The following is a 144179-nucleotide window of genomic DNA, read 5'->3' as shown; positions in this document are numbered from 1 at the left end:
AGAGAGATAGAGGAGGGAGGGAGGGCAGGAGAGGAGGAGGAGAGTATGAGGAGGGAAGGAGGAGGGAGAGAGGAGGGGAGAGGAGGGGGAGGAGAGAGAGGAGGGAGGGAGGGGAGGAGAGGAGGAGAGTATGAGGAGGGAGGGAGGCAGGAGAGGAGGGGGGGAGAGAGAGAGAAGGAGAGGAGAGGAGTAGAGGAGGGGAGGAGAGTATATGAGGAGGGAGGGAGGAGGGGAGGAGGGGAGAGAGAAGGAGGAGGGGAGGAGAGAGGGGAGAGAGAGGAGAGGAGGGAGAGAGGAGAGTATATGAGGGGAGGAGGGGAGGAGAGAAGTATGCGGAGAGGAGGAAGGGGAGAGAGGAGAGGAGGAGGGAGGAGGAGAGTATGAGGAGGAGGGGAGAGAGGAGGAGAAGGAGAGTAATGAGGAGGGAGGGAGGAGGTATGAGGAGAGGAGAGGATAAGAGGAGAGAGAGAGTATGAGGGAGGAGAGGAGGAGAGTAGAGGAGGATAGTATATGCGGAGGAGGAGTGGAGGAAGAAGAGGAGAGGAGGAGGAGAGAAAAGGAGAGGAAGGAGGAGGGGGAGGAGAGTATATGAGGAGGGAAGGAGGAGGGGAGGAGAGTGTATGAGGAGGGAAGGAGGAGGGAAGGAGAGGAGAGGAGAGGAGGGGAGGAGAGTAAATGAGGAGGAGGAGAGGAGAGGAGAGGAGAGGAGAGGAGAGGAGAGGAGAGGAGAGAGAGAGAGGAGGGAGGAGGAGAAGGGAGGAGAGGAGAGAGGAGGGGAGGAGAGTATATGAGGAGGAGAGGAGGGAGGAGGGGAGGAGAATATGAGGAGGAGGAGAGAGGAGAGGTGAGAGGAGGGAGGAGAGTAGTGGAGGAGAGGAGAGTATGAGGAGGGAGGAGGAGAGGAGGGGAGGGGGAGGAGAGGAGGAGGAGAGGAGAGGAGGAGAGGGAGGAGAGTGAGAGGAGGGAGGGAGGGAGGAGGGGAGGAGGGGAGGAGAGTATATGAGGAGGGGAGGAGAGGAGGAGGCGAGGAGAGGAGAGGAGGAGAGTATATGAGGAGGGAGGGAGGAGAGGAGAGGAGAGGAGAGGAGAGGAGAGGAGAGTATATGAGGAGGGAGGAAGGGGAGGAGAGGAGAGGAGGAGGGGGGGAGGAGGGGAGAGAGGAGAGGAGAGGAGGGGAGGAGGAGAGTATATTAGGAGGAGGAGAGTATATGCGGAGGGAGGAAGGGGAGGAGAGGAGGGAGGAGAGGAGAGAGAGGAGGAGGAGGAGAGGAGAGAGGAGAGGAGGAGGAGGAGAGTAGGGAGGAGGAGAGGGAGGAGAGGAGGAGGAGGGAGGAGGAGGAGGGGAGGAGAGGAGGGAGAGAGGAGGGTAGTATGAGGAGGGAGGAGGGAGGAGGAGAGGGAGGAGAGGAGAGTATAGGAGGAGGGAGGGAGGGGGAGAGAGAGGAGGGGAGAGAGTATGAGGAGGAGAGGAGGAGAGGAGAGAGGAGGAGGGAGGAGAAAGAGGAGAGGAGGGGAGGAGAGGGAGGAGAGAGGAGGGAGGAGAGAGAGAGGAGGAGGGGAGGAGGAGAGGAGAGGAGGGAGGAGAGAGGAGAGGGAGGGAAGGGGAGGGAGGAGAGGAGGAGGAGAGAGAGGGGAGGAGGAGGAGGAGGAGGAGAGGAGGAGAGGAGGGGAGGAGGAGAGTATGAGGAGGGGGGAGGGGAGGAGAGGAGGGGAGGAGAGTATATGAGGAGGGAGGGAGGGCAGGAGAGGAGGGGGGGAGGAGAGTGAGGAGGGAAGGAGGAGGGGAAGAGAGGAGGGGAGGAGAGGAGGGGAGGAGAGATGAGGAGGAGGGGAGGGAGGAGAAGAGGGGAGGAGAGTATATGAGGAGGGAGGGCAGGAGAGGAGGGGAGGGGAGGAGAGTATATGAGAAGGAGAGGAGAGGAGGAGAGAGGAGGAGATATGGGGAGGGAGGAGGGGGGGAGAGGAGGAGGGGAGGAGAGGAGGAGAGGAGGAGAGGAGAGTATATGAGGGGAGGAGGGGAGGAGAGTATATGCGGAGGGAGGAAGGGGAGGAGAGGAGAGGAGGAGGGGAGGAGGAGAGTATTTGAGGAGGAGGGGAGGAGAGGAGGGGAGAAGGAGAGTACATGAGGAGGGAGGGAGGAGAGTATATGAGGAGGAGGAGAGGATAAGAGGAGGAGAGGAGAGTATATGAGGAGGAGAGGAGGAGAGTATATGAGGGGAGGAGAGTATATGCGGAGGGAGGAAGGGGAGGAGAGTATGAGGAGGGAGGGAGGGAGGAGAGTATATGAGGAGGGAAGGAGGAGGGGAGGAGAGTATGAGGAGGGAAGGAGGAGGGAGGAGAGGAGTAGGTGAGGAGGGAAGGAGGAGGGGAGGAGAGGAGGGGAGGAGAGAGAGGAGGGAGGGGAGGAGAGGAGAGGAGAGGGAGGAGGGAAGGAGGAGGAAGGAGAGAGAGGAGAGGAGGGGAGGGGAGGAGAGTAAATGAGGAGGAGGAGAGGAGAGGAGAGGAGAGGAGAGGAGAGGAGGAGAGTATTTGAGGAGGGAGGGAGGGGAGGAGAGGAGGGGAGGAGAGTATATGAGGAGGAGAGGAGGGGAGGAGGGGAGGAGAATATATGAGGAGGAGGAGAGGAGGAGAGGCGGTGAGAGGAGGGGAGGAGAGTAGTGGAGGAGAGTATATGAGGAGGGGAAGAGGAGGAGAGTATATGCAGTAGATATTTTTTTCTCTTTTGATTTTGTTTCTGCTAGTTTTTCACACACTTTGTCTCTCACTTTTGTTTGCGTGTTTGTGTGTGTGTGTTTGTTTGCGTGTGTGTGTAGTTGGGGGTAAGTGGGAGGAGTCAGAACAGGTTAACACGATGCAGGCATTCTATTCGCTGACGGGTCTTCAGCCTGGAACACAGTACCGCCTCCTCATCACCCATGGCAACTACACACACTGGGAGGAGGAGATACAGACCACCGGTCCAGGTACACACACACACACACACACACACACACACACTCGCTCACACACACACACACACACACACTCGCTCACACACATGCACAAACACACACTGACATACACACACATTTTTTTACATATAATAATATACTGTATGCCATTTAGTAGAACTTAAAACACTGAGTTGATTCATTTCAGTGTGTGGCCCAGTGGGAATCAAACCCACTTCAAGACCGTTCTTTCATTATTCTCATGGTGTTGTTTTCTCTCTCTCTCTCTGTCTCTCTCTCTCTCTCTCTCTCTCTCTCTCTGTCTCTGTCTCTCTGTCTCTCTGTCTCTCTGTCTCTCTGTCTCTCTGTCTCTCTCTCTCTCTCTCTCTCTCTCTCTCTCTCTCTCTCTCTCTCTCTGTCTCTCTCTCTGTCTCTCTGTCTCTCTGTCTCTCTGTCTCTCTGTCTCTCTGTCTCTCTCTCTCTCTCGCTCTCTCTCTCTCTCTCTAATTTAAGGGCTTTATTGGCATGGGAAACATATGTTAACATTGCCAAACAAGTGAGATAAACAATACAAATTAACAGTAAACATTACACTCAGATGTTCCAAAAGAATAAAGACATTTTAAATGTCATATTATATGCAAATAGTTAAAGTACCTATGGGAAAATACATAAACACAAATATGGGTAGTATTTACAATGGTGTTTGTTCTTCACTGGTTGCCCTTTTCTTGTGGCAACAGGTCACAAATCTTGCAGCTGTGATGGCACACTGTGGTTTTTCACCCAGTAGATAAGGGAGTTTATCAAAATTGGGTTTGTTTTCTAATTATTTTTGGACCGCTGTAATCTGAGGGAAATATGTGTCTCTAATATGGTCATACATTTGGCAGGAGGTTAGGAAGTGCAGCTCAGTTTCCACCTCATTTTGTGGGCAGTGTGCACATAGCCTGTCTTCTCTTGAGAGCCAGGTCTGCCTACGGCGGCCTTTCTCAATAGAAAGGCTATGTTCACTGAGTCTGTACATAGTCAAAGTAATTATATTTTTGTTTTCTCATGATTTGGTTGGGTCTAATTGTGTTGCTGTCCTGGGGCTCTGTGGGGTCTGTTTGAGTTTGTGAACAGAGCCCCAGGACCAGCTTGCTTAGGGGACTCTTCTCCAGGTTCATCTCTCTGTAGGTGATGGCTTTGTTATGGAAGGTTTGGGAAACGCTTCCTTTTAAATTGTTGTAGAATTTAATTGCTCTTTTCTGGATTTTGATAATTAGTGGGTATCGGCCTAATTCGGCTCTGCATGCATTATTTGGCCCAAACCAGATGGGATGGTGTATCGCTGCAGAATGCTGTGGTGGCCATGCTGGTTAAGTGTGCCTTGAATTCTAAATAAATCTCAGACAGTGTCACCAGCAAAGCACCCCCACACCAAAACACCTCCTCCTCCATGCTTCACGGTGGGAAATACACATGCGGAGATCATCCGTTCACCCACACCGTGTCTCACAAAGACTTGGGGCGGTTGTAACCAAAACTCTCAAATTTGGACTCCAGACCAAAGGACACATTTCCACCGGTCTAATGTCCATTTCTCATGTTTCTTGACCCAAGCAAGTCTCTTCTTCTTATCGGTGTCCTTTAGTAGTGGTTTATTTGCAGCAATTTGATCATGAAGGCCTGATTCACACAGTCTCCTCTGAACAGATTATGTTGATGTGTCTGTGACTTGAACTCTGTGAAGCATTTATTTGGGCTGCAATTTCTGAGGCTGGTAACTCTAATGAACTTATCCTCTGCAGCAGAGGTAACTCTGGGTATTTCATTCCTGTGGCGGTCCTCATGAGAGCCAGTTTCATCATAGCGCTTGATGGTTTTTGCGACTGCACTTGAAGAAACTTTCAAAGTTATTGAAATGTTCCGTATTGACTGACCTTCATGTCTTAAAGTAATGATGGACTGTTGTTTCTCTTTGCTTGTTTGAGCTGTTCTTGCCATAATATGGACTTGGTCTTTTACCAAATAGGGCTATCTTCTGTATACCCCCTCTACCTTGTCACAACAAAACTGATTGGCTCAAACGGATTAAGAAGGAAAGAAATTTCACAAATTAACTTTTAACAAGGCACACCTGTTAATTGAAATGCATTCCAGGTGACTACCTCATGAATCTGGTTGAGAGAATGCCAAGAGTGTGCAAAGCTGTCATCAAGGCAAAGGGTGGCTATTTTGAAGAATCTCAAATATAAAATATATTTTGATTTGTTTAACACTTTTTTGCTTACTACATGATTCCATATGTGTTATTTCATAGTTTTGATGTCGTCACTATTATTCAAGAATGTAGCAATAGTACAAATAAAGAAAAACCCTTGAATGAGTAGGTGTTCTAAAACTTTTGACCGGTCATGTATGTTGATGAGGGTGGGGCTTAAGCTGCATCCCTGTCTCACCCCGTGGCCCTGTGGAAAGAAATGTGTGTGTTTTCTCCCAACCCCACTTTCCATCAATTTGTGTAGCAGACCCTCATGCCAAATTGAGTCAAAAGCTTTTTTGAAATCAACAAAGCATGAGAAGACTTTGACTTTGTTTTGGTTTGTTTGTTTGTCAATTAGGGTGTGCAGGGTGAATACGTGGTCTGTCGTACAGTATTTTGGTATAAAGCCAATTTGACATTTATTCAGTACATTGTTTTCACTGAGGAAATGTATGAGTCTGCTGTTAATGATAATGCAGAGAATTTTCACAAGGTTGCTGTTGACTCATATCCCACAGTAGTTAATTTGTCTCCACCTTTGTGGATTGGGGTGATCAGTCCTTGGTTCCAAATATTGGGGAAGATGCCAGAGCTAAGGATGATGTTAAAGAGTTTAAGTATAGCCAATTGGAATTTGTGGTCTGTATATTTTATCATTTAATTGAGGATACCATCAACACCACAGGCCTTTTTGGGTTGGAGGGTTTGTATTTTGTCCTGTAGTTCATTCAATGTAATTGGAGAATCGAGTGTGTTCTGGTAGTCTTTAGTAGTTGATTATAAGATTTGTATTTGGTCATGTATATGTTTTTGCTGTTTGTTCTTTGTTATAGGGCCAAAAGTAATGGAGAAGTGGTTTCCCCATCTCCATTTTGGATAGATAACTCTTCGTGTTGTTGTTTGTTTAGTGTTTTCCAATTTTCCCAGAAGTGGTTAGAGTGTATGGATTCTTCAATTACATTGAGCTGATTTCTGACATGCTGTTCCTTCTTTTTCCGTAGTGTATTTCTGTATTGTTTTAGTGATTCACCATAGTGAAGGCGTAGGCTCAGGTTTTCTGGTCTCTATGTTTTTGGTTGGATAAGTTTCTCAATTTCTTTCTTAGGTTTTTGCATTCTTCATCAAACCATTTGTCACTGTTGTTACTTTTCTTAGGTTGTCTGCTTGACATTGTTTGATTTGATCGGGAAGCTGAGAGGTCAAATATACTGTTTAGGTTTTCTACTGCCAAGTGTACACCTTCACTATTACAGTGAAACATTTTGTCCAGGAAGTTGTCTAAAAGGGATTGAATTTGTTGTTGCCTAATTGTTTTTTGGTAGGTACTTTCCTTCCATCTATAGCATTTCTTAATATTTTTCAGTTCCTTTGGCTTTGATGCCTCATGATTGAGCATAACTCTGTTCAAGTAGAGTGTGATTTTGCTGTGATCTGATAGGGGTATCAGTGGGCTGACTGTGAACGTTCTGAGAGACTCTGGGTTGAGGTCAGTGATAAAGTAGTCTACATGTCAAGGGTTCTGATGCGAATGTGTGGTGGAATCAAGTGCAGGACACAGGAGCTCAGTCAAACTTGACTTTACTGGCAAAGCACAAAATTACACGGGTAAACTAACCTGGAGGCGAACAATACGCAACAGTGCGTAAAATACAAAACCCGACTACGCACGAACAACAGTGCGACGGTAAACTAGCGTCTGTCCAAAACAGTCGAACACCAACAGACAGGAAAACAATTACACACAACACATGACAGAAACAACGAGAACTTATAGGACACATAATCAACACTAAACATGAACAGGTGTACTAAACAGACCAAACCAATCAAACAACGAAACAAAGAACGGTGGCAGCTAGTACTCCGGAGACGACGACCGCCGAAGCCTGCCCGAACAAGGAGGAGGAGCAGCCTCGGCCGAAACCGTGACACTACAGTACTACTGCCAAGAGATGAGCTATAGGTGTACCTACCATAGGAGTCCCCTCGAAGCCTACCATTGACTATGTACATACCCAGTGTGCGACAGAGCTGCAGGAGTTGTGGCCCGTTTTTGTTGGTTATGTTGTCGTAGTTGTGTCTAGGGGGGCATATGGGGGAGGGAATGCTGTCACCTCCAGGTAGGTGTTTGTCCCCCTGTGTGCTGACGGTGTCAGGTTCTTTTCCAGTTCTGGCATTTAGGTCGCCACAGACTAGTACATGTCCCTGGGTCTGGAAATTATTGATTTCCCCCTCCAGGATGGAGAAGCTGTCTTCATTAAAGTATGGGGATTCTAGTGGGGGGATATAGGTAGCAGACAAGAGGACATTTTTCTATGTTGAAATAATTTCCTTTAGAATTTCTGGCCAAATGTAAAATGTTCCTGTTTTGACTAATTTAATAGTGGGTTACATCTGCTCTATACCAAATTAGCATACCCCCTGAGTCCCTTCCCTGTTTCACACCTGGTAGTTTGGTGGATGGGACTACCAGCTCTCTGTAACCTAGAGGGCAACCAGTGGGTCCGTCTCCTCTATACCATGTTTCTTGTAGGATGACAATGTCTGTATTTCCGATTTCTTTGGTGAAGTCCAGGTTCCTGCTCTTTCGGCCAAAGGCAGATGACCTCAGGCCTTGGATATTCCAGGATGAAATAGTGAAGGCTTTGTGTTCCATAAAGTGTCTAATGTTGTTGGTTGTGTGGTTTGGCCTCAGACCAGTAATTGTGAGCAGAGCCTGCTGAGCATCTGGTACATGCCATTGGCTTGGGCTAGTGTAAGAGTGGGGGTTGGGCCTGTTTGCCTGCTCACGGCCTGGGCGTATGTGTGACTTTCATGTTGAGGCCCTCTTTGCAGGTGTGGGGGACATGAGGTGGGTAGGAGGGGCATAGGTCTGATCTGAGGGGGCTTATATGGGGTGTGGGCATGGTTGGTTTGCTGGGTATTGATTGGTTGGGGTGTGGATGTAGGTCCTCTCTGCGGGGGTCCTCTATGTGTAGGTCCGGGGGGAGAGTGTCTCGCTGGTCTGGGCGGGGTGTCTGTTGATCTGTTGCTCCTGTGTGAGGTGTTGGGTCTGCGGTTGAGGGCGATATCCTTTAGGGTCCGGGCGAAGGTGGGCACTGCTGCCTTGAATAGGTGGACCTGGTTCTAAAGGCTGTTCCAGTCCAGGGTGGAGTGGTGGGCCAGGAAGACATTAGGTTTTGAGGCACAGTCACTGGAAATACTTGCGTTTACCCACTGTATGGTCGAAGGGTTGAAGTCTCTTCGTAGTAGCAGGGTGGAGATAACCACTTGGGGAAAGTAGAAGAAGCTTTTTCTATCACTCCCTTGAGTGCTGTGGCCACCCTTTGCTGCTGGGCTCTCAGGTCGTTTGTGCCTGTGTGTATTATTATGTGGCTGGGTGATCCTAGTTGGTCCTCAGACAGAAGGTCAAGGTTGGGTGTTTGGGAAACATTTTCTTTTCTTGATTGAGTCCATAAGGAGTACAATCTGTTGCTTGTGTATGTCCTCAGTGGGTGTGGGGGGGTTGTCAGGAGGGCTATCAGGGTGGCTGATGGGGGGTGCTCAGAGGGGGTGGGATCCCCTGGGCTTGGGGTTCTTCATTTGTTTGTCCTGCTGTGATGTCGAGGCTATGGTCAGGGTCTAGGGTATATGGTTCTGCTGTGATGTCGAGACTGGTCAGGATCTGAGGTGGGCTGTTCTGCTGGCTTCTCTGCGGGAGTGGCCAGCTCTCTAATGGGTTGTTCTCTGTCACCTGTCATCGTTCTCACCTTCTCCTCCAGCACTCTGATCCTCTCCTCTAGTGCTCTGTTCTTCTCCTGCTCCTGCTCTTTCTCCTGTTGATGTTGTCTCACCACAGTCCAGAGTGCAGACATGTCTCTCTCTACCTCCAGCTCTCCAGGTCTAGTTAAGGGGGTGTTGTTGTGCTGGACTGTTGTCTGGGTCTGTGCTGACTGGAGTGTGTTCACCTGCTTTTCCAGCCCCACCTGCCTTACCTCCAGCTGGGTGAATTTATCCTTCATTTTAATGAGGGAGTAGTACTCTGTGCTGGGAAGTTGACTTTCCGCTTGTCTGTGGGGTTGTTTAACGAAGAGCTCTGGTCTCTCTCTCTCTCCCCAGAGCCACATGGTGTGGAAGGTGATTTTGCTACTCAGGGCTGGTTCATAGGGATGATCAGTGCTGTGGTGTTGCTGATGTTGCTGCTTCTGGTTCTCTGTTTCATCAAGAGGAGTAAGGGGGGCAAGTATGCAGGTAACTACTCACACACAGGTAACTACACACACACACACACACACAGGTAACTACACACACACACACAGGTAACTACACACACACACACAGGTAACTACACACACACACACAGGTAACTACACACACACACACACACACAGGTAACTACACACACACAGGTAACTACACACACACACACAGGTAACTACACACACATACACACAGGTAACTACACACACACACACAGGTAACTAGACACACACACACAGGTAACTAGACACACACACACAGGTAACTACACACACACACACAGGTATCTACACACACACACAGGTAACTACACACACACACACACAGGTAACTACACACACACACACAGGTAACTACACACACACACAGGTAACTACACACACACACAGGTAACTACACACACACACACACAGGTAACTACACACACACACACACACACACAGGTAACTACACACACACACGTAACTACACACACACACACAGGTAACTACACACACAGGTAACTACACACACACAGGTAACTACACACACACACAGGTAACTACACACACACAGGTAACTACACACACACACACACACACAGGTAACTACACACACACAGGTAAATACACACACAGGTAACTACACACACACAGGTAACTACACACACACACACAGGTAACTACACACACACAGGTAACTACACACACACACACAGGTAACTACACACACACACACACACAGGTAACTACACACACACACAGGTAACTACACACACACACACAGGTAACTACACACACACACACACACACACAGGTAACTACACACACATGCAGGTAACTACACACACACACAGGTAACTACACACACACAGGTAACTACACACACACACAGGTAACTACACACACACAGAGGTAACTACACACACACACACAGGTAACTACAGACACACACAGGTAACTACACACACACACACACAGGTAACTATAATAATATAATATGGTAACTACACACACATACGTAACTACAAACACAGGTAACTACACACACACACACACACACACACAGGTAACTACACACAAACACGCAGGTAACTACACACACACACACAGGTAACTACACACACACACACAGGTAACTACACACACACACACACAGGTAACTACACACACACACAGGTAACTACACACACACACAGGTAACTACACACACACACACAGGTAACTACACACACAAACATGCAGGTAACTACACACACACACAGGTAACTACACACACACACGCAGGTAACTACACACAAACACGCAGGTAACTACACACAAACACGCAGGTAACTACACACACACACAGGTAACTACACACACACACACAGGTAACTACACACACACACAGGTAACTACACACACACACACACACAGGTAACTACACACACACACACAGGTAACTACACACACACACACACACAGGTAACTACACACAAACACACACGTAAATATAAACACACACACGTAACTACACACACACGCAAGTAACTACACAAACACACACAGGTAACTACACAAACGCACGTAACTACACACATACAGACACGTAACTACGCACACAAACACAGGTAACTACACACACACGCACTTAACTACACACACACAGGTAACTACACACACACACAGGTAACTGCACACACACACAGGTAACTACACACACACACAGGTAACTACGCACACAAACACAGGTAACTACACACACACGCACGTAACTACACACACACACACACAGGTAACTACACACACAAACACACACAGGTAACTACACACACGCACTTAACTACACACACAGGTAACTACACACACACACAGGTAACTGCACACACACACAGGTAACTACACACACACACAGGTAACTACACACACACACAGGTAACTACGCACACAAACACAGGTAACTACACACACACGCACGTAACTACACACACACACACACAGGTAACTACACACACAAACACACACAGGTAACTACACACACACGCACTTAACTACACACACAGGTAACTACACACACACACAGGTAACTGCACACACACACAGGTAACTACACACACACACACACAGGTAACTACACACACACACACAGGTAACTACACACACACACACACACAGGTAACTACACACACACACAGGTAACTACACACACACACACACACACACAGGTAACTACACACACACACAGGTAACTACACACACACACACACAGGTAACTACACACACACGCACGTACACATTGACATTTCCCCTCTGGGATGAATAAAGTGTCTGTCTGTCCGTCCGTCCGTCTACTATACGTATTCACACTGAGATGCAGGCTGTTTTTGTTCCAGCCCAGCACTAACGTGCCTCTCTCCTCCAGTCAAAGACAAGGAAGAGAATCAGATGGACTCTGAGGCTCGGCCAATGAAAGATGAGACTTTCGGAGAGTACAGGTTTGTCATCTCTAACCATACACACATCTTTACCCAACACACACACACATCGTGGAACGTTTCTTTGGGACCATAAGGTGATGTCCTGACAACTGATACACAGAAATGTTCTTCCAACGTTCCCATGAAACGTGTCTAGAACATTAATACAGGATATTCTGAGAACAGGTTCTGTTTGACTTTAAGGGAATGGTCCCTTGAGAGCCTTAAGGGAATGTTCTCTAAAGTTATGGGAACGTTTGTTCTTAGCTGGGTTTACACAATACACGTACACATCTTTACACAATACACATACACATATTTACACAACAAACACATCTTTACACAACAAACACATCTTTACACAACAAACACATCTTTACACAACAAACACATCTTTACACAACAAACACATCTTTACACAACAAACACACATCTTTACACAACAAACACATCTTTACACAACACACACATCTTTACACAACAAACACACATCTTTACACAACACACACACACATCTTTACACAACACACACACACATCTTTACACAACACACACACACATCTTTACACAACACACACAAAACATACGTTTTTTAAGCTCCAATAACCCTAACCCTGACCTCTAACCTCTAAATATAACCTCCCTTTCTTCCCCATGCTGCTCCGTATCTGAAGATCTCTGGAAAGGTGAGTTCTCTTTCTATCTCTCTCTTCGTTCTAAATTGTTTTAACATGGTGTTCATACGTAGCTATTTCTCTGTTAATGTTTCCTCTGTCTCCATAGTGATGGTGATGAGAAGCGGTCAGTCAGTCAGCCGTCACTGTGTGTGGAGAGTAAACTGGGGAGTGACGACTCCCTCGCCGAATACGGAGACAGCGTCGACATCCAGTTCAATGAGGACGGCTCTTTCATTGGTCAATACAGCGGCCGAGGGCCCGCCCCTACAGGAAATGAGAGCTCTGGCCCCGCCTCCCCTGTCAATCAAGACCCCCCGCCTCCTCCAATAGGCCCCTCCTTCTCCGGAATACTGGACAGGCCCAGTTAGATAGAACAGAACACACACCATCAGACTGCCCACATGAAGACCCATCATTACTGACACCACTGCCATCAGACTGCCCACATGAAGACCCCATCATTACTGACACCACTGCCATCAGACTGCCCACATGAAGACCCCATCATTACTGATACCACTGCCATCAGACTGCCCACATGAAGACCCCATCATTACTGACACCACTGCCATCAGACTGCCCACATGAAGACCCCCATCATTACTGACACCACTGCCATCAGACTGCCCACATGAAGACCCCATCATTACTGACACCACTGCCATCAGACTGCCCACATGAAGACCCCATCATTACTGATACCACTGCCATCAGACTGCCCACATGAAGACCCCATCATTACTGACACCACTGCCATCAGACTGCCCACATGAAGACCCCATCATTACTGACACCACTGCCATCTGACTGCCCACATGAAGACCCCATCATTACTGATACCACTGCCATCAGACTGCCCACATGAAGACCCCATCATTCTGACACCACTGCCATCAGACTGCCCACATGAAGACCCCATCATTCTGACACCACTGCCATCAGACTGCCCACATGAAGACCTATCATTACTGACACCACTGCCATCAGACTGCCTACATGAAGACCCATCATTACTGACACCACTGCCATCAGACTGCCTACATGAAGACCCATCATTACTGACACCACTGCCATCAGACTGCCCACATGAAGACCCATCATTACTGACACCACTGCCATCAGACTGCCCACATGAAGACCTATCATTCTGACACCACTGCCATCAGACTGCCCACATGAAGACCCATCATTACTGACACCACTGCCATCAGACTGCCTACATGAAGACCCATCATTACTGACACCACTGCCATCAGACTGCCCACATGAAGACCTATCATTCTGACACCACTGCCATCAGACTGCCCACGTGAAGACATTTACATTTTAGTCATTTAGCAGACACTCTTATCCAGAGCGACTTACAGTTAGTGAGTGCATACATTTTCATACTGCCCCCCCCGTGGGAAACGAACCCACAACCCTGGCGTTGCATACACCATGCTCTACCAACTGAGCTACACAGGGCCAATCATTACTGACACCACTGCCATCAGACTGCCGACATGAAGACCCCATCATTACTGACACCACTGCCATCAGACTGCCCACATGAAGACCCCATCATTACTGATACCACTGCCATCAGACTGCCCACATGAAGACCCCATCATTACTGACACCACTGCCATCAGACTGCCTACATGAAGACCCTATCATTACTGATACCACTGCCATCAGACTGCCCACATGAAGACCCCATCATTACTGACACCACTGCCATCAGACTGCCCACATGAAGACCCCATCATTACTGACACCACTGCCATCAGACTGCCTACATGAAGACCCCATCATTACTGACACCACTGCCATCAGACTGCCTACATGAAGACCCCATCATTACTGATACCACTGCCATCAGACTGCCCACATGAAGACCCCATCATTACTGACACCACTGCCATCAGACTGCCTACATGAAGACCCCATCATTACTGACACCACTGCCATCAGACTGCCTACATGAAGACCCCATCATTACTGACACCACTGCCATCAGACTGCCCACATGAAGACCCATCATTACTGATACCACTGCCATCAGACCAGTACATTCCTTGGTGGTACAGTATGTAGGGAAGCCGTTTACAGATCAGCTCGTTTACACACCTGGTGACACCATTGATCAGAATGCAGCAGCCTCTACTCTAAAACTCTTGGATTCAGTGTACCATAGTGCGCTTCGCTTTATCACAGGTGACAGGCTTAATACTCACCACTGCGTCCATTATCAGAAGGCCGGCTGGACCTCTCTAAAGTCCAGTAGATCACGTCATTACTTCCTTTCTGTTCACAAAGCGTCCAACATATCTCACTTCTCTGTTAAAGTATAAAAAATACAAGGCACCAAACCCGCTCACAGGGTTGGGTAACTCTCGAGGTCCCTCGTGTCTCTACCAACCTAGTTAAATCAGCCTTTAGTTTCAACGCTCCCTATGTTTGGAATCATTTACAAACCTCATTACATCTTGAATCCCTGGTGCCAATAGGGCAGTTTAGAATGCTGATGAAGAATGAACTGTGATGTTTGCAAGTGTTTTAGTTGACTTTAATCATGTATTTGTGTTGTTGTAATGTAGTGTATCTGTAACTGCTGATTTTTGCTGTTTTATTGAATGATCATGTTGATTTGGGAATTGTTTGTTCTCAGGGCACCATTGAGAATGAAACCCTGGTTTTAATTGGGCTCCCCTGAATACATAAAAGTTCAATAAAAAACACACCTAAGAGCCCGACCAAACCCTGACACTCTTAGTCCAACCATCCTCCTCTTCTCTCCATCCCTCCTCCTCTCCATCCCTCCTTTCTCCATCCCTCCTTTCTCCATCCCTCCTTTCTCCATCCCTCCTTTCTCCATCCCTCCTTTCTCCATCCCTCCTTCTCTCCATCCCTCTCCTCTCCATCCCTCCTTCTCTCCATCCCTCCTCCTCTCCATCCCTCCTTCTCTCCATCCCTCTCCTCTCCATCCCTCCTTCTCTCCATCCCTCCTTTCTCCATCCCTCCTTTCTCCATCCCTCCTTTCTCCATCCCTCCTTTCTCCATCCCTCCTTCTCTCCATCCCTCCTCCTCTCCATCCCTCCTTCTCTCCATCCCTCCTCCTCTCCATCCCTCCTTCTCTCCATCCCTCTCCTCTCCATCCCTCCTTCTCTCCATCCCTCTCCTCTCCATCCCTCCTTCTCTCCATCCTCCTCTCTCTCCATCCCTCCTTTCTCCATCCCTCCTTCTCTCCATCCCTCCTTCTCTCCATCCCTCTCCTCTCCATCCCTCCTTCTCTCCATCCTCCTCTCTCTCCATCCCTCCTTTCTCCATCCCTCCTTCTCTCCATCCCTCCTTCTCTCCATCCCTCTCCTCTCCATCCCTCCTTCTCTCCATCCCTCTCCTCTCCATCCCTCCTTCTCTCCATCCTCCTCTCTCTCCATCCCTCCTTTCTCCATCCCTCCTTCTCTCCATCCCTCCTCTCTCCATCCCTCCTCCTCTCCATTCCTCTTCTCTCCATCCCTCTTCTCTCCATCCCTCTTCTCTCCATCCCTCTTCTCTCCATCCCTCTTCTCTCCATCCCTCCTTCTCTCCATCCCTCCTTTCTCCATCCCTCCTTCTCTCCATCCCTCCTCTCTCCATCCCTCCTCTCTCCATCCCTCCTTCTCTCCATCTCTCATCCCCTGAGAGAGGGGGAATATCCTCCTTCTCAGAGATAGACAGAGAAAAGGTGAGTGTGTATTAATCACAAAGACATCACGTTATGTTTGGCTTTTTTACATCAGTGTTGGTACAACATTTTAAATGATGTTTTGGGGGAGATTTGTGGGGTTATTTTTCTGTGTCGCTGTGTTTGTAAATGAATTGTGTGTGTGCGTGCGCTCTCTCCCTGCCCCCAACCAAGCAGTGAGGAGAAAACTAATGCCTTAAGAAAGTTCATGCTCCTCTGTCCGTTTATCCATATATTCCATCCATCCTCCCTACCCATCCTACAGAAGTATGCAGAAATAGGGTGTTAGTACACACACACACACACATTTGTTTTACTATCCTTGTGGGGACCAAACAATTGATTCCCATTCAAAATCATATTTTCCCTAACCCTAACCCTAAACCTTATCCTAACCCTAACCTTAACCCCTAATCCTAACCTTTATCCTAATCCTAACTTGTAATTCTAACCCTAACCCTAACCCCTAAGCTAAAAATAGCCTTTTTCCTTGTGGGGACCGGTGAAATGTCCCCACTTGTCAGAATCTTCTTTGTTTTACTATCCCGGTGAGGACTTCTGGTACTCCCAAGGATAATAAAAACAAACACACACACACACACAAACACATTAGAAGCCTATGGAATCCATGGACTAGGCAAGCTCTGTAGCAAACCTTACTACTGGGCTGAAGGAGGAGGAGGAGGAGGAGGAGGAGGAGGAGGAGGAGGAGGAGGAGGAGGAGAGAGGGGGGGAGTGAGAGGGAGGAGAGAGGGAGAGGAGGGAGGAGAGAGGGAGGAGAGAGAGAGGGAGGAGAGAGCGGGAGGGATAGTGAGAGAAGAGAGAGAGAGGAGGGAGGAGAGAGAGGGAAGAGGAGAGGGAGGGAGAGAGGGAGGGAGAGAGGGAGGAGAGAGGGAGGCGAGAGGGAGGCAAGAGGGGGGTAGGAGAGAGAGAGGGAGATTGACAATTTTTAGTTAACGCTGATTATTGATAAGAAATATCATACCTGTAACAATTTAGTTAACGCTGATTATTGATACGAAATGTCATACCTGCAACAATTTATTAATTAACGCTGATTATTGATAAGAAATGTCATACCTGTAACAATTTCTTAGTTAATGTTGATTATTGAAAAGAAATGTCAGAACTGTAAAATGTACACGTCCAACAGAATAACGTTGGTTTAATGGCGAGCCAATGTTCAGCCAACGTTTAAAGAACATAACATCATTACATCATCGCCAGGAGCTGAAGCTCAACGCATCACGCCAGGGCAAAGAGGAACAGGAGAGAAGCCTGTTTGGCCCAGAGCACAGAGGCCCGTCTGTGGTGTTGTTCCAGGTCAACTTATATCAGTTGCCCTGGCATCTCAGAAGATTGATATGTCATATTAATGTGGTTGAACACTTTTAATGGCGTTGTGAGCAGAGAAACTATAAGAAAAACTGGAATGAACCCAATCCGCTCTACAGACTCCTGTCTGGTCTTCCTCCAGCCTCTGCTCTATGCTAGTCGGAAATAGGAAAGTCTGAAATTTCCGACTTGCTAATTCTTTGAATGCGGCAAGTTTATAACTACAACAATTAGCATGTCAGAGATTTAGGAGTTTCCTAGTTCCGACTAAGACGTGAATGTGGCATATCTGTCTGGCTGTCAGGGTCAATTCAGTTTTTAAGTAATGAGGTGAAAAATCATAATAGAAATCAATAGGAAATGAACCTGTCGGTCTATCTGTCTGTCTGTATGTCTCAGCCTTCTTTTACAACTATAAACTTCAAGAAAAACAACAAAAACTAGAAAAGGGAAATCTTTAAATATGAATACTTTACAATAACCAATAAGTATGTGACTAATGTTAATAATAATATCAATAATAATATCAATAATATCAGAAGCCTCACAGAGCTACTGGGAGGGAGGACAGTTGGGAGGGAGGATGGACTTATAAGAGGGGAGGGTGAAACAGGTGATATTGTACCTGCTTGTTGCATCGTGTATCGTATTAATTTACCCCACAGCTACTAATAAAAAGGGACTATGCATAACCAAGATACCACTACAATGTTACTTATTGTGGGTGTGGGTGTGGGTGTGTTTGTGTGTGTGAAAAAAACAAACAAGAAAACAAAACTGGATAGATAAATATAAACAGTGCAGTGGTGGATCTGTAGGGTCTGGATGCAACAATACAACTGACCATCACATCCAGACAATACAACTTTACAACTGGCCATCACATCCAGACAATACAACAATACAACTGACAATAACATCCAGACAATACAACTGACAATAACATCCAGACAATACAACAATACAACTGGCCATCACATCCAGACAATACAACAATACAACTGGCCATCACATCCAGACAATACAACAATACAACTGACAATAACATCCAGACAATACAACAATACAACTGGCCATCACATCCAGACAATACAACAATACAACTGGCCATCACATCCAGACAATACAACAATACAACTGGCCATCACATCCAGACAATACAACAATACAACTGGCCATCACATCCAGACAATACAACAATACAACTGGCCATCACATCCAGACAATACAACAATACAACTGGCCATCACATCCAGACAATACAACAATACAACTGGCCATCACATCCAGACAATACAACAACAACTGACAATAACAATAGCTACAATAGCCATTGAAACAGCGCCGGAGAAGATGGCTGCCGTTTTACAGCCCTCTAACCAACCCTCTAACCAATTGTACTATTATGTGTGTTTTTCCGCGTTATTTGTAATTTATTTTGTACATAAAGTTTCTGCCATCGTCTCTTATAACCAAAAAGAGCTTCTGGATATCAGGACAGCGATTACTCACCTCGCATTGGACGAAGATTTTTTCTTCAACGAGGCGGCCGCGAAGGATATCATACAGACACCCGACAAGGCCCAAATCCCCGTCATTCGCGTGAGGAAGAGACGGAGATATCGCGGACGCAGATCCGGATGCCTTGTAAGGATCCGACGGCGAGCGAGTAAACTGCCTCTTCCATCAATCCTATTAGCCAACGTTCAATCTTTTGAGAATAAAATGGACGATTTAAGATTACGGTTATCCTACCAAAGGGACATTAAAAACTGTAATATCTTATGTTTCACGGAGTCGTGGCTGAACGACAACAATGATAACATTCAGCTAGCAGGCTATACGCTACATCGGCAGGACAGAACGGCTGACTCTGGTAAGACAAGGGGTGGCGGTCTGTGTATATTTGTAAACAACAGCTGTTGCATAAAATCTAATATTAAGGAAGTCTCGAGGTTTTGCTCGCCTGAGGTAGAGTATCTTATGATAAGCTGTAGACCACACTATTTACCAAGAGAGTTTTCATCTATATTTTTCATAGCTGTCTATTTACCACCACAAACCAATGCTGGCATTAAGATTGCACTGAATGAGTTGTACAAGGCCATTAATCAACAGGAAAACGCTCATCCAGATGCAGCGCTCCTAGTGGCCGGGGACTTTAATGCAGGGAAACTTAAATCCGTTCTACCTAATTTCTACCAGCATGTTAAATGTGCAACCAGAGGGAAAAAAACTCTAGACCACCTTTACTCCACAAACAGAGACGCATACAAAGCTCTCCCTCGCCCTCCATTTGGCAAATCTGACCATAACTCTATCCTCCTGATTCCTGCTTATAAGCAAAAACTGAAGCAGGAAGCACCAGTGATTCGGTTAATAAAAAAGTGGTCAGATGACGCAGATGCTAAGCTACAGGACTGTTTTGCTAGCACAGACTGGAACATGTTCCGCGATTCTTCAGACAGCATTGAGGAGTACACCACATCAGTCACTGGCTTCATCAATAAGTGCATCGATGATGTCGTCCCCACAGTGACCGTACGTACATACCCCAACCAGAAGCCATGGATTACAGGAAACATCCGCACTGAGCTAAAGGGTAGAGCTGCCGCTTTCAAGGAACGGGACTCTAACCCGGACGCTTATAAGAAATCCCGCTATGCCCTCCGACGAACCATCAAACAGGCAAAGAGTCAATACAGGTCTAAGATTGAATCATACTACACTGGCTCTGACGCTCGTCGGATGTGGCAGGGCTTGAAAACTATTACAGACTACAAAGGGAAGCACAGCCGCGAGCTGCCCAGTGACACAAGCCTACCAGACGAGCTAAACCACTTCTATGCTCGCTCGAGGCAAGCAACACTGAAGCATGCATGAGAGCACCAGCTGTTCCGGATGACTATGTGATCACGCTCTCCGTAGCCGATGTGAGTAAGACTTTTAAGCAGGTCAACATTCACAAGGCCGCAGGGCCAGACGGATTACCAGGACGTGTACTCCGAGCATGTGCTGACCAACTGGCAAGTGTCTTCACTGACATTTCCAACATGTCTGGCAACATGTCCCTGACTGAGTCTGTAATACCAACATGTTTCAAGCAGACCACCATAGTCCCCGTGCCCAAGAACTCTAAGATAACCTGCCTAAATGACTACCGACCCGTAGCACTGACGTCTGTAGCCATGAAGTGCTTTGAAAGACTGGTCATGGCTCACATCAACAGCATAATCCCAGAAACCCTAGACCCACTCCAATTTGCATACCGCCCCAACAGATCCACAGATGATGCAATCTCTATCGCACTCCACACTGCCCTTTCCCACCTGGACAAGAGGAACACCTACGTGAGAATGCTATTCATTGACTACAGCTCAGCATTCAACACCATAGTGCCCTCTAAGCTCATCACTAAGCTAAGGATCCTGGGACTAAACACCTCCCTCTGCAACTGGATCCTGGACTTCCTGACGGGCCGCCCCCAGGTGGTAAGGGTAGGTAACAACACATCTGCCACACTGATCCTCAACACGGGGGCCCTCAGGGGTGCGTGCTCAGTCCCCCTCCTGTACTCTCTGTTCACCCATGACAGCATGGCCAGGCACGACTCCAACACCATCATTAAGTTTGCCGACGACACAACAGTGGTAGGCCTGATCACCGACAACGATGAGACAGCCTATAGGGAGGAGGTCAGAGATCTGGCAGTGTGGTGCCAGGACAACAACCTCTCCCTCAACGTGACCAAGACAAAGGAGATGATTGTGGACTACAGGAAAAAAAGAGGACTGAGCACGCCCCCATTCTCATCGACGGGGCTGTAGTGGAACAGGTTGAGAGCTTCAAGTTCCTTGGTGTCCACATCACCAACGAACTATCATGGTCCAAACACACCAAGACAGTCGTGAAGAGGGCACGACAAAGCCTATTCCCCCTCAGGAGACTAAAAAGATTTGGCATGGGTCCTCAGATCCTCAAAAAATTCTACAGCTGCACCATCGAGAGCATCCTGACTGGTTGCATCACCGCCTGGTATGGCAACTGCTTGGCCTCCGACCGCAAGGCACTACAGAGGGTAGTGCGTACGGCCCAGTACATCACTGGGGCAAAGCTTCCTGCCATCCAGGACCTCTATACCAGGCGGTGTCAGAGGAAGGCCCTCAAAATTGTCAAAGACTCCAGCCACCCTAGTCATAGACTGTTCTCTCTGCTACCGCATGGCAAGCGGTACCGGAGTGCCAAGTCTAGGTCCAAAAGACTTCTCAACAGCTTCTACCCCCAAGCCATAAGACTCCTGAACAGCTAATCATGGCTACCCGGACTATTTGCACTGCCCCCCCACCCCATCCTTTTTACGCTGCTGCTACTCTGTTAAGTATTTATGCATAGTCACTTTAACTCTACCCACATGTACATATTACCTCAACTACCTCAACTAGCCGGTGCCCCCGCACATTGACTCTGCAACGGTACCCCCCTGTATATATAGCCTCCCTACTGTCACTTTATTTTACTTTTTTCTCAACACTTTTTTTGTTGTTGTTTTATTCTTACTTTTTTTGTTTAAAATAAATGCACTGTTGGTTAAGGGCTGTAAGTAAGCATTTCACTGTAATGTCTGCACCTGTTGTATTCGGCGCATGTGACCAATACAATTTGATTTGATTTGATTTGAACATCCAGACAATACAACAATAAAACTGACAATAACATCCAGACAATACAACAATATAACTGATATTAACATCCAGACAATACAACAATACAACTGACAATAACATCCAGACAATACAACAATACAACTGACAATAACATCCAGACAATACAACTGACAATAACATCCAGACAATACAACAATACAACTGACAATAACATCCAGATAATACAACAATACAACTGACAATAACATCCAGACAATACAACAATACAACTGACCATCACATCCAGACAATACAACAATAAAACTGACAATAACATCCAGACAATATAACAATACAACTGAAAATAACATCCAGACAATACAACTGATAATAACATCTGTCATGGGCTGATGTAAGTGTGGTGTGGAAGTCAGGCGCAGGACACCGAAGCTTAGTCCAACAAAGTTTACTAGTTAACCACTAGGCAAAAATACAATAAACGGCCTCAAAAACACACAGAGGCGAGCGATTACGCAAACTGTGCGTAAACTCCAAAACAACAAACAGAGCAAACACGCAGCACTAACTGACAGGCGAAAAACAACACACAACCTAACCAATACAAAACAGGCAACTTATAGAACACATAATCAGACACAAACGGACACAGCTGCAATAGACAGACAAAAGCAATCAAACATAGAAACATTCAACGGTGGCAGCTAGTACTCCGGGGACGACGAACGCCGAAGCCTGCCCGAACAAGGAGGAGGAGTAGCCTCAGCAGAATCCGTGACAGTACCCCCCCCTTGACGCGCGGCTCCAGCCGTGCGCCGACCCCGGCCTCGGGGACGGCCAGGAGGACGCGGACCCGGGCGCGTGGGATGCCCACGGTGGAACTCAGTCAGGAGGGATGGATCTAGGATGTCCCTCCTAGGCACCCAGCACCATTCCTCCGGACCGTACCCCTCCCACTCCACGAGATACTGGAGACCACTCATTCGGCGCCTCGAGTCCAAGATGGTCCGGACCCTGTACGCCGGGGCCCCCTCGATGTCCAATGGGGGCGGAGGGGTCTCTCCTATCTCATCTTCTTGGAGTGGGCCAGCTACCACCGGCCTGAGAAGAGACACATGGAACGAGGGGTTAATATTCTTGTAATCAATAGGCAGTTGTAACCTGTAACACACCTCGTTCAATCTTCTCAGGACTTTAAAGGGCCCCACAAACCGCCGACCCAGCTTCCGGCAGGGCAGGCGGAGGGGCAGGTTTCGAGTCGAGAGCCAGACTCAATCTCCCGGTGCGTATACCGGTCCCTCACTGCGGTGGCGATCGGCGCTCGCCTTCTGTCGACGGATGGCCCGCTGCAGATGGACATGTGCAGTGTCCCACGTCTCCTCCGAGCGCCGAATCCACTCATCCACCGCAGGGGCCTCGATCTGGCTCTCGTGCCATGGTGCCAGGACCGGCTGATACCCTAAAACACACTGGAAAGGTGTTAAATTGGTGGAGGTGGCGGAGAGAGTTCTGGGCCATCTCTGCCCAGGGGATATACCTCGCCCACTCCTCCGGCTGGCCCTGGCAATAGGACCTCAGAAACCTACCCACATCCTGGTTGACTCGTTCAACCTGCCCATTGCTCTCTGGGTGGTACCCCGAGGTAAGGCTTACCGAGACCCCCAAGCGTTCCATGAACGCCCCCCAGACTCTGGAGGTGAACTGGGGACCTCGGTCAGACACTATATCCTCGGGGACCCCATAGTGCCGGAACACGTGGGTAAATAGGGCCTCAGCGGTCTGTAGGGCAGTAGGGAGACCCGGCATTGGGAGGAGACGACAGGCCTTGGAAAACCGATCCACAACGACCAAAATGGTGGTATTCCCCTGGGAGGGGGGAAGGTCGGTCACAAAATCCACCGAGAGGTGGGACCATGGTCGTTGTGGAACGGGCAGGGGATGTAACTTTCCCCTGGGAAAATGTCTAGGCGCCTTACACTGGGCGCACACCGAGCAGGAGGAGACATAAACCCTCACATCCCTAGCTAACGTTGGCCACCAGTATTTCACGCTAAGGCAGTGCACTGTCCGGCCAATACCTGGATGTCCAGAGGAGGGTGATGTGTGAGCCCAATAAATCAGGCGGTCACGAACCTCGAGCGGAACGTATGTCCGCCCCACAGGACACTCGGGGGGAGTAGGGTCGGTACGCAGTGCCCGCTCGATCTCCGCATCGACCTCCCACACCACCGGAGCCACCAGACAAGACTCCGGCAGTATGGGAGTAGGCTCAATGGACCTCTCCTCTGTGTCATACCGCCGGGACAGGGCGTCTGCCTTACCGTTCTGGGACCCTGGGATGTATGTGATCTTAAAAACAAACCGGGTCAGGAACATGTTCCACCTAGCCTGACGAGGGTTCAATCTCCTAGCTGCCCGGATGTACTCCAGGTTACGGTGGTCAGTCAGAATGAGGAAAGGGTGTTAAGCCCCCTCAAGCCAGTGCCTCCACACCTTTAGGGCCTGGACTACAGCCAACAGCTCCCTGTCCCCTACGTCGTAATTACGCTCCGCCGAGCTGAGCTTCTTAGAGTAGAACGCACAGGGGCGGAGCTTGGGTGGCGTGCCGGACCGTTGCGACAGGATTGCCCCAATACCGGCCTCGGACGCGTCTACCTCAACTTGAAATGGTAAAGCGGGGTCCGGATGCGCCAGCACCGGAGCCGAAGTGAACAGGTTCTTCAGTCTAACAAATGCCCTGTCCGCTTCAGCTGACTACTGCAACGCACCGACCCCCCTTTAGCAGGGACGTAATGGGAGCTGCCACCTGTCCAAAGCCCCGGATAAACCTCCGGTAGTAATTAGCAAAACCCAAAAACTGCTGCACCTCTTTTACAGTGGTTGGAGTTTGCCAATTACGCACGGCCGACACACGGTCAACCTCTATCTTCACACCAGACGTGGACAATCGATAACCCAAAAAGGAGATGGACTCCTGGAAAAACAGGCATTTCTCTGCCTTAACATACAAGTCATGCTCCAACAGCCTCCTCAATACTCGGCGCACCAGGGCTACATGCTCGGCTCGTGTAGTAGAGTACACTAGGATGTCGTCGATGTATACTACCACACCCTGCCCATGCATGTCCCGGAAAATCTCGTCAACAAAGGATTGGAAGACTGAAGGAGCATTCATCAACCCGTATGGCATGACGAGATACTCATACTGACCCGAGGTGGTGCTAAATGCTGTTTCCCATTCATCCCCCTCCCTAATGCGCACCAGATTGTACGCGCTCCTGAGATCCAACTTTGTGAAGAACCGCGCTCCGCGTAATGACTCCGTCATAGTCGCAATCAGAGGAAGAGGGTAACTGTACTTAACCGTGATCTGATTGAGACTATGGTAATCAATACACGGGCGCAAACCCCCGTCCTTCTTCTTCACAAAGAAGAAACTCGAGGAAACCGGGGAAGTGGAGGACCGTATGTATCCCTGTGCCAAGGACTCGGCTATGTAAGTCTCCATAGCCGCTGTCTCCTCTTGAGACAGGGGATACACACGGCTCCGCGGAAGTGCCGCTCCTGTTTGGAGATCTATCGCACAATCCCCCTGTCTATGAGGTGGTAGCCGTGTTGCCCTAGTTTTGCTGAACACAAGTGCTAAATCCTCATATTCAGGGGGAATGCGCATTGCGGGCACTTGGTTCGGACTCTCCACAGAGGTCGCCCCTAAGGAAACACCTAGACATTTCCCTACACACTGGGCAGACCACTCCATAAGAGCCCTCTGTTGCCACGCAATGGTAGGATCATGGGCGCTTAACCAGGGAAGCCCCAGCACCACGGGATACGCAGGAGAGTCGATCAGATAAAACTGAATGATCTCCTCATGACCCCCCTGCGTCGTCATCTTAAGTGGTGCTGTGACTTCTCTGATCAACCCCCGACCCCAGCGGCCGGCTGTCTAGGGCATGAACAGGAAAAGGGGCTTCTACCGGCCGAAGGGGAATTCCTAGCCTATAACAAAATTCACGATCAACAAAATTCCCAGCTGCGCCTGAATCTACTAGCGCCTTATGCCGGGAATGAGGTGCCACCTGTGGAAATCTCACAGGTATACTCATGTGACCAACAGAGAGCTCTGGGTAAGTGGGCGCCTACTCACCTGAAATGACTCCCCGGTGCGTGACCTGTTGTCCCCTCTCCCAGGAGACCCTCCCCAGCACCTAGCCGCAGTGTGTCCTCCACGGCCACAGTTGGTGCAGGGGACGGCCCCCCTCGGGTTCTCTCTCCTCCTCTCCCTAGCGCCAGCACCCCCGAGCTCCATGGGAATCGGCTCGGAGGTGCTGGAGGGTGGAATGGACGACCCCCACTCGGGACGTCCGCGGGTAGCCAGCATGGTGTCGAGACGGATGGAAATGTCCACCAACTGGTCGAAGGATAGGTTGGTGTCCCTGCAGGCCAGCTCACGACGAACGTCCTCTCGTAGGCTACACCGGTAATGGTCGATGAGGGCCCTCTCATTCCACCCCCGCATCCGCCGCTAGAGTCCGGAACTCCAGGGCGAACTCCTGTGCACTCCTCTTCCCCTGTCGGAGGTGGAACAGACGCTCCCCCGCCGCCTTCCCCTCAGGTGGATGATCGAACACAGCCCTGAAGCGGCGGGAGAACTCCGTGTAGGTGATGGTAGCGGCGTCCATTCCCCTCCATTCGGCGTTGGCCCACTCCAACGCCTTGCCGGATAGACAGGAGATGAGGGCGGAGACGCTCTCGTATCCCGAGGGCACCGGGTGTATGGTGGCCAGGTATAGTTCCACCTGCAGGAGGAACCCCTGACACCCGGCTGCAGAACCATCATATGCCCTCGGGAGCGAGAGCCGAATGCCACTGGGTTCCGGTGCTGGGAGAGGAGGACTGGCCGATGGTGATGGTAAGGTGTGCGAAGGCGTGGGCACCTCTCCCGTAACCAACCGGCGTAGAGTGTTGGACACCTCGTTCATGGCGGCCCCAAGTTGCCGGATCATGGTGTCTTGGTCGCTGATCCGATCCTCCAGCGACTTGGGTGCCGCCGCTGCTCCTGCTGACTCCATAATGAAGGTGTGTTGTTCTGTCATGGGCTGATGTAAGTGTGGTGTGGAAGTCAGGCGCAGGACACCGAAGCTTAGTCCAACAAAGTTTACTAGTTAACCACTAGGCAAAAATACAATAAACGGCCTCAAAAACACACAGAGGCGAGCGATTACGCAAACTGTGCGTAAACTCCAAAACAACAAACAGAGCAAACACGCAGCACTAACTGACAGGCGAAAAACAACACACAACCTAACCAATACAAAACAGGCAACTTATAGAACACATAATCAGACACAAACGGACACAGGTGCAATAGACAGACAAAAGCAATCAAACATAGAAACATTCAACGGTGGCAGCTAGTACTCCGGGGACGACGAACGCCGAAGCCTGCCCGAACAAGGAGGAGGAGCAGCCTCAGCAGAATCCGTGACAACATCCAGACAATACAACAATACAACTGACAATAACATCCAGACAATACAACAATACAACTGAAAATAACATCCAGACAATACAACAATACAACTGACAATAACATCCAGACAATACAACTGACAATAACATCCAGACAATACAACAATATAACTGACAATAACATCCAGACAATACAACAATACAACTGAAAATAACATCCAGACAATACAACAATACAACTGGCTAGTTGAGGTAGTTGAAGTAATATGTACATGTGGGTAGAGTTAAAGTGACTATACATAAATATTTAACAGAGTAGCAGCAGCGTAAAAAAGATGGGGTGGGGGGGGGGGGTGGGGGGCAGTGCAAATAGTCCGGGTAGCCATGATTAGCTGTTCAGGAGTCTTATGGCTTGGGGGTAGAAGCTGTTGAGAAGTCTTTTGGACCTAGACTTGGCACTCCGGTACCGCTTGCCGTGCGGTAGCAGAGAGAACAGTCTATGACTAGGGTGACTGGAGTCTTTGACAATTTTGAGGGTCTTCTGACACCGCCTGGTATAGAGGTCCTGGAGGGCAGGAAGCTTGGCCCCAGTGATGTAAAAAAATAAAATAAAATAAAAATGTACGCACTACCCTCTGTAGTGCCTTGCGGTCGGAGGCTGAGCAGTTGCCATACCAGGCGGTGATGCAACCAGTCAGGATGCGCTCGATGGTGCAGCTGTATAATTTTTTGAGGATCTGAGGACCCATGCCAAATCTTTTCAGTCTCCTGAGGGGGAATAGGCTTTGTCATGCCTCTTCACGACTGTCTTGGTGTGTTTGGACCATGATAGTTTGTTGGTGATGTGGACACCAAGGAACTTGAAGCTCTCAATCTGTTCCACTACAGCCCTGTCGATGAGAATGGGGGCGTGCTCAGTTCTCTTTTTTTTCCTGTAGTCCACAATCATCTCCTTTGTCTTGGTCACGTTGAGGGAGAGGTTGTTGTCCTGGCACCACACGGCCAGGTCTCTGACCTCCTCCCTATAGGCTGTCTCATCGCTGATCAAGCCTACCATTGTTGTGTCATCGGCAAACTTAATGATGGTGTTGGAGTCGTGCCTGGCCATGCAGTCATGGATGAACAGGGAGTACAGGAGGGGACTGAGCACGCACCCCTGAGGGGCCCCCGTGTTGAGGATCAGTGTGGCAGATGTGTTGTTACCTACCCTTACCACCTGGGGGCGGCCCGTCAGGAAGTCCAGGATCCAGTTGCAGAGGGAGGTGTTTAGTCCCAGGATCCTTAGCTTAGTGATGAGCTTTGAGGGCACTATGGTGTTGAATGCTGAGCTGTAGTCAATGAATAGCATTCTCACGTAGGTGTTCCACTTGTCCAGGTGGGAAAGGGCAGTGTGGAGTGCAATAGAGATTGCATCATCTGTGGATCTGTTGGGGCGGTATGCAAATTGGAGTGGGTCTAGGGTTTCTGGGATAATGGTGTTGATGTGAGCCATGACCAGCCTTTCAAAGCACTTCATGGCTACAGACGTCTGTGCTACGGGTCGGTAGTCATTTAGGCAGGTTATCTTAGTGTCCTTGGGCACAGGGACTATGGTGGTCTGCTTGAAACATGTTTATATTACAGACTCAGTCAGGGACATGTTGAAAATGTCAGTGAAGACACTTTCCAGTTGGTCAGCACATGCTCGGAGTACACGTCCTGGTAATCCGTCTGGCCCTGCGGCCTTGTGAATGTTGACCTGCTTAAAAGTCTTACTCACATTGGCTACGGAGAGCGTGATCACATAGTCATCCGGAACAGCTGGTGCTCTCATGCATGCTTCAGTGTTGCTTGCCTCGAAGCGAGCATAGAAGTGGTTTAGCTCGTCTGGAAGTCTTGTGTCACTGGGCAGCTCGCGGTTGTGCTTCCCTTTGTAGTCTGTAATAGTTTTCAAGCCCTGCCACATCCGACGAGCGTCAGAGCCAGTGTAGTACGATTCAATCTTAGTCCTGTATTGACTCTTTGCCTGTTTGATGGTTCGTCGGAGGGCATAGCGGGATTTCTTATAAATGTCCGGGTTAGAGTCCCGCTCCTTGAAAGCGGCAGCTCTACCCTTTAGCTCAGGGCGGATGTTGCCTGTAATCCATGGCTTCTGGTTGGGGTATGTACGTACGGTCACTATGGGGACGACATCATCGATGCACTTATTGATGAAGCCAGTGACTGATGTGGTGTACTCCTCAATGCTATCTGAAGAATCCCGGAACATATTCCAGTCTGTGCTAGCAAAACAGTCCTGTAGCTTAGCATCTGCGTCGTCTGACCACTTTTTTATTAACCGAGTTAATGGTGCTTCCTGCTTTAGTTTTTTTTTTGCATTACTTACTGTTCGTGAGTAATGTTATTCAAATTTGTACAAATGTATGTAGTTATAGTTTATTAAGGTGTTAAAGAATTTGATAGCCTGAATATTTTAAAGTTGGTCTTGTAGCTTAATTGGCCAAGGACCATTTTGAATTGCTACCTCTGTATTCCTGTGGTTCTCATTCAAACCCATGTTAATTTATGCACATTTTAAATGGTTATAGTAAAAAATATATATATATAGTATCAAAACTCTTTTGACAATCAATCTAAGTAGGGTCAGTCTAAAGATCTCAGCGTTGGGTTGGAGTTAATAGCTTAAGTGGTGAAAGAGGGGTTACTGTAGGTCTACATTTTAAGATTATTTTTACCATTCTAGTGTATAGCCCTTTTTTACCATTCTAGTGTATAGCCCTTTTTTACCATTGAAATGCATTGGAATCTATAGCAATGGCTCCGTTTGTGCTGCTCAATGACGCGATATGATAGCGCTATTAGCTGACATTAGCTAGCTTCCTTTCGTCACTCTAAACACCTGCAAACAGCTCTAACCAGATTTGCATAGCAGAGAAGTAGAGGAAGATTTCATATGGTATAAGTTTTTGTCTGACGTGTTGGGGAAGTGGTCAAAACGGCAGTTGTTTGGAAAAAGTTGGGGGAAAAGTGTTAATGTAGTTACTAAAACAGCTGTATCGTTAGATCCGTAGTGGATATATTTGTTCCGCGTACAGATTTGAATAGCAGAGAAGTAGACGAAGATGTCACACACTCTTAACTTTTTGTCTAAGTTGATTGCAAAGTGGTCAAAGTAGCTGATGTGTCAAAAGTGACATCGTTTACGGTAAATGTGGAAGTGATGATGTCACAACGGGGAGCTTTAGAATGTTGAAGTCCCATTAAAGTGACTGAAGATGGAGAAAAATGAAAGACAAGGAGAATAGTTTAACAAGTATAAAGATATCAAAACAAGCAACCTAATCCAGATCAGTCTACTCGTTAAAACGTTTGAATGGTGTTTTCAGATTAAACGTGTAGGAGGAGTAGCGTGCAGAAGAAGAAGAACTGTGACGAAAATCTAAAGTCGGGACGTTTGCCTCACAAGTCCCACCTAATAATATGAGTCTGTAAGAAATGTAGAGTTGTGCATTGCTTTGCATACACACCTAAAAATAAACTTTCAATAGACCTGTGTCGTCATGTACCAGAGAGGGTGGCCGATAGGGGTCAAAAGCTGGTCTTCTTTGAACAAGAGAGCGATGTTTGTTGATGTTGTTAAATTGGTTTCATCTCACTTTTGTTTATTGTTTATTTCACTTGCTTTTGGCAATGTAAACCTATGTTTCCCATGCCAATAAAGACCCTTTCAATTGAGAGAGGTTCAATGGAAGTCCAGCAGAGAAAGAGAGGAGCAGACACGTGATGTTGAGTGTGTGTTTAAGTGCACGGTGTGAACCGGCGGGGGTCAGAAGGGAAGTCACGTGCGCCATGCGGGGACGGAGGAGAGTGTGTGAGTGTCTAGTAGGTTATTATGTGAGAAGAGAATGGGAGAGTTGGGAGAGTTGGAGCTGGAGCTTCTCCAGGGTACCCAGGAGAAACATATCTCTCCGTTAAAGAACTTTGTGGCGGGAGGAGCCGGAGGAGCGTGTCTTCTGTTCGCTGGACACCCGCTCGACACAATCAAGGTGACTTTATTTATCTGTTTATTTATGGACATCAAACGTTCTGCTGCACAGACACCGTGGCTCTAGTCTAGAGCACCCAGTTAAATTGTGTTTGAGAGCATTTTTATGAGTGAGTGAGAAATAAATGGATGTCATTGTTGCAGTAGTTTAATTATGTTATATTATGCTAATTTCCCTAATGGGGAAAGTTTGTGTTACTACCTTCCACAAGTTTGAATTTCACCCTATAAAATGTAGGGGAATTACCCATCCTTTTGACTTCAGATTGGTGATATTAGTATAAAAGTGTATAGTCATCATGATGACAAACTCAATTGCTTAAAACGGATCAATATCTTTGGTTTTGTAATGTTGATTTTGTCACACGCGCTTGGGAGCGCAGGACTTAAATTTAAAACTCTCAAACGGCACGAAAGATTCGGGGCATAAATTCTCTCCATAAAAGTTGCTGGGCACCAACACATATATTTGAATGTGAAACTATCACTTAACTTTTTGGGTGACCCGACCGACTTCACATAGAAATAAATGTATCTTATAGATCTGTCATTCTCGTTGAAAGCAAGTCTAAGATGTGGTAGATCTGTTCTATGTGCGCTAATTCTATGCTTCCCGTTCTTAAGTTTTGTTTTTTGCTGTATTTACTTTCAGTTTTGTTTCAAACAGCTGAAAACACTATATTTTGGGTTATTGAGAAAATATTTCACAGCAGTTTAGATGGTACAATGATTCTCTACACTCTGACTGCTTGTTTTGTCACATAAACTGAAATTAGGTGAACTTTTCAGTTGTGGTAGTTTCAACAGCGCATATCCCCTCCCTAAGCAATGAGTGATTTATTGTCACTTGTCAAAACAGCAGGGGTTTTGTTGTGTGAGCAGTTTATAAGGTGCAAAAAAATAGAAATAAGAAGTAATATGATTACTATTGTTGCACATGTGTAGATAGTACATTTTATGTTTTGAATATATCACAAACTGTTTCTGCATATTGGTTATTGACTTGGACACCTAAATCTGTGTTTTGACATTGGGCTATTTATCAAAATGTCTTGTCAACAGGAAGCAGCAACAACATAATTTTCAACTTAAGTTTTAGGAATTTATATTGATCTTTCAACATTAATTTCCAATTGTTTTGTACTGAATCACAAAAAAACTGCTGAGTGGGTCCAAAAACGTGCTGCGATTGATTTATTTTGATGATATAACGTTACCAGAAATCACCAAATCGGGTTAGCCCTGCCTTCTATATACTCCACCTGGTTAACCTACTCAGGGTGTGGTGTGTGTATTTGTGTTTGTGTATTTGTGTGTGTGTTTGTGTGTGTGTGTGTGTGTGTGTTTGTGTATTTGTGTGTGTGTGTGTGTGTTTGTGTGTGTGTATTTGTGTTTGTGTTTGTGAACAGCTTACTGTATGTCGGCCAGGCTGGTAGGTTAAACCCCTGAACAGATTAGAGAGCTGGAGGTCTTCTCTTTTGATCTGACGGATTGTCAGACTATTCTCTCTCTCTCTCTCTCTCTCTCTCGCGCTCTCTCTCTCGCTCTCTCTCGCTCTCTCTCTCATCTCACTGTCTGTCTGTCTCTCTCTCTCTCTCTCTCATCTCACTGTCTGTCTCTCTCTCTCTCGCTCTCTCTCTCATCTCACAGTCTGTCTGTCTGTCTGTCTCTCTCTCTCTCTCGCTCTCTCTCTCTCTCGCTCTCTCTCTCATCTCACAGTCTGTCTGTTTGTCTCTCTCTCTCTCTCTCTCTCTCATCTCTCAGTCTGTCTGTCTCTGTCTGTCTGTCTCTCTGTCTCTCTCTCTCCTTGTCTCTCTCTCTGTCTGTCTGTCTGTCTGTCTGTCTCTCGCTCTCTCTCTCTCTCATCTCTCAGTCTGTCTGTCTCTCTCTCTCTCTCGCTGTTTCTGTTGCTGTGTGTGTGCATGTGCGTGTGCGTTTGTGTGTGCGGAAGGTGGAAACGTTAGGCAATTGTAACAGCAGTGGCTTCTATATGCAGTACCAGTCAAAAGTTTGGACACAACTACTCATTCAAGGGTTTTTCTTTATTTTTTTTACAATGTTTTACATTGTAGAATATAGTGAAGATATTCAAATAAGCAAAGAGAAACGACAGTCCATCATTACTTTAAGACATGAAGGTCAGTCAATACGGAAATTATCAAGAACTTTTCAAGTGCAATCACAAAAACCATCAAGCGCTATGATGAAACTGGCTCTCATGAGGACCCCCACAGGAATGGAAGACCCAGAGTTACCTCTGCTGCAGAGGATAAGTTCATTAGAGTTACCAGCCTCAGAAATTGCAGCCCAAATAAATGCTTCACAGAGTTCAAGTCACAGACACATCTCAACATCAACTGTTCATAGGTAACTGTGTGAATCAGGCCTTCATGGTCGAATTGCTGCAAAGAAACCACTACTAAAGGACACCAATAAGAAGAAGAGACCTGTTTGGGCCAAGAAACATGAGCAATGGACATTAGACCGGTGGAAATGTGTCCTTTGGTTGTGAGGGTGTGGGGGGTGCTTTGCTGGTGACACTGTCTGTGATTTATTTAGAATTCAAGGCACACTTAACCAGCATGGCCACCACAGCATTCTGCAGCGATACACCATTTCATCTGGTTTGGGCTTAGTGGGACTATAATTTGTTTTTCAACAGGACAATGACCCAATACACCTCCAGGCTGTGTAAGGGCTATTTTACCAAGAAGGAGAGTGATGGAGTGCTGCATCAGATGACCTGGCCTCCACAATCCCCCGACCTCAACCCAATTGAGATGGTTTGGGATGAGTTGGAGCGCAGAGTGAAGGAAAAGCAGCCAACAAGTGCTCAGCATATGTGGGAAGTCCTTCAAGACTGTTGGAAAAGCATTCCAGGTGAAGCTGGTTGAGAGAATGCCAAGAGTGTGCAAAGCTGTCATCAAGGCAAAGGGTGGCTATTTGAAGATTCTCAAATATAAAATATATTTTGATTTGTTTTTGGGTACTACATGATTCCATGTGTGTTATTTCATAGTTTTGATGTCTTCACTATTATTCTACAATGTAAAAATAGTAAAAAACAAAGAAAAACCCTTCAATGAGTAGGTGTTCTAAAACTTTTGACTGGTACTGTATAACCAGTGCCAGTTGACTATGTTGTGTGTTTGAAGACTGTGGTGTGACAGACAGACAGGCAGACAGACAGACAGACAGACAGACAGACAGACAGACAGATTCTCCTAGGACCTCTACTCTTATAACAACCCCAATAGCCTCAACCTCTTATGTGTTATCCTGCTACTATATAACACTGTGGTATTGTGTGTTATCCTGCTACTATATAACACTGTGGTATTGTGTGTTATCCTACCACTATATAACACTGTGGTATTGTGTGTTATCCTACCACTGTATAACACTGTGGTATTGTGTGTTATCCTACCACTATATAACACTGTGGTATTGTGTGTTATCCTACCACTGTATAACACTGTGGTATTGTGTGTTATCCTACCACTGTATAACACTGTGGTATTGTGTGTTATCCTGCTACTATATAACACTGTGGTATTGTGTGTTTTCCTGCTACTATATAACACTGTGGTATTGTGTGTTATCCTACCACTGTATAACACTGTGGTATTGTGTGTTATTCTGCTACTGTATAACACTGTGGTATTGTGTGTTATCCTGCTACTATATAACACTGTGGTATTGTGTGTTATCCTGCTACTATATAACACTGTGGTATTGTGTGTTATCCTACCACTATATAACACTGTGGTATTGTGTGTTATCCTACCACTGTATAACACTGTGGTATTGTGTGTTATCCTACCACTATATAACACTGTGGTATTGTGTGTTATCCTACCACTGTATAACACTGTGGTATTGTGTGTTATCCTACCACTGTATAACACTGTGGTATTGTGTGTTATCCTGCTACTATATAACACTGTGGTATTGTGTGTTATCCTACCACTATATAACACTGTGGTATTGTGTGTTATCCTACCACTGTATAACACTGTGGTATTGTGTGTTATCCTGCTACTGTATAACACTGTGGTATTGTGTGTTATCCTACCACTGTATAACACTGTGGTATTGTGTGTTATCCTACCACTGTATAACACTGTGGTATTGTGTGTTATCCTGCTACTGTATAACACTGTGGTATTGTGTGTTATCCTACCACTGTATAACACTGTGGTATTGTGTGTTATCCTACCACTGTATAACACTGTGGTATTGTGTGTTATCCTGCTACTATATAACACTGTGGTATTGTGTGTTATCCTGCTACTATATAACACTGTGGTATTGTGTGTTATCCTGCTACTATATAACACTGTGGTATTGTGTGTTATCCTGCTACTGTATAACACTGTGGTATTGTGTGTTATCCTGCTACTATATAACACTGTGGTATTGTGTGTTATCCTACCACTATATAACACTGTGGTATTGTGTGTTATCCTACCACTGTATAACACTGTGGTATTGTGTGTTATCCTACCACTGTATAACACTGTGGTATTGTGTGTTATCCTACCACTGTATAACACTGTGGTATTGTGTGTTATCCTGCTACTATATAACACTGTGGTATTGTGTGTTATCCTACCACTGTATAATAATATGGTATTGTGTGTTATCCTGCTACTATATGACACTGTGGTATTGTGTGTTATCCTGCTACTATATAACACTGTGTTATTGTGTGTTATCCTGCTACTATATAACACTGTGGTATTGTGTGTTATCCTGCTACTGTATAACACTGTAGTATTGTGTGTTATCCTGCTACTATATAACACTGTGGTATTGTGTGTTATCCTGCTACTATATAACACTGTGGTATTGTGTGTTATCCTACCACTGTATAACACTGTGGTATTGTGTGTTATCCTACCACTATATAACACTGTTGTATTGTGTGTTATCCTGCTACTATATAACACTATGGTATTGTGTGTTATCCTACCACTATATAACACTGTGGTATTGTGTGTTATCCTGCTACTATATAACACTGTGGTATTGTGTGTTATCCTGCTACTATATAACACTGTGGTATTGTGTGTTATCCTACCACTGTATAACACTGTGGTTTTGTGTGTTATCCTGCTACTATATAACACTGGTATTGTGTGTTATCCTGCTACTATATAACACTGTGGTATTGTGTGTTATCCTGCTACTATATAACACTGTGGTATTGTGTGTTATCCTACCACTGTATAACACTGTGGTATTGTGTGTTATCCTACCACTATATAACACTGTGGTATTGTGTGTTATCCTGCTACTATATAACACTATGGTATTGTGTGTTATCCTACCACTATATAACACTGTGGTATTGTGTGTTATCCTACCACTATATAACACTGTGGTATTGTGTGTTATCCTGCTACTATATAACACTGTGGTATTGTGTGTTATCCTACCACTGCATAACACTGTGGTTTTGTGTGTTATCCTGCTACTATATAACACTGGTATTGTGTGTTATCCTGCTACTATATAACACTGTGGTATTGTCTGTTATCCTGCTACTATATAACACTGTGGTATTGTGTGTTATCCTACCACTGTATAATAATATGGTATTGTGTGTTATCCTACCACTGTATAATAATATGGTATTGTGTGTTATCCTACCACTATATAACACTGTGGTATTGTGTGTTATCCTGCTACTATATAACACTGTGGTATTGTGTGTTATCCTGCTACTATATAACACTGTGGTATTGTGTGTTATCCTGCTACTATATAACACTGTGGTATTGTGTGTTATCCTGCTACTATATAACACTGTGGTATTGTGTGTTATCCTGCTACTATATAACACTGTGGTATTGTGTGTTATCCTGCTACTGTATAACACTGTGGTATTGTGTGTTATCCTACCACTGTATAACACTGTGGTATTGTGTGTTATCCTGCTACTATATAACACTGTGGTATTGTGTGTTATCCTGCTACTATATAACACTGTGGTATTGTGTGTTATCCTGCTACTGTTCAGGTACGACTACAGACTCAGCCAAGAGTGCCCATCCAGGACGTCCTCTACAAAGGAGCTTATGACTGCTTCCTCAAGACTGTCTCCAAAGAGGTAACACACACACACACACACACACACAGATACACACATACACACACACACACATCAATCAATCAAATGTATTTATTAAGCTCTTTTTATATCAGTAGTTGTCACAAAGTGCTATACAGAAACCCAGCCTAAAACCTCAAACAGCAAACAATGCAGATGTAGAAGCACGGTGGCTAGGAAAAACTCCCTAGAAAGGCAGAAACCTAGGAAGAAACCTAGAGAGGAACCAGGCTCTGAGGGGTGGCCAGTCCCCTTCTGGCTGTGCCGGCTGGAGATTATAACAGTACATGGCCATTAAGGCCAAATTATTCTTCAAGATGTTCAAACGTTCATAGATGACCAGTAAGGTCAAATAATAATCAGTGGTTGTAGAGGTTGCAACAGGTCAGCACCTCAGGAGTAAATGTCAGTTGGCTTTTCATAGCCGGGCATTCAGAGGTCGAGACAGCAGGTGCGGTGGAGAGAGAGAGAGAGAGAGAGAGAGTCGAAAACATCAGGTCCAGGACAAGGTAGCACGTCTGGTGAACAGGTCAGGGTTCCATAGCCGCAGGCAGAAGAGTTGAAACTGGAGCAGCAGCACGACCAGGTGGACTGGGGACAGCCAGGAGTCATCAGGCCAGGTAGTCCTGAGGCATGGTCCTAGGGCTCAGGTCCTCCGGGATGGGAGGGAGAGAGACAGCCAGGAGTCATCAGGCCAGGTAGTCCTGAGGCATGGTCCTAGGGCTCAGGTCCTCCGGGAAGGGAGGGAGAGAGGGAGAGAGAGAGAATTAGAGGGAGCATCCTTAAATTCACACAGGACACCAGATAAGACAGGAGAATAACACCAGATATTACAGACTGCCCTAGCCCCCCGGCACATAGACTATTGCAGCATAGATACTGGAGGCTGAGACAGGGTGGGGGTCGGGAGACACTGTGGCCCCGTCCGACGATACCCCTGGACAGGGCCAACCAGGCAGGATATAACCCCACCCACTTTGCCAGAGCACAGCCCCCACACCACCAGAGGGATATCAACAGACCACCAACCTACTACCCTGAGACAAGGCTGAGTATAGCCCACAAAGATTATTTGTTGCGATTGCAAACATAATATGATGGTGGTCCGATAGTCCAGGATTATGAGAAAAAACATTTAGATCCCGAGTGGCGCAGTGGTCTAAGGCACTGCATCGCAGTGCTAGCTGTGCCACTAGAGATCCTGGTTCGAATCCAGGCTCTGTCGTAGCCGGCCGCGACCGGGAGACCCATGGGGCGGCGCGCACAATTGGCCCAGCGTCGTCCAGGGTAGGGGAGGGAATGGCCGGCAGGGGATGTAGCTCAGTTGGTAGAGCATGGCGTTTGCAACGCCAGGGTTGTGGGTTCGATAAAAAAAATAATGTATGCACTAACTGTAAGTCGCTCTGGATAAGAGCGTCTGCTAAATGACTAAAATGTAAATGTAATGTAAATGCATGGTCCTAGGGCTCAGGTCCTCCGGGAGGGGAGGGAGAGAGGACCAGGTGGACTGGGGACAGCCAGGAGTCATCAGGCCAGGTAGTCCTGAGGCATGGTCCTAGGGCTCAGGTCCTCCGGGAAGGGAGGGAGAGAGGGAGAGAGAGAGAATTAGAGGGAGCATCCTTAAATTCACACAGGACACCAGATAAGACAGGAGAATAACACCAGATATTACAGACTGCCCTAGCCCCCCGGCACATAGACTATTGCAGCATAGATACTGGAGGCTGAGACAGGGTGGGGGTCGGGAGACACTGTGGCCCCGTCCGACGATACCCCTGGACAGGGCCAACCAGGCAGGATATAACCCCACCCACTTTGCCAGAGCACAGCCCCCACACCACCAGAGGGATATCAACAGACCACCAACCTACTACCCTGAGACAAGGCTGAGTATAGCCCACAAAGATTATTTGTTGCGATTGCAAACATAATATGATGGTGGTCCGATAGTCCAGGATTATGAGAAAAAACATTTAGATCCACAATATTTATTCCACAGGACAAAACTAGATCCAGGGTATGACTGCAATGAGTAGGTCCGGAGACATGTTGGACAAAACCCACTGAGTCGATGATGGCTCCGAAAGCCTTTTGGAGTGGGTCTGTGGACTTTTACATGTGAATATTAAAGTCACTAAAAATGTGAATATTATCTGCCAAGACTACAAGGTCCGATAGGAATTCAGGGAACTCAGTGAGGAACTCTGTATACGGCCCAGGAGGCCTGTAAACAGTAGCTATAGAAAGTGATTGAGTAGGCTGCATAGATTTCATGACTAGAAGCTCAAAAGATGAAAACGCACTCTTTTTTAAAATTTGCTATCGTAAATGTTAACAACACCTCCGCCTTTGCTGGATGCGCGGGGGATATGGTCACTAGTGTAACCAGGAGGAGAGGCCTCATTTAACACAGTCAATTCATCAGCCTTGAGTGAGGGATCTGATATTTAGTTGTCCTATTTTGAGATGGGAGATATTATCACAATCTCTTTCAATAATGACAGGAATGGAGGAGGTCTTTATTCCAGTGAGAATGCTAAGGCGAACACCGCCATGTTTAGTTTTGCCTGACCTAGATCGAGGCACAGACACGGTCTCAATGGGGATAGCTGAGCTGACTACACTGACTGTGCTAGTGGCAGACTCCACTAAGCTGTCAGGCTGGCTAACAGCCTGCTGCCTGGCCTGCACCCTGTCTCATTGGGCTAGCTAACAGCCTGCTGCCTGGCCTGCACCCTGTCTCATTGGGCTGGCTAACAGCCTGCTGCCTGGCCTGCACCCTGTCTCATTGGGGAGGCTAACAGCCTGCTGCCTGGCCTGCACCCTGTCTCATTGGGGAGGCTAACAGCCTGCTGCCTGGCCTGCACCCTGTCTCATTGGGCTGGCTAACAGCCTGCTGCCTGGCCTGCACCCTGTCTCATTGGGGAGGCTAACAGCCTGCTGCCTGGCCTGCACCCTGTCTCATTGGGCTGGCTAACAGCCTGCTGCCTGGCCTGCACCCTGTCTCATTGGGCTGGCTAACAGCCTGCTGCCTGGCCTTCACCCTGTCTCATTGGGCTGGCTAACAGCCTGCTGCCTGGCCTGCACCCTGTCTCATTGTGGAGCTAGAGGAGTTAGAGCCCTGTCTATGGTGGTAGATAAGATGAGAGCACCCCTCCAGCTAGGATGGAGTCCATCACTCCTCAGCAGGCCAGGCTTGGTCCTGTAGCACCCCTCCAGCTAGGATGGAGTCCATCACTCCTCAGCAGGCCAGGCTTGGTCCTGTAGCACCCCTCCAGCTAGGATGGAGTCCATCACTCCTCAGCAGGCCAGGCTTGGTCCTGTAACACCCCTCCAGCTAGGATGGAGTCCGTCACTCCTCAGCAGGCCAGGCTTGGTCCTGTTTGTGGGTGAGTCCCAGAAAGAGGGCCAATTATCTACAAATTCTATATTTTGGGAGGAGCAGAAAACAGTTTCAACCAGCGATTGAGTTGTGAGACTCTGCTGTAGAGCTCATCACTCCCCCTAACTGGGAGGGGGCCAGAGACAATTACTCGATGCTGATGTTGTGGCAAATTCATCCTTATACTGATCAAATAACCAAAGTGTTTCCAGAGTTTTTGTAGAATTCAGATAACTTAATTTCGATTAGATAAAGCCGAGGTGGTCTGCAGAGCATCTGATTTTCCACCTCCCAGCTCTTAGTTTATATAGTCATTTTACATTTTAGCTTAACCCCTCCCTCTTTGGTTCCACCATCACTGTCTCCAGTTTCCACATCTTGACCGCTCCGCCCACTTCCATCTTGACCGCTCCGCCCACTTCCATCTTGACCGCTCCGCCCACTTCCTTAGTCTATGATAGTGGCGAAATCTGACTTCCCCTCCTTCTATGTATTTAGTTTGGAAACAATGGTGGTGTGAACAACCAAGCTTGTCCTGCACAACTAACAACCATGTCATGTAAAAATAATCATGTTCAGTTTGAACTCTGTTCAACCCTGGCTCACCCTGGCTTGACCTGGAGATTGTTGTGGACATGGCAGGTCAAACATACCCAAGCCTAACCCCTCTCTCCCACCCCGTCCTGCTGTAATTAATCAGGAAGACGCCCAAGGAGAGACAAAGGGTCCAGCCTGAACCCTGTCCAACCCTGGCTCGTTCCAGGGATATGCCCATGGAGAGCCACAGGGTCACAGTCTGGTTTCAGTCACTGATAAGATAAGACAACTGTAGAATTTGACCCGAAGACAGGTCAGATGCCCATTTTACACACACGCACACAGTGAGAGGAACTAATTAAGTTATTGCCTAGCAACAAAGATGTACGATGTACCAATCTAAAAAAAATCCATATCAATGTAAAAATCCACTAACAGCATACAGAGGCCACCAACACATCTTTCTAGCTGATTTACACGCTGAAGCTATGTTGCTCTTGGTGACCTCTGACTGTTTCATCCTAACATCGTTGGTGCCGACGTGGATAACAATATCCCTATGCTCTCTACCCTCGCCAGTTTTAGTCTCAGCCAGCACCATCTTCAGATTAGCCTTTACGTCGGTAGCCCTGCCCCCTGGTAAACAGTGTGTGATCGCTGGATGATTCTTTTTAAGTCTAATATTGCGGGTAATGGAGTCGCCAATGACTAGGGTTTTCAATTTGTCAGAGCTAATGGTGGGAGGCCTCGGCAGCTCAGACCCCGTAATGGGTAGAGGAGAGACCAGAGGAGGCTTGGCCTCTGACTCCGACTCGTTGCTTGATGGGGAGAACCAGTTGAAAGTTTCTGTCGGCTGAATGAGCGACACCGGTTGAGCATGCCGACAGCATTTCTTTCCAGAAGCCTTGAGAAAATTGTCCAGCTGTGGGGGCTGTGCGAGGGGATTTATACTACTATCTGTACTTACTGGTGGCACAGACGCTGTTTCATCCTTTCCTACACTTACATTGCCCTTGCCTAAAGATTGCATCTGAAGCTGTGATTGCAACACGGTTATCCTCACCATAAGGCGATAGTTCTCCAGGGCGGCAGGTAGCTTAGTGGTTAAAAGCGTTGTGCCAGTAATCGAAAGGTCGCTGGTTCTAATCCCCGAGTCGACTAGGTGAAAAATCTGTCGATGTGCCCTTGAGCAAGGCACTTAACCCTAATTGCTCCTGTAAGTCGCTCTGGATAAGAGCATCTGCTAAATGAGTAAAATTTATATTTTGAGTACAGGGACTACAATTAGATGGCATAGTGTTACTGTTACTACTTACATTCGGCTGGTGGAGGTCCTGTAGAACCATGTCCAGATAAAGGGTCCTGTAGAACCATGTCCAGATAAAGGGTCCTGTAGAACCATGTCCAGATAAAGGGTCCTGTAGAACCATGTCCAGATAAAGGGTCCTGTAGAACCATGTCCAGATAAAAGGTCCTGTAGAACCATGTCCAGATAAAGAGTCTGGGGTGAAAAAGTTGAATGGAAATAGTTGAGCGAGGACTAAACTAAGACGTTGGTAAATGGGTTAAAAGTCAAAACAGAAAGGTTTGGCAGATAAATAACAGAACAGAGACAAGTCCGGAAGTTGAGGGTGGAGCAATGAGGGCGTGCAAAGGCGTGACATACAGTGGGGAGAACAAGTATTTGATACACTGCCGATTTTGCAGGTTTTCCTACTTACAAAGCATGTAGAGGTCTGTCATTTTTATCATAGGTACACTTCAACTGTGAGAGACGGAATCTAAAACAAAAATCCAGAAAATCACATTGTATGATTTTTAAGTAATTCATTTGCATTTTATTGCATGACATAAGTATTTGATACATCAGAAAAACCCTTGAATGAGTAGGTGTGTCCAAACTATTGACTGGTAGTGTACATACATATATACATACACAAACACACACACACACACACACACACACACATATCGTTCACATAATAAATTAAACATAATGTAAAAATATTCCTTCTTGATCTCACTCTCCCCCGTGTGTGTGTGTGTGTGTCTCTGTGAGTGTGTGTGTGTCTCTCTCTGTGTGTGTGTGTGTGTGTGTGTGTGTCTCTGTGAGTGCTTGTGTGTGTCTCTCTCTCTCTCTCTGTGTGTGTGTGTATGTGTGTGTGTGTGTGTGTGTGTGTGTAGGGACTTCTGGGGCTGTACAAGGGGATGGGGGCCCCTCTGGCCAGCGTAGCTCCTATGATGGCCATTAGTTTCTTTGGGTTTGGACTGGGAAAACAGCTGTTGCAACCAGACCCCACTAAGACACTCATGTAGGTATTTATTTTCTTTCTTTCTTTCTTTCTTTCTTTCTTTCTTTCTTTCTTTCTTTCTTTCTTTCTTTCTTTCTTTCTTTCTTTCTTTCTTTCTTTCTTTCTTTCTTTCTCTCTCTCTCTCTCTCTCTCTCTCTCTCTCTCTCTCTCTCTCTCTCTCTCTCTCTCTCTCTCTCTCTCTCTCTCTCTCTCTCTCTCTCTCTCTCTCTCTCGCCCTCTCGCCCTCTCGCCCTCTCGCCCTCTCGCCCTCTCGCCCTCTCGCCCTCTCGCCTCTCGCCCTCTCGCCCTCTCGCCCTCTCTCTATCTTTCTATTTCTCCCCACTCTCTTTATCTCTCTCTCTCTATCTTTCTATTTCTCCCCACTCTCTTTATCTCTCTCGCCCTCTCGCCCTCTCGCCCTCTCGCCCTCTCGCCCTCTCGCCCTCTCTCTATCTTTCTATTTCTCCCCACTCTCTTTATCTCTCTCTCTCTCTCTCTCTCTCTCTCTCTCTCTCTCGCCCTCTCGCCCTCTCGCCCTCTCGCCCTCTCGCCCTCTCGCCCTCTCGCCCTCTCTCTATCTTTCTATTTCTCCCCACTCTCTTTATCTCTCTCTCTCTCTCGCCCTCTCGCCCTCTCGCCCTCTCGCCCTCTCGCCCTCTCGCCCTCTCGCCTCTCGCCTCTCTCTATCTTTCTATTTCTCCCCACTCTCTTTATCTCTCTCTCTCTCTCTCTCTCTCTCTCTCTCTCTCTCTCTCGCCCTCTCGCCCTCTCGCCCTCTCGCCCTCTCGCCCTCTCGCCCTCTCGCCCTCTCGCCCTCTCGCCCTCTCTCTATCTTTCTATTTCTCCCCACTCTCTTTATCTCTCTCCCCCCTCTCTTTCAGGCCTACCCAGCTGTTTCTCTCAGGCTGTCTAGCAGGTGTTTTCACTACAGTGATTGTGTGTCCTGGAGAACGGATAAAGTGTTTACTACAGGTAAAGTGACTACACTCACTCCCTGCCCCTGTCCTTAACATCCCATAGCATCAACCCCTAGCAACAACCCCTAGCATCAACCCCTAGCAACAACCCCTAAATTGTACTCCCTAATTTAGCCCCTTCCCACTAGATCCTACTCCCTAAACCCTAGCTCCTACTCCCTAACCCCTTCCCCATAGCTCCTACTCCCTAACCCCTTCCCCTTAGCTCCTACTCCCTAACCCCTAGGTCCTACTCCCTAACCCCTAGCTCCTACTCCCTAACCCCTTCCCCTTAGCTCCTACTCCCTAACCCCTTACCCCTAGCTCCTACTCCCTAACCCCTTCCCCCTAGCTCCTACTCCCTAACCCCTTCCCCCTAGCTCCTACTCCCTAACCCCTTCCCCCTATCTCCTACTCCCTAACCCCTATCTCCTACTCCCTAACTCCTAGCTCCTACTCCCTAACCCTTCCCCCTAGGTCCAACTCCCTAATCCCTAGCTTCTACTCCCTAACCCCTATCTCCTACTCCCTAACTCCTAGCTCCTACTCCCTAACCCCTTCCCCATAGCTCCTACTCCCTAACCCCTTCCCCCTAGCTCCTACTCCCTAACCCCTTCCCCCTAGCTCCTACTCCCTAACTTTGAGTTTGAGTTTATTTGTATTTTTACAAGCAACACGTAGCACGCAGACAGAGAAACATAGGACAAGCAACACGTAGCATCACTGGTCTGATTGGCCATTGGCCTTCAGCCATGTCTTTATGTTCACTGGTCTGATTGGCCTTCAGCCATGTCTTTATGTTCACTGGTCTGATTGGCCTTCAGCCATGTCTTTATGTTCACTGGTCTGATTGGCCATTGGCCTTCAGCCATGTCTTTATGTTCACTGGTCTGATTGGCCTTCAGCCATGTCTTTATGTTCTCTGTGAAGGTGTGATAGGTGGGGCAGTTGTGTGTGTCTGATGGCAGTGTGTTCCAGATATGGGAAGCTCTCACAGAGAAAGCAGAAGGTGCTTTTCCTTAAGGGAACTACACAGTCACCTCTCATGGCAGACCTTGTGGATCTGCTGCTGTGGGTTTGGGTTTTCTGTTTAACCAAAGTACTAAGTGGAGGGGGAGGAGCCAGGCCATTTAGGATCTGGAATACAAGACATGCGTCGGTGTATTGCACAAGATTTTCCCAACTCAGGAACCCATGCTTTCTGAGGATGTAACAGTGATGGTGGCTATTGGGCTTTCTATCAAGCACTTTGAGAGCCTGTTTGTAGACTGAATGGGTTTTAATGTTTTACAGCAAGCTTGGGCCCAACTAGTCAAGCAGTATGTTATGTGGGGCAGTATTATAGCATTGAAGTACAGTTTTGCTGCCTCTGTAGTCAAACAATTTCATATGAATTGGAAATTAGCCTGGTTGGATTTGGGGTTTTTTAGTTACCTTTTTCACCTGCTTTTTAAAGAGAGGTTGGAATCAAGTAGCCTATGATGCCAAGGCACTTAAAATGGGATACCACCTGGAGCTCCTCCCCTGACACATAGGCATCTGGCTCAGTAGCATCAGTTGCCCTCTTTGTGAACAACATGCAGACAGTTTTTTTCACATTGAGATGCAAACATGAGTCACTGAGTCACTTTGTAACCTGGACCATTACAGTAGTGAGTCACTGAGTCACTTTGTAACCTGGACCATTACAGTAGTGAGTCACTGAGTCACTTTGTAACCTGGACCATTACAGTAGTGAGTCACTGAGTCACTTTGTAACCTGGACCATTACAGTAGTGAGTCACTGAGCCACTTTGTAACCTGGACCATTACAGTAGTGAGTCACTGAGTCACTTTGTAACCTGGACCATTACAGTAGTGAGTCACTGAGTCACTTTGTAACCTGGACCATTACAGTAGTGAGTCACTGAGTCACTTTGTAACCTGGACCATTACAGTAGTGAGTCACTGAGTCACTTTGTAACCTGGACCATTACAGTAGTGAGTCACTGAGTCACTTTGTAACCTGGACCATTACAGTAGTGAGTCACTGAGTCACTTTGTAACCTGGACCATTACAGTAGTGAGTCACTGAGCCACTTTGTAACCTGGACCATTACAGTAGTGAGTCACTGAGTCACTTTGTAACCTGGACCATTACAGTAGTGAGTCACTGAGCCACTTTGTAACCTGGACCATTACAGTAGTGAGTCACTGAGCCACTTTGTAACCTGGACCATTACAGTAGTGAGTCACTGAGCCACTTTGTAACCTGGACCATTACAGTAGTGAGTCACTGAGCCACTTTGTAACCTGGACCATTACAGTAGTGAGTCACTGAGTCACTTTGTAACCTGGACCATTACAGTAGTGAGTCACTGAGCCACTTTGTAACCTGGACCATTACAGTAGTGAGTCACTGAGTCACTTTGTAACCTGGACCATTACAGTAGTGAGTCACTGAGCCACTTTGTAACCTGGACCATTACAGTAGTGAGTCACTGAGCCACTTTGTAACCTGGACCATTACAGTAGTGAGTCACTGAGTCACTTTGTAACCTGGACCATTACAGTAGTGAGTCACTGAGTCACTTTGTAACCTGGACCATTACAGTAGTGAGTCACTGAGTCACTTTGTAACCTGGACCATTACAGTAGTGAGTCACTGAGTCACTTTGTAACCTGGACCATTACAGTAGTGAGTCACTGAGTCACTTTGTAACCTGGACCATTACAGTAGTGAGTCACTGAGTCACTTTGTAACCTGGACCATTACAGTAGTGAGTCACTGAGTCACTTTGTAACCTGGACCATTACAGTAGTGAGTCACTGAGTCACTTTGTAACCTGGACCATTACAGTAGTGAGTCACTGAGTCACTTTGTAACCTGGACCATTACAGTAGTGAGTCACTGAGTCACTTTGTAACCTGGACCATTACAGTAGTGAGTCACTGAGTCACTTTGTAACCTGGACCATTACAGTAGTGAGTCACTGAGTCACTTTGTAACCTGGACCATTACAGTAGTGAGTCACTGAGCCACTTTGTAACCTGGACCATTACAGTAGTGAGTCACTGAGCCACTTTGTAACCTGGACCATTACAGTAGTGAGTCACTGAGCCACTTTGTAACCTGGACCATTACAGTAGTGAGTCACTGAGCCACTTTGTAACCTGGACCATTACAGTAGTGAGTCACTGAGCCACTTTGTAACCTGGACCATTACAGTAGTGAGTCACTGAGCCACTTTGTAACCTGGACCATTACAGTAGTGAGTCACTGAGCCACTTTGTAACCTGGACCATTACAGTAGTGAGTCACTGAGCCACTTTGTAACCTGGACCATTACAGTAGTGAGTCACTGAGTCACTTTGTAACCTGGACCATTACAGTAGTGAGTCACTGAGTCACTTTGTAACCTGGACCATTACAGTAGTGAGTCACTGAGTCACTTTGTAACCTGGACCATTACAGTAGTGAGTCACTGAGTCACTTTGTAACCTGGACCATTACAGTAGTGAGTCACTGAGTCACTTTGTAACCTGGACCATTACAGTAGTGAGTCACTGAGCCACTTTGTAACCTGGACCATTACAGTAGTGAGTCACTGAGCCACTTTGTAACCTGGACCATTACAGTAGTGAGTCACTGAGCCACTTTGTAACCTGGACCATTACAGTAGTGAGTCACTGAGCCACTTTGTAACCTGGACCATTACAGTAGTGAGTCACTGAGCCACTTTGTAACCTGGACCATTACAGTAGTGAGTCACTGAGTCACTTTGTAACCTGGACCATTACAGTAGTGAGTCACTGAGTCACTTTGTAACCTGGACCATTACAGTAGTGAGTCACTGAGTCACTTTGTAACCTGGACCATTACAGTAGTGAGTCACTGAGTCACTTTGTAACCTGGACCATTACAGTAGTGAGTCACTGAGTCACTTTGTAACCTGGACCATTACAGTAGTGAGTCACTGAGTCACTTTGTAACCTGGACCATTACAGTAGTGAGTCACTGAGTCACTTTTGTAACCTGGACCATTACAGTAGTGAGTCACTGAGCCACTTTGTAACCTGGACCATTACAGTAGTGAGTCACTGAGTCACTTTGTAACCTGGACCATTACAGTAGTGAGTCACTGAGTCACTTTGTAACCTGGACCATTACAGTAGTGAGTCACTGAGTCACTTTGTAACCTGGACCATTACAGTAGTGAGTCACTGAGCCACTTTGTAACCTGGACCATTACAGTAGTGAGTCACTGAGCCACTTTGTAACCTGGACCATTACAGTAGTGAGTCACTGAGTCACTTTGTAACCTGGACCATTACAGTAGTGAGTCACTGAGTCACTTTGTAACCTGGACCATTACAGTAGTGAGTCACTGAGTCACTTTGTAACCTGGACCATTACGGTAGTGAGTCACTGAGTCACTTTGTAACCTGGACCATTACGGTAGTGAGTCACTGAGCCACTTTGTAACCTGGACCATTACGGTAGTGAGTCACTGAGTCACTTTGTAACCTGGACCATTACGGTAGTGAGTCACTGAGCCACTTTGTAACCTGGACCATTACAGTAGTGAGTCACTGAGCCACTTTGTAACCTGGACCATTACAGTAGTGAATCACTTTGTAACCTGGACCATTACAGTAGTGAGTCACTGAGTCACTTTGTAACCTGGACCATTACAGTAGTGAGTCACTGAGTCACTTTGTAACCTGGACCATTACAGTAGTGCGTCACTGAGTCACTTTGTAACCTGGACCATTACAGTAGTGAGTCACTGAGTCACTTTGTAACCTGGACCATTACAGTAGTGAGTCACTGAGTCACTTTGTAACCTGGACCATTACAGTAGTGAGTCACTGAGTCACTTTGTAACCTGGACCATTACAGTAGTGAGTCACTGAGCCACTTTGTAACCTGGACCATTACAGTAGTGAGTCACTGAGCCACTTTGTAACCTGGACCATTACAGTAGTGAGTCACTGAGTCACTTTGTAACCTGGACCATTACAGTAGTGAGTCACTGAGTCACTTTGTAACCTGGACCATTACAGTAGTGAGTCACTGAGCCACTTTGTAACCTGGACCATTACAGTAGTGAGTCACTGAGCCACTTTGTAACCTGGACCATTACAGTAGTGAGTCACTGAGTCACTTTGTAACCTGGACCATTACAGTAGTGAGTCACTGAGTCACTTTGTAACCTGGACCATTACAGTAGTGAGTCACTGAGCCACTTTGTAACCTGGACCATTACAGTAGTGAGTCACTTTGTAACCTGGACCATTACAGTAGTGAGTTACTGAGTCACTTTGTAACCTGGACCATTACAGTAGTGAGTCACTGAGCCACTTTGTAACCTGGACCATTACAGTAGTGAGTCACTGAGTCACTTTGTAACCTGGACCATTACAGTAGTGAGTCACTGAGTCACTTTGTAACCTGGACCATTACAGTAGTGAGTCACTGAGTCACTTTGTAACCTGGACCATTACAGTAGTGAGTCACTGAGTCACTTTGTAACCTGGACCATTACAGTAGTGAGTCACTGAGTCACTTTGTAACCTGGACCATTACAGTAGTGAGTCACTGAGTCACTTTGTAACCTGGACCATTACAGTAGTGAGTCACTGAGTCACTTTGTAACCTGGACCATTACAGTAGTGAGTCACTGAGTCACTTTGTAACCTGGACCATTACAGTAGTGAGTCACTGAGTCACTTTGTAACCTGGACCATTACAGTAGTGAGTCACTGAGCCACTTTGTAACCTGGACCATTACAGTAGTGAGTCACTGAGCCACTTTGTAACCTGGACCATTACAGTAGTGAGTCACTGAGTCACTTTGTAACCTGGACCATTACAGTAGTGAGTCACTGAGTCACTTTGTAACCTGGACCATTACAGTAGTGAGTCACTGAGTCACTTTGTAACCTGGACCATTACGGTAGTGAGTCACTGAGTCACTTTGTAACCTGGACCATTACGGTAGTGAGTCACTGAGCCACTTTGTAACCTGGACCATTACGGTAGTGAGTCACTGAGTCACTTTGTAACCTGGACCATTACAGTAGTGAGTCACTGAGCCACTTTGTAACCTGGACCATTACAGTAGTGAGTCACTGAGCCACTTTGTAACCTGGACCATTACAGTAGTGAGTCACTTTGTAACCTGGACCATTACAGTAGTGAGTCACTGAGTCACTTTGTAACCTGGACCATTACAGTAGTGAGTCACTGAGTCACTTTGTAACCTGGACCATTACAGTAGTGCGTCACTGAGTCACTTTGTAACCTGGACCATTACAGTAGTGAGTCACTGAGTCACTTTGTAACCTGGACCATTACAGTAGTGAGTCACTGAGTCACTTTGTAACCTGGACCATTACAGTAGTGAGTCACTGAGTCACTTTGTAACCTGGACCATTACAGTAGTGAGTCACTGAGCCACTTTGTAACCTGGACCATTACAGTAGTGAGTCACTGAGCCACTTTGTAACCTGGACCATTACAGTAGTGAGTCACTGAGTCACTTTGTAACCTGGACCATTACAGTAGTGAGTCACTGAGTCACTTTGTAACCTGGACCATTACAGTAGTGAGTCACTGAGCCACTTTGTAACCTGGACCATTACAGTAGTGAGTCACTGAGCCACTTTGTAACCTGGACCATTACAGTAGTGAGTCACTGAGTCACTTTGTAACCTGGACCATTACAGTAGTGAGTCACTGAGTCACTTTGTAACCTGGACCATTACAGTAGTGAGTCACTGAGCCACTTTGTAACCTGGACCATTACAGTAGTGAGTCACTTTGTAACCTGGACCATTACAGTAGTGAGTTACTGAGTCACTTTGTAACCTGGACCATTACAGTAGTGAGTCACTGAGCCACTTTGTAACCTGGACCATTACAGTAGTGAGTCACTGAGTCACTTTGTAACCTGGACCATTACAGTAGTGAGTCACTGAGTCACTTTGTAACCTGGACCATTACAGTAGTGAGTCACTGAGTCACTTTGTAACCTGGACCATTACAGTAGTGAGTCACTGAGTCACTTTGTAACCTGGACCATTACAGTAGTGAGTCACTGAGTCACTTTGTAACCTGGACCATTACAGTAGTGAGTCACTGAGTCACTTTGTAACCTGGACCATTACAGTAGTGAGTCACTGAGTCACTTTGTAACCTGGACCATTACAGTAGTGAGTCACTGAGCCACTTTGTAACCTGGACCATTACAGTAGTGAGTCACTGAGCCACTTTGTAACCTGGACCATTACAGTAGTGAGTCACTGAGTCACTTTGTAACCTGGACCATTACAGTAGTGAGTCACTTTGTAACCTGGACCATTACAGTAGTGAGTTCTGGTGCAGCTTGTTGTTTGCTCCTTGCATGTACATACATCACTGTATCATCTGCAGACATTTGAACTTCAGACCCAGTGCAGACAGAAGGCAGATCATTAATGGACAGGCTGAACAGGAGGGGCCCCAGTATTGACCCTTGGGGCACGCCCACATCATATCTGAGATTGGGTGACAGCTCATTGCTCACTCTGACGCACTGGGTTCTGCCTTCAAGGTCTGATTTCATCCATCTCAAGGCATCGGGGGGAAAAGTTGAACTTGGACAGTTTTGTGATGAGAACCTCATGGTTAACAGTATCAAAAGCTTTCCTTCGGTCTGGAAATACAGCCCCAACAGCGCCCCCCTTTGTCCATCTTGGACTTCACATTTTCCAGAAGAAAGCAGTTGGCCGTTTCTGTGGAGTGTTTTGCTCTGAAGCCAAACTGAATGGAGTGTAATGTGAAGGGGCTGTTGTTGAGGTGGGCAGTCAGTTGCTCTGCTACTTTCCAGCACCCTTCGACACCACAGGTAGTATACTAACAGGCCTGTAGTTACTCAAGTCAGCAGGGTCACCTGATTTAAAGATGGCCGTTATTATGGCCGACTTCCAGACCCTTGGAAAGACTGCCTGACCAATAGATGTGTTGGTAACCTTAGTAATGGGGCCAATGAGTGACTCTATGTCGTTTTTTAAGAAAGGTAGAGTCCAGCCCTAACACATCTTTGGCTTTAGTGAGCTAATCACTTTGTTCACCGCTGACTCCTACTCCCTTCCCCTTAGCTCCTACTCCCTAACCCCTTCCCCCTAGCTCCTACTCCCTAACTTTTAGCTCCTACTCCCTAACCCCTTCCCCCTAGCTCCTACTCCCTAACCCCTTCCCCCTATCTCCTACTCCCTAACCCCTTCCCCCTAGCTCCTACTCCCTAACCCCTTCCCCCTAGCTCCTACTCCCTAACCCCTTCCCCCTAGCTCCTACTCCCTAACCCCTTCCCCCTAGCTCCTACTCCCTAACCCCTTCCCCCTAGCTCCTACTCCCTAACCCCTTCCCCCTAGCTCCTACTCCCTAACCCCTCCCCCTAGCTCCTACTCCTAACCCCCTCCCCCTAGCTCCTACTCCCTAACCCCTTCCCCCCTAGCTCCTACTCCCTAACCCCATATCTCCTAGCTCCTACTCCCTAACCCCTTCCCCCATCTCCTACTCCCTAACCCCTTCCCCCTAGCTCCTACTCCCTAACCCCCTTCCCCCTAGCTCCTACTCCCTAACCCCTTCCCCCTAGCTCCTACTCCCTAACCCCCTTCCCCCTATCTCCTACTCCCTAACCCCTTCCCCTATCTCCTACTCCCTAACCCCTTCCCCCTAGCTCCTACTCCCTAACCCCTTCCCCCTAGCTCCTACTCCCTAACCCCTTCCCCCTAGCTCCTACTCCCTAACCCCTTCCCCCTAGCTCCTACTCCCTAACCCCTTCCCCTAGCTCCTACTCCCTAACCCCTTCCCCTAGCTCCTACTCCCTAACCCCTTCCCCATAGCTCCTACTCCCTAACCCCTCCCCCCTATATCCTACTCCCTAACTCCTATCTCCTACTCCCTAACTCCTATCTCCTACTCCCTACCCCCTATCTCCTACTCCCTAACTCCTATCTCCTACTCCCTACCCCCTATCTCCTACTCCCTATCTCCTACTCCCTAACCCCTCCCCCCTATATCCTACTCCCTAGCTCCTACTCCCTAAACCCTTCCCCCAGCTCCTACTCCCTAACCCCTCCCCCCTATCTCCTACACCCTAACTCCTATCTCCTACTCCCTAACCCTACCCCCTATCTCCTACTCCCTAACTCCTATCTCCTACTCCCTAACCCCTTCCCCATCTCCTACTCCCTAACTCCTATCTCCTACTCCCTAACCCCTTCCCCATCTCCTACTCCCTAAACCCTTCCCCCAGCTCCTACTCCCTAACCCCTCCCCCCTATTTCCTACACCCTAACTGTTAGCTCCTACTCCCTAACCCCTACCCCCTATCTCCTACTCCCTAACTCCTATCTCCTACTCCCTAACCCCTTCCCCATCTCCTACTCCCTAACCCCATATCTCCTAGCTCCTACTCCCTAACCCCTTCCCCCATCTCCTACTCCCTAACCCCTTCCCCCTAGCTCCTACTCCCTAACCCCTTCCCCCTAGCTCCTACTCCCTAAACCCTCCCCCATAGCTCCTACTCCCTACTCCCTCCCCCCTATATCCTACTCCCTAACTCCTAGCTCCTACTCCCTACCCCCTATCTCCTACTCCCTAACCCCTTCCCTATAGCTCCTACTCCCTAACCCCTTCCCCCTATCTCCTACTCCCTAACCCCTTCCCCCTATCTCCTACTCCCTAACCCCTTCCCCCTATCTCCTACTCCCTAACCCCTTCCCCCAGCTCCTACTCCCTAACCCCTTCCCCCTATCTCCTACTCCCTAACCCCCTTCCCCCAGCTCCTACTCCCTAACCCCTTCCCCCTATCTCCTACTCCCCTAACCCCTTCCCCCTATCTCCTACTCCCCTAACCCCTTCCCCCTAGCTCCTACTCCCTAACCCCTTCCCCCTAGCTCCTACTCCCTAAACCCTCCCCCATAGCTCCTACTCCCTACTCCCTCCCCCCTATATCCTACTCCCTACCCCCTATCTCCTACTCCCTAACCCCTTCCCTATAGCTCCTACTCCCTAACCCCTTCCCCCTATCTCCTACTCCCTAACCCCTTCCCCCTATCTCCTACTCCCTAACCCCTTCCCCCTATCTCCTACTCCCTAACCCCTTCCCCCTATCTCCTACTCCCTAACCCCTCCCCCCTATATCCTACTCCCTAACTCCTAGCTCCTACTCCCTACCCCCTATCTCCTACTCCCTAACCCCTTCCCTATAGCTCCTACTCCCTAACCCCTTCCCCCTATCTCCTACTCCCTAACTCCTATCTCCTACTCCCTAACCCCTATCTCCTACTCCCTAACTCCTATCTCCTACTCCCTAACCCCTCCCCCCTATATCCTACTCCCTAGCTCCTACTCCCTAAACCCTTCCCCCAGCTCCTACTCCCTAACCCCTCCCCCCTATCTCCTACACCCTAACTGTTAGCTCCTACTCCCTAACCCCTACCCCCTATCTCCTACTCCCTAACTCCTATCTCCTACTCCCTAACCCCTTCCCCTAGCTCCTACTCCCGAACCCCTTCCCCCAGCTCCTACTCCCTAACCCCTTCCCCCAGCTCCTACTCCCTAACCCCTTCCCCCTATCTCCTACTCCCTAACCCCTTCCCCATAGCTCCTACTCCCTAACCCCTTCCTCCTAGCTCCTACTCCCTAACCCCTTCCCCCCAGCTCCTACTCCCTAACCCCTTCCCCCTAGCTCCTACTCCCTAACCCCATTCCCCATAGCTCCTACTCCCTAACTCCTAGCTCCTACTCCCTAACCCCTTCCCCATAGCTCCTACTCCCTAACCCCTTCCCCATAGCCCCTACTCCCTAACAATACCCTAGGCACTAGATGGACCTGACAGGATTGGATAGATAACGTCTCCTATTAGATCCCTCACTCTGTGTGTGTGTGTGTGTGTGTGTGTGTGTGTGTGTGTTTAGGTGCAGGCCAGCAGGGGCCAGCAGGGGCCAGCAGGGGGCAGTGCGGTATGCAGGTCCTCTGGACTGTGCTGGATAGATAACTATTTGGGTGTGTGTGTGTGTAGGTGCAGGCCAGCAGGGGCCAGCAGGGGGCAGTACGGTATGCAGGTCCAGGCCAGCAGGGGGCAGTACGGTATGCAGGTCCAGGCCAGCAGGGGGCAGTACGGTATGCAGGTCCAGGCCAGCAGGGGGCAGTGCGGTATGCAGGTCCAGGCCAGCAGGGGGCAGTGCGGTATGCAGGTCCTCTGGACTGTGCTGGATAGATAACTATTTGGGTGTGTGTGTGTGTAGGTGCAGGCCAGCAGGGGCCAGCAGGGGGCAGTACGGTATGCAGGTCCAGGCCAGCAGGGGGCAGTACGGTATGCAGGTCCAGGCCAGCAGGGGGCAGTGCGGTATGCAGGTCCTCTGGACTGTGCTCTCAAGCTGTATAAAGCACAAGGCATCCGCTCCATCTACAAAGGAACAACACTCACACTCATCAGAGGTACAGACACACTCACACTCATCAGAGGTACAGACACACTCACACTCATCAGAGGTACAGACACACTCACACTCATCAGAGGTACAGACACACTCACACTCATCAGAGGTACAGACACACTCACACTCATCAGAGGTACAGACACACTCACACTCATCAGAGGTACAGACACACTCACACTCATCAGAGGTACAGACACACTCACACTCATCAGAGGTACAGACACACTCACACTCATCAGAGGTACAGACACACTCACACTCATCAGAGGTACAGACACACTCACACTCATCAGAGGTACAGACACACTCACACTCATCAGAGGTACAGACACACTCACACTCATCAGAGGTACAGACACACACACACTCATCAGAGGTACAGACACACTCACACTCATCAGAGGTACAGACACACTCACACTCATCAGAGGTACAGACACACTCACACTCATCAGAGGTACAGACACACTCACACTCATCAGAGGTACAGACACACTCACACTCATCAGAGGTACAGACACACTCACACTCATCAGAGGTACAGACACACTCACACTCATCAGAGGTACAGACACACTCACACTCATCAGAGGTACAGACACACTCACACTCATCAGAGGTACAGACACACTCACACTCATCAGAGGTACAGACACACTCACACTCATCAGAGGTACAGACACACTCACACTCATCAGAGGTACAGACACACTCACACTCATCAGAGGTACAGACACACTCACACTCATCAGAGGTACAGACACACTCACACTCATCAGAGGTACAGACACACTCACACTCATCAGAGGTACAGACACACTCACACTCATCAGAGGTACAGACACACTCACACTCATCAGAGGTACAGACACAAGACACACTCACACTCATCAGAGGTACAGACACACTCACACTCATCAGAGGTACAGACACAAGACACACTCACACTCATCAGAGGTACAGACACAAGACACACTCACACTCATCAGAGGTACAGACACAAGACACACTCACACTCATCAGAGGTACAGACACAAGACACACTCACACTCATCAGAGGTACAGACACACTCACACTCATCAGAGGTACAGACACAAGACACACTCACACTCATCAGAGGTACAAACACAAGACACACTCACACTCATCAGAGGTACAGACACACTCACACTCATCAGAGGTACAGACACACTCACACTCAGAGGTACAGACACAAGACACACTCACACTCATCAGAGGTACAAACACAAGACTTTACCCTGTGTGTGTGTCTTTAAATCTATATTGCATCCCATGATAGCAATACAAATCATGTGATAGTTCAGCATGACTAACTAGTAGTTCTACCCTGGATTGATATGTACAGTTGAAGTCTTACATACACTTAGGTTGGAGTCATTAAAACTTGTTTTTCAACCACTCCACACATTTCTTGTTAACAAACTATAGTTTTGGCAAGTCTGTTAGGACATCTACTTTGTGCATGACACAAGTAATTTTTCCAACAATTGTTTACAGACAGATTATTTCACTTATAATTCACTGTATCACAATTCCAGTGGGTCAGAAGTTTACATACACTAAGTTGACTGTGCCTTTAAACAGCTTGGAAAATTCCAGAAAATGATGTCATGGCTTTAGAAGCTTCTGATAGGTTAATTGACATAATTTGAGTCAATTGGAGGTGTACCTGTGACTATATTTCAAGGCCTACCTTCAAACTCAGTGCCTCTTTGCTTGACATCATGGGAAAATCTAAATAAATCAGCCAAGACCTCAGGAAAAAAATGGTAGACCTCCACAAGTCTAGTTCATCCTTGGGAGCAATTTCCCAACGCCTGAAAGTACCACGTTCATCTGTACAAACAATAGTATGCAAGTATAAACACCATGGGACCACGCAGCCGTCATACCGCTCAGGAAGGAGACGCGTTCTGTCTCCTAGAGATGAACGTACTTTGGTGCGAAAAGTGCAAATCAATCCCAGAACAACAGCAAAGGACCTTGTGAATATGCTGGAGGAAACAGGTACAAAAGTATCTATATCCACAGTAAAACGAGTCCTATATCGACATAACCTGAAAGGCCGCTCAGCAAGGAAGAAGCCACTGCTCCAAAACCGCCATAAAAAAAGACAGACTATGGTTTGCAACTGCACATGGGGACAAAGATCGTACTTTTTGGAGCAATGTCCTCTGGTCTGATGAAACAAAAATAGAACTGTTTGGCCATAATGACCATCGTTATGTTTGGAGGAAAAAGGGGGACGCTTGCAAGCCAAAGAACACCATCCCAACCGTGAAGCACGGGGGTGACAGCATCATGCTGTGGGGGTGCTTTGCTGCAGGAGGTACTGGTGCACTTCACAAAATAGATGGCATCATGAGGAAGGAAAATTATGTGGATATATTGAAGCAACATCTCAAGACATCAGTCAGGAAGTTAAAGCTTGGTCGCAAATGGGTCTTCCACATGGACAATGACCCCAAGCATACTTCCAAAGTTGTGGCAAAATGGCTTAAGGACATCAAAGTCAAGGTATTGGAGTGGCCATCACAATGCCCTGACCTCAATCCTATAGCAAATTTGTGGGCAGAACTGAAAAAGCGTATGCGAGCAAGGAGGCCTACAAACCTGACTCAGTTACACCAGCTCTGTCAGGAGGAATGGGCCAAAATTCACCCAACTTATTGTGGGAAGCTTGTGGAAGGCTACCTGAAACGTTTGACCCAAGTTAAACAATTGAAAGACAATGCTACCAAATACTAATTGAGTGTATGTAAACTTCTGACCCACTGGGAATGTGATGAAAGAAATAAAAGCTGAAATAAATCATTCTCTCTACTATTATTCTGACATTTCACATTCTTAAAATAAAGTGGTGATCCTAACTGACCTAAGACAGGGAATTCTTACTAGGATTAAATGTCAGGAATTGTGAAAAACTGAGTTTAAATGTATTTTGCTAAGATGTATGTAAACTTCCAACGTCAACTCTATCACTGTTGTTCAATAAAATAAGACCAGTCTGTTGCTCTCAAATGTATTTTACAATATACCCCCTCTCCTCTCTCTCTGTCTCTCTCTCTCTCTCTCTCTCTCTCTCTCTCTCTCTCTCTCTCTCTCTCTCTCTCTCTCTCTCTCTCTCTCTCTCTCTCTCTCTCTCTCTCTCTCTCTCTCTCTCTCTCTCTCTCTCTCTCTCTCTCTCTCTCTCTGTGTCTCTGTGTCTCTGTGTCTCTTCTCCTCTCTCTCTCTGTCTCTCTCTATGTCTCTGTCTCTCTCTCTCTCTCTCCCACCTCTAGATGTGCCTTCTAATGGTGCCTACTTCATGGCTTATGACATCCTGAAACACAAAATGACAGCTGAGGGTGAAAGGTCAGTCTCATGTTAGGTGAAAGGTCAGTCTCATGTTACCATTACAACCCCAACACCACTTCATCCCAAACTTTATAGAACACACTGTAATAATTGGTAGCAAATATCAATCACTTCATATGTAAATGTTTAACCCTGTGTGTGTGTGTGTGTGTGTGTGTGTGTGTTCCAGTGTGTCCCAGCTCAGCACTCCAAAGATCCTCCTCTGCGGTGGCATAGCAGGCATCTGTAACTGGGTCGTGGGACTTCCCCCTGACGTACTCAAGTCCAACTTCCAGACAGGTACACTGCCACACACACACATTCACTGATCCCAGGTCGACCCAATGTCCTTTGGCTGAAGGTTTCTTATTTGTTAATTTTTTATTTATTACCCTTTATTAAACCAGAGAGGTCACATTGAGATTTATATCTCTTTTCCAAATGAGCCCTGGCCAAGAAGGCAGCATGCATAGCAAACAACATATAACACATGACATATAACACATGACATATAACACATGATATACAACACATGATATATAACACATGATATATAACACATGATATACAGTACCAGTCAAAAGTTTGGACACACTTACTCATTCAATGGTTTTTCTTTATTAATAGTGAAGACATCAACACTATGAAATAACACATGGAATCATGTAGTAACCAAAAAAGTGTTAAACAAATCAAAATATATTTTATATTTGAGATTCTTCAAAGTAGCCACCCTTTGCCTTGATGACAGCTTTGCACACTCTTGGCATTCTCTCAACCAGCTTCACCTGGAATGCTTTTCCAACAGTCTTGAAGGAGTTCCCACATATGCTGAGCACTTGTTGGCTGCTTTTCCTTCACTCTGTGGTCCGACTCATCCAAAATCATCTCAATTGGGTTGAGGTCGGTGGATTGTGGAGGCCAGGTCATCTGATGCAGCACTCCATCACACTTCTTCCTGGTCAAATAGCCCTTACACAGCCTGAAGGTGTGTTTTGGGTCATTGTCTTGTTGAAAAAGAAATGATAGTCCCACTAAGCCTAAACCAGATGGGATGGCGTATCACTGCAGAATGCTGTGGTAGCCATGCTGGTTAAGTGTGCCTTGAATTCTAAATAAATCACAGACAGTGTCACCAGCAAAGCACCCCCACACCATCACACCTCCTCCTCCATGCTTCACGGTGGGAGTAGTGGTTTCTTTGCAGCAATTCAACCATGAAGGCCTGAATCACACAGTCTCCTCTGAACAGTTGATGTTGAGATGTGTCTGTTACTTGAACTCTGTGAAGCATTTATTTGGGCTGCAATTTCTGAGGCTGGTAAATCTAATGAACTTATCCTCTGCAGCAGAGGTAACTCTGGGTCTTCCTTTCCTGTGGCGGTCCTCATGAGAGCCAGTTTCATCATAGCGCTTGATGGTTTTTGCGACTGCACTTGAAGAAACTTTCAAAGTTCTTGAAATGTTCCGTATTGACTGACCTTCATGTCTTAAAGAAATTATGGACTGTTGTTTCTCTTTGCTTATTTGAGCTGTTCTTGCCATAATATGGACTTGGTCTTTTACCAAATAGGGCTATCCTCCCCCGCCTTGTCACAACACAACTGATTGGCTCAAATGCATTAAGAAGACAAGAAATTCCACAAATTAACTTTTAACAACACCTGTTAATTGAAATGCATTCCAGGTGACTACCTCATGAAGCTGGTTGAGAGAATGCCAAGAGTGTGCAAAGCTGTCATCAAGGCAAAGGGTGGCTACTTTGAAGAATCTCAAATAAAAATATATTTTGATTTGTTTAACACTTTTTTGGTTACTACATGATTCCATATGTGTTATTTCATAGTTTTGATGTCTTCACTATTAATAAAGAAAAACCCTTGAATGAGTAGGTGTGTCCAAACTTTTGACTAGTACCGTATATATATTAATACTCCGGACTCCGACATTGCTCGTCCTAATATTTCTATATTTCTTAATTCCATTATTTTACGTTTAGATTTGTGTGTGTTGTTAGATATTACTGCACGGTTGGAGCTAGGTGTCTGTCTGTGGAACACAAGCATTTCGCTACACCGCAGTAACATCTGCTAATCTAAATGTTCAGCTATAGTGGTTGTTCTACTCTTACTGACACTGATTCTGCAGATAGTAGCTTTTTATTAAGACGGCTTCACTGTAATGACTGTGATATGTGGTGGTTTTACCTACCTTATGTCACGCCCTGGCTCTGGGGACACTGTTATGTTGAGCCAGGGTGTGTAGATCTATGTGTTTTGTTTCTATGGTGTAATTCTATGGGTGCTATATCTATGTTGGCCAGAGTGGCTCCCAATCAGAGGCAACGAGTGTCAGTTGTTGCTGGTTGTCTCTGATTGGGAGCCATATTTAAACAGTCTGTTTTCTTTCGTGTGTGTGGGATCTTGTTTCGAGTTGGTTTGTGTTAGACCGTGAACTGTCACGTTATCGTTTTGTTTATTTTTGTCGTTTATCGCTAAATAAAGAGTATGTTTGCCTGCAACGCTGCGCCTTGGTCCTCCTCTCTTACCGACGATCGTGACAGAAGATCCCACCAAAACTGGACCAAGCAGCGTGTCCAGGAGCCATCGCCAGGGGAATCGCTAGCAGATCTCCGTGGCAACCTCGACTGGGTCAAGCCTAGTGAGGAGCAGAGAGGGTGGACTTGGGAACAGTGGAGGAAGAGTTTCGATTTGGGTCAAGCCAAATGAGGAGCTGAATGGCGGGAGTTGGGCGAGAACCATAGAGGCCTGGCCCACGGGGAAGAGAGACCCCCAGAAATTTTTTAGGGGGGGGCTCACGACGTCGGGGCAGCAGGAGGCCGCGATAGAGCGGTCCAGCGGGTTGGCAGAGGAGGCCGCCAGGTTACGGGGGCCACTGGTCAAAGAAGGGAAGGAAGGTGTAGAGGCACGGCGAGAGGTACTGGGGTGTGTTACCAGTCCGGCCCGTTCCAGATCCCGGTGTAGGGCCAGTGGTGTGTGTCCCCAGTACGGTCCGGTCTGTTCCTGCTCCCCGCACCAAGCCTACGGTGTGCGTCGCCAGCCCAGCCCGGCCTGTTCCTGCCCCTCGCACCAAGCCTACGGTGCGCTTCGCCAGCCCGGCCCGGCCTGTTCCTGCTCCCCGCACCAAGCCTATGGTGCGCGTCGCCAGCCCGGTCCGGCCTGTTCCTGCCACTCGCACCAAGCCAGGGGTGCGAGTCGTCAGCCCGGTCCAGGCCGTTCCTGCTCCACGCACCAAGCCAGGGGTGCGTATCGTCAGCCCGGTCCAGGCCGTTCCTGCTCCACGCACCAAGCCAGGGGTGCGTATCGTCAGCCCGGTTCGGCCCGTTGCTGCTCCACGCACTAAGCCAGGGGTGCGCATCGTCAGCCCGGTCCGGTCCGTTCCTGCTCCACGCACCAAGCCAGGGGTGCGCATCGTCAGCCCGGTCCGGCCCGCTCCTGCTTCCCGCACCAAGCCTATGGTGCGCATCGCCAGCCCGGTCCGGCCCGCTCCTGCTCCTCACACCAAGCCAGTGGTGTGCGTCGTCAGTCCAGCACGGCCCGTGCCTGTTCTCCACACCAAGCCAGTGGTGTGCGTCGTCAGTCCAGCACGGCCCGTGCCTGTTCCACTGGTGCCTGGTCCGGCACCGGTCAGATGCCTTACGCCGGAGCTAGAGCAATCCGCTCCATCAGTGTGCAGTCCAGCTCCGGCCAGCGGGGCCAGACCGGACCAGGGGTACTTTGGGGGTTGGAGAGGGAGCGGGATCAGGCCCGAGCCGGATCCGCCGCCTAGGCGGAGTGCCCACCCGGTCCCTCCCCTGTGGTATTTGGTTGACGCGGTCGGAGTCCGCGCCTTTAGGGGGGGGGGTACTGTCACGCCCTGGCTCTGGGGACACTGTTATGTTGAGCCAGGGTGTGTAGATCTATGTGTTTTGTTTCTATGGTGTAATTCTATGGGTGCTATTTCTATGTTGGCCAGAGTAGCTCCCAATCAGAGGCAACGAGTGTCAGTTGTTGCTGGTTGTCTCTGATTGGGAGCCATATTTAAACAGTCTGTTTTCTTTCGTGTGTGTGGGATCTTGTTTCGAGTTGGTTTGTGTTAGACCGTGAACTGTCACGTTATCGTTTTGTTTATTTTTGTCGTTTATCGCTAAATAAAGAGTATGTTTGCCTGCAACGCTGCGCCTTGGTCCTGACTGGAAACTGTGATATGTGGTGGTTTTACCTAACTTAGTTGAATGCCCTGACTGGAAACTGTAATATGTGGTTGTTTTACCTTCCTTAGTTGAATGCCCTGACTGGAAACTGTGATATGTGGTGGTTTTACCTACCTTAGTTGAATGCCCTGACTGGAAACTGTAATATGTGGTTGTTTTACCTTCCTTAGTTGAATGCCCTGACTGGAAACTGTAATATGTGGTTGTTTTACCTACCTTAGTTGAATGCCCTGACTGGAAACTGTAATATGTGGTTGTTTTACCTAACTTAGTTGAATGCCCTGACTGGAAACTGTAATATGTGGTGGTTTTACCTACCTTAGTTGAATGCCCTGACTGGAAACTGTAATATGTGGTGGTTTTACCTACCTTAGTTGAATGCCCTGACTGGAAACTGTAATATGTGGTGGTTTTACCTACCTTAGTTGAATGCCCTGACTGGAAACTGTAATATGTGGTAGTTTTACCTACCTTAGTTGAATGCCCTGACTGGAAACTGTAATATGTGGTTGTTTTACCTAACTCAGTTGAATGCCCTGACTGGAAACTGTGATATGTGGTGGTTTTACCTAACTTAGTTGAATGCCCTGACTGGAAACTGTAATATGTGGTTGTTTTACCTACCTTAGTTGAATGCCCTGACTGGAAACTGTGATATGTGGTAGTTTTACCTACCTTAGTTGAATGCCCTGACTGGAAACTGTGATTATGTGGTAGTTTTACCTACCTTAGTTGAATGCCCTGACTGGAAACTGTGATTATGTGGTAGTTTTACCTACCTTAGTTGAATGCCCTGACTGGAAACTGTGATATGTGGTGGTTTTACCTACCTTAGTTGAATGCCCTGACTGGAAACTGTAATATGTGGTGGTTTTACCTACCTTAGTTGAATGCCCTGACTGGAAACTGTAATATGTGGTTGTTTTACCTACCTTAGTTGAATGCCCTGACTGGAAACTGTGATATGTGGTGGTTTTACCTACCTTAGTTGAATGCCCTGACTGGAAACTGTAATATGTGGTTGTTTTACCTACCTTAGTTGAATGCCCTGACTGGAAACTGTGATATGTGGTGGTTTTACCTACCTTAGTTGAATGCCCTGACTGGAAACTGTAATATGTGGTTGTTTTACCTACCTTAGTTGAATGCCCTGACTGGAAACTGTGATATGTGGTGGTTTTACCTACCTTAGTTGAATGCCCTGACTGGAAACTGTGATATGTGGTAGTTTTACCTACCTTAGTTGAATGCCCTGACTGGAAACTGTAATATGTGGTGGTTTTACCTAACTTAGTTGAATGCCCTGACTGGAAACTGTGATATGTGGTGGTTTTACCTACCTTAGTTGAATGCCCTGACTGGAAACTGTAATTATGTGGTAGTTTTACCTACCTTAGTTGAATGCCCTGACTGGAAACTGTGATATGTGGTGGTTTTACCTACCTTAGTTGAATGCCCTGACTGGAAACTGTAATATGTGGTTGATTTACCTAACTTAGTTGAATGCCCTGACTGGAAACTGTAATATGTGGTGGTTTTACCTACCTTAGTTGAATGCCCTGACTGGAAACTGTGATATGTGGTAGTTTTACCTACCTTAGTTGAATGCCCTGACTGGAAACTGTAATATGTGGTGGTTTTACCTAACTTAGTTGAATGCCCTGACTGGAAACTGTGATATGTGGTTGTTTTACCTACCTTAGTTGAATGCCCTGACTGGAAACTGTGATATGTGGTGGTTTTACCTACCTTAGTTGAATGCCCTGACTGGAAACTGTGATATGTGGTAGTTTTACCTACCTTAGTTGAATGCCCTGACTGGAAACTGTGATATGTGGTGGTTTTACCTACCTTAGTTGAATGCCCTGACTGGAAACTGTGATTATGTGGTAGTTTTACCTACCTTAGTTGAATGCCCTGACTGGAAACTGTGATATGTGGTGGTTTTACCTACCTTAGTTGAATGCCCTGACTGGAAACTGTGATATGTGGTGGTTTTACCTAACTTAGTTGAATGCCCTGACTGGAAACTGTAATATGTGGTGGTTTTACCTACCTTAGTTGAATGCCCTGACTGGAAACTGTAATATGTGGTTGTTTTACCTACCTTAGTTGAATGCCCTGACTGGAAACTGTAATATGTGGTTGTTTTACCTACCTTAGTTGAATGCCCTGACTGGAAACTGTGATATGTGGTGGTTTTACCTACCTTAGTTGAATGCCCTGACTGGAAACTGTAATATGTGGTTGTTTTACCTACCTTAGTTGAATGCCCTGACTGGAAACTGTGATATGTGGTGGTTTTACCTAACTTAGTTGAATGCCCTGACTGGAAACTGTAATATGTGGTAGTTTTACCTACCTTAGTTGAATGCCCTGACTGGAAACTGTAATATGTGGTGGTTTTACCTACCTTAGTTGAATGCCCTGACTGGAAACTGTAATATGTGGTTGTTTTACCTAACTTAGTTGAATGCCCTGACTGGAAACTGTAATATGTGGTTGTTTTACCTAACTTAGTTGAATGCCCTGACTGGAAACTGTGATATGTGGTGGTTTTACCTACCTTAGTTGAATGCCCTGACTGGAAACTGTGATATGTGGTGGTTTTACCTACCTTAGTTGAATGCCCTGACTGGAAACTGTGATATGTGGTTGTTTTACCTACCTTAGTTGAATGCCCTGACTGGAAACTGTGATATGTGGTGGTTTTACCTACCTTAGTTGAATGCCCTGACTGGAAACTGTAATATGTGGTTGTTTTACCTACCTTAGTTGAATGCCCTGACTGGAAACTGTGATATGTGGTGGTTTTACCTACCTTAGTTGAATGCCCTGACTGGAAACTGTAATATGTGGTTGTTTTACCTACCTTAGTTGAATGCCCTGACTGGAAACTGTAATATGTGGTTGTTTTACCTAACTTAGTTGAATGCCCTGACTGGAAACTGTAATATGTGGTGGTTTTACCTACCTTAGTTGAATGCCCTGACTGGAAACTGTAATATGTGGTGGTTTTACCTACCTTAGTTGAATGCCCTGACTGGAAACTGTAATATGTGGTGGTTTTACCTACCTTAGTTGAATGCCCTGACTGGAAACTGTAATATGTGGTAGTTTTACCTACCTTAGTTGAATGCCCTGACTGGAAACTGTAATATGTGGTTGTTTTACCTAACTCAGTTGAATGCCCTGACTGGAAACTGTGATATGTGGTGGTTTTACCTAACTTAGTTGAATGCCCTGACTGGAAACTGTAATATGTGGTTGTTTTACCTACCTTAGTTGAATGCCCTGACTGGAAACTGTGATTATGTGGTAGTTTTACCTACCTTAGTTGAATGCCCTGACTGGAAACTGTGATATGTGGTGGTTTTACCTACCTTAGTTGAATGCCCTGACTGGAAACTGTAAGATGTGGTGGTTTTACCTACCTTAGTTGAATGCCCTGACTGGAAACTGTAATATGTGGTTGTTTTACCTACCTTAGTTGAATGCCCTGACTGGAAACTGTAATATGTGGTTGTTTTACCTACCTTAGTTGAATGCCCTGACTGGAAACTGTGATATGTGGTGGTTTTACCTACCTTAGTTGAATGCCCTGACTGGAAACTGTGATTATGTGGTAGTTTTACCTACCTTAGTTGAATGCCCTGACTGGAAACTGTGATATGTGGTAGTTTTACCTACCTTAGTTGAATGCCCTGACTGGAAACTGTGATATGTGGTGGTTTTACCTACCTTAGTTGAATGCCCTGACTGGAAACTGTAATATGTGGTGGTTTTACCTAACTTAGTTGAATGCCCTGACTGGAAACTGTAATATGTGGTTGTTTTACCTACCTTAGTTGAATGCCCTGACTGGAAACTGTGATTATGTGGTAGTTTTACCTACCTTAGTTGAATGCCCTGACTGGAAACTGTGATATGTGGTGGTTTTACCTACCTTAGTTGAATGCCCTGACTGGAAACTGTAATATGTGGTGGTTTTACCTACCTTAGTTGAATGCCCTGACTGGAAACTGTGATATGTGGTAGTTTTACCTACCTTAGTTGAATGCCCTGACTGGAAACTGTGATATGTGGTGGTTTTACCTACCTTAGTTGAATGCCCTGACTGGAAACTGTAATATGTGGTTGATTTACCTAACTTAGTTGAATGCCCTGACTGGAAACTGTAATATGTGGTTGATTTACCTAACTTAGTTGAATGCCCTGACTGGAAACTGTAATATGTGGTAGTTTTACCTACCTTAGTTGAATGCCCTGACTGGAAACTGTAATATGTGGTGGTTTTTCCTACCTTAGTTGAATGCCCTGACTGGAAACTGTAATATGTGGTTGTTTTACCTAACTTAGTTGAATGCCCTGACTGGAAACTGTAATATGTGGTGGTTTTACCTAACTTAGTTGAATGCCCTGACTGGAAACTGTGATATGTGGTTGTTTTACCTACCTTAGTTGAATGCCCTGACTGGAAACTGTAATATGTGGTGGTTTTACCTAACTTAGTTGAATGCCCTGACTGGAAACTGTGATATGTGGTGGTTTTACCTACCTTAGTTGAATGCCCTGACTGGAAACTGTAATTATGTGGTGGTTTTACCTACCTTAGTTGAATGCCCTGACTGGAAACTGTAATATGTGGTTGATTTACCTAACTTAGTTGAATGCCCTGACTGGAAACTGTAATATGTGGTTGTTTTACCTACCTTAGTTGAATGCCCTGACTGGAAACTGTGATATGTGGTAGTTTTACCTACCTTAGTTGAATGCCCTGACTGGAAACTGTAATATGTGGTGGTTTTACCTACCTTAGTTGAATGCCCTGACTGGAAACTGTGATATGTGGTTGATTTACCTAACTTAGTTGAATGCCCTGACTGGAAACTGTAATATGTGGTTGATTTACCTAACTTAGTTGAATGCCCTGACTGGAAACTGTAATATGTGGTAGTTTTACCTACCTTAGTTGAATGCCCTGACTGGAAACTGTAATATGTGGTGGTTTTTCCTACCTTAGTTGAATGCCCTGACTGGAAACTGTAATATGTGGTTGTTTTACCTACCTTAGTTGAATGCCCTGACTGGAAACTGTAATATGTTGTTGATTTACCTAACTTAGTTGAATGCCCTGACTGGAAACTGTAATATGTGGTTGATTTACCTAACTTAGTTGAATGCCCTGACTGGAAACTGTAATATGTGGTAGTTTTACCTACCTTAGTTGAATGCCCTGACTGGAAACTGTAATATGTGGTGGTTTTTCCTACCTTAGTTGAATGCCCTGACTGGAAACTGTAATATGTGGTTGTTTTACCTAACTTAGTTGAATGCCCTGACTGGAAACTGTGATATGTGGTGGTTTTACCTACCTTAGTTGAATGCCCTGACTGGAAACTGTGATATGTGGTAGTTTTACCTACCTTAGTTGAATGCCCTGACTGGAAACTGTGATATGTGGTGGTTTTACCTACCTTAGTTGAATGCCCTGACTGGAAACTGTGATATGTGGTGGTTTTACCTACCTTAGTTGAATGCCCTGACTGGAAACTGTGATTATGTGGTAGTTTTACCTACCTTAGTTGAATGCCCTGACTGGAAACTGTGATATGTGGTGGTTTTACCTACCTTAGTTGAATGCCCTGACTGGAAACTGTGATATGTGGTGGTTTTACCTAACTTAGTTGAATGCCCTGACTGGAAACTGTGATATGTGGTGGTTTTACCTACCTTAGTTGAATGCCCTGACTGGAAACTGTAATATGTGGTGGTTTTACCTACCTTAGTTGAATGCCCTGACTGGAAACTGTAATATGTGGTTGTTTTACCTACCTTAGTTGAATGCCCTGACTGGAAACTGTGATATGTGGTGGTTTTACCTACCTTAGTTGAATGCCCTGACTGGAAACTGTAATATGTGGTTGATTTACCTAACTTAGTTGAATGCCCTGACTGGAAACTGTAATATGTGGTAGTTTTACCTACCTTAGTTGAATGCCCTGACTGGAAACTGTGATATGTGGTGGTTTTACCTACCTTAGTTGAATGCCCTGACTGGAAACTGTAATATGTGGTTGTTTTACCAAACTTAGTTGAATGCCCTGACTGGAAACTGTAATATGTGGTTGTTTTACCTAACTTAGTTGAATGCCCTGACTGGAAACTGTGATATGTGGTGGTTTTACCTACCTTAGTTGAATGCCCTGACTGGAAACTGTGATGTGGTTGTTTTACCTAACTTAGTTGAATGCCCTGACTGGAAACTGTGATATGTGGTGGTTTTACCTACCTTAGTTGAATGCCCTGACTGGAAACTGTGATATGTGGTAGTTTTACCTACCTTAGTTGAATGCCCTGACTGGAAACTGTGATATGTGGTGGTTTTACCTACCTTAGTTGAATGCCCTGACTGGAAACTGTGATATGTGGTTGTTTTACCTACCTTAGTTGAATGCCCTGACTGGAAACTTTGATATGTGGTGGTTTTACCTACCGTAGTTGAATGCCCTGACTGGAAACTGTGATATGTGGTAGTTTTACCTACCTTAGTTGAATGCCCTGACTGGAAACTGTGATATGTGGTGGTTTTACCTACCTTAGTTGAATGCCCTGACTGGAAACTGTAATATGTGGTTGTTTTACCTAATTTAGTTGAATGCCCTGACTGGAAACTGTGATATGTGGTGGTTTTACCTACCTTAGTTGAATGCCCTGACTGGAAACTGTAATATGTGGTTGTTTTACCTAATTTAGTTGAATGCCCTGACTGGAAACTGTGATATGTGGTGGTTTTACCTACCTTAGTTGAATGCCCTGACTGGAAACTGTGATATGTGGTTGTTTTACCTACCTTAGTTGAATGCCCTGACTGGAAACTGTGATATGTGGTGGTTTTACCTACCTTAGTTGAATGCCCTGACTGGAAACTGTGATATGTGGTAGTTTTACCTACCTTAGTTGAATGCCCTGACTGGAAACTGTGATATGTGGTGGTTTTACCTACCTTAGTTGAATGCCCTGACTGGAAACTGTGATATGTGGTGGTTTTACCTACCTTAGTTGAATGCCCTGACTGGAAACTGTGATTATGTGGTAGTTTTACCTACCTTAGTTGAATGCCCTGACTGGAAACTGTGATATGTGGTGGTTTTACCTACCTTAGTTGAATGCCCTGACTGGAAATTGTGATATGTGGTGGTTTTACCTACCTTAGTTGAATGCCCTGACTGGAAACTGTGATATGTGGTGGTTTTACCTACCTTAGTTGAATGCCCTGACTGGAAACTGTGATATGTGGTGGTTTTACCTAACTTAGTTGAATGCCCTGACTGGAAACTGTGATATGTGGTAGTTTTACCTACCTTAGTTGAATGCCCTGACTGGAAACTGTGATATGTGGTAGTTTTACCTACCTTAGTTGAATGCCCTGACTGGAAACTGTGATATGTGGTGGTTTTACCTACCTTAGTTGAATGCCCTGACTGGAAACTGTGATATGTGGTAGTTTTACCTAACTTAGTTGAATGCCCTGACTGGAAACTGTAATATGTGGTGGTTTTACCTACCTTAGTTGAATGCCCTGACTGGAAACTGTAATATGTGGTTGTTTTACCTACCTTAGTTGAATGCCCTGACTGGAAACTGTGATATGTGGTGGTTATACCTACCTTAGTTGAATGCCCTGACTGGAAACTGTGATATGTGGTGGTTTTACCTAACTTAGTTGCATGCCCTGACTAGAAACTGTAATATGTGGTGGTTTTACCTACCTTAGTTGAATGCCCTGACTGGAAACTGTGATATGTGGTGGTTTTACCTACCTTAGTTGAATGCCCTGACTGGAAACTGTAATATGTGGTTGTTTTACCTAACTTAGTTGAATGCCCTGACTGGAAACTGTGATATGTGGTAGTTTTACCTAACTTAGTTGAATGCCCTGACTGGAAACTGTGATATGTGGTGGTTTTACCTAACTTAGTTGAATGCCCTGACTGGAAACTGTGATATGTGGTAGTTTTACCTAACTTAGTTGAATGCCCTGACTGGAAACTGTGATATGTGGTGGTTTTACCTACCTTAGTTGAATGCCCTGACTGGAAACTGTGATATGTGGTGGTTTTACCTACCTTAGTTGAATGCCCTGACTGGAAACTGTAATATGTGGTGGTTTTACCTACCTTAGTTGAATGCCCTGACTGGAAACTGTAATATGTGGTTGTTTTACCTACCTTAGTTGAATGCCCTGACTGGAGACTGTGATATGTGGTGGTTTTACCTACCTTAGTTGAATGCCCTGACTGGAAACTGTGATATGTGGTGGTTTTACCTACCTTAGTTGAATGCCCTGACTGGAAACTGTGATATGTGGTGGTTTTACCTACCTTAGTTGAATGCCCTGACTGGAAACTGTGATATGTGGTTGTTTTACCTACCTTAGTTGAATGCCCTGACTGGAAACTGTGATATGTGGTGGTTTTACCTACCTTAGTTGAATGCCCTGACTGGAAACTGTGATATGTGGTAGTTTTACCTACCTTAGTTGAATGCCCTGACTGGAAACTGTGATATGTGGTAGTTTTACCTACCTTAGTTGAATGCCCTGACTGGAAACTGTGATATGTGGTGGTTTTACCTACCTTAGTTGAATGCCCTGACTGGAAACTGTGATATGTGGTGGTTTTACCTACCTTAGTTGAATGCCCTGACTGGAAACTGTGATTATGTGGTAGTTTTACCTACCTTAGTTGAATCCCCTGACTGGAAACTGTGATATGTGGTGGTTTTACCTACCTTAGTTGAATGCCCTGACTGGAAACTGTGATATGTGGTGGTTTTACCTACCTTAGTTGAATGCCCTGACTGGAAACTGTGATATGTGGTGGTTTTACCTACCTTAGTTGAATGCCCTGACTGGAAACTGTGATATGTGGTGGTTTTACCTAACTTAGTTGAATGCCCTGACTGGAAACTGTGATATGTGGTAGTTTTACCTACCTTAGTTGAATGCCCTGACTGGAAACTGTGATATGTGGTAGTTTTACCTACCTTAGTTGAATGCCCTGACTGGAAACTGTAATATGTGGTAGTTTTACCTACCTTAGTTGAATGCCCTGACTGGAAACTGTGATATGTGGTAGTTTTACCTAACTTAGTTGAATGCCCTGACTGGAAACTGTAATATGTGGTGGTTTTACCTACCTTAGTTGAATGCCCTGACTGGAAACTGTAATATGTGGTTGTTTTACCTACCTTAGTTGAATGCCCTGACTGGAAACTGTGATATGTGGTGGTTTTACCTACCTTAGTTGAATGCCCTGACTGGAAACTGTAATATGTGGTGGTTTTACCTACCTTAGTTGAATGCCCTGACTGGAAACTGTAATATGTGGTGGTTATACCTACCTTAGTTGAATGCCCTGACTGGAAACTGTGATATGTGGTGGTTTTACCTAACTTAGTTGCATGCCCTGACTAGAAACTGTAATATGTGGTGGTTTTACCTACCTTAGTTGAATGCCCTGACTGGAAACTGTGATATGTGGTGGTTTTACCTACCTTAGTTGAATGCCCTGACTGGAAACTGTAATATGTGGTTGTTTTACCTACCTTAGTTGAATGCCCTGACTGGAAACTGTGATATGTGGTGGTTTTACCTAACTTAGTTGAATGCCCTGACTGGAAACTGTAATATGTGGTTGTTTTACCTACCTTAGTTGAATGCCCTGACTGGAAACTGTGATATGTGGTAGTTTTACCTACCTTAGTTGAATGCCCTGACTGGAAACTGTGATATGTGGTGGTTTTACCTACCTTAGTTGAATGCCCTGACTGGAAACTGTAATATGTGGTTGTTTTACCTAACTTAGTTGAATGCCCTGACTGGAAACTGTAATATGTGGTTGTTTTACCTAACTTAGTTGAATGCCCTGACTGGAAACTGTAATATGTGGTAGTTGTACCTACCTTAGTTGAATGCCCTGACTGGAAACTGTAATATGTGGTAGTTTTACCTACCTTAGTTGAATGCCCTGACTGGAAACTGTGATATGTGGTTGTTTTACCTACCTTAGTTGAATGCCCTGACTGGAAACTGTGATATGTGGTGGTTTTACCTACCTTAGTTGAATGCCCTGACTTGAAACTGTAATATGTGGTTGTTTTACCTAACTTAGTTGAATGCCCTGACTGGAAACTGTAATATGTGGTAGTTTTACCTACCTTAGTTGAATGCCCTGACTGGAAACTGTAATATGTGGTGGTTTTACCTACCTTAGATGAATGCCCTGACTGGAAACTGTAATATGTGGTGGTTTTACCTACCTTAGTTGAATGCCCTGACTGGAAACTGTAATATGTGGTTGTTTTACCTAACTCAGTTGAATGCCCTGACTGGAAACTGTGATATGTGGTGGTTTTACCTACCTTAGTTGAATGCCCTGACTGGAAACTGTGATATGTGGTGGTTTTACCTACCTTAGTTGAATGCCCTGACTGGAAACTGTGATATGTGGTAGTTTTACCTAACTTAGTTGAATGCCCTGACTGGAAACTGTGATATGTGGTGGTTTTACCTACCTTAGTTGAATGCCCTGACTGGAAACTGTAATATGTGGTGGTTTTACCTACCTTAGTTGAATGCCCTGACTGGAAACTGTAATATGTGGTTGTTTTACCTAACTTAGTTGAAAGCCCTGACTGGAAACTGTAATATGTGGTGGTTTTACCTAACTTAGTTGAATGCCCTGACTGGAAACTGTAATATGTGGTGGTTTTACCTAACTTAGTTGAATGCCCTGACTGGAAACTGTAATATGTGGTGGTTTTACCTACCTTAGATGAATGCCCTGACTGGAAACTGTGATTATGTGGTGGTTTTACCTACCTTAGTTGAATGCCCTGACTGGAAACTGTGATTATGTGGTGGTTTTACCTAACTTAGTTGAATGCCCTGACTGGAAACTGTAATATGTGGTTGTTTTACCTACCTTAGTTGAATGCCCTGACTGGAAACTGTAATATGTGGTTGTTTTACCTACCTTAGTTGAATGCCCTGACTGGAAACTGTGATATGTGGTAGTTTTACCTAACTTAGTTGAATGCCCTGACTGGAAACTGTGATATGTGGTGGTTTTACCTACCTTAGTTGAATGCCCTGACTGGAAACTGTAATATGTGGTTGTTTTACCTAACTTAGTTGAATGCCCTGACTGGAAACTGTGATATGTGGTAGTTTTACCTAACTTAGTTGAATGCCCTGACTGGAAACTGTAATATGTGGTAATTTTACCTACCTTAGTTGAATGCCCTGACTGGAAACTGTAATATGTGGTAGTTTTACCTACCTTAGTTGAATGCCCTGACTGGAAACTGTAATATGTGGTGGTTTTACCTACCTTAGTTGAATGCCCTGACTGGAAACTGTGATATGTGGTGGTTTTACCTACCTTAGTTGAATGCCCTGACTGGAAACTGTAATATGTGGTTGTTTTACCTACCTTAGTTGAATGCCCTGACTGGAAACTGTAATATGTGGTTGTTTTACCTACCTTAGTTGAATGCCCTGACTGGAAACTGTGAATGTGGTGGTTTTACCTACCTTAGTTGAATGCCCTGACTGGAAACTGTGATATGTGTTGGTTTTACGTACCTTAGTTGAATGCCCTGACTGGAAACTGTAATATGTGGTTGTTTTACCTACCTTAGTTGAATGCCCTGACTGGAAACTGTGATATGTGGTAGTTTTACCTAACTTAGTTGAATGCCCTGACTGGAAACTGTAATATGTGGTAGTTTTACCTACCTTAGTTGAATGCCCTGACTGGAAACTGTAATATGTGGTGGTTTTACCTACCTTAGTTGAATGCCCTGACTGGAAACTGTAATATGTGGTAGTTTTACCTACCTTAGTTGAATGCCCTGACTGGAAACTGTAATATGTGGTTGTTTTACCTAACTTAGTTGAATGCCCTGACTGGAAACTGTAATATGTGGTGGTTTTACCTAACTTAGTTGAATGCCCTGACTGGAAACTGTAATATGTGGTTGTTTTACCTACCTTAGTTGAATGCCCTGACTGGAAACTGTGATATGTGGTGGTTTTACCTACCTTAGTTGAATGCCCTGACTGGAAACTGTGATATGTGGTGGTTTTACCTACCTTAGTTGAATGCCCTGACTGGAAACTGTGATTATGTGGTAGTTTTACCTACCTTAGTTGAATCCCCTGACTGGAAACTGTGATATGTGGTGGTTTTACCTACCTTAGTTGAATGCCCTGACTGGAAACTGTGATATGTGGTGGTTTTACCTACCTTAGTTGAATGCCCTGACTGGAAACTGTGATATGTGGTGGTTTTACCTACCTTAGTTGAATGCCCTGACTGGAAACTGTGATATGTGGTGGTTTTACCTAACTTAGTTGAATGCCCTGACTGGAAACTGTGATATGTGGTAGTTTTACCTACCTTAGTTGAATGCCCTGACTGGAAACTGTGATATGTGGTAGTTTTACCTACCTTAGTTGAATGCCCTGACTGGAAACTGTAATATGTGGTAGTTTTACCTACCTTAGTTGAATGCCCTGACTGGAAACTGTGATATGTGGTAGTTTTACCTAACTTAGTTGAATGCCCTGACTGGAAACTGTAATATGTGGTGGTTTTACCTACCTTAGTTGAATGCCCTGACTGGAAACTGTAATATGTGGTTGTTTTACCTACCTTAGTTGAATGCCCTGACTGGAAACTGTGATATGTGGTGGTTTTACCTACCTTAGTTGAATGCCCTGACTGGAAACTGTAATATGTGGTGGTTTTACCTACCTTAGTTGAATGCCCTGACTGGAAACTGTAATATGTGGTGGTTATACCTACCTTAGTTGAATGCCCTGACTGGAAACTGTGATATGTGGTGGTTTTACCTAACTTAGTTGCATGCCCTGACTAGAAACTGTAATATGTGGTGGTTTTACCTACCTTAGTTGAATGCCCTGACTGGAAACTGTGATATGTGGTGGTTTTACCTACCTTAGTTGAATGCCCTGACTGGAAACTGTAATATGTGGTTGTTTTACCTACCTTAGTTGAATGCCCTGACTGGAAACTGTGATATGTGGTGGTTTTACCTAACTTAGTTGAATGCCCTGACTGGAAACTGTAATATGTGGTTGTTTTACCTACCTTAGTTGAATGCCCTGACTGGAAACTGTGATATGGTAGTTTTAACCTACCTTAGTTGAATGCCCTGACTGGAAACTGTGATATGTGGTGGTTTTACCTACCTTAGTTGAATGCCCTGACTGGAAACTGTAATATGTGGTTGTTTTACCTAACTTAGTTGAAGCCCTGACTGGAAACTGTAATATGTGGTTGTTTTACCTAACTTAGTTGAATGCCCTGACTGGAAACTGTAATATGTGGTAGTTGTACCTACCTTAGTTGAATGCCCTGACTGGAAACTGTAATATGTGGTAGTTTTACCTACCTTAGTTGAATGCCCTGACTGGAAACTGTGATATGTGGTTGTTTTACCTACCTTAGTTGAATGCCCTGACTGGAAACTGTGATATGTGGTGGTTTTACCTACCTTAGTTGAATGCCCTGACTTGAAACTGTAATATGTGGTTGTTTTACCTAACTTAGTTGAATGCCCTGACTGGAAACTGTAATATGTGGTAGTTTTACCTACCTTAGTTGAATGCCCTGACTGGAAACTGTAATATGTGGTGGTTTTACCTACCTTAGATGAATGCCCTGACTGGAAACTGTAATATGTGGTGGTTTTACCTACCTTAGTTGAATGCCCTGACTGGAAACTGTAATATGTGGTTGTTTTACCTAACTCAGTTGAATGCCCTGACTGGAAACTGTGATATGTGGTGGTTTTACCTACCTTAGTTGAATGCCCTGACTGGAAACTGTGATATGTGGTGGTTTTACCTACCTTAGTTGAATGCCCTGACTGGAAACTGTGATATGTGGTAGTTTTACCTACCTTAGTTGAATGCCCTGACTGGAAACTGTGATATGTGGTGGTTTTACCTACCTTAGTTGAATGCCCTGACTGGAAACTGTAATATGTGGTGGTTTTACCTACCTTAGTTGAATGCCCTGACTGGAAACTGTAATATGTGGTTGTTTTACCTAACTTAGTTGAAAGCCCTGACTGGAAACTGTAATATGTGGTGGTTTTACCTAACTTAGTTGAATGCCCTGACTGGAAACTGTAATATGTGGTGGTTTTACCTAACTTAGTTGAATGCCCTGACTGGAAACTGTAATATGTGGTGGTTTTACCTACCTTAGATGAATGCCCTGACTGGAAACTGTGATTATGTGGTGGTTTTACCTACCTTAGTTGAATGCCCTGACTGGAAACTGTGATTATGTGGTGGTTTTACCTAACTTAGTTGAATGCCCTGACTGGAAACTGTAATATGTGGTTGTTTTACCTACCTTAGTTGAATGCCCTGACTGGAAACTGTAATATGTGGTTGTTTTACCTAACTTAGTTGAATGCCCTGACTGGAAACTGTGATATGTGGTAGTTTTACCTAACTTAGTTGAATGCCCTGACTGGAAACTGTGATATGTGGTGGTTTTACCTACCTTAGTTGAATGCCCTGACTGGAAACTGTAATATGTGGTTGTTTTACCTAACTTAGTTGAATGCCCTGATTGGAAACTGTGATATGTGGTAGTTTTACCTAACTTAGTTGAATGCCCTGACTGGAAACTGTAATATGTGGTAATTTTACCTACCTTAGTTGAATGCCCTGACTGGAAACTGTAATATGTGGTAGTTTTACCTACCTTAGTTGAATGCCCTGACTGGAAACTGTAATATGTGGTGGTTTTACCTACCTTAGTTGAATGCCCTGACTGGAAACTGTGATATGTGGTGGTTTTACCTACCTTAGTTGAATGCCCTGACTGGAAACTGTAATATGTGGTTGTTTTACCTACCTTAGTTGAATGCCCTGACTGGAAACTGTAATATGTGGTTGTTTTACCTACCTTAGTTGAATGCCCTGACTGGAAACTGTGAATGTGGTGGTTTTACCTACCTTAGTTGAATGCCCTGACTGGAAACTGTGATATGTGTTGGTTTTACGTACCTTAGTTGAATGCCCTGACTGGAAACTGTAATATGTGGTTGTTTTACCTACCTTAGTTGAATGCCCTGACTGGAAACTGTGATATGTGGTAGTTTTACCTAACTTAGTTGAATGCCCTGACTGGAAACTGTAATATGTGGTTGTTTTACCTAACTTAGTTGAATGCCCTGACTGGAAACTGTAATATGTGGTGGTTTTACCTAACTTAGTTGAATGCCCTGACTGGAAACTGTAATATGTGGTTGTTTTACCTACCTTAGTTGAATGCCCTGACTGGAAACTGTAATATGTGGTTGTTTTACCTAACTTAGTTGAATGCCCTGACTGGAAACTGTAATATGTGGTGGTTTTACCTAACTTAGTTGAATGCCCTGACTGGAAACTGTAATATGTGGTTGTTTTACCTACCTTAGTTGAATGCCCTGACTGGAAACTGTAATATGTGGTGGTTTTACCTAACTTAGTTGAATGCCCTGACTGGAAACTGTAATATGTGGTTGTTTTACCTACCTTAGTTGAATGCCCTGACTGGAAACTGTAATATGTGGTGGTTTTACCTAATTTAGTTGAATGCCCTGACTGGAAACTGTAATATGTGGTTGTTTTACCTACCTTAGTTGAATGCCCTGACTGGAAACTGTAATATGTGGTAGTTTTACCTACCTTAGTTGAATGCCCTGACTGGAAACTGTAATATGTGGTGGTTTTACCTACCTTAGTTGAATGCCCTGACTGGAAACTGTAATATGTGGTAGTTTTACCTACCTTAGTTGAATGCCCTGACTGGAAACTGTAATATGTGGTAGTTTTACCTACCTTAGTTGAATGCCCTGACTGGAAACTGTGATATGTGGTGGTTTTACCTACCTTAGTTGAATGCCCTGACTGGAAACTGTAATATGTGGTGGTTTTACCTAACTTAGTTGAATGCCCTGACTGGAAACTGTAATATGTGGTAGTTTTACCTACCTTAGTTGAATGCCCTGACTGGAAACTGTAATATGTGGTAGTTTTACCTAACTTAGTTGAATGCCCTGACTGGAAACTGTGATTATGTGGTGGTTTTACCTACCTTAGTTGAATGCCCTGACTGGAAACTGTAATATGTGGTAGTTTTACCTACCTTAGTTGAATGCCCTGACTGGAAACTGTAATATGTGGTAGTTTTACCTACCTTAGTTGAATGCCCTGACTGGAAACTGTGATATGTGGTTGTTTTACCTACCTTAGTTGAATGCCCTGACTGGAAACTGTGATATGTGGTGGTTTTACCTACCTTAGTTGAATGCCCTGACTGGAAACTGTAATATGTGGTGGTTTACCTACCTTAGTTGAATGCCCTGACTGGAAACTGTAATATGTGGTGGTTTTACCTACCTTAGTTGAATGCCCTGACTGGAAACTGTAATATGTGGTGGTTTTACCTACCTTAGTTGAATGCCCTGACTGGAAACTGTGATATGTGTTGGTTTTACGTACCTTAGTTGAATGCCCTGACTGGAAACTGTAATATGTGGTGGTTTTACCTACCTTAGTTGAATGCCCTGACTGGAAACTGTAATATGTGGTTGTTTTACCTTCCTTAGTTGAATGCCCTGACTGGAAACTGTGATATGTGGTGGTTTTACGTACCTTAGTTGAATGCCCTGACTGGAAACTGTGATATGTGGTGGTTTTACCTACCTTAGTTGAATGCCCTGACTGGAAACTGTGATATGTGGTGGTTTTACGTACCTTAGTTGAATGCCCTGACTGGAAACTGTGATATGTGGTAGTTTTTTCTAACTTAGTTGAATGCCCTGACTGGAAACTGTGATATGTGGTAGTTTTACCTACCTTAGTTGAATGCCCTGACTGGAAACTGTGATATGTGGTAGTTTTACCTACCTTAGTTGAATGCCCTGACTGGAAACTGTGATATGTGGTGGTTTTACCTAACTTAGTTGAATGCCCTGACTGGAAACTGTGATATGTGGTGGTTTTACCTACCTTAGTTGAATGCCCTGACTGGAAACTGTAATATGTGGTAGTTTTACCTACCTTAGTTGAATGCCCTGACTGGAAACTGTGATATGTGGTGGTTTTACCTAACTTAGTTGAATGCCCTGACTGGAAACTGTGATATGTGGTGGTTTTACCTACCTTAGTTGAATGCCCTGACTGGAAACTGTGATATGTGGTAGTTTTACCTACCTTAGTTGAATGCCCTGACTGGAAACTGTGATATGTGGTGGTTTTACCTAACTTAGTTGAATGCCCTGACTGGAAACTGTGATATGTGGTGGTTTTACCTACCTTAGTTGAATGCCCTGACTGGAAACTGTGATATGTGGTGGTTTTACCTACCTTAGTTGAATGCCCTGACTGGAAACTGTGATATGTGGTGGTTTTACCTAACTTAGTTGAATGCCCTGACTGGAAACTGTAATATGTGGTTGTTTTACCTACCTTAGTTGAATGCCCTGACTGGAAACTGTAATATGTGGTTGTTTTACCTACCTTAGTTGAATGCCCTGACTGGAAACTGTGATATGTGGTGGTTTTACCTACCTTAGTTGAATGCCCTGACTGGAAACTGTGATATGTGGTAGTTTTACCTAACTTAGTTGAATGCCCTGACTGGAAACTGTAATATGTGGTTGTTTTACCTACCTTAGTTGAATGCCCTGACTGGAAGCTGTAATATGTGGTGGTTTTACCTAACTTAGTTGAATGCCCTGACTGGAAACTGTAATATGTGGTTGTTTTACCTACCTTAGTTGAATGCCCTGACTGGAAACTGTAATATGTGGTGGTTTTACCTAACTTAGTTGAATGCCCTGACTGGAAACTGTAATATGTGGTTGTTTTACCTACCTTAGTTGAATGCCCTGACTGGAAACTGTGATATGTGGTTGTTTTACCTAACTTAGTTGAATGCCCTGACTGGAAACTGTAATATGTGGTAGTTTTACCTACCTTAGTTGAATGCCCTGACTGGAAACTGTAATATGTGGTGGTTTTACCTACCTTAGTTGAATGCCCTGACTGGAAACTGTAATATGTGGTAGTTTTACCTACCTTAGTTGAATGCCCTGACTGGAAACTGTAATATGTGGTAGTTTTACCTACCTTAGTTGAATGCCCTGACTGGAAACTGTGATATGTGGTGGTTTTACCTACCTTAGTTGAATGCCCTGACTGGAAACTGTAATATGTGGTGGTTTTACCTAACTTAGTTGAATGCCCTGACTGGAAACTGTAATATGTGGTAGTTTTACCTACCTTAGTTGAATGCCCTGACTGGAAACTGTAATATGTGGTAGTTTTACCTACCTTAGTTGAATGCCCTGACTGGAAACTGTAATATGTGGTAGTTTTACCTAACTTAGTTGAATGCCCTGACTGGAAACTGTGATTATGTGGTGGTTTTACCTACCTTAGTTGAATGCCCTGACTGGAAACTGTAATATGTGGTAGTTTTACCTACCTTAGTTGAATGCCCTGACTGGAAACTGTAATATGTTGTAGTTTTACCTACCTTAGTTGAATGCCCTGACTGGAAACTGTGATATGTGGTTGTTTTACCTACCTTAGTTGAATGCTCTGACTGGAAACTGTGATATGTGGTGGTTTTACCTACCTTAGTTGAATGCCCTGACTGGAAACTGTAATATGTGGTGGTTTTACCTACCTTAGTTGAATGCCCTGACTGGAAACTGTAATATGTGGTGGTTTTACCTACCTTAGTTGAATGCCCTGACTGGAAACTGTATATGTGGTGGTTTTACCTACCTTAGTTGAATGCCCTGACTGGAAACTGTGATATGTGTTGGTTTTACGTACCTTAGTTGAATGCCCTGACTGGAAACTGTAATATGTGGTGGTTTTACCTACCTTAGTTGAATGCCCTGACTGGAAACTGTAATATGTGGTTGTTTTACCTTCCTTAGTTGAATGCCCTGACTGGAAACTGTGATATGTGGTGGTTTTACGTACCTTAGTTGAATGCCCTGACTGGAAACTGTGATATGTGGTGGTTTTACCTACCTTAGTTGAATGCCCTGACTGGAAACTGTGATATGTGGTGGTTTTACGTACCTTAGTTGAATGCCCTGACTGGAAACTGTGATATGTGGTAGTTTTATCTAACTTAGTTGAATGCCCTGACTGGAAACTGTGATATGTGGTAGTTTTACCTACCTTAGTTGAATGCCCTGACTGGAAACTGTGATATGTGGTAGTTTTACCTACCTTAGTTGAATGCCCTGACTGGAAACTGTGATATGTGGTGGTTTTACCTAACTTAGTTGAATGCCCTGACTGGAAACTGTGATATGTGGTGGTTTTACCTACCTTAGTTGAATGCCCTGACTGGAAACTGTAATATGTGGTAGTTTTACCTACCTTAGTTGAATGCCCTGACTGGAAACTGTGATATGTGGTGGTTTTACCTAACTTAGTTGAATGCCCTGACTGGAAACTGTGATATGTGGTGGTTTTACCTACCTTAGTTGAATGCCCTGACTGGAAACTGTGATATGTGGTAGTTTTACCTACCTTAGTTGAATGCCCTGACTGGAAACTGTAATATGTGGTGGTTTTACCTACCTTAGTTGAATGCCCTGACTGGAAACTGTAATATGTGGTTGTTTTACCTTCCTTAGTTGAATGCCCTGACTGGAAACTGTAATATGTGGTGGTTTTACCTAACTTAGTTGAATGCCCTGACTGGAAACTGTAATATGTGGTGGTTTTACCTACCTTAGTTGAATGCCCTGACTGGAAACTGTGATATGTGGTGGTTTTACCTAACTTAGTTGAATGCCCTGACTGGAAACTGTGATATGTGGTGGTTTTACCTACCTTAGTTGAATGCCCTGACTGGAAACTGTAATATGTGGTTGTTTTACCTTCCTTAGTTGAATGCCCTGACTGGAAACTGTGATATGTGGTGGTTTTACGTACCTTAGTTGAATGCCCTGACTGGAAACTGTGATATGTGGTGGTTTTACCTAACTTAGTTGAATGCCCTGACTGGAAACTGTGATATGTGGTGGTTTTACCTACCTTAGTTGAATGCCCTGACTGGAAACTGTGATATGTGGTGGTTTTACCTACCTTAGTTGAATGCCCTGACTGGAAACTGTGATATGTGGTGGTTTTACCTAACTTAGTTGAATGCCCTGACTGGAAACTGTAATATGTGGTTGTTTTACCTACCTTAGTTGAATGCCCTGACTGGAAACTGTAATATGTGGTTGTTTTACCTACCTTAGTTGAATGCCCTGACTGGAAACTGTGATATGTGGTGGTTTTACCTACCTTAGTTGAATGCCCTGACTGGAAACTGTGATATGTGGTAGTTTTACCTAACTTAGTTGAATGCCCTGACTGGAAACTGTAATATGTGGTTGTTTTACCTACCTTAGTTGAATGCCCTGACTGGAAACTGTAATATGTGGTTGTTTTACCTACCTTAGTTGAATGCCCTGACTGGAAACTGTAATATGTGGTGGTTTTACCTAACTTAGTTGAATGCCCTGACTGGAAACTGTAATATGTGGTTGTTTTACCTACCTTAGTTGAATGCCCTGACTGGAAACTGTAATATGTGGTGGTTTTACCTAACTTAGTTGAATGCCCTGACTGGAAACTGTAATATGTGGTTGTTTTACCTACCTTAGTTGAATGCCCTGACTGGAAACTGTGATATGTGGTTGTTTTACCTAACTTAGTTGAATGCCCTGACTGGAAACTGTAATATGTGGTAGTTTTACCTACCTTAGTTGAATGCCCTGACTGGAAACTGTAATATGTGGTGGTTTTACCTACCTTAGTTGAATGCCCTGACTGGAAACTGTAATATGTGGTAGTTTTACCTACCTTAGTTGAATGCCCTGACTGGAAACTGTAATATGTGGTAGTTTTACCTACCTTAGTTGAATGCCCTGACTGGAAACTGTAATATGTGGTGGTTTTACCTACCTTAGTTGAATGCCCTGACTGGAAACTGTAATATGTGGTAGTTTTACCTACCTTAGTTGAATGCCCTGACTGGAAACTGTAATATGTGGTAGTTTTACCTACCTTAGTTGAATGCCCTGACTGGAAACTGTGATATGTGGTGGTTTTACCTACCTTAGTTGAATGCCCTGACTGGAAACTGTAATATGTGGTGGTTTTTACCTAACTTAGTTGAATGCCCTGACTGGAAACTGTAATATGTGGTAGTTTTACCTACCTTAGTTGAATGCCCTGACTGGAAACTGTAATATGTGGTAGTTTTACCTACCTTAGTTGAATGCCCTGACTGGAAACTGTAATATGTGGTGGTTTTACCTAACTTAGTTGAATGCCCTGACTGGAAACTGTGATTATGTGGTGGTTTTACCTACCTTAGTTGAATGCCCTGACTGGAAACTGTAATATGTGGTAGTTTTACCTACCTTAGTTGAATGCCCTGACTGGAAACTGTAATATGTGGTAGTTTTACCTACCTTAGTTGAATGCCCTGACTGGAAACTGTGATATGTGGTTGTTTTACCTACCTTAGTTGAATGCCCTGACTGGAAACTGTGATATGTGGTGGTTTTACCTACCTTAGTTGAATGCCCTGACTGGAAACTGTAATATGTGGTTGTTTTACCTACCTTAGTTGAATGCCCTGACTGGAAACTGTAATATGTGGTGGTTTTACCTACCTTAGTTGAATGCCCTGACTGGAAACTGTAATATGTGGTGGTTTTACCTACCTTAGTTGAATGCCCTGACTGGAAACTGTGATATGTGTTGGTTTTACGTACCTTAGTTGAATGCCCTGACTGGAAACTGTAATATGTGGTGGTTTTACCTACCTTAGTTGAATGCCCTGACTGGAAACTGTAATATGTGGTTGTTTTACCTTCCTTAGTTGAATGCCCTGACTGGAAACTGTGATATGTGGTGGTTTTACGTACCTTAGTTGAATGCCCTGACTGGAAACTGTGATATGTGGTGGTTTTACCTACCTTAGTTGAATGCCCTGACTGGAAACTGTGATATGTGGTGGTTTTACGTACCTTAGTTGAATGCCCTGACTGGAAACTGTGATATGTGGTAGTTTTATCTAACTTAGTTGAATGCCCTGACTGGAAACTGTGATATGTGGTAGTTTTACCTACCTTAGTTGAATGCCCTGACTGGAAACTGTGATATGTGGTAGTTTTACCTACCTTAGTTGAATGCCCTGACTGGAAACTGTGATATGTGGTGGTTTTTACCTAACTTAGTTGAATGCCCTGACTGGAAACTGTGATATGTGGTGGTTTTACCTACCTTAGTTGAATGCCCTGACTGGAAACTGTAATATGTGGTAGTTTTACCTACCTTAGTTGAATGCCCTGACTGGAAACTGTGATATGTGGTGGTTTTACCTAACTTAGTTGAATGCCCTGACTGGAAACTGTGATATGTGGTGGTTTTACCTACCTTAGTTGAATGCCCTGACTGGAAACTGTGATATGTGGTAGTTTTACCTACCTTAGTTGAATGCCCTGACTGGAAACTGTAATATGTGGTGGTTTTACCTACCTTAGTTGAATGCCCTGACTGGAAACTGTAATATGTGGTTGTTTTACCTTCCTTAGTTGAATGCCCTGACTGGAAACTGTAATATGTGGTGGTTTTTACCTAACTTAGTTGAATGCCCTGACTGGAAACTGTAATATGTGGTGGTTTTACCTACCTTAGTTGAATGCCCTGACTGGAAACTGTAATATGTGGTTGTTTTACCTTCCTTAGTTGAATGCCCTGACTGGAAACTGTGATATGTGGTGGTTTTACGTACCTTAGTTGAATGCCCTGACTGGAAACTGTGATATGTGGTGGTTTTACCTAACTTAGTTGAATGCCCTGACTGGAAACTGTAATATGTGGTTGTTTTACCTACCTTAGTTGAATGCCCTGACTGGAAACTGTAATATGTGGTTGTTTTACCTACCTTAGTTGAATGCCCTGACTGGAAACTGTGATATGTGGTGGTTTTACCTACCTTAGTTGAATGCCCTGACTGGAAACTGTGATATGTGGTAGTTTTACCTAACTTAGTTGAATGCCCTGACTGGAAACTGTAATATGTGGTTGTTTTACCTACCTTAGTTGAATGCCCTGACTGGAAACTGTGATATGTGGTAGTTTTACCTAACTTAGTTGAATGCCCTGACTGGAAACTGTAATATGTGGTGGTTTTACCTACCTTAGTTGAATGCCCTGACTGGAAACTGTGATATGTGGTAGTTTTACCTAACTTAGTTGAATGCCCTGACTGGAAACTGTGATATGTGGTGGTTTTACCTACCTTAGTTGAATGCCCTGACTGGAAACTGTGATATGTGGTGGTTTTACCTACCTTAGTTGAATGCCCTGACTGGAAACTGTGATATGTGGTAGTTTTACCTAACTTAGTTGAATGCCCTGACTGGAAACTGTAATATGTGGTGGTTTTACCTACCTTAGTTGAATGCCCTGACTGGAAACTGTGATATGTGGTGGTTTTACCTACCTTAGTTGAATGCCCTGACTGGAAACTGTGATATGTGGTAGTTTTACCTACCTTAGTTGAATGCCCTGACTGGAAACTGTAATATGTGGTTGTTTTACCTACCTTAGTTGAATGCCCTGACTGGAAACTGTGATATGTGGTAGTTTTACCTACCTTAGTTGAATGCCCTGACTGGAAACTGTAATATGTGGTGGTTTTACCTAACTTAGTTGAATGCCCTGACTGGAAACTGTAATATGTGGTTGTTTTACCTACCTTAGTTGAATGCCCTGACTGGAAACTGTAATATGTGGTGGTTTTACCTAACTTAGTTGAATGCCCTGACTGGAAACTGTAATATGTGGTTGTTTTACCTACCTTAGTTGAATGCCCTGACTGGAAACTGTGATATGTGGTAGTTTTACCTACCTTAGTTGAATGCCCTGACTGGAAACTGTGATATGTGGTGGTTTTACCTACCTTAGTTGAATGCCCTGACTGGAAACTGTGATATGTGGTGGTTTTACCTACCTTAGTTGAATGCCCTGACTGGAAACTGTGATATGTGGTAGTTTTACCTAACTTAGTTGAATGCCCTGACTGGAAACTGTAATATGTGGTGGTTTTACCTACCTTAGTTGAATGCCCTGACTGGAAACTGTGATATGTGGTGGTTTTACCTACCTTAGTTGAATGCCCTGACTGGAAACTGTGATATGTGGTAGTTTTACCTACCTTAGTTGAATGCCCTGACTGGAAACTGTAATATGTGGTTGTTTTACCTACCTTAGTTGAATGCCCTGACTGGAAACTGTGATATGTGGTAGTTTTACCTACCTTAGTTGAATGCCCTGACTGGAAACTGTGATATGTGGTGGTTTTACCTACCTTAGTTGAATGCCCTGACTGGAAACTGTGATATGTGGTGGTTTTACCTACCTTAGTTGAATGCCCTGACTGGAAACTGTGATATGTGGTAGTTTTACCTAACTTAGTTGAATGCCCTGACTGGAAACTGTAATATGTGGTGGTTTTACCTACCTTAGTTGAATGCCCTGACTGGAAACTGTGATATGTGGTGGTTTTACCTACCTTAGTTGAATGCCCTGACTGGAAACTGTGATATGTGGTAGTTTTACCTACCTTAGTTGAATGCCCTGACTGGAAACTGTAATATTTGGTTGTTTTACCTACCTTAGTTGAATGCCCTGACTGGAAACTGTGATATGTGGTAGTTTTACCTACCTTAGTTGAATGCCCTGACTGGAAACTGTGATATGTGGTGGTTTTACCTACCTTAGTTGAATGCCCTGACTGGAAACTGTGATATGTGGTTGTTTTACCTACCTTAGTTGAATGCCCTGACTGGAAACTGTGATATGTGGTTGTTTTACCTTCCTTAGTTGAATGCCCTGACTGGAAACTGTAATATGTGGTTGTTTTACCTACCTTAGTTGAATGCCCTGACTGGAAACTGTAATATTTGGTTGTTTTACCTTCCTTAGTTGAATGCCCTGACTGGAAACTGTGATATGTGGTAGTTTTACCTACCTTAGTTGAATGCCCTGACTGGAAACTGTAATATGTGGTAGTTTTACCTACCTTAGTTGAATGCCCTGACTGGAAACTGTAATATGTGGTAGTTTTACCTAACTCAGTTGAATGCCCTGACTGGAAACTGTGATATGTGGTTGTTTTACCTACCTTAGTTGAATGCCCTGACTGGAAACTGTAATATGTGGTGGTTTTACCTACCTTAGTTGAATGCCCTGACTGGAAACTGTGATATGTGGTAGTTTTACCTACCTTAGTTGAATGCCCTGACTGGAAACTGTGATATGTGGTGGTTTTACCTACCTTAGTTGAATGCCCTGACTGGAAACTGTGATACAGTGAGGGAAAAAAGTATTTGATCCCCTGCTGATTTTGTACGTTTTCCCACTGACAAAGACATGATCAGTCTATAATTTTAATGGTATGTTTATTTGAACAGTGAGAGACAGAATAACAACAAAAAAATCCAGAAAAACTTATGTCAAAAATGTTATAAATTGATTTGCATTTTAATGAGGGAAATAAGTATTTGACCCCTCTGCAAAACATGACTTAGTACTTGGTGGCAAAACCCTTGTTGGCAATCACACAGGTCAGACGTTTCTTGTAGTTGACCACCAGGTTTGCACACATCTCAGGAGGGATTTTGTCCCACTCCTCTTTGCAGATCTTCTCCAAGTCATTAAGGTTTCGAGCCTGACGTTTGGCAACTCGAACCTTCAACTCCCTCCACAGATTTTCTATGGGATTAAGGTCTGGAGACTGGCTAGGCCACTCCAGGACCTTAATGTGCTTCTTCTTGAGCCACTCCTTTGTTGCCTTTGCCGTGTGTTTTGGGTCATTGTCATGCTGGAATACCCATCCCTGGCTGAGGGAAGGAGGTTCTCACCCAAGATTTGACGGTACATGGCCCCGTCCATCGTCCCTTTGGTGCGGTGAAGTTGTCCTGTTCCCTTAGCAGAAAAACACCCCCAAAGCATAATGTTTCCACCTCCATGTTTGACGGTGGGGATGGTGTTCTTGGGGTCATAGGCAGCATTACTCCTCCTCCAAACACGGCGAGTTGAGTTGATGCCAAAGAGCTCGATTTTGGTCTCATCTGACCACAACACTTTCACCCAGTTCTCCTCTGAATCATTCAGATGTTCATTGACAAACTTCAGACGGCCCTGTATATGTGCTTTCTTGAGCAGGGGGACCTTGCGGGCACTGCAGGATTTCAGTCCTTCACGGGGTAGTGTGTTACCAATTGTTTTCTTGGTGACTATGGTCCCAGTTGCCTTGAGATCATTGACAAGATCCTCCCGTGTAGTTCTGGGCTGATTCCTCACCGTTCTCATGATCATTGCAACTCCACGTAGGTGAGATCTTGCATGGACCCCCAGGCCGAGGGAGATTGACAGTTCTTTTGTGTTTCTTCCATTTGCGAATAATCGCACCAACTGTTGTCACCTTCTCACCAAGCTGCTTGGCGATGGTCTTGTAGCCTATTCCAGCCTTGTGTAGGTCTACAATCTTGTCCCTGACATCCTTGGAGAGTACATTGGTCTTGGCCATGGTGGAGAGTTTGGAATCTGATTGATTGATTGCTTCGTGGACAGGTGTCTTTTATACAGGTAACAAACTGGGATTAGGAGCACTCCCTTTAAGAGTGTGCTCCTAATCTCAGCTCATTACCTGGATAAAAGACACCTGGGAGCCAGAAATCTTTCAGATTGAGAGGGGGTCAAATACTTATTTCCCTCATTAAAATGCAAATCAATTTATAACATGAGTTTTTCTGGATTTTTTTGTTGTTATTCTGTCTCTCACTGTTCAAATAAACCTACCATTAAAATTATAGACTGATCATTTCTTTGTCAGTGGGCAAACGTACAAAATCAGCAGGGGATCAAATACTTTTTCCCCCTCACTGTATGTGGTTGTTTTACCTACCTTAGTTGAATGCCCTGACTGGAAACTGTGATATGTGGTGGTTTTACCTAACTTAGTTGAATGCCCTGACTGTAAATCTCTCTGGATGAGTGTGTCTGTTAAATGACAACATTAATGAAACTACAGGAGCCTGGCAGCCAGGGCTAGAGTAGTCCTTCTGCTACTAGGAACGGAGACAGCAGCTGAATGCTCCCATCTAGTGTTGACAACTGGCAATGACAGCCAGATTCTCAGTCCTCATCACACTCCAGAGCCAGATTCTCAGTCCTCATCACACTGCAGAGCCAGATTCTCAGTCCTCATCACACTGCAGAGCCAGATTCTCAGTCCTCATCACACTCCAGAGCCAGATTCTCAGTCCTCATCACACTCCAGAGCCAGATTCTCAGTCCTCATCACACTCCAGAGCCAGATTCTCAGTCCTCATCATACTCCAGAGCCAGATTCTCAGTCCTCATCACATTCCAGAGCCAGATTCTCAGTCCTCATCACACTGCAGAGCCAGATTCTCAGTCCTCATCACACTCCAGAGCCAGATTCTCAGTCCTCATCACACTCCAGAGCCAGATTCTCAGTCCTCATCATACTCCAGAGCCAGATTCTCAGTCCTCATCACATTCCAGAGCCAGATTCTCAGTCCTCATCACACTGCAGAGCCAGATTCTCAGTCCTCATCACACTGCAGAGCCAGATTCTCAGTCCTCATCACACTGCAGAGCCAGATTCTCAGTCCTCATCACACTCCAGAGTAAGGTACAGAGACGGATCATTGAATGAGTCCCTGTTTGAAGACCTGGGGGGACCATAGCTAAACATTTAGATTAAAATGAAAAAAAATGTTTTCTTACTGTGTGTGTGTGTGTCTGTGTGTGTGTGTCTGTGTGTATGCCTGTATGTGTGTGTATGCCTGTGTGTGTGTGTGTCTGTGTGTGTGTGTGTGTGTCTGTGTGTATGCCTGTATGTGTGTGTGTGTGTGTGTGTGTGTGTGTCTGTCTGTGTCTCTGTGTGTCTGTGTGTGTGTGTGTGTGTGTGTCTGTCTGTGTGTGTTTGTGTGTGTGTGTCTGTGTGTCTGTGTGTGTGTGTGTGTGTGTGTGTGTGTGTCTCTGTGTGTGTCTGTGTCTGTGTGTAGCTCCAGACGGGCGGTACAGGGGAACAGGTCTGGTAGATGTACTGAGGGAGCTGCTTCGTGACGAGGGGCCCAGAGCGCTCTATAAAGGATTCAACGCTGTGTTCCTCAGAGCTTTCCCTGCCAACGCGGTAGAAAACCTATTACAACACCTATAGCCACACCACAACACCTATAGCCACACCACCACACCTATACCCACACCACAACACCTATAACCACACCACAACACCTATAGCCACACCACACCACCTATAGCCACACCACAACACCTATAGCCAGACCACAACACCTATAGCAGACCACAACACCGCCACAACAACACCTATAGCCACACCACACCACAACACCTATAGCCACACCACAACACCTATAGCCACACCACAACACCTATAGCCACACCACACCACAACACCTATAGCCACACCACAACACCTATAGCCACACCACAACACCTATAGCCACACCACAACACCTATAGCCACACCACACCACAACACCTATAGCCACACCACAACACCTATAGCCACACCACACCACCTATAGCCACACCACACCACAACACCTATAGCCACACCACAACACCTATAGCCACACCACAACACCTATAGCCACACCACAACACCTATAGCCACACCACAACACCTATAGCCACACCACAACACCTATAGCCACACCACAACACCTATAGCCACACCACACCACAACACCTATAGCCACACCACAACACCTATAGCCACACCACAACACCTATAGCCACACCACACCACCTATAGCCACACCACACCACAACACCTATAGCCACACCACAACACCTATAGCCACACCACAACACCTATAGCCACACCACACCACAACACCTATAGCCACACCACACCACAACACCTATAGCCACACCACACCACAACACCTATAGCCACACCACAACACCTATAGCCACACCACAACACCTATAGCCACACCACAACACCTATAGCCACACCACGCCACACCACACCACAACACCTATAGCCACACCACAACACCTATAGCCACACCACAACACCTATAGCCACATCACACCACAACACCTATAGCCACACCACCACACCTATAGCCACACCACCACACCTATAGCCACACCACAACACCTATAGCCACACCACAACACCTATAGCCACACCACCACACCTATAGCCACACCACAACACCTATAGCCACACCACACCACAACACCTACACAAAAATGTATGCACGCACGACTGTAAGTCGCTTTGGATAAAAGCGTCTGCTAAATGGCATATTATTTATTATTTGTATTTATTTACAACACCTATAGCCACACCACCACACCTATAGCCACACCACCACACCTATAGCCACACCCCGACACCTATAGCCACACCCCGACACCTATAGCCACACCCCGACACCTATAGCCACACCACAACACCTATAGCCACACCACCACACCTATAGCCACACCACAACATCTATAGCCACACCACCACACCTATAGCCACACCACAACACCTATAGCCACACCACAACACCTATAGCCACACCACCACACCTATAGCCACACCACAACACCTATAGCCACACCACCACACCTATAGCCACACCACAACACCTATAGCCAGACCACAACACCTATAGCCACACCACAACACCTATAGCCACACCACAACACCTATAGCCACACCACAACACCTATAACCACACCACCACACCTATAGCCACACCACAACACCTATAGCCACACCACAACACCTATAGCCACACCACAACACCTATAGCCACACCACAACACCTATAGCCACACCACCACACCTATAGCCACAACACAACACCTATAGCCACACCACAACACCTATAGCCACACCACAACACCTATAGCCACACCACAACACCTATAGCCACACCACAACACCTATAGCCACACCCCAACACCTATAGCCACACCACAACACAACACCTATAGCCACACCACAACACCTATAGCCACACCACCACACCTATAGCCACACCACAACACCTATAGCCACACCACACTTATAGCCACACCACACCACAACACCTATAGCCACACCACACCACAACACCTATAGCCACACCACCACACCTATAGCCACACCACAACACCTATAGCCACACCACACACCTATAGCCACACCCCAACACCTATAGCCACACCACAACACCTATAGCCACACCACAACACCTATAGCCACACCACAACACCTATAGCCACACCACAACACCTATAGCCACACCACAGCACCTATAGCCACACCACAGCACCTATAGCCACACCACAACACCTATAGCCACACCACAACACCTATAGCCACACCACCCCACCCATCAGCATCCAGCACCACACCACCCCACCTATCAGCATTTAACACCACACCACCCCACCTATCAGCATCCAGCACCACACCACCCCACCTATCAGCATCCAGCACCACACCCCCCACCTATCAGCATTTAACACCACACCCCCCCACCTATCAGCATTTAACACCACACCACCCCACCTATCAGCATCCAGCACCACACCACCCCACCTATCAGCATTTAACACCACACCACCCCACCTATCAGCATCCAGCACCACACCACCCCACCTATCAGCATCCAGCACAACACCACTCCACCTATCAGCATTTAACACCACCCCACCTATCAGCATTTAACACCACCCCACCTATCAGCATTTAACACCACCCCACCTATCAGCATTTAACACCACACCACCCCACCTATCAGCATCCAGCACCACACCACCCCACCTATCAGCATTTAACACCACACCACCCCACCTATCAGCATTTAACACCACACCACCCCCACCTATCAGCATCCAGCACCACACCCCCCACCTATCAGCATTTAACACCACACCACCCCACCTATCAGCATCCAGCACCACACCACCCCACCTATCAGCATTTAACACCACCCCACCTATCAGCATTTAACACCACACCACCCCACCTATCAGCATTTAACACCACCCCACCTATCAGCATTTAACACCACACCACCCCACCTATCAGCATTTAACACCACACCACCCCACCTATCAGCATCCAGCACCACACCACCCCACCTATCAGCATTTAACACCACACCACCCCACCTATCAGCATTTAACACCACACCACCCCACCTATCAGCATTTAGCCCACACCACCCCACCTATCAGCATTTAACACCACACCACCCCACCTATCAGCATTTAACACCACACCACCCCACCTATCAGCATTTAACACCACACCACCCCACCTATCAGCATTTAACACCACACCACCCCACCTATCAGCATCCAGCACCACACCACCCCACCTATCAGCATTTAACACCACACCACCCCACCTATCAGCATTTAACACCACACCACCCCCACCTATCAGCATCCAGCACCACACCACCCCACCTATCAGCATTTAACACCACACCACCCCACCTATCAGCATTTAACACCACACCACCCCCACCTATCAGCATTTAACACCACACCACCCCACCTATCAGCATTTAACACCACACCACCCCACCTATCAGCATTTAACACCACACCACCCCACCTATCAGCATTTAACACCACACCACCCCACCTATCAGCATCTAACACCACACCACCCCACCTATCAGCATTTAACACCACACCACCCCACCTATCAGCATTTAACACCACACCACCCCACCTATCAGCATCCAGCACCACACCACCCCACCTATCAGCATTTAACACCACACCACCCCACCAATCAGCATTTAACACCACACCGCCCCACCTATCAGCATTTAACACCACACCACCCCACCAATCAGCATTTAACACCACACCCCCCACCTATCAGCATTTAACACCACCCCCACCTATCAGCATCCAGCACCACACCACCCCACCTATCAGCATTTAACACCACACCACCCCACCTATCAGCATTTAACACCACACCACCCCACCTATCAGCATCCAACACCACACCACCCCACCTATCAGCATCCAGCACCACACCACCCCACCTATCAGCATTTAACACCACACCACCCCACCAATCAGCATTTAACACCACACCACCCCACCTATCAGCATTTAACACCACACCACCCCACCAATCAGCATTTAACACCACCCCACCTATCAGCATTTAACACCACCCCACCTATCAGCATCCAGCACCACACCACCCCACCTATCAGCATTTAACACCACACCACCCCACCTATCAGCATTTAACACCACACCACCCCACCTATCAGCATTTAGCACCACACCACCCCACCTATCAGCATCCAGCACCACACCACCCCACCTATCAGCATCCAGCACCACACCACCCCACCTATCAGCATTTAACACCACACCACCCCACCTATCAGCATTTAACACCACACCACCCCACCTATCAGCATTAACACCACACCACCCCACCTATCAGCATCCAGCACCACACCACCCCACCTATCAGCATCCAGCACCACACCACCCCACCTATCAGCATTTAACACCACACCACCCCACCTATCAGCATTTAACACCACACCACCCCACCTATCAGCATTTAACACCACACCGCCCCACCTATCAGCATTTAACACCACCCCACCTATCAGCATTTAACACCACACCACCCCACCTATCAGCATTTAACACCACACCGCCCCACCTATCAGCATCCAGCACCACACCACCCCACCTATCAGCATTTAACACCACCCCACCTATCAGCATTTAACACCACCCCACCTATCAGCATTTAACACCACACCACCCCACCTATCAGCATTTAACACCACACCACCCCACCTATCAGCATTTAACACCACACCACCCCACCTATCAGCATTTAACACCACCCCACCTATCAGCATTTAACACCACCCCACCTATCAGCATTTAACACCACACCGCCCCACCTATCAGCATTTAACACCACACCACCCCACCTATCAGCATCCAGCACCACACCACCCCACCTATCAGCATTTAACACCACACCACCCCACCTATCAGCATCCAGCACCACACCACCCCACCTATCAGCATCCAGCACCACACCACCCCACCTATCAGCATTTAACACCACACCGCCCCACCTATCAGCATTTAACACCACCCCACCTATCAGCATTTAACACCACACCACCCCACCTATCAGCATTTAACACCACACCACCCCACCTATCAGCATCCAGCACCACACCACCCCACCTATCAGCATTTAACACCACACCACCCCACCTATCAGCATTTAACACCACACCACCCCACCTATCAGCATCCAGCACCACACCACCCCACCTATCAGCATTTAACACCACACCACCCCACCTATCAGCATTTAACACCACACCACCCCACCTATCAGCATTTAACACCACACCACCCCACCTATCAGCATTTAACACCACACCACCCCACCTATCAGCATTTAACACCACACCACCCCACCTATCAGCATTTAACACCACACCACCCCACCTATCAGCATCCAGCACCACACCACCCCACCTATCAGCATTTAACACCACACCACCCCACCTATCAGCATCCAGCACCACACCACCCCACCTATCAGCATTTAACACCACACCACCCCACCTATCAGCATCCAGCACCACACCACCCCACCTATCAGCATTTAACACCACACCACCCCACCTATCAGCATTTAACACCACACCACCCCACCTATCAGCATCCAGCACCACACCACCCCACCTATCAGCATTTAACACCACACCACCCCACCTATCAGCATCCAGCACCACACCACCCCACCTATCAGCATTTAACACCACACCACCCCACCTATCAGCATTTAACACCACACCACCCCACCTATCAGCATCCAGCACAACACCACTCCACCTATCAGCATTTAGCACCACACCACCCCACCTATCAGCATTTAACACCACACCACCCCACCAATCAGCACACAGTACCACACCAACCCACCTATCAGCATCCAGAACACAGCATTCTCTTTCTAGGGTTCTTTCTGATCTGATCTCCTCTCTGTCTCCCTCAGGCCTGTTTTCTAGGGTATGAATTGGCGTTAAAGTGTCTAAATTGGCTGGCTCCCACCTGGTGAAGTCTCCTGCTACGACCTGTCATTAAGAGGTTATAACCTGTCATGACCTGTCGTTGGTGGGGTCATAAGATGACGTTGGACAGACGTTGTACACTTCAGGGAGAAAGGAAGGAAAATCAGAGGCCAGTGGATGTTTCTTCTGAGACTGGACTCTTCAGCTGACCTCAAAGTTTCATGTTATGCTTCCCAAATGGGACCCTATTCCCTATATAGTGCACTACTCTTGCCTAGGGCAATATATAGGGAAAGTATTCATCCCCCTTGGCGTTTTTCGTATTTTGTTGCATTACAACGTGTAATTTAAATGGATTTTTATCTGGATTTCATGTAATGGACATACACAAAATAGTCCAAATTGGTGAAGTGAAATGAAAAAAATAACTTGTTTCAAAGAATTCTAAAAAATAAATAACGGAAAAGTGGTGCGTGCATATGTATTCACCCCCTTTGCTATGAAGCCCCTAAATAAGATCTGGTGCAACCAATTACCTTCAGAAGTCACATAATTAGTTAAATAAAGTCCACCTGTGTGCAATCTAAATGTCACATGATCTGTCACATGATCTCAGTACATATACACCTGTTCTGAAAGGCCCCAGAGTCTGCAACACCACTAAGCAAGGGGCACAACCAAGGAAGCGGCACCATGAAGACTAAGGAGCTCTCCAAACAGGTCAGGGACAAAGTTGTGGAGAAGTACAGATCAGGGTTGGGTTATACAAAAATATCTCAAACTTTGAACATCCCACGAAGCACCATTAAATCCATCATTACAAAATGGAAAGAATATGGCACCACAACAAACCTGCCAAGAGAGGGCCACCCACCAAAACTCATGGACCTGGCAAGGAGGGCATTAATCAGAGAGGTGACAAAGAGACCAAAGATAACCCTGAAGGAGCTGCAAAGCTCCACAGCGGAGATTGGAGTATCTGTCCATATGACCACTTTAAGCCGTACACTCCACAGAGCTGGGCTTTACGGAAGAGTGGCCAGAAAAAAGCCATTGCTTAAAGAAAAAAATAAGCAAACACATTTGGTGTTCGACAAAAGGCTTGTGGGACACTCCCCAAACATATGGAAGAAGGTACTCTGGTCATATGAGACTAAAATTGAGCTTTTTGGCCAACAACGAAAACACTATGTCTGGCGCAAACCCAACACCTCTCATCACCCCGAGAACACCATCCCCACAGTGAAGCATGGTGGTGGCAGCATCATGCTGTGGGGATGTTTTTCCATCGGCAGGGACTGGGGAAACTGGTCAGAATTGAAGGAATGATGGATGGCACTAAATACAGGGAGATTCTTGAGGGAAACCTGTTTCAGTCTTCCAGAGATTTGAGACTGGGACGGAGGTTCACCTTCCAGCAGGACAACGACCGTAAGCATAATGCTAAAGCAACACTCGAGTGGTTTAAGGGGAAACAATTACATGTCTTGGAATGGCCTAGTCAAAGCCCAGACCTCAATCCAATTGAGAATCTGTGGTATGACTTAAAGATTGCTGTACACCAGCAGAACCCATCCAACTTGAAGGAGCTGGAGCAGTTTTTCCTTGAAGAATGGGCAAAAATCCCAGTGGCTAGATGTGCCAAGCTTATAGTGACATACCCCAAGAGACTTGCAGCTGTAATTGCTGCAAAAGGTGGCTCTACAAAGTATTGACTTTGGGGGGGTGAATAGTTATGCACGCTCAAGTTTTCTGTTTTTTTGTCTTATTTCTTGTTTGTTTCACAATACAAAATATTTTGCATCTTCAAAGTGGTAGGCATGATGTGTAAATGAAATGATACAAACCTCCCAAAAATCTAATTTAATTCCAGGTTGTAAGGCAACAAAATAGGAAAAATACCAAGGGGGGTGAAAAGGGGGGTGAATACTTTCACAAGCCACTGTAAAGGGAATAGGGTGCCGTTTTGGACGGAACCATGGCAACAACAATGTGAATCCTTCTCCTCCTTGTTGCTGTGGTTCAAAAATGATGATGTTTCAGTTTTACATCTGATATTTTCCTGTGATTCACCTCTTGTTGAAGAGTAGTTTAAACGCATAGTGAAATAATGACAATCATGATATTTATTCAGGGGATGATATTTTGACATATTTCTGTGAATCTATGGCTGCGTCTAAAAGGCACCCGATAATAGTGCACTATATTTAATTATATTCATTATTCATTGTTAATAGTGACAATAAAGATATTTATTTGAATATTGAAGCTTTAAAATGCTTTAAAAAATGTCTTCATTTGTCTATTGACCAATTGAGGTGTTTTGATATAATTTGTGAGAATGTATTTTTGTAATACAAAAAATAAAATACTAATTGCCCACACTACAGACTGCTATATCTGTCCGCTAATACAGCACTAGTAAAGGACCAGTGCACTACTTTTGTGAAAAAATAAACATTTCACCTTTAAAAGAAAATATACAGTACCAGTCAAAAGTTTGGACACAGCTACTCATTCAAGGGTTTTTCTTTATTTTCTACATTGTAGAATAATAGTGAAGACATAAAAAACTATGAAATAACACATATGGAATCATGTAGTAACCAAAAAAGTGCTAAACAAATCAAAATATATTTTATATTTGAGATTCTTCAAAGTAGCCACCCTTTGCCTTTATGACAGCTTTGCACACTCTTGGCATTCTCTCAACCAGCTTCACCTGGATCTTGGGTCCATGAAATGTGGTATCAGTCCAGAGCACGACTGTGGTACACACGTATTAGCATCGTAGCACTTATTGCAGGCCTTTAACACCACTGTGAAATGAGCCACATTAGCTCACCAGTCAAAGTCCTGCAATACGAGTTATGACGCTACTATCTGTGTAAACTCTTCACAGTTGTGTGTCTGTGGGTGTCACTGAGTAGGCTGACACCCCATTTCATTGATCCTCAATCCACAGGTGAGACTGTACAGTAAGAAATAAAAGTATCCCCCAATGCAATCATGAAGTCTAATACATCCACAGTGCAATTTCAAGTGATTCTTTTTCAAATTTGTTGAATTTATATAACATTCCAAATTTGTTAAGCATTATCTAGTGCAAATATGGCATGATTCCACTATTTGTATCCGTTTCAATGTGGGACCTTTATTTTGAAGGCGAACCGCAAATTCCACGTTTTCCAAAAACATTATTGTACATTCCTGAACAGACTTTGAAATACCCTTTATGAATATGGGCCCTGGAAGAAAGCTGTTGCCCAATACCTTGCACAGAAGTCCTTTTACCCCAGGACCCTAGAGCAGGGGTAGGTAACCCTGTTCCTGGAGTGCCACAGGACCCTAGGCCAGGGGTAGGCAACCCTGTTCCTGGAGTGCCACAGGACCCTATAGCAGCGGTAGGCAACCCTGTTCCTGGAGTGCCACAGGACCCTAGGCCAGGGGTAGGCAACCCTGTTCCTGGAGTGCCACAGGACCCTAGGCCAGGGGTAGGCAACCCTGTTCCTGGAGTGCTGTAGGATTTTGTTTCAACTAGGCACCACACGCGTTCAGTTCGCTTGAACGTTTGCTACGTTGCGGAACTGTTTGTACTGAATGCCACGTTTTCCAAAAACATTCTTGTACATTCTTGAACAGAATTTGAGATACATTTGCTCCGTTAGGTGGGTGTGCCTGGGTGTGGCTTGAAGCAATGAGTGTATTTAAAGGGCAGCGGTGCATTTTGAACCCACAACCCAACCCCTCCTTGTTTTTCAACTAGTCGTTCAGTACCGTTTCCATTCAACTGAACGTTCAATTACATTTTATGTACTGACCATCCTCAGTGAAAAATAATAATAATTGTGAAACAATAAAAAAGTTATCCTTTTTAGATAAACCTATACTAAATATATTCACGTCACCAAATAATTGATTAAAACACAGTGTTTTGCAATGAAGGTCTACAGTAGCCTCAACAGCACTCTGTAGGGTAGCACCATGGTGTAGCCGGAGGACAGCTAGCTTCCGTCCTCCTCTGGGTACATTGACTTCAATACAAAACCGTAGAGGCTCATGGTTCTCACCCCTTTCCATAGACTTACACAGTAATTATGACAACTTCCAACCTCTTGCAGTATGAACTGACATGTTGTCGACCCAATCAAAGGATCAGAGAATGAATCTAGTACTGAAAGCATAAGCTACCGCTAGCTAGCACTGCAGTGCATAAAATGTGGTGAGTAGTTGACTCAAAGAGAGAGAAAGACAATAGTTGAACAGTTTTGAACAAATTAATGTCTTCAAAAATGAAGAAGAGAGAAAGAGAGAGAGAGAGAGAGAGAGCAAGAGAGAGAGCGAGAGAGAGGGAGAGGGAGAGAGAGAGAGAGAGCTATATGTTGTAGTATTTTCCTTTTCACTTACCTACTCAAACACCCAGCTCAAACAGAGGGATGCTATGTTAGCTAGCTGGCTAGTTTAGCCTACTGGAACACCCAGCTCAAACAGAGAGGGATGCTATGTTAGCTAGCTGGCTAGTTTAGCCTACTGGAACACCCAGCTCAAACAGAGAGTGATGCTATGTTAGCTAGCTGGCTAGTTTAGCCTACTGGAACACCCAGCTCAAACAGAGGGATGCTATGTTAGCTAGCTGGCTAGTTTAGCCTACTGGAACACCCAGTTCAAACAGAGGGATGCTATGTTAGCTAGCTGGCTAGTTTAGCCTACTGGAACACCCAGTTCAAACAGAGGGATGCTATGTTAGCTAGCTGGCTGTGGCTATCCAACACTGGAACTCTTCCAAGTCAAGGTCAGCTTGTGGTTTTATTAATTTATTGCCACCGGGGCCCGCCGGTGTAACTGCTAAACTGCTTGCTGTACACTGTACTGCGTGATTGTAGCGGGTTTACTAATGCGTTAGTTCTAGTAGCTATGCTGACTATGACGCGTTAGCTAATATGGTGACAACAATGTAGGCTGTGTGTAGCCATTAGCAGTTATGGTATGAAGGTTTTTTCGACCGGTCACAGACAGCACTGAAGTCCACAAGTGAAGGGAAAAGGTGAGAGGAGGAAAGTGTATAGATGCGAGAAGGAATTATGCAACGATCAAAGGGATCATGCTGTTTGTATGTGGCTGCTATGAAAGTGAACTGTGTTTGCAGTGATCAGGGGTGTATTCACTTTGCCGATTCTGTTAAAACGTTTCTAAAACGGAACGAAACGGAACGAAACTGAGATAAACATACCTGAATTTGTCCAGTAGAAACTCTTGTTTGCAACTGTTGGACTAATGATTACACCCTAGATCAGCTAGATGCAGGCAAGAGTGTACAAGGCGGTTGTCACGGATTCAGCCGAGGCTGCCCCTCCTCCTTGCTCGGGCAGGCTTCGGCGTTCGTCGTCACCGGAGTACTAGCTACTACCGATCCATGTTTCTATGTTCGACTTGTTTTGTCTTTATTGGTCACACCTGTTTCCCATCATGTAGTTATGTCTTCCCTATTTAACCCTCTGTCTCACACTGTGTAGTGTGCGTGTTTGTTCATGTTTTGGTTGTCGTCTAGAGTTCCATAGCCCAGCAGACACCTAGAAGAAAGAGGGATGGACACATGTTAGTTTTGATAAATGTCTGGGAGACTATTACCGGGAGGAGAGAGCAGGAGTTGGAGTGAGTACAGTAAATCCAATCCAACCATTGGTCCTGAAAAATATGCTAGCATCACACAAGCAGACTGCCATAGTGCATCAACTATACTATTATGAGTGGAGCTTACTTCTTTGTGCTCTGGAGAGATCACAGGTAGTTGGTCAGGAGACTCTGGAGAGATCACAGGTAGTTGGTCAGAAGGTTCTGGAGAGATCACAGGTAGTTGGTCAGAAGGTTCTGGAGAGATCACAGGTAGTTGGTCAGAATGCTCTGGAGAGATCACAGGTAGTTGGTCAGAATGCTCTGGAGAGATCACAGGTAGTTGGTCAGAATGCTCTGGAGAGATCACAGGTAGTTGGTCAGAATGCTCTGGAGAGATCACAGGTAGTTGGTCAGAAGGTTCTGGAGAGATCACAGGTAGTTGGTCAGAAGGTTCTGGATAGATCACAGGTAGTTGGTCAGAAGGTTCTGGAGAGATCACAGGTAGTTGGTCAGAAGGTTCTGGAGAGATCACAGGTAGTTGGTCAGAAGGTTCTGGAGAGATCACAGGTAGTTGGTCAGAAGGTTCTGGAGAGATCACAGGTAGTTGGTCAGAATGCTCTGGAGAGATCACAGGTAGTTGGTCAGAAGGTTCTGGAGAGATCACAGGTAGTTGGTCAGAATGCTCTGGATAGATCACAGGTAGTTGGTCAGAATGCTCTGGAGAGATCACAGGTAGTTGGTCAGAATGCTCTGGAGAGATCACAGGTAGTTGGTCAGAAGGTTCTGGAGAGATCACAGGTAGTTGGTCAGAATGCTCTGGAGAGATCACAGGTAGTTGGTCAGAAGGTTCTGGAGAGATCACAGGTAGTTGGTCAGAAGGTTCTGGAGAGATCACAGGTAGTTGGTCAGGAGGTTCTGGAGAGATCACAGGTAGTTGGTCAGAATGCTCTGGAGAGATCACAGGTAGTTGGTCAGAATGCTCTGGAGAGATCACAGGTAGTTGGTCATGGTCAGGAGGCTCTGGAGAGATCACAGGTAGTTGGTCAGAAGGTTCTGGAGAGATCACAGGTAGTTGGTCAGAAGGTTCTGGAGAGATCACAGGTAGTTGGTCAGGAGGCTCTGGAGAGATCACAGGTAGTTGGTCAGAAGGTTCTGGAGAGATCACAGGTAGTTGGTCAGAATGCTCTGGAGAGATCACAGGTAGTTGGTCAGAAGGTTCTGGAGAGATCACAGGTAGTTGGTCAGGAGGCTCTGGAGAGATCACAGGTAGTTGGTCAGAATGCTCTGGAGAGATCACAGTTAGTTAGTCAGAAGGTTCTGGAGAGATCACAGGTAGTTGGTCAGGAGGCTCTGGAGAGATCACAGGTAGTTGGTCAGAATGCTCTGGAGAGATCACAGGTAGTTGGTCAGAATGCTCTGGAGAGATCACAGGTAGTTGGTCAGAATGCTCTGGAGAGATCACAGGTAGTTGGTCAGGAGGTTCTGGAGAGATCACAGGTAGTTGGTCAGAATGCTCTGGAGAGATCACAGGTAGTTGGTCAGGAAGCTCTGGAGAGATCACAGGTAGTTGGTCAGGAGGTTCTGGAGAGATCACAGGTAGTTGGTCAGAATGCTCTGGAGAGATCACAGGTAGTTGGTCAGAATGCTCTGGAGAGATCACAGGTAGTTAGTCAGAAGGTTCTGGAGAGATCACAGGTAGTTGGTCAGAAGGTTCTGGAGAGATCACAGGTAGTTGGTCAGGAGGCTCTGGAGAGATCACAGGTAGTTGGTCAGGAGGCTCTGGAGAGATCACAGGTAGTTGGTCAGAATGCTCTGGAGAGATCACAGGTAGTTGGTCAGGAGGCTCTGGAGAGATCACAGGTAGTTGGTCAGGAGGTTCTGGAGAGATCACAGGTAGTTGGTCAGAATGCTCTGGAGAGATCACAGGTAGTTGGTCAGAATGCTCTGGAGAGATCACAGGTAGTTGGTCAGGAGGCTCTGGAGAGATCACAGGTAGTTGGTCAGAAGGTTCTGGAAAGAGAGACCTCACCCCTGACCTCCCACTGGCCCAGGGCCTCCTGCCTAGTAACCCCTGACCTCCCACTGGCCCAGGGCCTCCTGCCTAGTAACCCCTGACCTCCCACTGGCCCAGGGCCTCCTGCCTAGTAACCCCTAACCTCCCACTGGCCCAGGGCCTCCTGCCTAGTAACCCCTAACCTCCCACTGGCCCAGGGCCTCCTGCCTAGTAACCCCTGACCTCCCACTGGCCCAGGGCCTCCTGCCTAGTAACCCCTAACCTCCCACTGGCCCAGGGCCTCCTGCCTAGTAACCCCTAACCTCCCACTGGCCCAGGGCCTCCTGCCTAGTATCATACAATGTAAAGGAAAACAATAATGTCCTGCCTTACTGACAGAGTGCTCCATGTTCCTGCTGGTAGCAAGCCTCAACCTGGATCAGAGAAATGCCCTGCCTTGTAGTATGGTGGCATCTATCTCCACCAGGCTCCAGGAAATCAGATGACTAACCTGCAGAGATTAACAAGAAAATGGTACCTGTATTTAGGATTCATGCATCAGGTTGCTTATTTCACATTCATGTCTGTAAATGACAATAGATCTGATTAATAGTATGCAAGCCATTTGGTGGTAACAGCTATGACAAATTACATGGCATACATGTAAATGTATAGCTAGCTAAGATATTATTTGTATTATGGCAACACGTCTCATCTCACTAACAATTGCTAAGGCGAACCACAAATTCCACTATTGTGTGCTTCTGACATGCAACGGTCCTGCTTGCTTTGCATCTGACAGATATTTAGCTACCGTAGCTGGTTAGAGAATAATGGTTTATGATCATTGTAGTTTACTTCATTATCTAGCTAGCTAGCGACGTGTAAAACAGAGTCTGGTTGTAAAACGCAACTAGCTAGCCAACTCAACTTTATCAATTGTAGCCAAGCTAGTTAGCTTGATACTCAGTAACGTTAGCTTGATACTCAGTAACATTAGCTTGATACTCAGTAACATTAGCTTGATACTCAGTAACGTTAGCTTGATACTCAGTAACGTTAGCTTGCCTTTTCTAGACAACATTCCTCTAGTCCATCCCAGTCGACTCCTTATTTCCTAAACTCCGTAGGGAGGAGAGGAGGGTTGAGGAGGCAGAATCAGGAGATCGGAGGGAGAAGGATTTAGCAGAGGGAAGAGATGTGTGGGAAATTATTCTCTTATATTTTAGATGTGCTGTTAGCTTAATAAGAAAGCATTAATGATTCAACATAATAGGTTTGTACTGTACTGATATAAATTGTTTAACCTAACAAGCTGTGATTAATGTGAGGAACTGTTAGAGAGTAGGGTGACTCACTTACACAAGCACTGCCTCTTTGTTAAACTGCCCAAGGACATATGTACAAAGAGTACAGTTAGAGTGGGAAAGTACAGGAAAACTGTGTCTATGGGTGCTGACTATTGAGACAAGTTGTGGAGATAACAACTAATGCCTGGCAACAGTGAAGCGCCAAGGGACTGGGACCAGCCTGTGCGCCAACGATAGGCTGAGTAAGTCTAAACCACGCTCAGTCTCTACTCTGATAGGCCAGCAGGGAGCGGGAACTATCTCTGTCAGAGTATTTAAAGAAGAACTTATAACAATGGACCAGTTCTCTGACTGCCCTGTGTGGTTTTTCAGTGGACCCGTATATACGAACATCATATTTACCATTGAAGTGTTTTGCATTAATTAAAATACTAGTCTATTTTAGAAGACGTGTATTGACCTCTTTTTGTTCCAATACCGGATTTGAATTGACGCAACTTAACAGATGATAGGATGGAAGAGGAGAGAGTAGCAGGAGAGAGAGAGCGAAGGTTGCGACGGCACATTACCATCTGAGTAGGGGCAGAGTGAGTAGTGTTGGAGGAGAGCGAGAGAGAAAAGGATACAAAGTAGTGGTCGGAGACTTTGAGGGGAGTTGCAGTGAGATTAGTAGAAGAACATCATCTAGTATAGATCAGGTCAAGCGTATTGCCTGCCTTGTGAGTAGGGGGGGACAGTGAGAGGGTGAGGTCAAAAGAGGAAAGGAGTGGAAATGAGTCAAAGGCAGACGTAGGGAGGTTAAAGTCACCCAGAACTGTGAGGGGTGAGTCATCCTCAGGAAAGGAACTTATCAAGGCGTCAAGCTCATTGATGAACTCTCCAAGGGAACCTGGAGGGCTATAAATGACAAGGATGTTAAGCTTGAATGGGCTAGTGACTGTGACAGCATGGAACTCAAATGAGGAGATAGACAGATGGGTCAGGGGGAAAAGAGAGAATGTCCACTTGGGAGAGATGAGGATTCCAGTGCCACAGCCCCGCTGACCAGATGCTCTCGGGGTATGTGAGAACACATGATCAGACGAGGAAAGAGCAGTAGGAGTAGCAGTGCTTTCTGGTTGTAATGCATCAAAATAGGAAAAACGCCAAGGGGGATGAATACTTTTGCACTGTATAATATTCCCAGCATGCCTCAATTTGTGCTGTCTTATTCGTTCTTCTTGCCATCGCTCTCCAGGAGATTCCTTTCTGTCAATCCATTCTGACTGTAGAGCCTCACTACCAGTCAACAGTTTGGACACAGCTTCTCATTCAACGGTTTTTCTTTATTTTTTACTATTTTATACATTGTAGAATAATAGTGAAGACATCAAAACTATGAAATAACACATCTGGAATCATGTAGTAACCAAAGAAGTGTTAAACAAATCAAAATATATTTTATATTTTAGATTCTTCAAAGTAGCCACCCTTTGCTTTGGTGACAGCTTTGCACACTCTTACACACCCTGCCACCGCCGCAGATACCAATGTCAAGTCCAAGCATGACTCTACCCCTCACCTCCCTGCCACCGCCACAGATACCAATGTCAAGTCCAAGCATGACTCTACCCCTCACCTCCCTGCCACCGCCACAGATACCAATGTCAAGTCCAAGCATGACTCTACCCCTCACCTCCCTGCCACCGCCGCAGATACCAATGTCAAGTCCAAGCATGACTCTACCCCTCACCTCCCTGCCACCGCCGCAGATACCAATGTCAAGTCCAAGCATGACTCTACCCCTCACCTCCCTGCCACCGCCGCAGATACCAATGTCAAGTCCAAGCATGACTCTACCCCTCACCTCCCTGCCACCGCCGCAGATACCAATGTCAAGTCCAAGCATGACTCTACCCTCACCTCCCTGCCACCGCCACAGATACCAATGTCAAGTCCAAGCATGACTCTACCCCTCACCTCCCTGCCACCGCCACAGATACCAATGTCAAGTCCAAGCATGACTCTACCCCTCACCTCCCTGCCACCACCGCAGATACCAATGTCAAGTCCAAGCATGACTCTACCCCTCACCTCCCTGCCACCGCCACAGATACCAATGTCAAGTCCAAGCATGACTCTACCCTCACCTCCTGCCACCGCCACAGATACCAATGTCAAGTCCAAGCATGACTCTACCCCTCACCTCCCTGCCACCGCCACAGATACCAATGTCAAGTCCAAGCATGACTCTACCCCTCACCTCCCTGCCACCGCCGCAGATACCAATGTCAAGTCCAAGCATGACTCTACCCCTCACCTCCCTGCCACCGCCACAGATACCAATGTCAAGTCCAAGCATGACTCTACCCCTCACCTCCCTGCCACCGCCGCAGATACCAATGTCAAGTCCAAGCATGACTCTACCCCTCGTCACATTGATTCTCCTCCCCCTCCCATCATGAACACACACTAATCCCGTTATCCATCAATTCTTCAACTATACTCCCATTGTTATCTTCATGACTACTTCCCCAGAGTTCATTTATGGGCTTTAAAATCACCCCACCATATTACGTTCCTACCGCTACACGTCCTATCAATGCCGTCTAACTGGTAACATGAGAGGTTTGCAGGGGTTATAGAAATTAACTATTGCAATGTTATCCCTGTTTCTACACGTTCCAATACGCTGTACGCCATCCTCTCTTTAATGTGAAACATGGCCTTTAAACTTTGAACATGTTCTGTTATACTGAACACAGCCCAGGCAAATGCAATCGATCAACACGCGGTGGCATTGATCAACCAATGGTGTGTTAGATACCACCCACATACATTGGCTTGACACCCCCTCATTATCCTATTGGAGGAAGAAATACAGAAATAAATAAATGAATAAAATGAAAGGGTTTAAATAGTTAAATAATTATTTATCTATTTATGCATTTATTTATAAATTCATGTATTTTTCTATTTATGTGTGCATTTATTTATTTATTTATTCATTTAATGCTAATTACGGCAGCTTTGGTCCGCCATACCCTATTTCCTGCGTCTATGGCTGGAGGAGCTTTCAAAGGACACTGGCTGCTCTCACCTTTGGCATACTTACATCATTACCCAGAGTGAAACTCTCTTCCACCCATCATGCATTTCACTCATACCAGAAGTATAGCTGTGGAGCTCGTTCTTATACCATTAGCGTTATGGCAGCAATATTAAGACTTCCGGTTTTCCGATTTAGCCTTCAAAATAAACGTGTGCGGTAAAACGCGATGTGTATGATACGAAATCAATCATTTTTGCATCTTTGCATAGTGCATGTTAAAATAATGTAACAAAATTATAACTGCATCAGGGAAAAATCTAAACTAAAGAGAATTACTACTTTATATAAGATAAATCATATTATAAGGTGGAGCACATAATATTCTGCTGACCCTATTGATCTAGCTATCTTACGATGAATGCACTAAATGTAAGTCGCTCTGGATAAGAGTGTCTGCTAAATTACAGTCATTTTTTTTTTATGTATAAATTGCATATTGGCTTATAGAGAAAAATACTGTTCTATGTGCCGATGTGAAAGTTTTGTAGGGAATACTCAGTAGGGTCTGTAGAATCTATATATGGTGTCATTTCATGGTGCTCTTAATAATACGGAGTGTTGCTGGCCTTCTACTGTGGTCAAACAGCTTAAAATAGGGTGTCTGGACACTATACGGTACAAATATAGCACTGTACAGGAAAAACAATTATTTTTGCCGATATAAATGTATTGTAGGCAATACTCAGTAAGTTCTGTAGAATCTATTTATATGTGGTGTCATTTCACGGGGCTCTGAATAATACAGAGTGTTTCTGGCCTTTTACTCATTCCATTGGCCACAAGGAGAATCACTGTATATGGAATACATATTAGCTTTTAGAGCAAAAACTATTCTGGGTGCCGCAGTAAAAGTATTGTAGGGAATACTCAGTAGGGTCTGTAGACTGTATATACTGTATGGTGTGATTCGTGTTGTGGCCAAGGGAATATATACAATGATAAATACAGGTTATTGACACGTTTCTACTATTACGTGGGGGACTTTTATTTGAAACATTTCCGAAATTCTGTGACCCGAAAGTACTTTTTCAGTGCTGCTGACGAGCCGCTGATCATTAGACCGCAGTATCGCAAGGCTTCCGGGAACGCTGGTGAAACAGACCAAGCCGACCAGGCAGGGTTTGAGAAGTGAGAAATTCTTCATTAGTTGTTAATTTTCTCGAAATCTAAAGGCACAACCTATATTCGAGCCAATGTCTTAAGTAGTTTAACATGTTATTACTCCAACCTCATGAAAGTGACAAACTGACACGTTATAATTTTCGTCAAAAACAACTTTATATCGAAGGAGTGCCTTTGATTTGACGGCTTGCACATGCGCAGTTCGGCGCCAGGCGACCCTTTGACGATTACGTGTTTCTACGCATGCGCTTTGCTAGCCAACGTCGCCATGACATCGCCTACAAGCGAGATCAGGTATTTCTATTGGAGAAGCAGTTTCGGACTATCTTCATACTGTACTGTCTTTTATTATACCTCAGTGGGGGAGATGGAATGGGGGGAAATGAAGGAACATACGTCGTTTCAAAGCATCAATGAGTAGATGGAAGAAACACACGCAACCAACGTTAAATTCGTTAGACGTAGTGAACTACAGCTCCCACAAACCATAGCGGAATTAACCTTTTCCGGGTTATTCGAACGTGCTAGTTATCAGCTGACAGCAGAAGGTGAGGATGGACCTTACTTTGATCACAATTCATTACTACGCTGAGAAAAACAAGGCAGACTTAGTATAAACCCGTCATATGAAACAAGATCCGTGTATTAAACTGCTTTTGAGTGTTTTTTTAACAGCCACCTGGCAAAAAGTAGGCATTTTTTACTTGGACGGGAAGCTAGGTAGCAGAGACAACGTGTGGAAAGCTGAATGATTTGTGTGTGTTCTGTTAACAAACCAAACACTTAAAATCCCATCATTGGTCTATGCATGCAATACTTGTATTCTATTCAATACTGCAAATGACTCAGCTAGCTATTTAGCTTCCATTCTGCAGTGCTGAGAGTAGCTAATCTATACTGTCTGCAAGTTGTGGTATGTTTCTCATACTGTTTTCTGACCTGTGTGTGCGCGCCAGGTGGATGTGTGTTCCGTTGGAAGGTGGAGTTGGTGAGCAGCGATGCCCCTGGAGGTGAAATGGCCGTTCCCACAGTGCCCCCAGCTGGCCTGGAAGGTGACCAGCACCCTGGTCATGGGCGTGGTGGGGTCCTACAGCTACTTCTGGACCAGTGAGTTACCACACACACCAGGGCAGCACGATTTGGACAAAATATCGAAATCGTTTTTTTTTTGGCCAGATATATTGCAATTACGATTTTAACCCGTCTTTGCTGACTGTGCAAACAGCAACCATGACTTTGGCTATGTGATAGGTGATAGCCTCTGTGATTTCTGTGTCTGCGGGATGTTTTTTGGCAGGGCGTAACACTTGAAAACGCGTCGGCAGTCAATGCCTGTTTAACGTAGGTGGCTGAGGGGCTTTGCTGCTGTTGGCCGCTTTTTTTTACCATGCAATCTTTGTAACGAAGGTTATTCTTCAAAAGATTAAGTACAGTACCGGTCAAAAGTTTGGACACCGACTCATTCAAGGGTTTTTCTTTATTTTTACTATTTTCTACATTGTAGAATAATAGTGAAGACATCAAAACTATGAAATAACACATATGGAATCATGTAGTAACCAAAAAAGTCAATCAATTTATATTTTAGATTCTTCAAAGTAGCCACCTTTTGACTTGATGACAGCTTTGCACACTCTTGGCATTCTCTCAACCAGCTTCATGAGGTAGTCACCTGGAATGCATTTCAATTAACAGGTGTAGTTAATTTGTGGAATGTCTTTCCTTCTTAATGCATTTGAGCCAATCAGTTGTGTTGTGACAAGGGTATACAGAAGATAGCCCTATTTGGTAAAAGACCAAGCCCATATTATGGCAAGAACAGATCAAATAAGCAAAGAGAAACGACAGTCCATCATTACTTTAAGACATGAAGGTCAGTCAATCCGGAAAATGTCAAGAACTTTGAACGTTTCTTCAAGTGTAGTCGCAAAAACCATCAAGCGCTATGATGAAACTGGCTCTCATGAGGACCGCCACAGGAAAGGAAGACCCAGAGTTACCTCTGCTGCAGAGGATAAGTTCATTAGAAAATTGCCTCAGAAATTGCAGCCCAAATAAATGCTTCACAGAGTTCAAGTCACAGACACATCTCAACATCAACTGTTCAGAGGAGACTGCGTGAATCAGGCCTTCATGGTCAAATTGCTGCAAAGAAACCACTACTAAAGGACACCAATACGAAGAACAGACTTGCTTGGGCCAAGAAACACGAGCAATGGACATTAGACCAGTGAAAATCTGTCCTTTGGTCTGATGAGTCCAAATTTGAGATTTTTGGTTCGAACCGCCGTGTCTTTGTGAGACGCAGAGTAGGTGAACGGATCATCTCCACATGTGTGGTTTCCACCGTGAAGCATGGAGGAGGAGGTGTTATGGTGTGGGGGTGCTTTGCTGGTGACAATGTCAGTGATTTATTTAGAATTCAAGGCACACTTAACCAGCATGGCTACCACAGCATTCTGCAGCGATACGCCATCCCATCTGGTTTGGGCTTAGTGGGACTATCATTTGTTTTTCAACAGGACAATGACCCAACACACCTCCAGGCTGTGTAAGGGCTATTTTACCAAGAAGGAGAGTGATGGAGTGCTGCATCAGATGACCTGGCCTCCACAATCACCCGACCTCAACCCAATTGAGATGGTTTGGGATGAGTCGGACCACAGAGTGAAGGAAAAGCAGCCAACAAATGCTCAGCATATGTGGGAACTCCTTCAAGACTGTTGGAAAAGCATTCCAGGTGAAGCTGGTTGAGAGAATGCCGAGTGTGCAAAGCTGTCATCAAGGCAAAGGGTGGCTATTTGAAGAATCTCAAATATAAAATATATTTTGATTTGTTTAACACTTTATTTGGTTACTACATGATTCCATATGTGTTATTTCATAGTTTTGATGTCTTCACTATTATTCTACAATGTAAAAATAAAGAAAAACCCTTGAATGAGTAGGTGTTTCCAAACGTTTGACTGGTACTGTATATGTGTTGTGTTGCCACTACTCTGAGACACTTGCATTTGGTTGACATCGGATTTCCTGTAGGTGAAATACTGCCACACCACTGAAGATCCTTCGTTGGCACCAAATCAAAGTTCTCGTTAGCACTAGCAGCACTCCTGTTTCTGACACTCACTGAGGCAATGTCTCAGAGTTCCTAAACCTCATACTGTACTGTCTTTGGTAAAGCCCTTTCTCTCCTAACCAGCATCTAACTGAGGTAAAGCCCTTCTCTCCCCACCAGCATCTGAGGTAAAGCCCTTTCTCTCCTCACCAGCATCTAACTGAGGTAAAGCCCTTTCTCTCCCCACCAGCATCTGAGGTAAAGCCCTTTCTCTCCTCACCAGCATCTAACTGAGGTAAAGCCCTTTCTCTCCTCACCAGCATCTGAGGTAAAGCCCTTTCTCTCCTCACCAGCATCTAACTGAGGTAAAGCCCTTTCTCTCCCCACCAGCATCTAACTGAGGTAAAGCCCTTTCTCTCCCCACCAGCATCTAACTGAGGTAAAGCCCTTTCTCTCCTCACCAGCATCTAACTGAGGTAAAGCCCTTTCTCTCCCCACCAGCATCTAACTGAGGTAAAGCCCTTTCTCTCCCCACCAGCATCTAACTGAGGTAAAGCCCTTTCTCTCCCCACCAGCATCTAACTGAGGTAAAGCCCTTTCTCTCCTCACCAGCATCGAACTGAGGTAAAGCCCTTTCTCTCCTCACCAGCATCGAACTGAGGTAAAGCCCTTTCTCTCCTCACCAGCATTGAACTGAGGTTAAGCCCTTTCTCTCCTCACCAGCATCTGAGGTAAAGCCCTTTCTCTCCTCACCAGCATCTAACTGCGTGCTCTAAGCGGGGACACTTGTGATTGGCCAGCATGTGCATGCTATGCAGATTGAATTCAATGAATAGTTCCACCCTAACACTCTGTCTCTCTCTCTCTCTCTCTCGCTCTGTCTCTCTCTCGCTCTCTCTCTCTCGCTCTGTCTCTCTCTCTGTCTCTCTGTCTGTCTCTGTCTCTCTCTCTCCAGAGTATCTGAACTGTATTACGGTTCATAATCAGGATGTTCTATTTGACCTGATAGACCAACGTCCACCTGACACACCCCTCATCACACTGTCCAATCACCAGTCCTGCATGGACGACCCACACCTCTGGGGTAAGGACACACACACACACACACACACACACACACACACTAGAATGGAGAGATTCCATACGAAACCCAGACAGGAGAGATTCCATACGAAACCCAGACAGGAGAGATTCCATACGAAACCCAGACAGGAGAGATTCCATACGAAACCCAGACAGGAGAGATTGCATACGAAACCCAGACAGGAGAGATTGCATACGAAACCCAGACAGGAGAGATTCCATACGAAACCCAGACAGGAGAGATTGCATACGAAACCCAGACAGGAGAGATTCCATACGAAACCCAGACAGGAGAGATTGCATACGAAACCCAGACAGGAGAGATTGCATACGAAACCCAGACAGGAGAGATTGCATACGAAACCCAGACAGGAGAGATTGCATACGAAACCCAGACAGGAGAGATTCCATACGAAACCCAGACAGGAGAGATTGCATACGAAACCCAGACAAAAAAAGACAGTGATTTGTAGGATTTTCACTAAATGTAATCCATAGAATGGTCCTTTGGAAGAAGGATTGTTGACATATATTTGACATTTGTATCTAAAAGCATAATTGAGAAATAATTTATCAACGTTAGCATATTTATGACATTTTGGCCTTCAGTTTTTCCACATTTTGTTGTTACAGCCTGAATTTAAAATTGATTAAAGTGAGATTTTTGTGTCACTGGCCTACACACAATACCCCATAATGTCAAAGTGGAATTATGTTTTTTTGAAATTGTTACAAATTAATAAAAAATTAAAAGCTTAAATTTCTTGAGTCAATAAGTATTCAACCCCTTTCAAATGGCAAGTAAAGATTAGCTTAACAAGTCACATAGTAACTTGCATGGAATCACTCTGTGTGCAACAATAGTATTTAACATGATTTCTTTTATGACTACCTCATCTCTGTACCCCACGCATACAATTATCTGTAAGGTCCCTCAGTCGAGCAGGGAATTTCAAACACAGATTCAACCACAAAGACCAGGGAGGATTTCCAACGCCTCGCTAAGAAGGGCACCTATTAGTAGATGGGGGTAACAATTTAAAAAGCAGACATTGAATATCCCTTTGAGCATGGTGAAGTTGTTAATTACATTTTGGATGGTGTATCAATACACCCAGTCACTACAAAAATACAGACGTCAGTGGGACAACCACATATTGATCACAGTAAGTACACTTCTTCAAACAAGCAGCTGTGAGCAAAGTCAGTGCAATCAGGGACAACTACATCTCGATCACAATAAGTACATTTCTTTAAACAAGTCAGTGCTAGCAGGTGAAATAAGTCAGGTGTTAGTTTAGACAAAAGACAGTGGTAGTAAAGGGGGGGTGGAAGGATTACTATTATACTATTCCAGGTATTCCTTAAAGAGGTAGGGTTTCAAGTGTCTCCGGAAGGTGGTCAGTGACTCCGCTGTCCTGGCGTCGTGGGGGAGCTTGTTCCACCATTGGGGTGCCAGAGCAGCGAATAGCTTTGACTGGGCTGAGCGGGAACTATGCTTCCGTAGAGATAGGGGAGCCAGCAGGCCAGAGGTGGATGAACGTAGTGCCCTCGTTTGGGTGTAGGGTCTGATCAGAGCCTGAAGGTAAGGAGGTGCCGTTCCCCTCACAGCGCCGTAGGCAAGCACCATGGTCTTGTAGTAGATGCAAGCCTCAACTGGAAGCCAGTGGAGTGTGCGGAGGAGCGGGGTGACGTGAGAGAATTTGGGAAGGTTGAACACCAGACGGGCTGCAGCGTTCTGGATAAATTGCAGGGGTTTAATGGCACAGGCAGGGAGCCCAGCCAACAGCGAGTTGCAGTAATCCAGACGGGAGATGGCAAGTGCCTGGATAAGACCTGTGCCGCTTCCTGTGTAAGGCAGGGTCGTACTCTGCGAATGTTGTAGAGCATGAACCTGCAGGATCGGGTCACCGCTTTGATGTTAGCAGAGAACGACAGGGTGTTGTCCAGGGTCACGCCAAGGCTCTTCGCACTCTGGGAGGAGGACACAACGGAGTTGTCAACCGTGATGGCGAGATCATGGAACAGGCAGTCCTTCCCCGGGAGGAAGAGCAGCTCCGTCTTGCCAAGGTTCAGCATGAGGTGGTGATCCGTCATCCATACTGATATGTCTGCCAGACATGCAGAGATGCGATTCGCCACCTGGTTATCAGAAGGGGGAAAGGAGAAAATTAATTATGTGTCATCTGCGTAGCAATGATAGGAGAGACCATGTGAGGATATGACAGAGCCAAGTGACTTGGTGTATAGAGAGAATAGGATAGGTCCTAGAACTGAGCCCTGGGGGACACCAGTGGTGAGAGCACGTGGTGCGGAGACAGCTTCTCGCCACGCCACCTGGTAGGAGCGACCTGTCAGGTAGGACGCAATCCAAGAGTGAGCCGCGCCGGAGATGCCCAGCTCGGAGAGGGTGGAGAGGAGGATCTGATGGTTCACAGTATCAAAGTCAGCAGACAGGTCTAGAAGGATAAGAGCAGAGAAGAGAGTTAGCTTTAGCAGTGCGGAGAGCCTCCGTGACACAGAGAAGAGCAGTCTCAGTTGAATGACCAGTCCTGAAACCTGACTGGTTAGGATCAAGAAGGTCATTCTGAGAGAGATAGCAGGAGAGTTGGCTAGAGATGGCACGCTCAAGAGTTTTGGAGAGAAAAGAAAGAAGGGATACTGGTCTGTAGTTGTTGACATCGGAGGGATCGAGTGTAGGTTTTTTGAGGAGGGGTGCAACTCTCGCTCTCTTGAAGACGGAAGGGACATGGCCAGCGATCAAGGATGAGTTGATGAGCGAGGTGAGGTAAGGGTGAGGTAAGGGAGAAGGTCTGGAGAAGAGAGGAGGGGATAGGGTATACTTATAACACTAACGCTATCTACTAGCTAGTTCAATTTCTCTCACGATTCTAATAAAAAATAAAATACTAAAAACAGTATATTATTGACCTAAAATGTTAGCTGCGTTAGCCCAGTCGCTAGCTGATCCAGGATCAGTGATACATTGAGCAACCATGTACTGTCTATCTATGGGAACAACTACAATCATTTTGCAAGCAACATTGCTAAAATGAATGAAATAAAATATAATGAATATAATATATACCTGTAATTGTCATCTCCTTATTAGCTACTGTACCTAAATTAAAAGGGTTGGATTTGCAGTAAACAATTTCATTATGTCAGCACTTAAAAGGCACAAAATCTGCTATATGGTTAGCCTCATAATGTACATTGTCTGCTGGGTATCATTTTAAATTGAGAACATATAGCTAGCTCAACATGTTAAACCATGCTAACCCTAACCCAAATGGATTCAACATGGCTGATATACTGAGAGAGAGTGACAATCAAATACAGATTGGAGGTCTTACAACTAGACAAAAAGGAAATGTTGATTTGAGAAAACACCACAGAAACACATTAGAGACAGAACCCCTTCCCCTCTATTGCAGTGATATGTGATTAATCAACACTAGTTCATTTTGAATAATAGTTTAATAATTAAAACAAGTTTAAACACTTCACTTCAAAGAGTCAACACTTCATCACATCAAAATGTACAAATACGCTAACTGGTATGTAAAGATTAGACATCTTAGTCTAAACAACAATAGATCATTGTTATTATTTCCAGTAGGTTATTATTACTAAAGCATTATTTCAGGTGAACAAAAAAAAGTCCATACCAGCAGTGGCCAACGTTGCTCCACTGATCCCTGATCTACAGGGGGAGCAGACCTGATCCCTGATCTACAGGGGGAGCAGCTTCTATTCCAGCACAGCAATAAAACCGCACGCTTGATTATCAACTCATTAGGTTTGATATGTTGAATCAGGTGTGTTATTGCTGGGCTGGAACAGAACCCTGCACCTCCAGCAGGGTTGGACTGCTCCAATTGTAATAGGTTTTAAACGTTGTGTGTGATGTTTACCTGTATTTGCTAACATAGGTACACACAGTGGCAACCCGTCATTCAGGGCTTTTTTTTGGGGGGGGGGGGGGGTTGCAGGCATTAATAGGTGTCACATATCAGTTTGCAAACAATGTAAAAAAATAAAATAATAATTGAGTTAATAAAACCTCCATACAAACATGGTCTCTTTTCTGCTTTCTTGAGTAAGGCAGCTCCAAAATGCAGGTGTTTCAGCCTGGCTCAGTGCTTTCTGTGGTGGTGGGGCAGCCAGCGGAAAATACGGAGCGTAGGGTTTGGTAATGTTCTCTAATAGCGCCGTGATTGGCTCAGTGTTCTGTCACTCGTGGGGATACTACGTGATTGGCTCAGTATTCTGTCACTCGTGGGGACACTACGTTATTGGCTCAGTGTTCTGTCACTCGTGGGGACACTACGTGATTGGCTCAGTGTTCTGTCACTCGTGGGGATAGTATGTCTAAGGGTAGAGCTCGAAAATTCAAGCCCCTTGGGTGCTGCCATAGTTACATTAGAAATGCCCATTCAAGAAGGCTCAAGGTCATTGGCCACAGATAAAATGTCAAATCACAGTAGCTTTGATTGGACTGATCATGTCAACATCATACTTTCAAAATCTTAGCTAGCAGTCATCATCATGAATCAAGTCGACAATCTACTGGCAAATCCTTTTCAATCTTTGTCTAATGAAGAGAAATTATAGATAAAACGTATCGTGTTCATCGGCCATTGGACATAAACATTACACAACAAGTTGGAAATCACAAATTCAATGAGTGGTTTGGAAGGAATCAGTGACAGTGGCTAACTGCAAGCATTGCAAAGCAATCACTAGCCTGCTATTCAGTGGAGTGGCTGTGTGGTCCCAAATCTGGGATTAAGGGTCTCTCTTCCGAGTTTTAAAATGATAAATGTTCAGCATTGGCCATGCTGTCAATGAAGCATGATTTGTGCTGTGCTCAAAACAACTAACTTGGAATTGCGAAATCTGACCAGTGAGATCAAGACAACTGGGAACTCAGGAAAAACAAGCTCCGACTGGGAAAATACTTTTTGAACGGTCATCCAACTCGGAATTGTAAGTCGGGAACTCTGGCCTCTTTCTAGAGCTCCGACCTGAAGATCACTGACGTCATCATGATTCAACCTTGCTTTTTGCGAGTTCCCAGTTGTCTTGAAAGCACCATAAATCCAGGTGTACAGGGAGAACACTGTAAGAACGGCCCATGTTCTGAATTCTGTCGCTGTACATTTCAAAAGTGCTGAACAAATAATTATATTGACTACATCCATCATAGCTCGCTCATTAACATCTTAATCGAAATTACGGATTGCCTCTTCTCCGCTCGTCGTCCCCTTATGCCGTAGTTTGTACATCTCAATTGTCATTAGAAACCACATTTGTTTAAGCAAGTCAGCCATATCAGCTATGTGTTTTTTAAAGCCAGTAAATGAGGCTGAATGAACTGTTTCGCTGCCAGACAAGGCTCCTCTGATAGCCAGGTGGAGCGGTGGTAAGGTGTTGGGACTGCTGCCTCTGATAGCCAGGTGGAGCAGTGGTAAGGTGTTGGGACTGCTGCCTCTGATAGCCAGGTGGAGCAGTGGTAAGGTGTTGGGACAGCTGCCTCTGATAGCCAGGTGGAGCAGTGGTAAGGTGTTGGGACAGCTGCCTCTGATAGCCAGGTGGAGCAGTGGTAAGGTGTTGGGACAGCTGCCTCTGATAGCCAGGTGGAGCAGTGGTAAGGTGTTGGGACAGCTGCCTCTGATAGCCAGGTGGAGCAGTGGTAAGGTGTTGGGACAGCTGCCTCTGATAGCCAGGTGGAGCAGTGGTAAGGTGTTGGGACAGCTTTATGGAGGCCCTAACAGTTTGTGGGCCCCGTTTGTCACAGTTCTAGTGCAATTAATGTATTGTTTAGTGTCATGTTGTGTAGTGGCTTTGCTGGCATCCATCCCACTTTTACATTCTAAAATCGCCACTGGGTACACATATAACCCTTGATATATAGGATATACCCTTAGCCTTGGGACATTCATCGGGACCTCTTCATCTGCAGACAGGGTTTCACAGCTCTCTGTGTCTGAGGACAGAAAACATCACAAAGAAACAGGCTTCATTATACTCTAATTAGACAGCACTGAATGGAATGTTGCTATTATCTCTCTGTCCTCAAAGTTTTCTCTCTAGGAACTAGAATTGGAGAATCTTTTCATAATGTCGTCCCACAAAATGACCTGCCCTGTCCTGTAGCCCTGTCCTGTAGCCCTGTCCTGTAGCCCTGTCCTGTAGCCCTGTCCTGTAGCCCTGTAGCCCTGTCCAGTAGGCCTGTCCAGTAGCCCTGTCCTGTAGCCCTGTAGCCCTGTAGCCCTGTCCTGTAGCCCTGTCCTGTAGCCCTGTAGCCCTGTCCTGTAGCCCTGTAGCCCTACCCAGTAGCCCTGTCCTGTAGCCCTGTCCTGTAGCCCTGTAGCCCTACCCTGTAGCCCTGTCCTGTAGCCCTGTCCTGTAGCCCTGTCCTGTAGCCCTGTCCTGTAGCCCTGTCCTGTAGCCCTACCCAGTAGCCCTGTCCTGTAGCCCTGTCCAGTAGCCCTGTCCTGTAGCCCTGTCCTGTAGCCCTGTCCTGTAGCCCTGTAGCCCTACCCAGTAGCCCTGTCCAGTAGCCCTGTCCTGTAGCCCTGTCCTGTAGCCCTGTCCTGTAGCCCTACCCAGTAGCCCTGTCCAGTAGCCCTGTCCAGTAGCCCTGTCCAGTAGCCCTGTCCTGTAGCCCTGTCCTGTAGCCCTGTCCTGTAGCCCTGTCCTGTAGCCCTGTCCAGTAGCCCTGTCCTGTAGCCCTGTCCTGTAGCCCTGTCCTGTAGCCCTGTCCTGTAGCCCTGTCCAGTAGCCCTGTCCTGTAGCCCTGTCCTGTAGCCCTGTCCTGTAGCCCTGTCCAGTAGCCCTGTCCTGTAGCCCTGTCCTGTAGCCCTGTCCAGTAGCCCTGTCCAGTAGCCCTGTCCAGTAGCCCTACCCAGTAGCCCTACCCAGTAGCCCTGTCCTGTAGCCGTACCCAGTAGCCCTGTCCTGTAGCCCTACCCAGTAGCCCTGTCCTGTAGCCCTGTCCAGTAGCCCTGTCCTGTAGCCCTGTCCTGTAGCCCTGTCCTGTAGCCCTGTCCTGTAGCCCTGTCCTGTAGCCCTGTCCAGTAGCCCTGTCCAGTAGCCCTGTCCAGTAGCCCTGTCCTGTAGCCCTGTCCTGTAGCCCTGTCCAGTAGCCCTGTCCTGTAGCCCTGTCCAGTAGCCCTGTCCAGTAGCCCTGTCCTGTAGCCCTGTCCTGTAGCCCTGTCCTGTAGCCCTACCCTGTAGCCCTGTCCTGTAGCCCTGTCCAGTAGCCCTGTCCAGTAGCCCTGTCCTGTAGCCCTGTCCAGTAGCCCTGTCCTGTAGCCCTGTCCAGTAGCCCTGTCCAGTAGCCCTGTCCAGTAGCCCTGTCCAGTAGCCCTGTCCTGTAGCCCTGTCCAGTAGCCCTGTCCAGTAGCCCTGTCCTGTAGCCCTGTCCAGTAGCCCTGTCCAGTAGCCCTGTCCTGTAGCCCTGTCCTGTAGCCCTGTCCAGTAGCCCTACCCTGTAGCCCTGTCCTGTAGCCCTGTCCTGTAGCCCTGTCCTGTAGCCCTGTCCAGTAGCCCTGTCCTGTAGCCCTGTCCAGTAGCCCTGTCCAGTAGCCCTGTCCTGTAGCCCTGTCCTGTAGCCCTGTCCTGTAGCCCTGTCCTGTAGCCCTGTCCTGTAGCCCTGTCCTGTAGCCCTGTCCTGTAGCCCTGTCCAGTAGCCCTGTCCAGTAGCCCTACCCTGTAGCCCTGTCCTGTAGCCCTGTCCAGTAGCCCTGTCCTGTAGCCCTGTCCAGTAGCCCTGTCCTGTAGCCCTGTCCTGTAGCCCTGTCCAGTAGCCCTGTCCAGTAGCCCTGTCCTGTAGCCCTGTCCAGTAGCCCTACCCTGTAGCCCTGTCCAGTAGCCCTGTCCTGTAGCCCTGTCCTGTAGCCCTGTCCTGTAGCCCTGTCCAGTAGCCCTGTCCTGTAGCCCTGTCCTGTAGCCCTGTCCAGTAGCCCTGTCCTGTAGCCCTGTCCTGTAGCCCTGTCCTGTAGCCCTGTAGCCCTGTCCAGTAGCCCTGTCCTGTAGCCCTGTCCAGTAGCCCTGTCCAGTAGCCCTGTCCAGTAGCCCTGTCCAGTAGCCCTGTCCTGTAGCCCTGTCCAGTAGCCCTGTCCTGTAGCCCTGTCCTGTAGCCCTGTCCAGTAGCCCTGTCCTGTAGCCCTGTCCAGTAGCCCTGTCCTGTAGCCCTGTCCTGTAGCCCTGTCCAGTAGCCCTGTCCAGTAGCCCTGTCCAGTAGCCCTGTCCAGTAGCCCTGTCCTGTAGCCCTGTCCTGTAGCCCTGTCCTGTAGCCCTACCCAGTAGCCCTGTCCTGTAGCCCTGTCCTGTAGCCCTGTCCAGTAGCCCTGTCCTGTAGCCCTGTCCAGTAGCCCTGTCCAGTAGCCCTGTCCAGTAGCCCTGTCCTGTAGCCCTGTCCTGTAGCCCTGTCCTGTAGCCCTGTCCTGTAGCCCTGTCCTGTAGCCCTGTCCTGTAGCCCTGTCCTGTAGCCCTGTAGCCCTGTAGCCCTGTCCTGTAGCCCTGTCCAGTAGCCCTGTCCTGTAGCCCTGTCCAGTAGCCCTGTCCAGTAGCCCTACCCTGTAGCCCTGTCCAGTAGCCCTACCCTGTAGCCCTGTCCAGTAGCCCTACCCCTGTAGCCCTGTCCTGTAGCCCTGTCCTGTAGCCCTGTCCAGTAGCCCTGTCCTGTAGCCCTGTCCTGTAGCCCTGTCCTGTAGCCCTACCCTGTAGCCCTGTCCAGTAGCCCTGTCCTGTAGCCCTGTCCTGTAGCCCTGTCCAGTAGCCCTGTCCAGTAGCCCTGTCCTGTAGCCCTGTCCAGTAGCCCTACCCTGTAGCCCTGTCCTGTAGCCCTGTCCTGTAGCCCTGTCCTGTAGCCCTGTCCTGTAGCCCTGTCCAGTAGCCCTGTCCTGTAGCCCTGTCCAGTAGCCCTGTCCTGTAGCCCTGTCCAGTAGCCCTGTCCTGTAGCCCTGTCCAGTAGCCCTGTCCAGTAGCCCTGTCCTGTAGCCCTGTCCTGTAGCCCTGTCCTGTAGCCCTGTCCAGTAGCCCTGTCCAGTAGCCCTGTCCTGTAGCCCTGTCCAGTAGCCCTGTCCTGTAGCCCTGTCCAGTAGCCCTGTCCAGTAGCCCTGTCCTGTAGCCCTACCCAGTAGCCCTGTCCAGTAGCCCTACCCAGTAGCCCTGTCCTGTAGCCCTGTCCAGTAGCCCTGTCCAGTAGCCCTGTCCAGTAGCCCTGTCCAGTAGCCCTGTCCAGTAGCCCTGTCCTGTAGCCCTACCCAGTAGCCCTGTCCTGTAGCCCTGTCCTGTAGCCCTGTCCTGTAGCCCTGTCCAGTAGCCCTGTCCAGTAGCCCTGTCCAGTAGCCCTGTCCTGTAGCCCTGTCCAGTAGCCCTGTCCTGTAGCCCTGTCCTGTAGCCCTGTCCTGTAGCCCTGTCCTGTAGCCCTGTCCTGTAGCCCTGTCCTGTAGCCCTCACGCCCTGTCCTGTAGCCCTGTCCTGTAGCCCTGTCCAGTAGCCCTGTCCTGTAGCCCTGTCCTGTAGCCCTGTCCAGTAGCCCTGTCCTGTAGCCCTGTCCTGTAGCCCTGTCCTGTAGCCCTGTCCAGTAGCCCTGTCCTGTAGCCCTGTCCTGTAGCCCTGTCCAGTAGCCCTGTCCTGTAGCCCTGTCCTGTAGCCCTGTCCTGTAGCCCTGTCCAGTAGCCCTGTCCAGTAGCCCTGTCCTGTAGCCCTGTCCTGTAGCCCTGTCCTGTAGCCCTGTCCAGTAGCCCTGTCCTGTAGCCCTGTCCAGTAGCCCTGTCCTGTAGCCCTGTCCAGTAGCCCTGTCCTGTAGCCCTGTCCTGTAGCCCTGTAGCCCTGTCCAGTAGCCCTGTCCAGTAGCCCTGTCCAGTAGCCCTGTCCAGTAGCCCTGTCCAGTAGCCCTGTCCAGTAGCCCTGTCCTGTAGCCCTGTCCAGTAGCCCTGTCCAGTAGCCCTGTCCAGTAGCCCTGTCCTGTAGCCCTGTCCAGTAGCCCTGTCCAGTAGCCCTGTCCTGTAGCCCTGTCCTGTAGCCCTGTCCTGTAGCCCTACCCAGTAGCCCTACCCAGTAGCCCTGTCCTGTAGCCCTGTCCTGTAGCCCTGTCCAGTAGCCCTGTCCAGTAGCCCTGTCCAGTAGCCCTGTCCAGTAGCCCTGTCCTGTAGCCCTGTCCTGTAGCCCTGTCCTGTAGCCCTGTCCTGTAGCCCTGTAGCCCTGTCCAGTAGCCCTGTCCTGTAGCCCTGTCCTGTAGCCCTGTCCAGTAGCCCTGTCCTGTAGCCCTGTCCAGTAGCCCTGTCCAGTAGCCCTACCCTGTAGCCCTGTCCAGTAGCCCTACCCTGTAGCCCTGTCCAGTAGCCCTACCCTGTAGCCCTGTCCTGTAGCCCTGTCCTGTAGCCCTGTCCAGTAGCCCTGTCCTGTAGCCCTGTCCTGTAGCCCTGTCCTGTAGCCCTATCCTGTAGCCCTGTCCAGTAGCCCTGTCCTGTAGCCCTGTCCTGTAGCCCTGTCCAGTAGCCCTGTCCAGTAGCCCTGTCCTGTAGCCCTGTCCAGTAGCCCTACCCTGTAGCCCTGTCCTGTAGCCCTGTCCAGTAGCCCTGTCCTGTAGCCCTGTCCAGTAGCCCTGTCCTGTAGCCCTGTCCAGTAGCCCTGTCCTGTAGCCCTGTCCAGTAGCCCTGTCCTGTAGCCCTGTCCAGTAGCCCTGTCCTGTAGCCCTGTCCAGTAGCCCTGTCCAGTAGCCCTGTCCTGTAGCCCTGTCCTGTAGCCCTGTCCTGTAGCCCTGTCCAGTAGCCCTGTCCAGTAGCCCTGTCCTGTAGCCCTGTCCAGTAGCCCTGTCCTGTAGCCCTGTCCAGTAGCCCTGTCCAGTAGCCCTGTCCAGTAGCCCTGTCCAGTAGCCCTGTCCTGTAGCCCTGTCCAGTAGCCCTGTCCAGTAGCCCTGTCCAGTAGCCCTGTCCTGTAGCCCTACCCAGTAGCCCTGTCCAGTAGCCCTGTCCTGTAGCCCTGTCCTGTAGCCCTGTCCAGTAGCCCTGTCCAGTAGCCCTGTCCAGTAGCCCTGTCCAGTAGCCCTGTCCAGTAGCCCTGTCCTGTAGCCCTGTCCAGTAGCCCTGTCCAGTAGCCCTGTCCTGTAGCCCTGTCCTGTAGCCCTGTCCTGTAACCCTGTAGCCCTGTAGCCCTGTCCTGTAGCCCTGTCCAGTAGCCCTGTCCTGTAGCCCTGTCCAGTAGCCCTGTCCAGTAGCCCTACCCTGTAGCCCTGTCCAGTAGCCCTACCCTGTAGCCCTGTCCAGTAGCCCTACCCTGTAGCCCTGTCCTGTAGCCCTGTCCTGTAGCCCTGTCCAGTAGCCCTGTCCTGTAGCCCTGTCCTGTAGCCCTGTCCTGTAGCCCTGTCCTGTAGCCCTGTCCAGTAGCCCTGTCCTGTAGCCCTGTCCTGTAGCCCTGTCCAGTAGCCCTGTCCAGTAGCCCTGTCCTGTAGCCCTGTCCAGTAGCCCTACCCTGTAGCCCTGTCCTGTAGCCCTGTCCAGTAGCCCTGTCCTGTAGCCCTGTCCTGTAGCCCTGTCCAGTAGCCCTGTCCTGTAGCCCTGTCCAGTAGCCCTGTCCTGTAGCCCTGTCCAGTAGCCCTGTCCTGTAGCCCTGTCCAGTAGCCCTGTCCAGTAGCCCTGTCCTGTAGCCCTGTCCTGTCCCTGTAGCCCTGTCCAGTAGCCCTGTCCAGTAGCCCTGTCCTGTAGCCCTGTCCAGTAGCCCTGTCCTGTAGCGTCCAGTAGCCCTGTCCAGTAGCCCTGTCCTGTAGCCCTACCCAGTAGCCCTGTCCAGTAGCCCTGTCCTGTAGCCCTGTCCAGTAGCCCTGTCCAGTAGCCCTGTCCAGTAGCCCTGTCCAGTAGCCCTGTCCAGTAGCCCTGTCCTGTAGCCCTACCCAGTAGCCCTGTCCTGTAGCCCTGTCCTGTAGCCCTGTCCTGTAGCCCTGTCCAGTAGCCCTGTCCAGTAGCCCTGTCCAGTAGCCCTGTCCTGTAGCCCTGTCCAGTAGCCCTGTCCTGTAGCCCTGTCCTGTAGCCCTGTCCTGTAGCCCTGTCCTGTAGCCCTGTCCTGTAGCCCTGTCCTGTAGCCCTGTCCTGTAGCCCTACCCTGTAGCCCTACCCTGTAGCCCTACCCTGTAGCCCTGTCCTGTAGCCCTGTCCAGTAGCCCTACCCAGTAGCCCTGTCCAGTAGCCCTGTCCTGTAGCCCTGTCCTGTAGCCCTGTCCTGTAGCCCTGTCCAGTAGCCCTACCCTGTAGCCCTGTCCTGTAGCCCTGTCCTGTAGCCCTGTCCAGTAGCCCTGTCCTGTAGCCCTGTCCTGTAGCCCTGTCCAGTAGCCCTGTCCTGTAGCCCTGTCCTGTAGCCCTGTCCTGTAGCCCTGTCCAGTAGCCCTGTCCTGTAGCCCTGTCCAGTAGCCCTGTCCAGTAGCCCTACCCTGTAGCCCTGTCCTGTAGCCCTGTCCAGTAGCCCTGTCCTGTAGCCCTGTCCAGTAGCCCTGTCCTGTAGCCCTGTCCAGTAGCCCTGTCCAGTAGCCCTGTCCTGTAGCCCTGTCCAGTAGCCCTGTCCAGTAGCCCTGTCCAGTAGCCCTGTCCTGTAGCCCTGTCCTGTAGCCCTGTCCTGTAGCCCTGTCCAGTAGCCCTGTCCTGTAGCCCTGTCCAGTAGCCCTGTCCAGTAGCCCTGTCCTGTAGCCCTGTCCTGTAGCCCTGTCCTGTAGCCCTGTAGCCCTGTCCAGTAGCCCTGTCCAGTAGCCCTGTCCAGTAGCCCTGTCCAGTAGCCCTGTCCTGTAGCCCTGTCCTGTAGCCCTGTCCAGTAGCCCTGTCCAGTAGCCCTGTCCAGTAGCCCTGTCCTGTAGCCCTGTCCAGTAGCCCTGTCCAGTAGCCCTGTCCAGTAGCCCTGTCCTGTAGCCCTGTCCTGTAGCCCTGTCCTGTAGCCCTGTCCTGTAGCCCTACCCAGTAGCCCTGTCCTGTAGCCCTGTCCTGTAGCCCTGTCCAGTAGCCCTGTCCAGTAGCCCTGTCCAGTAGCCCTGTCCTGTAGCCCTGTCCTGTAGCCCTGTCCTGTAGCCCTGTCCAGTAGCCCTGTCCTGTAGCCCTGTCCTGTAGCCCTGTCCAGTAGCCCTGTCCTGTAGCCCTGTCCAGTAGCCCTGTCCAGTAGCCCTACCCTGTAGCCCTGTCCAGTAGCCCTACCCTGTAGCCCTGTCCAGTAGCCCTACCCTGTAGCCCTGTCCTGTAGCCCTGTCCTGTAGCCCTGTCCAGTAGCCCTGTCCTGTAGCCCTGTCCTGTAGCCCTGTCCTGTAGCCCTACCCTGTAGCCCTGTCCAGTAGCCCTGTCCTGTAGCCCTGTCCTGTAGCCCTGTCCAGTAGCCCTGTCCAGTAGCCCTGTCCTGTAGCCCTGTCCAGTAGCCCTACCCTGTAGCCCTGTCCTGTAGCCCTGTCCAGTAGCCCTGTCCAGTAGCCCTGTCCAGTAGCCCTGTCCAGTAGCCCTGTCCTGTAGCCCTGTCCAGTAGCCCTGTCCAGTAGCCCTGTCCTGTAGCCCTGTCCTGTAGCCCTGTCCTGTAGCCCTGTCCAGTAGCCCTGTCCAGTAGCCCTGTCCTGTAGCCCTGTCCAGTAGCCCTGTCCTGTAGCCCTGTCCTGTAGCCCTGTCCAGTAGCCCTGTCCAGTAGCCCTGTCCAGTAGCCCTGTCCAGTAGCCCTGTCCTGTAGCCCTGTCCAGTAGCCCTGTCCAGTAGCCCTGTCCAGTAGCCCTGTCCTGTAGCCCTACCCAGTAGCCCTGTCCAGTAGCCCTGTCCTGTAGCCCTGTCCTGTAGCCCTGTCCAGTAGCCCTGTCCAGTAGCCCTGTCCAGTAGCCCTGTCCAGTAGCCCTGTCCAGTAGCCCTGTCCTGTAGCCCTGTCCAGTAGCCCTGTCCTGTAGCCCTGTCCTGTAGCCCTGTCCTGTAGCCCTGTCCTGTAGCCCTGTCCTGTAGCCCTGTCCAGTAGCCTGCACTCTCCCTTTACTGACAGCTGGAGCTGCAATTTCACCCTCATCCATGGCTGTTATCTACAAATACATTTGGAGACTGTTTTTAATTTACAATGATCACATCAAGATAGCTAGCTAATAGGAAGTTAGCTAGCTGATGAGATTTAATTCACTTACCTAAACACTGTGGAAAGTTAGCTAGCAATCTAGCAGCTCAGTTGTTAGCCTACAAAGTGACCTACCGTAGGTAGCTCGATAGCTGGCTAGCTAGCTAATAATACATACTTTTTTAACATTTTCAATATGTATTTACTTACTTGAATAGGTTCTGCCTCCGTTTTCAGGGTCCTTACAAAAACGAAATAATGGACAATCTTCATGATTTTTTTTTCAGTGGTAGCAGAGTGCAGCCATGTGGATGAATGGAGACAGGGCAATGGTAGCAGCCAATATGTGTTACACCTGTGCTGGCTTGTCCAGCTTGTTAATGGGAAGGTGTTTCACCTGTGCTGTCCCAGGTGATATTTAAGAGCGGCTGGCCCAGTGCTCCAGTTGTCCTGGGAGATGTGGAGGTTCAACACCTTTAGTTGTCTCTTCCTATTTGATTTCTAGTCAAACAATCCTTTATCTGATCTTCTCTGTTTTCGTTTTGCTCCACTTGTTGGTTTGCTTCCTGTCTTTCAGTTTGTTTGTTTTTCTTTAGTTTGCCTCTTCTTGGGCAGATTTAGTGGGTCTCATGGTGGGGGTCTTTTAGGTCCCAGGTGTTGCTAGTCGACCTCCAGTGGACCCCCCATGAGTGCCTTTCAGAACCCCTCCTAAAACCCCACCTGTTTCGTTTTGGTTGTTAGTTCCCTCTTCTGTTTGAGTGACCATTGTTGGTTTTCTTGCTGGGGGACGTAACACATCATCTACTCTACCGGCATATCTAGAAAGTGTGTGCCCTCAGGCCTGGAGGAAAGCAAAAGTAATTCCCCTACCTAAGAATAGTAAAGCCCCCTTTACTGGCTCAAATAACCGACCAATCAGCCTGTTACCAATACTTAGTAAAGTTTTGGGAAAAAATTGTGTTTGACCAGATACAATGCTATTTTACAGTAAACAACATCATGCTTATAGGGAAGGACATTCAACAAGCACTTACACAAATGACTGATGATTGATGATAAAAATATTGTTGGGGCTGTTTTGTTAGACTTCAGTGCGGCTTTTGACATTATCGATCATAGTCTGCTGTTGGAAAAACGTATGTGTTATGGCTTTACACCCCCTGCTATAATGTGGATAAGGAGTTACCTGTCTAACAGAACACAGAGGGTGTTCTTTAATGGAAGCCTCTCCAACATAATCCAGGTAGAATCAGGAATTCCCCAGGGCAGCTGTCTAGGCCCCTTACTGTTTTCAATCTTTACTAACGACATGCCACTGGCTTTGAGTAAAGCCAGTGTGTCTATATATGCGGATGACTCAACACTATACACGTCAGCTACTATAGCGACTGAAATGACTGCAACACTTAACAAAGAACTGCAGTTAGTTTCGGAATGGGTGGCAAGGAATATGTCAGTCCTAAATATTTCTAAAACTAAAAGCATTGTATTTGGGACTAATCATTCACTAAACCCTAAACCTCAACTAAATCTTGTAATGAATAATGTGGAAATTGAGCAAGTTGAGGAGACTAAACTGCTTGGAGTAACCCTGGATTGTAAACTGTCATGGTCAAAACATATTGATACAACAGCAGCTAAAATGGAGAGAAGTCTGTCTATAATAAAGCGCTATTCTGCCTTAACAGCACTATCAACAAGGCAGCTCCTACAGGTCCTAGTTTTGTCGCACCTCGAATCCTGTTCAGTCGTGTGGTCAGGTTACACAGAAGGACTTAGGAAAATTGCAGTTGGCTCAGAACAGGGCAGCACGGCTGGCCCTTAGAAGTACACAGAGAGCTAACATTAATAATATGCATGTCAATATCTCCTGGCTCAAAGTGGAGGAGAAATTGACTTCATCACTACTTGTATTTATGAGAGGTATTGACATGTTGAATACCCCACAAGACATGCCACCAGAGGTCTCTTCACAGTCCCCAAGTCCAGAACAGACTATGGGAGGACCACAGTACTACATAGAGCCATGACTACATGGAACTCTATTCCACATCAGGTAACTGATGCAAGCAGTAGAATCAGATTTAAAAAACACCTTATGGAACAGCGGGGATTGTGAAGCAAAACAAACATAGGCAAAGACACATGCACACACACACACATGATAACATACACACTATACACACACGTACACATGGACTTTGTATTGTATATATGTGGTAGTAGAGTAGGGGCCTGAGGGCACACAGTGTGTTGTGAAATCTGTTATGAATGTCTTGTAATGTTTTTAAACTGCCTTAATTGTGCTGGACCCCAGGAAGAGTAACTGCTGCCTTGGAAGCAGTTAATGGGGATCCATAATAAATAGAAATATCAAAGATCCAGGTTGGGATATCTGTTAGTTGTAAAGTTATGGCGTAGGAGCCCTCCTATCCACAGCCTGCAAATCACCAGCAGAGGGTGACATTTTGAAATCATTTCCCATTCACTCTGTTGGGAATGTTTACTAATTGGATCATAACTCTAAAAGTAGCAGAGATCCCACTCTGGGACTTTGATAAGCATGTAGAGTATATCATTTGCAACAATATATTGAAAACTTTTGCCAAATCAAATATGGTATATTTTCAATATTCATGTTTTATATTTTTAAATATTCCCTCTCTCTCTCTAACAGGAGTTCTGCGACTCAGACAGCTTTGGAACTTCAACAAGATGCGCTGGTAAGTGATGCTGTGTTTATTAGGTGTGCCATGCATACTCATATTATTATTATTATTGTTGTGGGACTTGAGAAGCAAAAGCCGCCACTTAAATCTTCAACATTCTTCTTCTTCGTCTTCTTCTTACTATTTAGGAGAGGCTTGAGAAGAAAAAGCTGCCACTTAAATCTTCGTTCTTCTTCTTTAGCACGCTACTCCTCGTGCAGACTGGTCTCACTTGAGTTGCTTGGTTACAACTTTATGATATATTTTCTACATTCTAAATCTCCCCATTGTGACATCATCACTTCCAACATTCCATTCACTGTAAATACAACTTTTGACATAAATCAGCTACTTTGTTAACAACTTAGACCAGGGTTTCCTCGATCCTCGGGACCCCAAGGGGTGCACGTTTAATTTTTTGCCCTAGCACTACACAGCTGATTCAAATAATCAACTAATCATCAAGGTTTGATCATTTGAATGAGCTGTGTAGTATTTGTATTTAATTAAGGCAGTTATACATTTAAAAAACATTACAATACATTCATAACAGATTTCACAACATATTAACTGTGTGCCCTCAGGCCTCTACTCTACTACCACATATCTACAACACAATATCCATGTGTACGTGTGTGTATAGTGCGTATGTTATCATGTGTTTGTATGCATGTGTCTATGTTTGTGTTGCTTCACAGTCCCCGCTCTTCCATAAGGTGTATTTTTATCTGTTTTTTAAATCTAATTTTACTGCTGGTATGAGTTATTTGATGTGGAATAGAGTTCCATGTAGTCATGGCTCTATGTAGTACTGTGTGCCTCCCATAGTCTGTTCTGGACTTGGGGACTGTGAAGAGACCTCTGGTGGTATGTCTTGTGGGGTATGCATGGGTGACCGAGCTGTGTGCCAGTAGTTCAAACAGACAGCTCGGTGCATTCAACATGTCAATACCTCTCACAAATACAAGAAGTGATAAAGTCAATCTCTCCTCCACTTTGAGCCAGGAGAGATTGACATGCATATTATTAATGTTAGCTCTCAGTGTACATCCAAGGGCCAGTCGTGCTGCCCTGTTCTGAGCTAATTGCAATTTTCCTAAGTCCCTCTTTGTGCCACCTGACCACACGACTGAACAGTAGTCCAGGGGCGACAAAACTAGGACCTGTAGGACCTGCCTTGTTGATAGTGCTGTTAAGAAGGCAGAGCAGCGCTTTATTATGGACAGACTTCTCCCGATCTTAGCTACTGTTGTATCAATATGCTTTGACCATGACAGTTTACAATCCAGGGTTACTCCAAGCAGTTTAGTCTCCTCAACTTCCTCAATTTCCACATTATTTATTATGAGATGTAGTTGAGGTTTAGGGTTTAGTGAATGATTTGTCCCAAATACAATGCTTTTAGTTTAAATATTTAGGACTAACATTCCTTGCCACCCACTCTGAAACGAACTGCAGCTTTGATAAGTGTTGCAGTCATTTCAGTTGCTGTGGTAGCTGACGTGTATAGTGTTGAGTCATCCACATACATAGACACACAGGCTTTACTCAAAGCATGTTGTTAGTAAAGATTGAAAACAGTAAGGGGCCTAGACAGCTGCCCTGGGGAATTCCTGATTCTACCTGGATTATGTTGGAGAGGCTTCCATTAAAGAACACCCTCTGTGTTCTGTTAGACAGGTAACTCTTCATCCACAATATAAGCAGGGGGTGTAAAGCCATAACACATACATTCTTTCCAGCAGCAGACTATGATCGATAATGTCAAAAGCCGCACTGAAATCTAACAAAACAGCCCCCACAATCTTTTTGTCATCAATTTCTCTCAGACAATCATCAGTCATTTGTGTAAGTGCTGTGCTTTTTGAATGTCCTTCCCTATAAGCATGCTGAAAGTCTGTTATCAATTTGTTTACTGTAAAATAGCATTTTATCTGGTCAAACACAATTTTTTCCAATAGTTTACTAAGGGTTGGTAACAGGCTGATTGGTCAGCTATTTGAGCCAGTTAAGGGGGCTTTACTATTCTTAGGTAGCAGAATGACTTTTGCTTCCCTCCAGGCCTGAGGGTACACACATTCTAGTAGGCTTAAATTGAAGATATGGCAAATAGGAGTGGCAATATCGTACGCTATTATCCTCAGTAATTTTCCATCCAAGTTGTCAGAGGCCGATGGCTTGTCATTGTTGATAGACAACAGTAATTTTTTCACCTCTTCCACACTCACTTTACGGAATTCAAAATTTGAACGCTTGTCTTTCATAATTTGGTTAGATATACTTGGATATGTAGTGTCAGCAATTGCTCCTGGCATGTCATGCCTAAGTTTGATAATCTTGCCAATAACACATGATTTCTCAATTTGCAGTACGTTTGCCAATCGGTTGTGCTGCCAGACTTATTTGCTGCCAGACATCCCTCTCAACCATACAATTTTTCAATTCCTCATCAATCCACAGGGATTGAACAGTTTTTACAGTCATTTTCTTAATGGCTGCATGCTTATTAGTAACTGGAATAAGCAATTAAAAAATGTGTAAAGTGCAGTGTCTGTTTGCTCCTCATTACACACCACGGACCAACAAATATTCTTTACATCAACAACATAGGAATCACTACAAAACGTGTTGTATGACCTCTTATACACTATATTAGGCCCAGCCTTTGGAACTTTGGTTTTCCTAGATATGGCTACTATATTGTGATCACTACATCCGATGGATTTGGATACTGCTTTCAAACAAATGTCTGCATTATCAGTAATGACGTGATCAATATATGTTGATGATTTCATTCCTGTACTGTTTGTAATTACCCTGGTAGGTTGACTGATAACCTGAACCAGGTTGCAGGCACTGGTTACAGTTGGAAGCTTTCTCTTGAGTGGGCAGCCTGATGAAAGCCAGTCAATATTTAAATCACCCAGAAAGTATACCTCTCTATTGATATCACATATATTATCAAGCATTTCACACATGTTATCCAGATACTGACTGATAGCACTTGGTGGTCTATAGCAGCTTCCCACCAGAATGGGCTTTAGGTGAGGCAGATGAACCTGTAGCCATATTACTTTAACAGTATTTAACATGAGATCCTCTCTGAGCTTTACAGGAATGTGGTTCTGAATATAAACAGCAACACCTCCACCATTGGCATTTCTAGCTTTTCTGTAAATGCTATAACCTTGTATTGCTACCACTGTATCATCAAAGGTATTATCTAAGTGAGTTTTAGAGATAGTCAGAATATGAATGTCATCTGTTACTAGCAAATTATTAATTTAATGAACTTGTTTCTTGAGCTACATATGTTAACGTGGGCTATTTTGAGCACTTTTCTTCTGGGATGCTTACTTGTTTTTATTGCTTTACTGGGAAGCTTAGCAGCAGTAGATGTGCTCATGTTCTTTATGTTAGTGCAGGGTGAGCGGCACACAGTGGCCTTCCTAATAGGGCACACTGCCTCAGTGCTAACAGTATCACTCTGGTTCATAGGCACATGATTACTGCATACAATAGCTGTAGGATCAGCAGAGGCATTCAGGGCAGTTAGAGGGACATACATTAGGTTATTTATATTACATTGTGTCTACCGACGCCCCTGGTGCAATGTACATTTGCTGAAGCATTTGACAACTCTGCGTTTAGCTGAGCTGGGCTTGGGTCATTGCTAAGTCATTGTCTCAACGCAGCCTTATAATGCTGTGCAAGGATCCAGGAACCCAAATGATTTGGGTGGATCCCATCCTCCTTATAAAACGTGTTTTGTTTCCAAAAGCTATCGAAATTGTCAACAAAAGTTACACCCATTGAGCTGCAATAATCATATAGCCAGTTGTGAAGAGAAAGAATCCTGCTAAAGTGTTCAATGCCACGATTCAGAGATGGCACAGGGCCAGATATGATGGGTATTTTGTTAGTGTCTAGCAGAGAGTCAATCAGCTCTTTAAAATCCAGTTTCAACTGTTCAGAGCTGCCCTTCATAATGTCATTAAAACCCACATGGACTACGATTGAATTGATTTCCATGTCCTGACTTGGTACATTCAGGAACAGCTTAGTAATGTCATTTACTCGAGCACCGGGATAGGACATTGTTTTTGCACCAGGAACGGTCACATTTCTTAACATGGAGCTGCCCAAAAACGGCTGGCGAGAAGGATGAGGAAATCCCCCCCACTCCCACACTTAGCAGGATGCAGGCCTCCGACAGATGGAGAAGCCCCGCTCGATCCAGAGCAGGGATGGAAGGTTGTCGACTTTGAAATCGCAGCCGCAGACACAGGCAACCCCAGCGATGAAGGTGCAGGAAGATCAGGCTCCAGGACGGTGAAACTATTCGTTGTTTGTATCCGCTCTGGGCCTCTCATTGGGAGTGTAGACTGCTTTGCGGGAGGTCGCTGTCTTCGGCTTCCACGGCTCGTGACATGCGACCAACGTTAATTGCCTTTCTCCTCATGCTGTGCTCCTTCGACGGCGTTATCAGATGGGGAGCTCCGGGCAACACCGGCCAGTTGGATAACGACAAATGACAAGGCGGAGATGCATCCAACAAGCGCGAATGCCGTCCAGCCACCGGCGTAGAAAATGTAAACATTCCACTCTGCGTTCTCCCCAGTTTCTTACGTAGGCTGGCGACCTGCGTGATCAAGGAAGCCACCTCAAGCCTATAATCCTCGGCAAGTAAACAATTGCCGCATTGGAACTCTGAGTGATCCGGTTTGTCCCGAAACAAAGCGTAATAGATACAGCTCCTACAATGCTGGAACTGTTCATTTAGTTCTCCAGACAAAGGCGGCTCCATTGGAAAACTCATCTGGGACTAACTTCGTTAGCTTGATGGCTAGCAGCTTAGTGTCTCTGTCAAGCAGGCTTCAACCTGTCTCTTAAGCGGGATTCCGGGACAATAAATAGCAGTCCTAGCTGTTAAAAGCTAACCGCGTCGTGGAATCCACGCAAAATCAAGTTCTGTATTCGTATTTATGAATAGCGTTTTTGTTTTAATCGAAAATAACAAACCGAGTGATTGGACAGTATGTGATCTGTGTGGTTTCTGATTGGACAGTATGTGATCTGTCTGGTTTCTGATTGGACAGAATGTGATCTGTCTGATTTTCTGTTTGGATAGTATGTGATCTGTCTGGTTTCTGATTTGCATAGGACTCCGGCTGCGTCGGACATCTGTTTCACCAAAGAGTTCCACTCCAGATTCTTCAGCAGAGGGAAGTGTGTTCCCGTCTGCAGAGGTGAGGGGGGAGGGAGGATGGGAGGATGGGAGGCAGAGAGGGAGGGACTGTGTGGCACAGGAGGTTGGTGACACCTTAATTGGGGAGGACAGGCTCAGATTTTTTAGCAGCAAAAATAAAATAAACGTTTCGCTAAAATCAAACCAACAAAATACAAAATAAGTTCTTTATGTTTCTAAAACAAATGTATTACTAGTAACAAGTAATGTGATATTGTTTTCATTTCAATTATTGAGACCTGAGTCACAGATGAGACAAATTATTCACCTGCCCCTTTAAGCGCGGGAGTTTACCGTGGTAACGTGACTCGAGTCATGTTTGTGCCTGTGAGATTGAGAGTCCGACTAGTAGCAGTGTTAAAATAATAATAATATATTAACCCATCCACCACCCCTCCTCTTCAGAGGACAAAAATAGCCTTTTTTGTTTTTACAGCTGTTTTGTTTCATACGGTGTATTCAGATCCCTTGACTTTTTCCACATTTTGTTACGTTACAGCCTTATTCTAAAATGGATTTTTTTTAAAAAAAAATCTCATCAATCTACACACAGTACCCCATAATGACAAAGCGAAAACAGGTTTTTAGACATGTTAGCATATTTCTTAAAAAAAAAAAACTGATACCTTATTTAATGAAGTATTCAGACCCTTTGCTTTGAGACTCGAAATTAAGCTCAGGTGCATCCTGTTTCCATTGATCATCCTTGAGATGTTTCTACAACTTGATTGGAGTCCACCTGTGGTAAATTCTGAGCAATTGGGGGAGAAGGGCCTTAGTCAGGGAGGTGACCAAGAACCCGATGGTCACTCTGACAGAGCTCCAGAGTTCCTCTGTGAAGATGGGATAACCTTCCAGAAGGACAACCATCTCTGTAGCACTCCACCAATCAGGCTTTTATGGTAGAGTGGCCAGACATAAGCCACTCCTTAGTAAAAGGCACATGACAGCCCGCTTGGAGTTTCCCAAAAGGCACCTAAAGGACTCTCAGACCATGAGAAACAAGATTCTCTGGTCTGATGAAACCAAGATTGAACTCTTTGTTCTGAGTGCCAAGCGTCACGTCTGGAGGAAACCTACGGTGAAGCATGGTGGTGACAGCATCATGCTGTGGGGATGTTTTTCAGCGGCAGGGACTGGGAGACTAGTCAGGATCGAGGGAAAAATGAACGGAGCAGAGTACAGAGCGATCCTTGATGAAAACCTCCTCCAGAACGCTCAGGACCTCAGACTGGGGCGAAGGTTCACCTTCCAACAGGACAACGACCCTAAGCACACAGCCAAGACAACTCAGGAGCTTCGGGACAAGTCTCTGAATGTCCTTGAGTGGCCCAGCCAGAGCCCGGACTTGAACCCGATCTAACATCTCTGGAAAGACCTGAAAATAGTGTGCAATGATGCTCCCCATCCAACCTGACAGAGCTTGAGAGGATCTGCAGAGAAGAATGGGAGAAACTCCCCAAAGACGTGTGCCAAGCTTGTAGCGTCATACCCAAGAAGACTCGAGGCTGTAATCACTGCCAAAGGTGCTTCAACAAAGTACTGAGTAAAGGGTCTGAATACTTATGTAAATGTGATATTTCAGTTTTTATTTTATACATTTGCAAAAATGTCTAAAAACCTCTTTCTGCTCTGTCATTATGGGGTATTGTGAGTAGATTGATGAGGAAAACAACTATTGTGCTGCCACTTGTAATTTCCCCTTTCCCACCAGCTCCAGTCAGTCACAGCTCCACCTAGTGGGAAAGCCGCAGCGTTGTCGTCTTTTCCGTAGCAGTTGAAACTCAAACATAGAAAAACAACTTAGCTTGTGAACAAAACAATGTAAATAGCCAAGAAACACAAGGACAAAGTCTCACTTCAGTAGACTTTCATTTCAAGTAAATTTCTAACTTTTAAATAATAACAATAATAATAATATGCCATTTAGCAGACTCTTTTATCTAAAGTGACTTACAGTCATGTGTGCATACATTTTTATGTATGGGTGGTCCCGGGGATCGAACCCACTACCCTGGCGTTACAAGCGCCATGCTCTACCAATTGAGCTACAGAGGACCACAACTTTTATGCCTGTGCACAGCGCTTATAAAAAAGTATCTTTCACTCAGCTCTTCTCGAGCCAGGCAGTGTTGCAGCGCGAGGTGAGAGAGCCCCGAGCCAGGCAGTGTTGCAGCGCTAGGTGAGAGAGCCCCGAGCCAGGCAGTGTTGCAGCGCTAGGTGAGAGAGCCCCGAGCCAGGCAGTGTTGCAGCGCTAGGTGAGAGAGCCCCGAGCCAGGCAGTGTTGCAGCGCTAGGTGAGAGAGCCCCGAGCCAGGCAGTGTTGCAGCGCGAGGTGAGAGAGCCCCGAGCCAGGCAGTGTTGCAGCGCTAGGTGAGAGAGCCCCGAGCCAGGCAGTGTTGCAGCGCGAGGTGAGAGAGCCCCGAGCCAGGCAGTGTTGCAGCGCGAGGTGAGAGAGCCCCGAGCCAGGCAGTGTTGCAGCGCTAGGTGAGAGAGCCCCGAGCCAGGCAGTGTTGCAGCGCGAGGTGAGAGAGCCCCGAGCCAGGCAGTGTTGCAGCGCTAGGTGAGAGAGCCCCGAGCCAGTCAGTGTTGCAGCGCGAGGTGAGAGAGCCCCGAGCCAGGCAGTGTTGCAGCGCTAGGTGAGAGAGCCCCGAGCCAGGCAGTGTTGCAGCGCGAGGTGAGAGAGCCCCGAGCCAGGCAGTGTTGCAGCGCTAGGTGAGATAGCCCCGAGCCAGGCAGTGTTGCAGCGCGAGGTGAGAGAGCCCCGAGCCAGGCAGTGTTGCAGCGCTAGGTGAGATAGCCCCGAGCCAGGCAGTGTTGCAGCGCGAGGTGAGATAGCCCCGAGCCAGGCAGTGTTGCAGCGCTAGGTGAGAGAGATTATTTTACCAGCTATGAAACAAAACAGCAGAAATACTTTGAAAACATCTACTGCAGCATTTATTTTACTATAAATGTGATCAACGCCAGGGTTGTGGGTTTGATTCCCACGGGGGGCCAGTATGAAAATGTATGCACTCACTAAAAAACTGCAAGTCGCTCTGGATAAGAGCGTCTGCTAAATGACTAAAATGTAAAATGTAAATCATACTTCAGTATTTTTATTCACAAATGTGAGTGAAATGCTCGCACTGTGGAGCCCTGACCACCCGCCAACGTGGCTGGTGAAATAGACATCTTACCAGATCAATGCCAAAATCTACCCACATTTGGCAGGTGGCGGATGTTAATTTTAGGCCCTGATGGGATCAAACGCATGTTTTTTATGTGTTTGATGCGATTCCATTAGTTCCGTTCCAGCCATTATTATGAGCTGTCCTCCCCTCAGCAGCCTCCTGTGGTGTGTGGATGTGTGCAGGCGAGGAAGTGAGCATGTGGGTGTGTCGAGGGGTGAAGGTTAATGTTTTTCTGGGTGTGTCGAGGGGTGAAGGTTAATGTTTTTCTGGGTGTGTCGAGGGGTGAAGGTTAATGTTTTTCTGGGTGTGTCGAGGGGTGAAGGTTCATGTTTTTCTGGGTGTGTCGAGGGGTGAAGGTTCATGTTTTTCTGGGTGTGTCGAGGGGTGAAGGTTAATGTTTTTCTGGGTGTGTCGAGAGGTGAAGGTTCATGTTTTTCTGGGTGTGTCGAGGGGTGAAGGTTCATGTTTTTCTGGGTGTGTCGAGGGGTGAAGGTTCATGTTTTTCTGGGTGTGTCGAGAGGTGAAGGTTCATGTTTTTCTGGGTGTGTCGAGGGGTGAAGGTTCATGTTTTTCTGGGTGTGTCGAGGGGTGAAGGTTCATGTTTTTCTGGGTGTGTCGAGGGGTGAAGTTTAATGTTTCTTTGCTAAGGGGTTGTCTCCATATATATTGGTGTGTCTCCTAGGTGATGGTGTGTATCAGAAAGGCATGGACTTTATTCTGGAGAAGCTGAATGGAGGAGACTGGGTACACATCTTCCCTGAGGGTACGATCTCTCTCGCGCTCTCTCTCTCCGCTCTCGCTCTCTCTCTCCGCTCTCGCTCTCTCTCTCCGCTCTCTGTCTCTCGCTCTCGCTCTTTCTGTGTGTGTTATAGGGTGAAACTCCTCTACTAAAACTGAAACTCTCTTTTCTCTCTCAGGGAAAGTCAACATGACTGAGGAGTTCATACGGTTGAAATGGGGTGAGTTACCCAGGTGTGTGTCAGGGGGTTAGGGGGGTGTGTCAGAGGTTAGGGGGGTGTCAGAGGGTTAGGGGGTGTGTCAGAGGGTTAGGGGGTGTGTCAGAGGGTTAGGGGGGTGTGTCAGAGGGTTAGGGGGGTGTGTCAGAGGGTTAGGGGGGGTGTCAGAGGGTTAGGGGGTGTCAGAGGGTTAGGGGGGTGTCAGAGGGTTGGGGGGGTGTGTCAGAGGGTTGGGGGGGGTGTGTCGGAGGGTTAGGGGGGTGTGTCAGAGGGTTAGGGGGGTGTCAGAGGGTTAGGGGTTAGGGGGTGTGTCAGAGGGTTAGGGGGTGTGTCAGAGGGTTAGGGGGGTGTGTCAGAGGGTTAGGGGTGTGTGTCAGAGGGTTAGGGGTGTGTCAGGGGGTTAGGGTTAGGGGGGTGTGTCAGAGGGTTAGGGGGGTGTGTCAGAGGGTTAGGGGGGTGTGTCAGAGGGTTAGGGGGGTGTGTCAGAGGGTTAGGGGGGGGTGTCAGAGGGTTAGGGGGGTGTGTCAGAGGGTTAGGGGGGGTGTCAGAGGGTTAGGGGGGTGTGTCAGAGGGTTAGGGGGGTGTGTCAGAGGGTTAGGGGGGTGTGTCAGAGGGTTAGGGGGTGTGTGGGACGCAGAGTCATCACTTTTCTGCAATATTTGCCGTTTTGATCTCAAAATAGGTAATCAAATTTACATTTTTACATTTTAGTCATTTAGCAGACGCTCTTATCCAGAGCGACTTACAGTTAGTGAGTGCATACATTTTCATACTGCCCCCCCCGTGGGAAACAAACCCACAACCCTGGCGTTGCAAGCACCATGCTCTACCAGCTGAGCTACAGGGGACCCAAATCAAATTGTATTTGTCACATGCGCCGAATACAACAGGTGTAGACCTGACAGTGAAATGCTTACTTACAAGCCCTTAACCAACAATGCAGTTTTAAGAAAAATAAGTGTTAAGTAAAAAATGGATAAGTAAAAATAATAAATCATTAAAGAGCAGCTGTAAAATAAAATAACAGTAGGGAGGCTATATACAGCGGGTACCGGTACAGAGTCAATGGGAAATAACAGTAGGGAGGCTATATACAGCGGGTACCGGTACAGAGTCAATGGGAAATAACAGTAGGGAGGCTATATACAGGGGGTACCGGTACAGAGTCAATGGGAAATAACAGTAGGGAGGCTATATACAGCGGGTACCGGTACAGAGTCAATGGGAAATAACAGTAGGGAGGCTATATACAGCGGGTACCGGTACAGAGTCAATGGGAAATAACAGTAGGGAGGCTATATACAGGAGGTACCGGTACAGAGTCAATGGGAAATAACAGTAGGGAGGCTATATACAGCGGGTACCGGTACAGAGTCAATGTGAAATAACAGTAGGGAGGCTATATACAGGGGGTACCAGTACAGAGTCAATGGGAAATAACAGTAGGGCGGCTATATACAGGGGGTACCGGTACAGAGTCAATGGGAAATAACAGTAGGGAGGCTATATACAGCGGGTACCGGTACAGAGTCAATGTGAAATAACAGTAGGGAGGCTATATACAGGAGGTACCGGTACAGAGTCAATGTGTAATAACAGTAGGGAGGCTATATACAGGGGGTACCAGTACAGAGTCAATGGGAAATAACAGTAGGGAGGCTATATACAGGAGGTACCGGTACAGAGTCAATGGGAAATAACAGTAGGGAGGCTATATACAGGGGGTACCGGTACAGAGTCAATGGGAAATAACAGTAGGGAGGCTATATACAGGGGGTACCGGTACAGAGTCAATGGGAAATAACAGTAGGGAGGCTATATACAGGGGGGTACCGGTACAGAGTCAATGTGAAATAACAGTAGGGAGGCTATATACAGGGGGTACCGGTACAGAGTCAATGGGAAATAACAGTAGGGAGGCTATATACAGGGGGTACCGGTACAGAGTCAATGTGAAATAACAGTAGGGAGGCTATATACAGGGGGTACCAGTACAGAGTCAATGGGAAATAACAGTAGGGAGGCTATATACAGGGGGTACCGGTACAGAGTCAATGGGAAATAACAGTAGGGAGGCTATATACAGGGGGTACCGGTACAGAGTCAATGTGCGGGGGCACCGGTTAGTCGAGGTAATTGAGGTAATATGTACATGCGGGGAGAGGTAAAGTGACTATGCATAGATAATAAACAGAGAAGCAGCAGCGTAAAAAGAGGGGGTGGGGCGGTTATTTCTGAATCGTGACGAACCATAAAACAAATGTTTGGGGGGTTATAAAGGAGAGGCCTGAGTGGATCACCCATTGTCTGGTCACTACCATCTCAGAATGCATCTCTACGCATCCTACCAATAGAATATCAGAGTTCAGAGTGATGTCAGATAGGTCATATCAGAATGAGTGCTTCATCCAATA

At 46.5% G+C, this 144179-nt stretch overlaps 3 protein-coding genes across 6 annotated transcripts in view; all 3 read left to right on the top strand.

The window, feature by feature from the left end:
- Positions 1 to 13115, top strand: part of LOC123481838 (neural cell adhesion molecule L1.1-like) — a 65005-nt gene extending 51890 nt beyond the window's left edge. The window contains exons 8-12 of the mRNA XM_045207071.1: positions 2814 to 2963; positions 9277 to 9408; positions 11800 to 11872; positions 12529 to 12540; positions 12638 to 13115. Of these exons, the coding sequence (XP_045063006.1) occupies positions 2814 to 2963; positions 9277 to 9408; positions 11800 to 11872; positions 12529 to 12540; positions 12638 to 12899 (629 nt within the window). The 3' untranslated portion in view covers positions 12900 to 13115. The remainder of the gene's footprint in view (positions 1 to 2813; positions 2964 to 9276; positions 9409 to 11799; positions 11873 to 12528; positions 12541 to 12637) is intronic.
- Positions 13116 to 31538: 18423 nt separating this feature from the next.
- LOC121587360 (mitochondrial carnitine/acylcarnitine carrier protein-like) lies at positions 31539 to 98650 on the top strand. 3 transcript variants are annotated; one of them, XM_045207070.1, is made up of 10 exons: positions 31539 to 31733; positions 37758 to 37847; positions 43951 to 44078; positions 44939 to 45034; positions 46163 to 46172; positions 56385 to 56487; positions 59793 to 59865; positions 60038 to 60147; positions 92297 to 92424; positions 98329 to 98650. In XM_045207070.1, exons 1-10 carry the CDS (start codon positions 31593 to 31595, stop codon positions 98389 to 98391), a joined length of 942 nt encoding a protein of 313 aa, XP_045063005.1. In that variant the 5' UTR covers positions 31539 to 31592; the 3' UTR covers positions 98392 to 98650. The 3 variants fall into 3 exon arrangements, with proteins under 3 accessions (XP_045063005.1, XP_045063004.1, XP_045063003.1); XM_045207069.1 differs by lacking the exons at positions 43951 to 44078; positions 46163 to 46172; positions 56385 to 56487 and having other exon boundaries at positions 44939 to 45029; XM_045207068.1 differs by lacking the exons at positions 46163 to 46172; positions 56385 to 56487; positions 59793 to 59865; ... (1 more) ...; positions 92297 to 92424; positions 98329 to 98650 and adding an exon at positions 55965 to 56348 and having other exon boundaries at positions 44939 to 45029.
- Positions 98651 to 111743: 13093 nt separating this feature from the next.
- tafazzin (tafazzin, phospholipid-lysophospholipid transacylase) overlaps positions 111744 to 144179 on the top strand; it is a 41466-nt gene continuing 9030 nt past the window's right edge. The window contains exons 1-7 of one of the 2 annotated variants that reach the window (XM_045206851.1): positions 111744 to 112021; positions 112430 to 112580; positions 115487 to 115615; positions 132359 to 132404; positions 137553 to 137638; positions 141492 to 141572; positions 141727 to 141768. In XM_045206851.1, the coding sequence (XP_045062786.1) occupies positions 112472 to 112580; positions 115487 to 115615; positions 132359 to 132404; positions 137553 to 137638; positions 141492 to 141572; positions 141727 to 141768 (493 nt within the window). In that variant the 5' untranslated portion in view covers positions 111744 to 112021; positions 112430 to 112471. The other variant, XM_045206852.1, reaches the window with a different exon arrangement.

This window comes from Coregonus clupeaformis, chromosome 24, assembly GCF_020615455.1.
Source record: "Coregonus clupeaformis isolate EN_2021a chromosome 24, ASM2061545v1, whole genome shotgun sequence".
NCBI lineage: Eukaryota > Metazoa > Chordata > Actinopteri > Salmoniformes > Salmonidae > Coregonus > Coregonus clupeaformis.
This window is presented reverse-complemented; position numbering and strand designations above follow the sequence as displayed.

Coding starts and splice junctions, on each gene's coding strand:
- LOC121587360 (XM_045207070.1), top strand. CDS start 31,593: ATGGGAGAGTTGGGAGAGTTGGAGCTGGAGCTTCTCCAGGGTACCCAG. Junction 31,734..37,757: donor ACCCGCTCGACACAATCAAG/GTGACTTTATTT, acceptor GCTACTGTTCAG/GTACGACTACAGACTCAGCC. Junction 92,425..98,328: donor GAGCTTTCCCTGCCAACGCG/GTAGAAAACCTA, acceptor TGTCTCCCTCAG/GCCTGTTTTCTAGGGTATGA.